Here is a 144,179-nt window from a genome sequence, read left to right on the forward strand (position 1 = left end):
CAGGATCAGGGAGGCCATGCAGTGTAGGTTTGCTGAGGCATTCGGTCCGGAGTCCTCTGGGTCACTAAGGATGACATGATCCGCAGCCACCTCCTCCCAGCCACGTACAAGTCCATGTGTTTCTTGGGACTGTAAATGATCCCTTAAAGACTGCTGCTGATGCTGAGTGCCATGCTCCACCTCCATACTGACACAATCCTCCTCCTCCTCGTCCTCTTCCTGTGTGATTGGCGGGAACGCAGGAACACTGTCTGGATAAAGGGGGCCTTGAGAGCTAAGGAAGTCCTCCTCTTCCTGCCTCTGTTCTGTCTCAAGTGCCCTGTCCATTATTCCACGCAGCGTGTGCTCCAACAGGTTGACAAGGGGGACAGTGCATGCACTGTCACTGCTCACCATCCTCGTGGCCTCCTCAAATGGTGACAGGACAGTGCATGCATCCCTGATCATGGCCCACTGGCGCGGGGAAAAAAAAAACAAGCTCCCCTGACTCTGTCCTGGTGCCATAGTCACACAGGTACTCATTGATGGCCCTCTGCTGCGTGTGCAGCCGCTGCAGCATGGCCAAAGTTGAGTTCCACCTGGTGGGCATGTCACAGATTAGGCGGTTCTTGGGCAGGTTAAATTCTTTTTGGAGGTCTTCCAGCCGAGCACTGGCATTATATGACCGGCGGAAATGCACACAGACTTTCCTGGCCTGCCTCAGGACATCCTGTAAGCCCGGGTACCTGCCCAAGAACCGCTGCACCACCAAGTTAAGGACATGAGCCAAACAGGGCGGCACATGGGTCATTTGTCCCTGTTGGAGGGCGGAGAGGAGGTTGGTGCCATTGTCACAAACCACCATTCCTGCCTTAAGTTGGCGTGGCATCAACCACCTCTGAACCTGCCCCTGCAGAACTGACAGAACCTCTGCCCCAGTGTGGCTCCTGTCCCCCAAGCACACCAGCTCAAGCACCGCATGGCATCTTTTGGCCTGCATACTTGCATAGCCCCTTGAAGGCCTACGGAGCACCGCTGGTTCTGAGGACAAAGCACAGGAAGAGGCCATGGAGAAAGAAGAAGAGGAGGGGGTGGAGGAGAGAGGTGTGTCAGAATCATTAGTAGTGGCATTTTGGAGGCGTGGTGGCGGAACAACCTCCAACACTACTGCACCTTGTCCTGCATCCTTCCCAGCTGCCAGAAAAGTCACCCAATGTGCCGTGAAACTTAGGTAACATCCCTGCCCATGCCTGCTGGACCATGAGTCAGCGGTAATATGCACCTTCCCGCTGACTGCCCTGTCCAGCGAGGCATGGACATTGCCTTCCACACGCCGGTAGAGAGCCGGAATCGCTTTTGGTGAGAAAAAGTGGCGTTTGGGTACCTGCCACTGAGGAACCGCACATTCCACAAACTCACAGAAGGGGGCAGAGTCTACCAACTGAAAAAGGTAGCAGTTGAAGTGCTAGCAATTTTGCCAAGCTAGCATTCAACTGCTGGGCATGTGGATGGCTGAGAGTGAAATTCTTTTGGCAGTGCAGCAACTGGGGCAGGGAAATTTGCCTGGTACAATCTGACGTCGGTGTACCAAAAGCAGATTGCCCACAAGTACTTGGCTGTGACACACCTAATTCTACACCTTCATTCCTCTTAGTGCAGGTCTCAGGGAGGACTGAAGGTATAGTGGGGTTGGAGATCTCAGCTGATGAGGAGCAAGGAGAGGTCCTCTTTGTTCTTTGGTGTGGGTCTTTTAGGTACGCTTGCCAACGAACTGCATGGCAGGTCAACATATGTCTGGTCAAGCATGTGGTGCCCAAGCGGGAGATGTTTTGGCCACACGAGATACGCTTGAGACATATGTTGCAAATAGCAGCGGTGCGATCTGATGCACTCGTCTTAAAAAAGGCCCACACCAAAGAACTTTTGGAATAACATGCAGAGACAGCAGCACCCTGCACATGCGGAGCTTTGCGGTGTGATGCAGTCAGTGTGCTGCCCTTAGGCTGGCCCCTGGAGGGCATCCTGCCTCATTGGTGATGTGCCTCCTCCTCCTCCTCTCTCCTATCAGGCACCCATGTTGAGTCAGTGACCTCATCATCCCCTCCCTCCTCATCACTGGAGCAAACCTGGCAGTATGCTGCAGCAGGGGGAGCATGACTGCCAGATTGCTGTCCTTCTTGGGCACCCCCTCTGTCCGTGCTCATGTTACTGCCTTCATCTAGCTCAGTATCATCACCAGAGCCTTCTAAACGCTGGGCATCCTAACGGAGCATGTACCCAACACTGTAGTCAAACAGTTCGAGGGACTCCTCAGGAGAACATGATGGGGCTAGGGAAGGAGTCACTGATGCCATTGAGCCGAGGGAAGAGGCCGCGTTGGCAGCTGCTTTGCCAGACAAAGTACCCTGAGCATGGGTGAGAGAGGATGAGGAGGATGAGGACGGCTTGATCATCCACTCAAACAAGTCTTCCACATGTTGCGGCTCAACACGGCCAGCTGCCGAAAAAAAGGCCAAGCGTGTCCCACAGCCATGTGCTGATGAGGATGCACCGTGTCCACGACTAGCACTGTTGCCTCTAGACACAGAGCCCCTTTTATTGGCTTGTGACTGTCTGCCTCTCCTTGTTGGCCTTCCAGACATACTAATGGCCTGCCGTGAGATGTAGCTGCACTAAGCTGGGATATATATATATATATATATATATATATATATATATATATATATATATATATACTGATACTGCAGCTAGCAAAATCAACTGCCTGCCTGTAGTATGAGAACACCACCAATCTTCTACAGGTAGCTTTAGTTGAACACTGTGCAGAGGTCGCACTACACTAACTTGTAGCTTTAGCTGAAAACTGTGCAGAGGACGCACTACACCAACGTTAAAATAATGTAGCTGCCTGCGGTAGTGATAGGATCAGGAAAACACCACCAACCTTCTACAGGTAGCTTTAGCTGAACACTGTGCAGAGGTGGCACTACACTAACGTGTAAATAATTTAGCTGCCTGCGGTAGTGATAGGATCAGGAAAACACCACCAACCTTCTCCAGGTAGCTTTAGCTGAACACTGTGCAGAGGTCGCACTTAACTAAAGTGTAAATAATGTAGCTGCCTGCGGTAGTGATAGGATCAGGAAAACACCACCAACCTTCTACAGGTAGCTTTAGCTGAACACTGTGCAGAGGTCGCACTACACTAACGTGTAAATAATGTAGCTGCCTGCGGTAGTGATAGGATCAGGAAAACAACACCAACCTTCTACAGGTAGCTTTAGCTGAACACTGTGCAGAGGTCGCACTACACTAACTTGGAGCTTTAGCTGAACACTGTTCAGAGGTCGCACTACACTAACGTGTAAATAATGTAGCTGTCTGCGGTAGTGATAGGATCAGGAAAACAACACCAACCTTCTACAGGTAGCTTTAGCTGAACACTGTGCAGAGGTCGCACTACACTAACTTGTAGCTGTAGCTGAACATTGTGCAGAGGTCGCACAACACTAACTTGTAGCTTTAGCTGAACACTGTGCAGAGGTCGCACTACACTAACTTGGAGCTTTAGCTGAACACTGTGCAGAGGTCGCACTACACTAACTTGTAGCTTTAGCTGAACACTGCAGAGGTTGCACTACACTAACGTGTAAATAATGTAGCTGCCTGCAGTAGTGATAGGATCAGGAAAACACCACCAACCTTCTACAGGTAGCTTTAGCTGAACACTGTGCAGAGGTCGCACTACACTAACTTGTAGCTTTAGCTGAACACTGTACAGAGGTCGAACTACAGTAACTTGGAGCTTTAGCTGAACACTGCACAGAGGTCGCACTACACTAACGTGTAAATAATGTAGCTGCCTGCGGTAGTGATAGGACCAGGAAAACACCACCAACCTTCTATAGGTAGTTTTAGCTGAACACTGTGCAGAGGTCGCACTGCACTAACTTGTAGCTTTAGCTGAACACTGTGCAGAGGTCGCACTACACTAACGTGTAGCTTCAGCTGAACACTGTGCAGAGGTTGCACTACACTAACTTGTAGCTTTAGCTGAACACTGTGCAGAGGACGCACTACACTAATGTTTAAATAATGTAGCTGCCTGCGGTAGTGATAGGATCAGGAAAACACCACCAACCTTCTACAGGTAGCTTTAGCTGAACACTGTGTAGAGGTCGCACTACACTAATGTGTAAATAATGTAGCTGCCTGCGGTAGTGATAGGATCAGGAAAACACCACCAACCTTCTCCAGGTAGCTTTAGCTGAACACTGTGCAGAGGTCGCACTACACTAACTTGTAGCTTTAGCTGACCACTGTGCACTACACTAACTTGTAGCTTTAGCTGAACACTGTTCAGAGGACGCACTACACTAACATGTAGCTTTAGCTGAACACTGTGCAGAGGTGGCACTACACTAACTTGTAGCTTTAGCTGAACACTGTGCACTACACTAACTTGTAGCTTTAGCTGAACACTGTTCAGAGGAGGCACTACACTAACATGTAGCTTTAGCTGAACACTGTGCAGAGGTGGCACTACACTAACTTGTAGCTTTAGCTGAACACTGTGCAGAGGTCGCACTACACTAACTTGTAGCTTTAGCTGAACACTGTTCACTACACTAACTTGTAGCTTTAGCTGAACACTGTGAGGAGGACGCACTACACTAACTTGTAGTTTTAGCTGAACACTGCAGAGGTCGCACTACACTAACTTGTAGCTTTAGCTGAACACTGTGAGGAGGACGCACTACACTAACTTTTAGCTTTAGCTGAACACTGTGCAGAGGTCGCACTACACTAACTTGTAGCTTTAGCTGAACACTGTGCACTACACTAACTTGTAGCTTTAGCTGAACACTGTTCAGAGGACGCACTACACTAACTTGTAGCTTTAGCTGAACACTGTTCAGAGGACGCACTAAACTAACTTGTAGCTTTAGCTGAACACTGTGAGGAGGACTCACTACACTAACTTGTAGCTTTAGCTGAACACTGTGCAGAGGTCGCACTACACTAACTTGTAGCTTTAGCTGAACACTGTGCACTACACTAACTTGTAGCTTTAGCTGAACACTGTTCAGAGGACGCACTACACTAACTTGTAGCTTTAGCTGAACACTGTGCAGAGGTCGCACTACACTAACTTGTAGCTTTAGCTGAACACTGTGAGGAGGACACACTAAATAATTTAGCTGCCTGCGGTAGTGATAGGATCAGGAAAACACCACCAACCTTCTACAGGTAGCTTTAGCTGAACACTGTGTAGAGGTCGCACTACACTAATGTGTAAATAATGTAGCTGCCTGCGGTAGTGATAGGATCAGGAAAACACCACCAACCTTCTCCAGGTAGCTTTAGCTGAACACTGTGCAGAGGTCGCACTACACTAACTTGTAGCTTTAGCTGACCACTGTGCACTACACTAACTTGTAGCTTTAGCTGAACACTGTTCAGAGGACGCACTACACTAACATGTAGCTTTAGCTGAACACTGTGCAGAGGTGGCACTACACTAACTTGTAGCTTTAGCTGAACACTGTGCACTACACTAACTTGTAGCTTTAGCTGAACACTGTTCAGAGGAGGCACTACACTAACATGTAGCTTTAGCTGAACACTGTGCAGAGGTGGCACTACACTAACTTGTAGCTTTAGCTGAACACTGTGCAGAGGTCGCACTACACTAACTTGTAGCTTTAGCTGAACACTGTTCACTACACTAACTTGTAGCTTTAGCTGAACACTGTGAGGAGGACGCACTACACTAACTTGTAGTTTTAGCTGAACACTGCAGAGGTCGCACTACACTAACTTGTAGCTTTAGCTGAACACTGTGAGGAGGACGCACTACACTAACTTTTAGCTTTAGCTGAACACTGTGAGGAGGACGCACTACACTAACTTGTAGCTTTAGCTGAACACTGTGCACTACACTAACTTGTAGCTTTAGCTGAACACTGTTTAGAGGACGCACTACACTAACTTGTAGCTTTAGCTGAACACTGTTCAGAGGACGCACTACACTAACTTGTAGCTTTAGCTGAACACTGTGAGGAGGACTCACTACACTAACTTGTAGCTTTAGCTGAACACTGTGCAGAGGTCGCACTACACTAACTTGTAGCTTTAGCTGAACACTGTGCACTACACTAACTTGTAGCTTTAGCTGAACACTGTTCAGAGGACGCACTACACTAACTTGTAGCTTTAGCTGAACACTGTGCAGAGGTCGCACTACACTAACTTGTAGCTTTAGCTGAACACTGTGAGGAGGACGCACTAAATAATTTAGCTGCCTGCGGTAGTGATAGGATCAGGAAAACACCACCAACCTTCTACAGGTAGCTTTAGCTGAACACTGTGTAGAGGTCGCACTACACTAATGTGTAAATAATGTAGCTGCCTGCGGTAGTGATAGGATCAGGAAAACACCACCAACCTTCTCCAGGTAGCTTTAGCTGAACACTGTGCAGAGGTCCCACTACACTAACTTGTAGCTTTAGCTGAACACTGTGCAGAGGTGGCACTACACTAACTTGTAGCTTTAGCTGAACACTGTGCACTACACTAACTTGTAGCTTTAGCTGAACACTGTTCAGAGGAGGCACTACACTAACATGTAGCTTTAGCTGAACACTGTGCAGAGGTGGCACTACACTAACTTGTAGCTTTAGCTGAACACTGTGCAGAGGTCGCACTACACTAACTTGTAGCTTTAGCTGAACACTGTTCACTACACTAACTTGTAGCTTTAGCTGAACACTGTGAGGAGGACGCACTACACTAACTTGTAGTTTTAGCTGAACACTGCAGAGGTCGCACTACACTAACTTGTAGCTTTAGCTGAACACTGTGAGGAGGACGCACTACACTAACTTTTAGCTTTAGCTGAACACTGTGCAGAGGTCCCACTACACTAACTTGTAACTTTAGCTGAACACTGTGCACTACACTAACTTGTAGCTTTAGCTGAACACTGTTCAGAGGACGCACTACACTAACTTGTAGCTTTAGCTGAACACTGTGAGGAGGACTCACTACACTAACTTGTAGCTTTAGCTGAACACTGTGCAGAGGTCCCACTACACTAACTTGTAGCTTTAGCTGAACACTGTGCACTACACTAACTTGTAGCTTTAGCTGAACACTGTTCAGAGGACGCACTACACTAACTTGTAGCTTTAGCTGAACACTGTGCAGAGGTCGCACTACACTAACTTGTAGCTTTAGCTGAACACTGTGAGGAGGACGCACTACACTAACTTGTAGCTTTAGCTGAACACTGTGCAGAGGTCACACTACACTAACTTGTAGCTTTAGTTGAACACTGTGCACTACACTAACTTGTAGCTTTAGCTGAACACTGTTCAGAGGATGCACTACACTAACTTGTAGCTTTAGCTGAACTCTTTGCAGAGGTCGCACTACACTAACTTGTAGCTTTAGCTGAACACTGTGCACTACACTAACTTGTAGCTTTAGCTAAACACTGTGAGGAGGATGCACAACACTAACTGTAAATAGTGAAATAGTGTAGCTGCCTGACTTTGGTACTAATAGGATCAGAAGAACACCAGCAATTTTTTTCAGGGAGCTGTACTGTAACAACACCTGCCTGCCTGTCAGTAGGAAGATAATAACAGGAACAGATCTAGCTAAACTGAATACAGTATATATATATTTATATATATATATATATATATATATATATATATATATAAAAATCCAAACAAGGGATTGCTGCACAAACCGTATTTATTTTGAAATCTTCAAAAGGACATCACCACGACATCCATAAAATCAGGCATCCATAATAAACGTTTTCAGGCTATTGTAGATAACGTCCTTCATCAGAAGATCTTCAAAATAAATACGGTTTGTGCAGCAATCCCTTGTTTGGATTTTTTCTATGTCGAAGCCTGTGGGAGGGCTTGATTGCTAAGCACGGCCATCTGAGACTGTAGTGCACCTCACCCTTCTGACTATTTTTATATATATATATATATATATATATATATATATATATATATATATATATATATATATATATACATACAACACCTGGGATGCATATATATATATATATATATATATATATATATATATATATATATATACACAATACACTGTAAGTGCCGCTAACTGACTGATTGTCCTGCCTAATCTATCTAACTTAAATCAAATGACACTGTCTCTCTGTCTCTGTCTCTCAACACCGGAACACACTACACAGGGCCGCCATGCAGATGGCCTTATATAGTGTGGGGCGTGTACTAAACCCCCTGAGCCATAATTGGCCAAAGCCACGATGGCTTTGGCCAATTACAGCTCTCTCTACAGATGGCGCTGTGATTGGCCAAGCATGCAGGTCATAGTGCATGCTTGGCCAATCATTAGCCAGCAATGCACTGCAATGCCACAGTGAATTATGGGCTGTGACGCGCCACACAAATTTGGCGCGAACAGCCCATATCGTTCGCAATTTGGCGAACGGGCGAACAGACGATGTTCGAGTCGAATATCGGTTCGACTCGAACACAAAGCTCATCCCTATTTGTAATGAGGAAAACAAAACCTGCACCACTTCCCAAACACACCATACCCAGGCTGGAACAGCAAGACTGCACGTGGATCTTCAACCCACCTCACTCTTCTCACATGGGAGGTGTTTGGGAGAGGATGATAGGCATAGCCTGCAGAATTTTTGACTCTATCTTCATACAAGTAGGAACTGCAAGGCTTACTCACGAATGTTTAATGACATTTATGGCAGAGGTTACAGCTATCATTAATGCCAGACCTTTGATATCCATTTTAAGTGACTCTGAGGATCCAGTGGTCCTCACACCTGCCATGTTACTCACACAAAAGACTAGTCTTGCCGGTGCTCCAGCTGGCGAGTTTTGTGAGAAGACTTTTACAAACATCAATGGAGACAAGTACAAACCCTTGCCAATACCTTCTGGAACCGGTGCTGGGAATAATATATATCTACTCTACAAGTAAGGAGAAAGTGGCACACTGAAAAGCCTAATCTTAAACCTGGTGATGTTGTGCTCATGAAAGATTGCCAGGCACTAAGGAATATGTGGCCTTTAGGTTTTATCACCAAAGTACTGCCAAGCAAGGATAATCGTATCCGTAAGGTCGAGGTCAAGATCTTTCAACAGAATGAGGTTAAAGTATTCTTGAGACCAGTGACTGAACTTATTCTGTTGCTTTCTACGGAGGACTCTGTTAGTGACATCACTTGATGTCAGGAAGGGAGTGTTCTGTCCACCAGATGTTTTATACTGGCTATTTGTACCTGTGTTGTTAAATTTACATGCAAAATGTGTAATTTACTTAAGACAATCGTATGTGGTGTGCAGGCTCCATCTAGCATTCCTTTTTGGTATTGCTGCAGTTCTGTTTATTTGTTTAATGTATGTGTAATATAGGAAGTTGTCAGCAAGCAGGGAATTCTGGGTAGAATCTTAACAGGAAGTGAACCAGCCACCATTCTTTTCAACACTTTGCAGGAAGCAAGTCATGTCTTTCTCAAGCTATCGTGATCACCCTTTAGAGAACTTAAAAAGTAAGTTTTTATTATCTCATCTTGTACTGTATATCGTTGTTGTTATGCAATGTATGCTGTATTGTATGTGATATTGTACTTATTGCAGTCTATTTCTGTTATTTTGTAGTTTCATCTGGCTTGTTCTAATAAAACTGAGATCAAAGAAATATGGTATCTACAGTTATTGGGATAAGAAGGTTTAGCTAGCTGTCCTAGAGACAGAACAGTGAAGACTGGTGTCATGGGTGTTGTGACAGGGAAATAGCAACTGTTTTCTTTACAGACAATTGTTGTTTAAAAATAATTTAATCCAGTGACAGAATCACTTTAATGTTCTTGACAAACACAGCTGCTCAGATCCATAAACTGGGTACACACTATAAGATTTTTTCATTCAACCCAGTGGGCTGAACAAAAAAAAACTTTTTAGATTGCTGTACCAACACATCCAATGTTAGTGTGGTGATCTCCCAGCTTAGCTATTGTGTTCTGATAGGGGGACTGCCAACCCCCCCACCAGAACACACTAATCAGCGCTCGCAGCGATTGGCTCTGAGCACTGATTAGATTCTGGTTTTGCTTGACAGAAGGCAGTTGTCAGACCAACTTCTGTCTGATGAGGAGCTGTACACACAGGCCGAAAGTTGGCCTGTTCCTTCCAAACCAACAGTTTTCAGACGATTTTTGGTCCGTGTGTACCCAGAATTATGTAATTTGTTTTTCCTAACTTTGCAAAAAATTTTTATTTTTATTGACCTGTGGTAGAACCAAAGCAGCGACTCCTTATTTAACCAGTTCCCACCCTGACCAATTCTGATATTTCTCTCCTACATATAAAACATTTGTATCTTTTGCATGAAAATTACTCATAACCTACAAATATTATATATGTTTTTTTTAGCAGAGACCCTAGAGAAAAAAATGTGATCATTGCAATTTGTTATATCACATATTTGCACAGCGATTTTTCAAACTCTATTTTTTGGGGGAAAAAAATATACCTAAATGAATTTTAATGCAATAAAATACAATATATAACCCATTTTTGTGTATAATATTATATATGATGTTAAACCGATACCTAACATGTCACACTTTAAAATTGCATATGCTCGTGGAATGGTGGCAAACTACAGTACCTAAAAATCTCCATCTCCATAGGCGATGCTTTAAAATGTTTTACTGGTTACCAGGTTGAAGTTACAGAGGAAGTCTAGTGCTAAAATCATTGCTCTCGCTCTGATGTTCACTGCGATACCTCATGCGAGTGCGACTTAGATATGGGCATGAGGGGACGGGAGCACCTAAAGAAAAATTATATATATATATATATATATATATATATATATATATATAAAAAGTGAGTACACCCCTCACATTTTTACCCATCACAATGTTTCATTCTATCTTTTCATGTGACAATACGAAAGAAAGGACACTTTGCTACAATGTAAAGTAGTGAATGTACAGCTTGTATAACAGTGAAAATTTGCTGTCCCCTCAAAATAAATCAACAGGCAGTAATTAATGTCTAAACTGCTGGCAACAAAAGTGAGTACACCCTAAGTGAAAATGTCCAAATTGGGCCCAAAGTGTCAATATTTTGTGTGGCCACCATTATTTTCCAGCACTGCCTTAACCCTCTTGGGCATGGAGTTAACTAGAGCTTCACAGGTTGCCACTGGAGTCCTCTTCCACTCTTCCATGATGATGACATCACAGAGCTGGTGGATGTTAGAGACCATGCGCTCCTCCACCTTCCGTTTGAGGATGCCCCACAGATACTCAATAGGGTTTAGGTCTGGAGAAATGCTTGGCCAGTTCATTACCTTAACCCTCAGCTTCTCTAGCAGGCAATGGTCGCTTTGCAGGTGTGTTTGGGGTCGTTATCATGTTGGAATATTACCCTGCGGCGCAATCTCTCAAAGGGAGGGGATCATACTCTGCTTCAGTATGTCACAGTACATGTTGGCATTCATGGTTCCCTCAATGAACTGTAGCTCCCCAGTGCGGGCAGCACTCATTATTACTCATTATTTTGGCAAATTACAATTTTTTGACCATGGTGTTCATTTAACCGCTTCAGCCCCGGACCATTTGGCTGGCCAAAGACCAGAGCACTTTTTGCGATTCGGCACTGCGTCGCTTTAACTGACAATTGTGCAGTCGTGCAACGTGGCTCCCAAACGAAATCAAAGTCCTTTTTTCGCACAAATAGAGCTTTCTTTTGGTGGGATTTGATCACCTCTGCGGTTTTTATTTTTTGCGATATAAGCAAAAAAAAGCGACAATTTTGAAAAAAATGCATTATTTTTTACATTTTTTTTAATAATAAATATCCACAAAAAATATAGAAAAAAACTTTTTTTTCCTCAGTTTAGGCCGATACGTATTCTTCTACATATTTTTGGTAAAAAAATTGCAATAAGCGTATATTGTTTGGTTTGCGCAAAAGTTATAGTGTCTACAAAATATGGCATTTTTATTAATAATTTTTTTTTTTTTACTAGTAATGGCGGTGATCAGCAATTTTTATCATGACTGTGACATTATGCCGTTCACGTCGGTCAATTATGACACATTTTTGGGACTATTGGCATTAATACAGCAATCAGTACGATTAAAAATGCATTGATTACTGTAAAAATGTCACTGGCAGAGAAGGGGTTAACACTAGGGGGCAGTGAAGAGGTTAATGTGTGTCCTAGTTTGTGTTCTAACTGAAGGGGGATGGTGACTATGCAGGGACGCTAACAGATTGCTGTTATACTCTGTATGAACAGACGATCTGTCAGTTCTCCCCTCAGAGAACCAAAAACTGTGTGTTTATACACACAGTTCCGGGTTCTCCGTGTGCCCCGTGTGATCGTGGGAACTGGGCGGTGATTGAGACCGTCAGGCACTTGCATTGGCTCGGGGGGCGAGTGGGGGTGCCACAGGGTGAAGCGACGTTACATAATGACGTTTCACCCAGCCGTGCCATTCTGCCGCAGTACAACTGCAGCAGCTGGTCGGCATGTGGTTAAGGGGTTACACTTAATAAAATATCACAAACAACCTTTAACTGAAATTAAGCCATTCTGACTATTAATCACATATCAGTAAATCAAGACACGGTGTCCATCCAGATTATCCTGGACGACTAATCCCCATTCCCCACCAGTCAGAGCCAGGAGGGAACCTGCTGGCTGCAACACCCCCAACACCGTGGCGATTAGCAATTAAGCTTTGAAGACCTATAATAAAGACATCTAAACTGATGTCCGAAAGATGGACTAAATCGGTTCTGAAAAGGCCAGGAAGGAAACTTTCCAGCTCGGTGTGCCTATATGACAAACCACCTGAGTTTACAAGGAAATTGTGAATCATCCTGTTTTGGCATCTCCAGCTTTTGTCTAGGTAAAAAAAAGGCTGCCCAAAGTGGACCAGAGAAGAATAATTTCTGATAAGGCTAACACTGAATTGGGAAAAAAAAGCTTGATTGAATACAAATCTTTTTTAATCTCACCAAGAAGATCCCAAGTTCTTACCTTCCCAATATCTTTATCCCCTGCATGTATAAATAACCACTTCAGCCCCGGAAGATTTGGCTGCTCAATGACCAGGCCATTTTTTGCGATACGGCACTGTGTCGCTTTAATTGACAATTGCACGGTCATGCAATGTTGTACCCACACAAAATTGGCATCCTTTCCACAAATAGAGATTTCTTTTGGTGGTATTTGATCATCTCTGCGTTTTTTATTTTTTGCGCTATAAACAAAAAAAAAACAAAAAAGAGCGACAATTTTGAAAAAAACACAGTATTTTGTACTTTTTGCTATAAAAAATATCCTTTTTTTCCCACAAATAGAGATTTCTTTTGGTGGTATTTGATCATCTCTCCGTTTTTTATTTTTTGCGCTATAAACAAAAAAAAACCAAAAAAGACCGACAATTTTGAAAAAAACCCAATATTTTGTACTTTTTGCTATAAAAAATATCTCCAATTTATTTTAAAAAAAGCAAATTTTTTCCTCAGTTTAGGCCAATATGTATTCTTCTACATATTTTTGATAATAAAAATCGCAATAAACATATATTGATTGGTTTGCGCAAAAGTTATAGCATCTACAAAATAGGGGAAAGATTTATGGCATTTTTATTATTTTTTTTTACTAGTAATGGCGGTGATCAACGATTTTTATTGGACTGCGACATTATGGCAGACGGATCGGACACTTTTGACACATTTTTGGGTCCATTGGCATTTATATAGCGATCAGTGCTATAAAAATGCACTGATTACTGTGCAAATGTCACTGGCAGGGAGGGGGTTAACACTAGGGGTGATCAAGGGGTTAACTGTGTTTCCTAGGGAGTGATTCTAACTGTGGGGGGATGGGACTGCCTGGGTGAGGAGAGCGATCGTTGTTCATACTTAGTATGAACAACAGATCGCTCTCCTCACCCGTGACAGCACGGAGATCTGTCTGTTTACATTGACATATCTCCGTTATGTCTCTGTGTGGAGCGATCGCATCAGCTCCGGCATTGCGCCACGCCCCCTAGTAGTCAAAAGGTGAACTGACTTACAGCTACGTCGGTTCGGCCAGGGGAGCCAACCTGCCGCAGTGCAACTGCGGCGGCTGGTCGGGAAGGGGTTAAGATATGAGGCGGGGGGCACACTCTCAACAACTGGATTAAATGGTCTCTAAGGTTACACCACCTGAGACCTCTAATACCTGACCAAAAAAATTACATACTTAATAATGTCCAGACCTAAATTCCTTGAATATATCCTGGATTCGGCTCTTCTCATGGCTCAAAAATATAGGTATGGCCTATTATCCAAATCTTGATTGGAGGTGAATCTGAAAGAAAACAGTTATATAATTAACAGCTTGAAATTAACATATATTTTGTACCTATAACTATGCTAGCGACCCACCGGTTTAAGATCCTCAGAAGAGAAACCTAACGCATTGGCCATAGTTGCTGCCACTATTCAAAAAGAATGAGAAGAGAACTGAAAACCAACTAGGTTAGGCTTTTTAAGACAAGAAGAGAGGACAGCTGAGAATTGATGCCTTGTTAATGGAGTTAGATCTTTATAAATGAAGACAGAATCACTAAATAATGAACTAAATGATAAATAATTCTGAGCATGTACAAAAGGACAACTATCTAAATTGGGAGATCCATACAAAGTAATACCCTGCCCGTGACCTAAGATATCAGTTTTTGTTTTTGACTTACTAAAAAATATTTTAAGAGAGCCCTTCCATATCATTATATGGGAAAACAAAAGTAAAGAACTGGATGATTTATTGGGAGCTGTGAATTCCCCCTATCCTATAGGCTCCAAAAAAGGCAACTGAAATGGCCGATCTGAGTAGTAACAGCTCAAATGGGGAAAAACAAACCTGATCCAGGACCACTAGATTGACTAAATTGGTCGCCTGCTATCTACTGCTGGGCGGGATTTACTAAATCCCTTAAGGTCCTGGCTAACCTGGTAAAATGAAGACAAAGCCGGCTGACCCGAAAATTTAAGAAAAAAGGAGACACCGGCAAGAATTCTCTGAACTGAAGACGGTGTTGCAGAGTGAGATTGCTAGGTGCAGTGGAGTCAATTCAGATCAGATGTTGTGGAGTAACTGGAACTGACTTCTTTATTGGAACATAACTGGCAAGAAGTACACAGACAGGAAAAAGAAACCAACAAGTACAACACTATACACAGGAAATACAACATATCATAGAAACCTGCACAGCACAGCATACCACTGAGCATTAGCGACATCTAGTGTCCTGTTTGAGAACTGCAGTTAATAGGCTTCATTCTCACTTCTACTGTTGTCATTACATTGTCTCTTAAATCTTCAACAAAAGTTATGCTGCTGCTAATGGTAACCTTGTTGTTTTGGGGATTTCCAGCATTGCATTTATATGCTCCTGCATGTCCTGTTCACTGCCAAGTCTCATTTTGTAAAGTTTCCTCAGCAAAAACAGCTTGCTGTTTAAACTGGATCTTTCATGCAGTCTTTTCAGTATGTCCCACATGCCTTTCGCTGTGTCCTCATGACGTATATGAATGAGCTGATCATCCTCCACTAGTAAACTTATGGTGGCCCGTGCCTTTCTGTTTTTCTTGTCCCAGTCCTGATTATTATCCTGTGGCCTCAAGTCATCTCTGGATAATAGCATTTCCACTTTGAACTTCCATAACTGATAATTGTCATTGTTCAGCTTGGCCACTGAGAGTTTAAGCTCTGAGTTTCTGGCCATTTTTTTCCCTCCTTTATATACAAACAGTCTTACTTGTCTGTAGGAGAATGTCATTGTAAACCTTCCTTATGTCGATCTCCGCATCAGCCACACTATCTCCCGTTCGAGGCTTTGGTCTGCCTGGGTCGCACCTGGTTGTATGACTTTATCCGGACTCTGGGCCCATAACCTGTTACAGAGCGTGATTGCTAGGTGCAGCGGAGTCAATTCCGATCAGACGTTGTGGAGTAACTGGAACTCACTTCTTTATTGGAACATAACTGACAAGACGTACACAGACAGGAAAAAGAAACCAACAAGTACAACACTATACACAGGAAATACAACATATCATAGAAACCTGCACAGCACAGCATACCACTGAGCATTAGCGACATCTAGTGTCCTTTTGAGAACTGCAGTTAATAGGCTAAGCTGAAAGTTGTTGTATCTCCAACAGACGGGCTAAGGTTCAGATTGATTAAATAAGAAATAAAAGCTAAGGCTACTGTATATAACTGGGAGGGACGTGCTGACGTCACCACGTTGCCTGATTGAAGACGGGAGAGTGTCTGAATTGCCGGCCGGCTCCGTTTCTACTTCGCTTTTAACTTTTCGATTTTGTGTAAGTGTTACTTCATTTTTAATAAACCTGGTATATACAGTATTACACTATTGGCTCCTTCTCTACCATATGTGCGCCTGAGCCCGGATCCTATTGTGGCAGGACGTACCTCATCATTCCCCATAGAAGCCTGTTTGAGATCCGACACACTGTTTATCCCATGTGAGATCTGGTAAGCAGGATCTCCTGAAGGTTTACTGCTGCTTTCCACCTAGTGCTTGCTCTATACAGGGGACCAATCTTTGGCTTGATTGACTCCGCTCACCTATTTTTTTCCATCTGGTAAGCAGTTTGCACACTTGATTTGCTGCACTTGGAAGATTCATATCTCTTTTTGGTGATCATTATATGCATAATTTTTTCTCTGTGTTCTGGTAAGCAGATTTGGGTGTCACTCACGTTTTTTTGGTTTATATATTTCACTGCATTTTTATCTCAGCATTGGTCATTTGCATGCCTTTTTCTGACACCTTTCAATCACCCCCAGCTGTTATCCTATACACTGGATTTTTATGATCACATATGATTTTTTTGGGTTAAGATTGAGTGTTGCACTTTATTGCCTTTTTGAGGTGTTTTTCATAACAGTATTACACTATGTTTGCTTTTCTTATTTTTTGGTAAATTCTGTGGACTGCACATACGGGACGAGTGTGTTTATCCTGCCTCCTCTGGACTGATCATCTTAAAGGCCCAGGCTGGGTTTAAGCCACTTGCCCTGTTTTTGGCTTACTTCTGGTAAGCACATTAGCGTACTAAGGGTTCCAGATTCATGTTGTTTGCATCACACATTCATTTTGGAGGATTATTACGTCACTCACTTATGACAAGATTTATTCATCAATTTGTATAAGGGACTTTCTTTGCACATGGGACTTTACTTCACAGTGCCCAATTTTATCATTTTTTTTGTTTTTTTGTTTTTAGCGCGGTTTCTTTGTTATAAGTTTTATTGTGGTGTGCCTCACTTGTAACCGCAGCTTTCATATACGTTTTTTCCAAGCGCAGTTTTTTTCTTTTATGCTGTATATAAGCATTAAAGCGGAGTTCCACCCAAAAATGGAACTTCTGCTTTAAGTGAAGGTGACCCCCTGACATGCCACATTTGGCATGTCATTTTTTTGGGGGGAGAGGATACCCTCTTTTTAGAGGCACCCAGCTCCCACTTCCTCTGCGGCGCCGGAAGGAAGTTCACCTCTACCCCCATCGTACAATCTTCTGGGACACGTCACAGGTCCCAGAAGATTGCCCATCAATCACAGCGTGCAGAGCAGCTCACGAATGTGCAAAATGCCGGTGCCACGGAGAGCAGGGGGAAAGGAGCGGGGCTTCATTCGCCGACATTGCTGGACCATAGGACAGGTGAGTATCAGATTATTAAAAGTCAGCAGCTACACTTTTTGTAGCTTATGACTTTTATATGGGTGGAACTCCGCTTTAATGTTCAAGAAACCAATATCCTTAACTGAACAGAAAGAGCACCATCTAGACCATGGCTGAAGATAGCCCTCCCAAGTCTTAGGTGTCACTGAATTTTTGAGATTGTTAGCAATTAATCCCAAATCAAGCCCCAGTCTGGGCAAGGAGTGCCGACTAGATCCACCTCTGGAGCCAACTCCCGGAGTTTGGTGAACTGTGAATGAGACAAGGCATCGGCAATGTTATTATGGGCCCCGGATATATGTTTTGCTTTTAACCAGATAATATAATGCATAAAATGTAACACTAATGCCCCGTACACACGGTCGGATTTTCCAACGGAAAATGTGTGATAGGACCTTGTTGTCGGAAATTCCGACCATGTGTAGGCCCCAGCACACATTTTCCATCGGATTTTCCGACACACAAAGTTTGAGAGCAGGATATAAAATTTTCCGACAACAAAATCCGTTGTCGGAAATTCCGATCGTGTGTACACAAATCCGACGGACAAAGTGCCACGCATGCTCAGAATAAATAAAGAGATGAAAGCTATTGGCCACTGCCCCGTTTATAGTCCCGACGTACGTGTTTTACGTCACCGCGTTTAGAACGATCGGATTTTCCGACAACTTTGTGTGACCGTGTGTATGCAAGACAAGTTTGAGCCAACATCCGTTGGAAAAAATCCTAGGATTTTGTTGTCGGAATGTCCGAACAAAGTCCGACCGTGTGTACGGGGCATAAGAAGCGTAGTAGTAGCCTAATAACAAATTCTGTGAATAATACTTCTTTATTATCAGTACGTACAATAACCCGACAATTCTGAAAAATATCTTTCCAAATAACAACTGAAACTATAACTAGGAAGAATAATACCAGGTTATGGAGGTTGTTAGGCGTTATCCAACCTTCATGCCATCTAGAAGAACACCAGTGACCATTCAAATAAGCCCCTAAACCGTCAGATCCAGCTGCATCCAAGAAGAAACCTAACTGGTCGTCATCAACAAAATCTATCTGCCAAATGGTAGAGCCATTAAAGTTACTCAAAAAGGCATCCCAAATTCTAAGATATTCTTTAACACTCCTTGAAATAGAAACATGGGAAAAGGGATTCTTCAAACCTCTTGTAGCCAGGGCAAATCGCCTGGATATCCTAGTGACCAGAATCAGCTTCGCTGCAAAGGAAAACAGTCCAAAAAAAGATTGGACTTCCTTCAGCAATGCCTTATGTTTGGTCAAGAAGGAAGATATCATGTATCTCATGTGCATTCATTTTTCCTGGGGGTAGCCTAAATTCCATCAATGTTGAATCGATTGTGATTCCCAAAAATTCAATGACCTCAGTTGGAAATACTGTTTTCTCATGGGCAATCGGTATCACAGATATGAAAAAAACAGGTCAAGACCTGTGAACAAATTGGTGAATTGGGAAGACCTACAAGCAAAATATCATCCAAATAGTGCAAGCAACCACCATCCAGGGATGAAACTGAGAAAACCCACTGAAGAAAACTGCAAAAGACTTCAAAATAAAAACAGGAAAGGGAAAACCCCATGGGCATACATTTATCAAAATAAAAACGGTTGTTGAGCTGAAAATCAATAGAATAAAATCCTTGCAGAGCTGGGAGCGAATGAAAGGCCAATTTGATATCAGCTTTAGCTAACAGGGCAGATCAAAATGTCCTAATAACAGAAGGGCCTCATCAAAAGACGCGTACGATACTGAGGCTTCAACATTTGCGACTTCATCATTGAGGGAATCTCCTAAAGGGGTATGAGAGATGGTGAATTAATCTGAAGGTGCCCTTCTCCTTTTTAGGTACCAAGCCTAAAGGAGAGAGCCGGAAACTAGAAAAGGGGGAGATAGAATAGGACCTATGATCCTACCTGTCCTAAGTTCCTAAGCAATTTTAAATGTAACTTTCACAGGATGAAGATAAATGAAACGCAAGTTCTTAACCATGGAACAGCCTTCAACTGTAATGTGTGGGACCAAAAACCCCTCATTAAAACATCTACGCAAATGATCCACCATCCTGTGGTTTGGATAGCGATCTAACCATTAGACATGTGCATTCGTTTTCATCCGAATGCATTTTCATCCAAATTTCAGGTATTTTCGTTATCGTTTTAACAAACGATAACGAAAGTGCAGAAAACGAAGACCGGAAGGTCCGACATAAACAAATGCTTTATTTTCATTTTTGTTGCGACAACAGTTCGATATAGATAGGAGATTCGACATGACGCTGACAATGACAATCTGTGTCTATCGAACCTGTGATCGAATGTGCCTAACCTTAACTCTATTAGTCCAAGATTATTCTACATAGAGAGAAAAGATTCGACATAGAGAGAAAAGATTTGACATAAAGAGAAAAGATCGCTGCTGGAATTGGGTGGGGGAAGTAAAATAAAAATAATGATGATGATGATTGAGAAAAGAATGTAAAGGTTGGCTAACTGTTGGGGTAGAGTAGACTATTCAACATGAACGATGAAGATTCGACAAAGCAACAAAAAACATACAAACATCGAATCTTTGGCTTATGGTGTCTGTCGGAAGTTCTAAGAACTTGGTTGACTAGTAAAATAATTAATAAATATAATTATTACTAGTCATACAACATTAGAATTCTATTACAGCTAGCTTGTAGGCGGAAAATTCGACCGGAAATGTACATGTACAGTTTAGCTGCTCCGTCGAATCTTCTTTGAACATTCGACAGACACCATAAGCCTTTAATGACAGATTCGACCTTAATTAATTTGGATTTTCGGACGAATGCAATTTTTAAGGAAAAACTAAATAAATAAAAACGAATTTCGGGAGTAACTAAATAAATTTATTTTTCGGACGAAAACGAAATTCCGAAACAAAATATTTCAGTGTGCACGTCTACTAACCATGGGGACATTTCTGACAGACTCATTGGAGTCCTGGCTTTTGCTAATAATGTTTTGAGATCTTGAGACTGTGGTTGACTTGTGGATGCGAAGGCCTTACGGTAGCATCTCCTGGCAGGGTGTGATCCATTACAGTATGAACATTTATGCCTATATGGGCAATTTGATGCAAATTTGCATTGCCCTTCATTAAAGGTAAAACAGGATCCCTCTGCACACTGTTAGCCATTTTTGGAGTGAACTGAGGTTTCTGTGATAACATCAAATATATCCACAGACCCACATCCTTCACTCCCCAGCGCCGAGATTGGTGGACAGCTAGCTTCTGCCTGAAATTTTCATCATAAGTGAACCATGCTGTACCACCAAAATAAGAAGAAAGCTGCTGCGCCAACCAAACAAGCAAATATAAGTGAATGTAAAAAATGAAAAATGTAGTGGAAAAGATAAGCAGCCAACACCACCAATTAGACTAATTGTGACAATGAATATAAAAACAAAAAGTGTAGCGCTATAATGTTTCGGTCAGCAGTATTGGAATATGCTGAGTGACCAACAGTGTATATCAAAAATTAGGTTATATTAGACCACAAATAAAAGAACAATGAACCAGTGAGAAATCTAATATTCCAAAGAAAACCACTATTATCATGTCCTTTGTGACAAAACGATGTGAATCAAAGTGTGCGTCACACAAGTTAAACCCAAATCCTTATAACAAAACACAGGCATATAGGGGTGGGGATGAGTGGTAAGTCCCTGAGGTGAGGACAGTTCATTTAGTCAGACGGAGACCTCTTGGAGCATGGACATATATCTAATAACAATGTTGTTATTAGTGGACTCCTCCAATGATCAGCCCAGTGCAAAAGTAACGTAAAATGCCCTTACCGGAAGCGGTGGACTCACAGGCCATACAGCGGTGACTCATACGAGCTTGAACCGTGTGACACGGTAGGGTTATAGCTGGTCTGCAATTGAATGATCTTGAGAAGAACTCCAATCATGAACAGTCTCCCGGTCCGTCCTCCAGCACTCACTTGGGTCGGACGCGGTGGACTCACAGGCCATACAGCGGTGAGTCATACGAGCTTGAACCGTGTGACACGGTAGGGTTATAGCTGGTCTGCAATTGAATGATCTTGAGAAGAACTCCAATCATGAACAGTCTCCCGGTTCGTCCTCCAGCACTCACTTGGGTCTCAAGTAGTTTGAGATAGGGGAAATAGAAGAAAAGAGGCTCCACATAGTGTAAATTCTGGTTGGTTAGGAAATTTATTGTATAAAAAATTCCAGCGAAAAGTTCCAGATAAAAACAAACTTCATAAAAACATGAAAAATTGTATTTAGCGCAGTAGACAGATGGTTTAAGGTAGCGTCCTACACCCGACGCGTTTCGTCTGAAAAGACATCAACTGGGGTACAGCTAACCTCTCATCTGCTGCGCTATTTATTAAAAAGTGCTCAAATTTGCATCGGGGACACCTGTGCGGCGTGACTTCCGGGTTTGCATCATGTGACGGTGTTCCGTCACATGACGCAAACCCGGAAGTCACGCCGCACAGGTGTCCCCGATGCAAATTTGAGCACTTTTTAATAAATAGCGCAGCAGATGAGAGGTTAACTGTACCCCAGTTGATGTCTTTTCAGAGAAACGCGTCGGGTGTAGGACGCTACCTTAAACCATCTGTCTACTGCGCTAAATACAATTTTTCATGTTTTTATGAAGTTTGTTTTTATCTGGAACTTTTCGCTGGAATTTTTTATACAATAAATTTCCTAACCAACCAGAATTTACACTATGTGGAGCCTCTTTTCTTCTATTTCCCCTATCTCAAACTACTTGAGACCCAAGTGAGTGCTGGAGGACGAACCGGGAGACTGTTCATGATTGGAGTTCTTCTCAAGATCATTCAATTGCAGACCAGCTATAACCCTACCGTGTCACACGGTTCAAGCTCGTATGACTCACCGCTGTATGGCCTGTGAGTCCACCACGTCCGACCCAAGTGAGTGCTGGAGGACGAACCGGGAGACTGTTCATGATTGGAGTTCTTCTCAAGATCATTCAATTGCAGACCAGCTATAACCCTACCGTGTCACACGGTTCAAGCTCGTATGACTCACCGCTGTATGGCCTGTGAGTCCACCGTGTCCGGTAAGGGCATTTTACGTTACTTTTGCACTGGGCTGATCATTGGAGGAGTCCACTAATAACAACATTGTTATTAGATATATGTCCATGCTCCAAGAGGTCTCCGTCTGACTAAATGAACTGTCCTCACCTCAGGGACTTACCACTCATCCCCACCCCTATATGCCTGTGTTTTGTTATAAGGATTTGGGTTTAACTTGTGTGACGCACACTTTGATTCACATCGTTTTGTCACAAAGGACATGATAATAGTGGTTTTCTTTGGAATATTAGATTTCTCACTGGTTCATTGTTCTTTTATTTGTGGTCTAATATAACCTAATTTTTGATATACACTGTTGGTCACTCAGCATATTCCAATACTGCTGACCGAAACATTATAGCGCTACACTTTTTGTTTTTATGTACCACCAAAATGTCTGAAAGCTTCCGCTATTATGTCCAGATGTTGGAATAATCCAGAGCATATATCCAGAAGACATTCGCCTACTACCGCTGCATATATGCAAAACGCTTGCAGACAGTTTTGGAACATTCTAGGGATAGCCCTCCTTCTTTCCTCCTCTGATTTATCCTCTGTCCTTCTTTCTGATTTTGAAAGAAAATCTTTTGAAGCTGGAAGGACAAAATATCAACAAACTCTCCCCTCCAAATGTTTTCCTTCACAGCAGTGGTTAAATGTTAACCTAATGGGGAGAGTTCACATGGGAGTGCCTCTTTAAGGCAGGTTTCAGTGACACTAGGGGTCTTCAAAATTGGCTTGTGAGAAGAAACTGAAGGGTTAATTTGAGAAAAAAATACCAAAATTAGGTGTTGCATTAATAGGCAGACCAAAACCATCTTTATTAGCTGTAACAGGAATATTCGTGGAACCATGCCAAACTCTATTAGCTTGCATATTCTGACCTAAGAAAGAATTGTGCAAAGTAATCTGAGGTGCAGCATCACCTGCTGCCAAAGTAGCACGTATCACATGTGCACCTAGCGGTTTATCGGTATAAACCTCATGTATAGAACTAGCACTCTGTGCCCCTTTAAATTGAAGCAAAGCACCAGACGTTTGTGCCCATTTAAAATTATCAATGATGTTAGACAATGGATTGACAAGAATACTTAATTCATTATTATTGGAAAAAGAATATGTCTCACCTCCACTAGGAGGCACCTGTTGCCCACTGTCGGCTGGTATTGCAGCTGGCTGAGCAGCATTCATGTATGAACCAGGGAGACCTTCCTGAGAGACGCTGGGAGCAGGGTTACTGCTGCCTGGCTGAGGAGAAGCATCCCTTCTCTGCCTCTTCTTTTTCCTGGGCGGCTGGCAGCGCGGACTGCACATATCCCAGGCCAAGTCCTCCATCTTGGCCGGGTCCTCCTGCGTCTTCCTAATTAAAGGAGTGATATCCATGTCTTTAGCTAGACAACGCTGGAGCTACTCCTCTCCTCTGGATCCTTTGGCTTATTCAATTAGGCAGCGGGGCAAGTTCTCCCTCTTCTCAGGTGAGCGGCGCTTCATATTGACAGGGCCGTGGTCCGGTCTTTCTTCTTTCGTGCGGTGACTGACCCCACAGCTGCTGGCTGGCCTTTTATTAGTTCCCGCTGCGTAGCCAAAACAAGCCTGCTAAAAACTGTCCAATCCTGCACCTGACGCCAGGCAGAGACAGTCGGTGCAGTCATTAAGAGCAACCTGTGGATAGAATTAGGGGGAAGAGAAACACACCTGGCCCCTTTGAGCTATCCCATGGGGCCCTGCTGACCGCTAGGGACCCATACATTTTGGCCTAAACTCATGAAAAAAGATCACTTATTTTCATAATTTTATAACAGAAACTAAGCAAAACGCGTTTTTTCAAAATTGAAGTTTTTTTTTTTTCTTTATATAGCCCCTGCACAAAATGACATTTTTAAAAGAATAAAAGTAATTTAAAACTGCTTGCGGCTTTAATGTAATGTCGGGTCCTGGCAATATGCATGAAAATCAGTGAGACAAACGGCATGGGTACCCCCTAGTCCATTACCAGGCCCTTTGGGTCTTGTATGGATATTAAGGGGAACCCCGCACCCAAATTAAAAAAAGAAAGGTGTGGGGCCCCCAGGCCCTATATACTCTGAACAGCAGTATACAGGCGGTGCAAACAAGACAGGGACTGTAGGTTTGTTGTTAAGTAGAATCTGTTTGTAATTTTGAACTGGTACATTTTTAACGTGTTTAGCTCCAGCCAAAAAATCTATTTTAAGCTTTTTGGAAAACCTAGGGAAGGGTTATCACCCCTGTGACATTTGTTTTGCTGTCTGTGCTCCTTTTCAGAAGATTTCACCTCACTTTTTGTCCCAATGACAAATGTTTTTTGAAAATTTGGGGTTTTTAGTGAAACAAGGATTGGTGATAAAGCATCAGTGTAAAGGAGAAAAGTTTTTCCCACATTAACTCTTACAGGAGAGAATTTCCCTTCCTAGGGGTAGATTTCATCTCACTTCCTGTTGTCTCCTTCCGTTTGCAAGTAGGAGTCGTTTGTAAGTTGGATGTTTGAAAGTAGGGGCCTGCCCTACATACTCAGCAGAAATTTGGGCCTTAGGTGTTGTTGTGGCCACAACACTGTAAGATATAACGAGTAATGTGAGACTGCCCTTAGGATACACAGTAGGTCTGCAGCCTCCCCCAATAGAGCTCCCCTAAGGGGTCTCCAAACAAGAATGATGTGATAAAAGGGGTAATTGGCGCTACCTAGAGATGATGCGATTAAGACGTATGTGAAGGTATGTATGTGTAGCCTTACAGTGGCATACAGACACTTAGTGCACAAATGTAAAAATATGTAAACTCAAAGACAATAAAGGCTTATAGACTCAAGGAATGCATATATAGCCCACTGAGCAATAGTATGCTACATGTTCTCTGGTGATTTCCTATTCCTTATGTGACCTTATTAAGAAGAGAGAACCTCATGAAATTGAGCTGCATTCATAAAGGTATCACCCTATATATATCCAAATATCAATAGAGATTGCCAAAACCTGAAAAAGTGCTGTGAGAAATATAAGACCACAGTATTGCGGACACACTATAATACTGTGACTCTGCTTATGTGACATGTGCAAATAAAGTCCATATATAAACTGTCTTACTGGTTTTCACAACCTAAGGTCCAGCCAGGAAGTAGAAGTTTCCCATACAACAAACTGGACACTGAGAGAAAAAAAGAACATCCCTTAGGATCCTCGTCACAAGGCTTAAAGAAGGTGAAGTACATTAGAGCCTGAAGACAATTAATGAAAAAGCTGTATAGAGGAATAAACCACAGATTATACCACAATCTATCTGAAGGCAGAAATCTACCCTGGCTATCGTTACAACTATGGGGGAGTAATCGCAGTGATTGCATCTATGTGCGTGTTGCCCCTGTAGGGGCGAGTGGATCTGGTGAGTGGGGACCCTGGAGGGGAGCACAGAGTCACCAAAAGATATTGAGAGCACCCAAGTCACCATTTATGTTTTAAGTCACATCATCTGAAGAAGATTATATGCATAATATATGGACTATTATTTACACGTTTACATATGGACTTTATTTGCACATGTCACATAAGCAGAGTCACAGTATTATAGTGTGTCCGCAACACTGTAATCCCTCACAGGGCCTTGCTGTGAAATATTAGATTAAGAATTGTAATTACATGCCCGTTGAACAGGGGCAGAAAAATTGCGTCTTTGGTGGTGGTGGTGGTGGTGGTGCTGGTGCCACAACACTGTAAGTCCTCACAGTTACTCTTGGTGGGCGCAGAAACGGGCCCTGCTGTGAAATATTACATCAAGAATTCTAATTACATGTCCCTGTTGAACAGGGGTTGAAAAATTGGGCCTTAAGCACTGGTGCTGGTGCCACAACACTGCAACCCCTCACAAATACTCTAGTTGGAGCGCAGGAACTAGCCCTGCTGCAAAGAATTGCATCAAAAATTGTAATTACACACCCCTGTTAAACAGGGGCTGAAAAATTGGGACTTAGGCACTGGTGGCAGTACCCAGAACCAAAAATGTTCTTACAAGCTATCAGCGTGATCATTGAGGAGGAAGAGGATAATTATTAGGCAGTCTTTGAAGGGATCTGACATTTCAAAAAAAATTATTCGGTTACATCAGCATCAGGTGCTTGGTAGCTGGTGGTGATCCAAGACTGATTCATTTTTATGAAGGTCAGTCGATCGTTCAAGTTGGTGGACAGACGCACCCTGTGATCGGTTAAAAAGCCTCCAGCAGCACTGAATGTGCATTCTGAAAGAACGCTGGATGCAGGAAAGGCCGGTAGCTCAATTACATACTGTGCAAGCTCTGGCCAGTGATCCATCCTCAAGACCCAGTAACCCAGAGGATTTTCAGTGCGAAAGGTGTCCAAGTCAGACCTTGCCCCTAGGTATTCCTGCACCATGTAAAACAGACGCTGGCGATGGTTGCTGGAACCGATCATACCTTGGGGCTGCGGACTAAAAAATTGTCTGAACGCATCAGTCAGACGGCCACCTTCTCCATCGCTCCTTCTTTGACTGACCAAAGCCTCAGCAACACATTGTCCAGAAACAGGGGTTTGTAACCTCCCAGTCTCTGGGAACACGTTGCACAGACCTTTCTCCAAGGCCTCTCGAAGATGTTTCATCCTCTGCTCCCTCTGCGACGGCAAGATAAGGTCCGCAACCTTACCCTTGTAATGTGGATCAAGGAGGGTTGCCAGCCAGTATTGTTCCTTCTCCTTGATACCACGAATACGAGGATCCTTCCGCAGGCTTTGCAGGATCAGGGAGGCTATGCAGCGTAGGTTTCCTGAGGCATTCGGTCCGGAGTCCTCTGGGTCACTAAGGACGACATGATCCGCAGCCACCTCCTCCCATCCATGTACAAATCCATGTGTTTCTTGGGACTGTAAATGATCCCTTAAAGACTGCTGCTGATGCTGAGTGCCAGGTTCCACCTCCATACTGACACAATCCTCCTCCTCCTCCTTCTCCTCTTCCTGTGTGATCGGCAGGAACGCAGGAACACTGTCTGGATAAAGGGGGCCTTGAGAGCTAAGGAAGTCCTTCTTTTCCTGCCTCTGTTCTGCCTCAAGTGCCCTGTCCATTATTCCACGCAGCGTGTGCTCCAACAGGTGGACAAGGGGGACAGTGTCACTGATGCATGCACTGTCACTGCTCACCATCCTCGTGGTCTCCTCAAATGGTGACAGGACAGTGCATGCATCCCTGATCATGGCCCACTGGTGTGGGGAAAAAAACAAGCTCCCCTGACCCTGTCCTGGTGCCATAGTCGCACAGGTACTCATTGATGGCCCTCTGCTGCTTGTGCAGCCGCTGCAGCATGGCCAATGTTGAGTTCCACCTGGTGGGCATGTCACAGATTAGGCAATTCTTGGGCAGGTTAAATTCCTTTTGGAGGTCTGCCAGCCGAGCACTGGCATTATATGACCGGCGGAAATGCACACAGACTTTCCTGGCCTGCCTCAGGACATCCTGTAAGCCTGAGTACCTGCCCAAGAACTGCTGCACCACCAAGTTAAGGACGTGAGCCAAACAGGGCACATGGGTCATTTGTCCCTGTCGGAGGGCGGAGAGGAGGTTGGTGCCATTGTCGCAAACCACCATTCCTGCCTTAAGTTGGCGTGGCGTCAGCCACCTCTGAACCTGCCCCTGCAGAGCTGACAGAACCTCTGCCCCAGTGTGGCTCCTGTCCCCTAAGCACACCAGCTCAAGCACCGCATGGCATCTTTTGGCCTGTGTACTTGCGTAGCCCCTTGAACGCCTACGGAGCACCGCTGGTTCCGAGGACAAAGCACAGGAAGAGGCCATGGAGGAAGAAGAAGAGGAGGGGGTGGAGGAGAGAGGTGTGTCATAATCATTAGTAGTGGCATTTTGGAGGCCTGGTGTCGGAACAACCTCTAACACTACTGCTCCTTGTCCTGCATCCTTCCCAGCTGCCAGAAGAGTCAACCAATGTGCTGTGAAACTTAGGTAACGTCCCTGTCCATGCCTTCTGGACCATGAGTCAGCGGTAATATGCACCGCCCTGTCCAGCGAGGCATGGACATTGCCATCCACATGCCGGTAGAGAGCCAGAATCGCCTTCTGTGAGAAAAAGTGGCGTTTGGGAATCTGCCACTGAGAAACCGCACATTCCACAAACTCACGGAAGGCGGCAGAGTCTACCAACTGACAAGGTAGCAGTTGAAGTGCTAGCAATTTTGCCAAGCTAGCATTCAACCGCTGGGCATGTGGTGGCTGGGAGTGATCTTCTTTTTGCGGTGCAGCAGCTGGGGCAGGAAAATTTGCCTGGTACAATCTGACGTTGGTGTACCGATAGCAGATTGCCCGCAAGTACTTGGCTGTGACATACCTAATTCTACACCTTCATTCCTCTCAGTGCAGGTCTCAAGGAGGACTGAAGGTATAGTGGGGTTGGAGATCTCAGCTGATGAGGAGTAAGGAGAGGTCCTCTTTGTTTTTTGGTGTGGGTCTTTTAGGTACGCTTGCCAATGAACTGCATGGAAGGTCAACATATGTCTGGTCAAGCGTGTGGTGCCCAAGCGGGAGATGTTTTGGCCACACGAGATACGCTTGAGACATATGTTGCAAATAGCAGCGGTGCCATCTGATGCACTCGACTCAAAAAAGGCCCATACCAAAGAACTTTTGGAATAATGCGCAGAGACAGCAGCGCCCTGCACATGCGGAGCTCTGAGGTGTGATGCAGTCAGTGTGCTGCCCTTAGGATGGCCCCTGGAGGGCACCCTGCCTCGTCAGTGATGTGCCTCCTCCTCCTCTCTCCTATCAGGCACCCACGTTGAGTCAGTGACCTCATCATCCCCTTCCTCCGCATCACTGGAGCAAACCTGGCAGTATGCTGCAGCAGGGGGAAACATGACTGCCAGATTGCTGTCCTTCTTGGGCACCCCCTCTGTCCGTGCTCATGTTACTGCCTTCATCTAAATCAGTATCATCATCAGAGCCTTCTAAACGCTGGGCATCCTCCTGGAGCATGTACCCAACACTGTAGTCAAACAGTTTGAGGGACTCCTCAGGAGGACATGGTGGGGCTACGGAAGGAGTCACTGATGCCATTGAGCCGAGGGAAGAGGCCGCGTTGGCAGCTGCTTTGCCAGACAAAGTACCCTGAGCATTGGTGAGAGAGGATGAGGAGGATGAGGACGGCTTGATCATCCCCTCGAACAAGTCTTCCACATGTTGCGGCTTAACGCGGCAGCACTGTGTCCACGACCAGCACTGTTGCCTCTAGACACAGAGCCTGCTTGCCCTCATTTATTGGCTTGTGACTGTCTGCCTCTCCTTGTTGGCCTTCCAGACATACTAATGGCCTGCTGTGAGATGTAGCTGCACTAAGCTGGGATATATATATATATATATATATTGATACTGCAGCTAGTAAAATCAACTGCCTGCCTGTAGTATTATTAGAATGAGAACACCACCAATATTCTACAGGTAGCTTTAGCTGAACACGATGCAGAGGTCACACTGCACTAACTTGTAGCTTTAGCTGAACACTGTGCAGAGGTCGCACTACACTAACTTGTAGCTTTAGCTGAACACTGTGCAGAGGACGTACTACACTAATGTTTAAATAATGTAGCTGCCTGCGGTAGTGATAGGATCAGGAAAACACCACCAACCTTCTACAGGTAGCTTTAGCTGAACACTGTGCAGAGGTCGCACTACACTAACGTGTAAATAATGTAGCTGCCTGCGGTAGTGATAGGATCAGGAAAAAAAACACCAACCTTCTACAGGTAGCTTTAGCTGAACACTGTGCAGAGGTCGCACTGCACTAACTTGTAGCTTTAGCTGAACACTGTGCAGAGGTCGCACTACACTAACGTGTAGCTTCGGCTGAACACTGTGCAGAGGTTGCACTACACTAACTTGTAGCTTTAGCTGAACACTGTGCAGAGGACGCACTACAATAATGTTTAAATAATGTAGCTGCCTGCAGTAGTGATAGGATCAGGAAAACACCACCAACCTTCTACAGGTAGCTTTAGCTGAACACTGTGCAGAGGTCGCACTACACTAACGTGTAAATAATGTAGCTGCCTGCGGTAGTGATAGGATCAGGAAAACACCACCAACCTTCTACAGGTAGCTTTAGCTGAACACTGTGCAGAGGTCACACTACACTAACTTGTAGCTTTAGCTGAACACTGTGCAGAGGTCACACTACACTAATGTGTAAATAATGTAGCTGTCTGCGGTAGTGATAGGATCAGGAAAACAACACCAACCTTCTACAGGTAGCTTTAGCTGAACACTGTGAAAAGGTCGCACTACACTAACTTGTAGCTTTAGCTGAACACTGTGCAGAGGTTGCACTACACTAACTTGGAGCTTTAGCTGAACACTGTTCAGAGGTCGCACTACACTAACGTGTAAATAATGTAGCTGCCTGCAGTAGTGATAGGATCAGGAAAACAACACAAACCTTCTACAGGTAGCTTTAGCTGAACACTGTGCAGAGGTCGCACTGCACTAACTTGTAGCTTTAGCTGAACAGTGTGCAGAGGTCACACTACACTAACTTGTAGCTTTAGCTGAACACTGTGCAGAGGTCGCACTACACTAAGGCGTAAATAATGTAGCTGCCTGCGGTAGTGATAGGATCAGGAAAACAACACCAACCTTCTACAGGTAGCTTTAGCTGAACACTGTGCAGATGTCGCACTACACTAACGTGTAAATAATGTACCTGCCTGCGGTAGCGATAGGATCAGGAAAACACCACCAACCTTCTACAGGTAGCTTTAGCTGAACACTGTGCAGAGGTTGCACTACACTAAGGTGTAAATAATATAGCTCCCTGCGGTAGTGATAAGATCAGGAAAACAACACCAACCTTCTACAGGTAGCTTTAGCTGAACACTGTGCAGAGGTCGCACTAAACTAACTTGTAGCTTTAGCTGAACACTGTGCAGAGGTCGCACTACACTAACTTGTAGCTTTAGCTGAACACTGTGCAGAGGTCGCACTACACTAACGTGTAAATAATGTAGCTGCCTGCGGTAGTGATAGGATCAGGAAAACAACACCAACCTTCTACAGGTAGCTTTAGCTGAACACTGGGCAGAGGTCGCACTATACTAACTTGTAGCTTTAGCTGAACACTGTGCAGAGGTCGCACTACACTAGCTTTGGCCAGCAATGCACTGCAATGCTGCAGTGAATTATGGGCCGTGACACGCCACAATTTGGTGCGAACGGCCGATATCGTTCGCAATTCGGCGAACTATCGAACAGACAATGTTCGAGTCGAACATGGGTTCGACTCAAACACGAAGCTCATCCCTAGCAGCTAACTGACTTACTGTCCTGCCTAATCTATCTAACTTAAATCAAATGACACTGTCTCTCTGTCTCTGTCTCTCAACGCCGGAACACACTACACAGGGCCGACGTGCAGGCGGCCTTATATAGTGTGGGGCATGTACTAAACCCCCTGAGCCATAATTGCCAAAGCCACCGTGGCTTTGGCCAATTACAGCTCTCTGTACAGACGGCGCTGTGATTGGCCAAGCATGCGGGTCATAGTGCATGCTTGGCCAATGATCAGCCAGCAATGCACTGCAATGCCGCAGTGAATTATGGGCCGTGACGCGCCACTTGAATTTGGTGCGAACGGCCCATATAGTTCGCAATTCGGCGAACGATCGAACAGGCGATGTTCGAGTCGAACATGGGTTTGACTCAAACGCGAAGCTCATCCCTATGTATAGGATTGAATGATCTATGCCTCCTTTATAACAATAACAACAAAAACAATATATTGCTCTAATGAGCTCACATCAATCTACAAATGCATCCAGACATACTGACTATTCTGGCTGTCCTATCATTCTGAGCTTGATGAAAGCTGTGGAGAGCAAAGAGCATGGAGCAACAGTGAGCAGATAAATTGCAATGGGCATTTGCATTTTAAACACTTACCGACCGCTGCACGACGATGTACGTCCAAACTTTGAACGGGGATATCGTTGTTATGGCAGCCGCTAGCTGCCATAACCCCGGTATCCCCATTTTCGTGCGGCGGCCGGCTTTCAGATAAAAGTGGTCCCTGTGGTGGATTCGCCGCGAGATCACTTTTATAGGTGGCGGGAGAGGGCCCCCCTGACGCAATCCGGTGCACTCCGCCGCTTACCGGAGCCATCGGTAGTGGAGGAGGTGATCGCGTCCTTCTCTGTGGTGTGCCTGGAGATGAGTGAGGCTAAGATGGCGCCCACTCGTCTCCATGACACTGCTGGGCGGAAGCAACGTCAAAACGTCACTTCCGTCCACGCCTCTTAAAGGCACATTTTTTTCAATGTCATTTTTTTTAATTCCTTTTTTTTTTTATTGCATTTTAGTGTAAATATGAGATCTGAGGTCTTTTTGACCCCAGATCTCATATTTAAGAGGTCCTGTCATGTTTTTTTAGTATTACAAGGGATGTTTACATTCCTTGTAATAGGAATAAAAGTGACACAATTTTTTTAAAAAAAACAGTGTAAAAATAAATAAAATAATGTAAAATAAATAATAAAAATGTAAAAAAATTTTTAAAAACCCTCCATCCCGACAAGCTTGCGCGCAGAAACGAACACATACGCGAGTAGCGCCCATATATGAAAACAGTGGTCAAACCACACATGTGAGGTAACGCCACGATCGGTAGAGTGAGGGAAATAATTCTAGCCCTAGACCTCCTCTGTACCGCAAAATATGCAACCTGTAGTATTTTTTAAACATCGCCTATGGAGATTTTTGAGGGTAAAAGTTTGATGCCATTCCACGAGCAGGCGCAATTTTAAAGCGTGACATGTTGGGTATCAATTTACTTGGCGTAACATTATATTTCACAATATAAAAAAAATTGGGCTAACTTTACTGTTGTCTTATTTTTTTATTCAAAAAAGTGAATTTTTTCCAAAAAAAGTGCGCTTTGAAGACCGCTGCGCAAATACGGTGCAAAAAAAGTATTGCAATGACCGCCATTTTATTCTCTAGGGTGTTAGAAAAAAACCATATATAATGTTTGGGGGTTCTGAGTAATTTTCTAGCAAAAAAAACTGTTTTAAACATGTAAACACCTAAAATCCAAAAGAGGCTGGTCCTTAAGTGGTTAAATATTTTCTTACAAAAAATGTACATGGTTGAAAAGTATGCCAGAAAGTTTCCCTTAAAGGAAAGCTCCCTCTAGGTTTCTAGAATAACAATAACATGCTCATATTTTTACTGGTTAGTAAACATTACATTCTCAGATACATGGGCACTCTCCTTACAATAAGTGGTTGTTTCTAGAATGCTTTCCAGATAAAATTATAGTAATCAGCAATAACGATGCTGATAAGAAGACTAAATATTTGTACATAGACTGTGCCTGTCTGAATTTTTCTCTTATTCTTTAACCCTGAGGTAGCTCCCATAACTCAAAGTACCACAAGAATTATTAATTTTTGATTGCAAAATAGAAGGTATATTACAAGAACAGTAGAGATCCCATTTCTGGTGGATGATGTGAATATCCTTCATTAGCATTTTGTCACAGGTTTGATTTGCTAGCTGTCGGTACACGTGGTGTTAATTAGACAGTGGTACATTCATTCTAATTAGTATGTACTACACAGTATTGGCCTTCTGCCACTGTAATGGTTTGCCAACGTGTACTACTTCAGCTCAGTTTGCTGCCAAATTATCACTCCCACCTTATGTACTGCTCTGCCTATGTCTCACTTTAGTTCCCAGGAAATCAGCTGTATGCTATAAAAGAGAAAATCACATTTAATTGTTACAACCAAATTCTTGGTTTCTCAATATTTAGATGTTGGCTTTTTATAGTTAGCTACATTATATTTAAATATGTTATACCTAATTATGAACACATTCATATGTGTATATATGAAACCCAAATTATATATACATCTCTCTCTCTCTCTCTCTCTCTCTCTCTCTCTCTCTCTCTCGCTTTCTGTCTTTTAATATTCTGTCTCTGCTTCTGTCTATTATTATGATAACACTATGATTATTAGCATTATGGATTATGTAAAATAGAGCACAGTATTCAAAGTGCAACAGTGTGGAGTAACATTCTGCACAGCATACAGAACAGGGCAGTCAGGAATATATTGTTTTGTACAGCAAACTCTGCTGAGAGGAAATGCCACTATTCATCCCCATACATTCAGTACAACCCAGCATGCACCTCTATACAGTGGGGAAAATAATTATTTGATCCCCTGCAGATGTTGTAAGTTTGCCTACTTGCAAAATAATGAAGGATCTATAATTTGTATCATAGGTGTATGATAGGGACAGAATATCAGCCAAAAAATCCAGAAAAAACACATAATACAAATGTTATAAATGAAATTGCAGTTCAGTGAGTAAAATAAGTATTTGATCCCCAAGCAAAACATGACTTAGTACTTAGTGGAGAAACCCTTGTTGGCAAGCACAGAGGTAAGAAGTTTCTTGTAGTTAATGACCAGGTTTGCACACATCTCAGGAGGGATTTTGGCCCACTCTTCTTTACAGATCTTTTAAGGTTTCTTGGCTGTCGCTTGACAACTCGAAGTTTTAGCTCCCTCCATAAACTTTCTATAGGATTAAGGTCTGGAGACTGGCTAGACCACTCCACGACCTTAATATGCTTCTTCTTGAGCCACTCCTTCATTGCTTTGGCGGTATGTTTTGGGTCATTGTCATGCTGGAAGACCCATCCATAACCAATCTTCAGTGTTCTGGCTGAGGGAATAAGGTTCTTATCCAAAATTTTACAATGCATGGCCCTGTCCATTGGCCCCTCAATGCGGCAAAGTTGGCCTGTACATTTAGCAGAGAAACAGCCCCAAAGCATAATGTTTCCACCTCCATGCTTGGCTGTAGGGATAGTGTTCTTAGTGTCATAGTCAGCATTTTTCTTCCTCCAAACATGGTGAGTCCCCCTCCTCAAGAAGGCACATGTACAGTCATGCCAATGAGCTAAATGATTCAGAGAAGGATTGGGAGATAGTACTGTGGTCATATGAGACCAAAATTTAGCTATTTGGCATTAACTCGACTCACCGTGATGGCTTTAAAAGACCTCTTCAACACCTTACCTGTACTAGCTACCCACTTAAATGACCAATGCGCCATCATAATACATCCTAATAAGTCCTAAAAGGTCAGCAAAGCTTGGTGATCTCACATACCTCCAACATGGAAGAGTGAAAGTTTAAAGTCCTCTGAACAACACACTTGAGCGCAGGAGGTTGTTTTAAAATGCCATCATAATACATTTTACTTATAAGGGCATGCCCACAGATCCAGTCAGTGTAGTCTCACACATTGAGTTACTTTACTCAACTAACTTGATGAGTGCATCCTCTTTCTCCTTTCTTGTTATTTCAAGCCAGTTCTTCTGTGGGAAGGATGATTCCTCCTTAAAATAGAAATGAACATCTTGTACTGTTGGTAAATAAAAAATGACTAATAACAAATTGGATTACTCTGGTTCATTCTATTCTTTTGGATATATTCAAAAAAACTATATAAATGTATGCTTTTTGATAAAATAGATGCTTGTAAGCATCAAGAGTCCCTTACTAAAAAGTTATTTGACACTTGGATACTTATTGATACCCTAACATCTGCCAACTTATGCCGCGTACACACGATCGGACTTTCTGGCATACTTGGTCCAGCACACTTTCCGACGGACTTTGTCTGCCAGGTGCGCCGGACTTTAAAATGGACGGACTTGCCCACACACGACTGGACTTTCCGGCAGGCTAAGTCCGCCCGTCCTTCCGACGGACTTTCGCCGGAGTTACGGCGGACTTTCAGAATGAACGGACTTGCCCACACATGGACAAGTCCATTCATTTTGAACGTGACTCAGGTGCGACGGGACTAGAAAAGGAAGTCAATCTTGCCGCTTTTATCGGCGAGATTGACACCTTGCGAGCCCCATCGCGGGTCATACTAGGCCCCACCCCCTTATGATGTCACAGTCCCTGGGCATGCTGGGACTGTGATGTTTTAGGGGGCGTGGTCACCGGGTGATGTTGACCACGCCCCCTAAAATGTCACAGTCCCAGCATGCCCAGGGACTGTGACATCATAAGGGGGCGGGGTCTCCGCCTATATAAGTCACAACGGAGCCCTCAGAGAGCAGTCCAGCCGGAGAGAGCGTTGTGTCAACATCTGGAGAAGAGAAGAAGACAAGAAGCCAAGAAGCCCAGAAGTCCGGACCTCCGCTGGCAAAAGAGCGGCCTGAAGACAGCGGAGGAGGTGGCCAAAGAACTGGAACACCGGGAGAAGAGGCCGGAGAGAGCGGAGAAGAACCAACCGGACGCCGGGAGAAGAGGAACCGGAGGGACCCCCAAAGCCAGAAGAAGACCTCCGAAGCCGGAGGAAGACCCCCGAAGCCGGAGAAAGACCCCCCAGAGCTGTTTAATAAATTATTTAAAAAACCTGTGTAGTGTGTTTTATTATTGACACTTTTTCCCTAGGTGAATGGGTAGGGGTACCATGTACCCCATACTCATTCACATAGGGTGGGGGGCTGGGATCTGGGGGCCCTCCTATTATAGGGGGCTCCCAGATTCCGATAAGCCCCCCGCCCGCAGACTCCGACAACCAACGGCCAGGGTTGTCGGGAAGAGGCCTTTGTCCTTTATCAATATGGGGACAAGGTGCTTTGGGGTGGGGGGGCCCGCAGGGCGCCCCCCCTCCCCAAAGCACCCACCCCCCATGTTGAGGGCATGCGGCCTGGTACGGTTCAGGAGGTTCAGGAGGGGGGTGCTCGCTTGTCCCCACCCCCTTTCCTGGGCTGCGTGCTCGGATCGGGGTCTGGTATGGATTTTAGGTGGGACCCCACGCCGTTTTTTCGGCATAGGGGCTTCCCTTTAAAATCCATACCAGACCTAAGGGCCTGGTATGCCCCGCGCTCGCCGCAATAGGAAAATTTGTTTTTCCTATTGCAGCGAGCGCGAAATGCAATACCCTGCCCTTGCGTCGTATCTGGTCTGTTGGACCAGCATACAGACGAGCGGGCTTTCCGTCAGACCAGCACACAGACGAGCGGACTTTCCGCCAGAAACTGAGTCCGACGGAAAGATTTAAAACATGTTTCAAATCTAGGTCCGGCGGGCTTTTGGGAAAAAGTCAGCCAGAAAAGTCCGCTGGAACCTACACACGGTCGGATTGTCCGGCAGACTCTGGTCCGCCGGACCAAGTATGCCGGAAAGTCTGCTCGTGTGTACGCGGCATTAGAGAACTTATTTACCTGTTTAGATATTCTATATGGTATAACATAGAGAAATTGAAGGTCACTTTGGGCCCCTTAGGATTTTTTCTGATTAAAATTTTTTAATCAGAAATGTTTTTAATTTCTCCCTTTTTGTCTTGGAACATAACATAAGGTTATTTTGAATGGTATCAAGTGACCTATCTATAACTGTTAAGACAAAAATGGTTAGTTATTTGTCTGTTTGAGTGTAAATGTTATTGAATTCTGATGGGTTTTTTTTTTTCAATTCTTTTGTCGAAGAAAAGGGTAATACCCAAAAAAAAGGACTTTTCCTCAATGTTATCTGAGCTTTTACCTGTTTTATTATACAAGGATGTAGATTTATCTTCATTATGTGCTAGAGGTATGGTGTTTGTGTAAATTGTAGGTGTTATTAATATGCAATATCTGTTACATATTTTGTATTTATAAAAACTTGCAAATTATATTTAAAATCAGCCATGACACCTTCCAGCCTAAACCTAACTAATCTTAAAAATGTTCCCTCCCCCCTCCTAAGATCTATGCTAACTAACCTATGTAAAAAAAATGTACATACTTACCTATTATCAGCCCACTTTGGTCCGGCCACGTGATCCAGCTTACCTGTGTCAGACAGTGGCAGCTGCAGGAGAGAGCAGGGAACTCCGGCAATTGCTAAAACATGGAAGCCTTCTAGTGATGTCAATGCTCCCAAATTTCCCAGCTGTTGTGAAATGGTTTCTCCTCTCCTCTGCAGCCACTGGTTGAAACAAGGGATCAAGTGACCAGAATGTTGCTTGCTAAAAATAGCTTCTACACATCTTTTTATTACACAGGTTAGTCAGCATGGGTGTTAGGAGGGAGAAGGGATATTTTTAAGACTTGCTAGATTGATGCTGGAATTCTACTTTAATGGTTATATTGTTCTCCTGGACTCACAAGTCCTACACCATAGAGCGAGTAAAGCCATATCTTGCACTGACGAGGGCTAAGAGTGTTGGTAATTCTGGCTTTTTAAAAATATGGCTATATACAGTATGTGTCATATGCCAGCTGTTCTAAATGTAATAATGGCTAAAAAGGAGCAAACAATAATGATTTGTGTGATGCTGCTCACTTATCCATAAGCAGACACTGAGCTCTTTGTTTTTTGGCTTCATGCTGGAAATGAGGACATATAAATCATTTCTGCTTCAAGAAGACAGTATTGTATTTCAGTATTTTAGAGATGCATCTTTTGGTTCCTTAAGTTAACTAATAAAGAGTATAGCAAAACTTTCAAACTTTCCAAATTACTGTAACAGTAACACCAGAAGCTGTTCCTGTATAATTACAGAACTTTTTGCACTTACTCCTCCACACTTTAGAAAGGTGTAAGCCTAATTCATCAACTGCCAGTAAATTGAAAAGTATCTTTATCACATTAAAATGTTGTTAAGGTCCAACACTAATATGTAAAAAAAAAATTTAGACACTGTGAAAAAAAAATCTGAAATCAATACGAAAATACAATTTTAAAATGTTTATTAATAATGCGTCGCAATAAAATGTTACCCAAATATTCAAGTGTCTCTTAATAATTGTGCTTTATACCTTTTATCCTTGTGAGAGTGAATCATAAAACGTATCAAATATAAAAAAATATTTAAAAAAATAACTATTAACAAATTATCAGTGCACTAAACAAATTATAACAAATTAAATATTTCAAGCTGGATAAGGTGAATGTTAATATTTTACAAATGTGCAGTCCAAGTTAAGTGGTAATATCCATCGGATGTAATAAGTAGCAGCCAATATATTCAAACAAAAGCCCACCTTGTACTGAAAAATAAATCACACTTGTGCTTCAAAATCTCCCTTTGCTCTGAAGTCTGATTCACATTTGGATTGTGCTTCAGAGGCTACTGACAGGCAGGAGTGATGCGATGCCTTCTGACCACCTTTTTTAACACCATTTTTGCTGACAAATGTGTAGCATGATGGGTAAATTGTGATATGGGTGCTAAAATACACTTTTAGGGGACTTCCGGCCGGATGTGATCGAGGCAGCATACCTTCCTCCACAGCTCCGTTACTCCTGATCAATCTCCGTGAGTTTGGAGTGTTTGTACCAGTTATAAAATCTTACCACCGGACAGGGGAGGGTGTACTGAACCCAGCGATGCCTTCATCAGCCTCAAAGAAGTCTGCTAAGTTGCCCTCAGACCCGTGCCATTAAGGATACGGCACCTGGCCCCGCCCCCGCCATCTTGTCTTCCTCGCCAAAGGAACAACCTGCTGAAACAGCAGCTGCTAAGATGGCACAGGCTAAGGAAGCAGAAGGGATTGATCAGGCACCTGACCGGACTCCTGCAGTGGACACTGAGGCAATAACCCGGCCAATCTTGGAGGCAATCTTGGAGGCAATCAGTGCTAGCAAAGCAGAGCTCATGGGACGCATAGATCACCTCTCATCTGAGTGCAACCTAATCAGGCACGACTTAAATAAGATCCGGGGCCGCCTGACTACGGTGGAGACGCGGGTCTCTGACATAGAAGACATGTCTCATGATCATGGTGCCCAGCTTGCTGAACTTAGAGATCAAGTTAGTACTCTGCAACACAAAGCCATAGATGCAGAAGACCGCCAGAGGAGGAATAACATCTGGGTGGTGGGGCTCCCGGAGGGGGCTGAAGGAGACAAGCCTGCTCAATTTGCTGAGCACCTCTTCAAACAGTTGCTATCCATACAAGATATGTTCCTGGTTCAATTTCTGAATTTCTGTGATCGTGACATGATCCTGACCCAGGCCAGAAAACAGCAGGAGCTACGACACGAAAATACGCGGGTAATGTTATTTCCAGACTTCTCAGCAGCTACACAACAGAAACAACGATCATTTAATGAAGTCCGAAGACGAGGGAGAAGCAGGTCAAATATAGTATGCTGTACCCTAGCAAACTCAGGGTTCAGCATAAAGGCTTGGTAAAATTTTTTGAACACCCAGAAGAAGCCTGTGAATGGATGGACAATGAATTCTGATGCCCTGCGCCCAACATACAGACCTGCACCTGAAGTTGGTATATTTTGTTTTTCTTTTTTCTGGTATGATTTCTTCTACCCTGACCATGCTCATCGAGTTCTAGGGTTCTCACCCTGACAGTTTTTCAGTCAAGCATGTGTTGGGGAGACGGTTAATCTAAACCCCTGAAAGGTACTGGCCTGAAGGGCTGTTGTCTCCTCGCAATTTACATTGTCCTTTGAGGGAGATGGAAGGGCTGTGGAGTTGTATGGGATATTGCTAACGCCTATGTTCAGGTATTATCCCTATGAATATCTTACATTATTAGTGACTTCCACATACACCGTCTTGGCTATGCGGACTCTTGAATTTGTCAGGAGACGGCCCCTTCCTCCTGTATCACAAGTCAATGGTTTTGTTCATTTATATTTGCATTTTTTTTTTTGTTAACACCTCCCCTGAGGTAACCATATATGCAGCTCTTTTCAATATCATATGTAGCTCCACTAATTCATAGGGAACTCACCGCAATTTTTTTGTTTTCTTGTTTTGGGATAAAGCTATGTGCCAGACTGGGTTTGTTTGTTTCTGGTATAAAAGCAAGGGTGGGATGTTCTAGAGCCACAGCTCAACCTGGGGGTTTATGCATTAAATTTGTTTTCCTAGCAGATATAGTATGTATTGTATCTGGGGTTAACTCCCCTCTACAGATGGTACTCTGGTTTATGTTTGACAGTAAAAATTGCAATGGCGGATGATATTAGGATTGTGTCTTGGAATGTTCGAGGCCTTAACCACAAACTTAGGAGGGCCTCAATATTTCAATATCTTAAACAGACCCGACCACATATCATATTCCTACAAGAGACACACTTAGATGGCAGTAGAATACTTTCTCTGCGAAAAATGGGGATCCAAAAGGCCATACATTTAACATACTCCACCTTTGCTAGAGGTGTCTCTATCCTAATTAGTAGAACTATGCCCTGCACGATTCAACAGGTGTTCTCTGACCTGGGAGGCAGGTATGTGGCAGTAGTTATGGATATATGTCATAAAACTATCATGGTGGTAAATATTTATGTGCCCCCCTTTCAGGTCAAGATATTATATGAAATGAAATTATATGATCTCTTAGCTAAAATAGCACCATATGCTCACCTCCCTGTGGTTCTGTTGGGGGATTTTAATGCTGTTCTTGATGCAGTGTTGGACACTTCCAATCCAGCTAAAGGGAGCTCCACTGATCTGAATGGCTGGAAGACGGTGGTGGATCTTATGGAGCTGTGGCGCTGGAAGCATCCAACTGAGTTGCTTCTCGCATGTGTCGACGGCCCACAGGTCCTCTGCCAGGATTGATTTAGCTTTTGCGAATAATCTATTGCTGCCCTTTGTAAAAGAAGTAACATATCTGGCTGGAGGTCTGACTGACCACAACCCCCTGGCGGTTACTCTGACCTTTGTATTGGGAACAAAGGTGGAATTTGGAGACTCTCACCCGGATGGTTGCAAAATGAGCAAGTTTCTGTCCAGCTGGCAGAGGCCATACAATTGTATTGGTCTTCCAATGCCGATACAGCGGACCCTCGAATTGTATGGGATGCCTTTAAGGCAGTGACGTGGGGGGAATGCATCTCAGCCATCAAAATGGCACGGAAACAGGATAGGGAGGAAACTGAGCTTTTACAGCGCAGGGAACGGGAGAGTGCGAGGGCTCATGCAGAGACTCCTACAGGGACCTCGTATGATGCCTTGCTGGAGGCGAGACGTTCTCTATCCATACATTTCACGGGTCAAGCTCGTGCAGACATGGTAAAAAGGGCTCAGACAGTTTTTGCGGAGGGAGACAAGAATGGGAAACTCTTGGCTATGCTGATTGCTGATTATCATCCGCTTACCAGCATTCCAATTATTAGAGACCAGAGGGGAGGTTTGATTAGTGAACCCAGGCATATTATCCAAGAGTTTGTCAGGTTTTACTCATATCTCTACTCGCCAATCCCTTCTTATGACCCTGCAGATTTGGACTCCCTTTTAGATGATCTACCCATACCAAGACTCTCAGAAAACAACATGAATAACTTAGAGGCTAAAATTACGACCAAGGAAATTGAAAAGGTGAATTTTTCATTCCCCCAGAATAAAGTCCCTGGACCGGACGGCTTCCCTGACGATTTCTATAAGGCTAATGTTGAGGTATTGGCCCCTAGAATTAGTTTACTCTTGGAATATTGCCATGAACATGACACCTTACCTGACTCTAAACTGGAGGCCTATATGGTTCTTCTTTTAAAACCAGGGAAGGACCCAAAGGAATGTGCATCATACCGACCTATAGCTTTGTTAAACACGGATTTAAAAATTCTGACCATGATTTTGGCCCTCAGACTGGCTACGGTACTCCCCTCTATTGTCAACATAGATCAAACAGGTTTTATGCCGGGGAAGTCGACTGACACAAATTTAAGAAGACTATTCATCCACTTGCAAATTCAGTCAAGGTCTGTCAGCACTAGAGTAGTGGTCTCTATAGATTTTGAAAAGGCCTTTGACTCTGTAGACTGGCTGTTTATGTTCAAGGTCTTGGAGATTATGGGGTTTGGCCCACGATTCAGAAAATGGATGGCCATGTTATATATACGTCCAAAAGTGGGACCATCCACCTCGGATTTCTTTGAAGTGGGTAGGGGAACTCGACAGGTTTGCCCGCTATCCCCTTTTCTGGTTGCCCTTGCCCTGGAGCCTCTAGCGGTTGCAATTAGGTCCTCCAAAGATATAAGATCCATACGGGTGGGTACAATAGATGAGTCCCTGGCGTTATACGTGGACGATATGTTACTGTTCCTTGACGACCCGGAAGATTCCTTAAAAGCGGCACTGGGAATCATTGATCACTTTGCCACCTTCTCAGGGTTAAAAGTAAATTGGAGCAAATCCTCCATTTTACCAATAAATACAGAGGCCAGGGCAAGGGTGGATCCTAGTCTACCACTGCAGTGGGTTATGTCTATCAAGTATCTGGGAGTACAAATTACGGCGAATGTCCAAAACTACATGCCCCTTAATTTGCTGTCATTGATAACGTTATTAAAACAAAAGGTTCACACATGGATAAAACTCCCGTTGTCCCTAATCGGTCGCATTAGTTTGTTAAAAATTTAATTTCTCCCTGTCATTTTATACTTTCTGAGACATACACCTGTCTGGGTTCCGAGATCATACTTTCGGAAGCTTGACAGTATCATCTCATCTTTTATCTGGGCTCCCAAGTCTCCAAGAATAGGCCTTACGGTACTGCAGGAACCTGGGGATCAAGGGGGCTTGGCACTGCCTGACTGGCAAAAATATTATACAGTGGGCCAAATGGTCTTCACTCGTAGGTGGTTGATAGCTGAGGATGGAGATGCTGCCACAGTGTTGGAGGCGGCCCACCTGGGGTCATATGACAGTCTTCAATTTGCCTTATTTAGGGGTCTCAGGTCAGACCTGCCTTTGACGTTGACAATGAAAGGCATGGGTGACAGCAGTGAAATTGGCATGCCCTAGTTACAGAGGGGTATCGTCTTCAATCCCTATTTGGATGAACCCGGCATTGCCACAGTTCTATAACCTACCAGATCCTATGATTTGGGCGGTTAAAGGAATCAAGACGTTAAGAGATATAACATCTTATGGCGAGCTATTAACCTTTTCCCAATTACAATCGAGACATGATCTTCCCAATTCGTATCTGTTTAGATTTCTGCAGGTTCGACATGCCTTCCAGGTGCAGTTTAGAGAGATGAAGGTGGAATCCCTGCCCTCGTCTCTTGAAACGTTATTGGCAGATGGGGACTTGGCCAAGCCTCTCTCGGTAACTTACAAAGAATTTTTTAAGGTAACCCACTGGCAATCACCAGATGCAAGGAGAGATGGGAGATGGAGGTCCCGGATGTACAAGGGGAGGACTGGGACAATTTATGGACCCAATCATTTAAGCATCTGGTGTCCGCAAGGGACAGGTTGATCCAATTCAAATTTTTACATAAAAGTTATTATACCCCAGCTGTTCTCATTCACCTGTGGATGCTGACCACATTTTTTGGCATTGTCCCCATATCCAAAGATTTTGGGTTGACATCACGTCTTGTATTGCAGAATTAATATCAGTACCGATTCCAACGAATGTCAGGGTCTGTCTGTTGGGTCTAGTGGATGATATAGTACCAACACGTGCCATGAGAACAATGCTAAATGTACTCCTCTTTTACGGAAGAAAGGTTATTTTGTTGGCCTGGAAAAAGCCAGAGGCACCAGGTATTTCATCCTGGAAGGGCCTAGTGAACTCCATGCTACCTTACTACAAAGCTACGTATGAGGCTAGAGGCTGTATGAAAAAATGTGATAGAGTGTGGCAAACGTGGTTTAAGTCTAGCACCACTGTGGGATAGCGGAGGAAGTGTACTGACTGAAGGTGATATTATTTGGACGAATATGTCTTCTGGAGGTCTCATGTATTTTAATGCTTACCTTTAGAGGCATCTAAGGCCGTTAATATATGAATACTTTAATAAGCCTTTCATTTAGTTTGTTGATGGGAAACTAAAGATCCTGTTATCTTGTCGAGCTGTGGTTCATGGGTGGTGGGAAGGGGGAATTGGGGGGGGGAGTGGGATGTTTTAGACAGTAGGTCTTTCTTAGATAGGTACGAGGTCATGTTGACCTATTATGGATGATGTCCTAGTTGACACGTCCAATGTTATGTGATATGCTTATAAAACCAATAAACAGAATTTTAAAAAAAAAATGCACTTCTAAATGAACCATAAGTGATTTCTACACATTTTGTTCCTCCTTACTATGGTTGGCTCACAACATTGTGTTGCCCTTTATATTAATAAAAGGTCAAACCACACGTTTACAAATTTTAGATATCTACAAAGAAAAAGAAGAGGGAGATTCTCCTTCCATTTTCCAATAACCACTAAAATTAACCAATAAAATTGTACTTACAAGATATGGTGCTAAGACAAACACCTAGTAATGTGCACAGTAGGATGAATTAACAAAAGAGTGGCACAGGCATAAAGCCATGCTAAACTGAGAAAACAGTATAGCAGACATAAGGAGATTACAACATCTTACAGAAAAAGTAGGAACCAGTTTTGACCAAACATAGTATTATTAGGACAGCTCACCCTATGGTCTACCTAACATACAATCCATCCCCTCTGATGGGATTTTAACCCTGAATTAACTATAAACTGAATAATTTCATTCATCTGGTGTGTACTTATTATTTTTCTATTTTGTTTCTTTTCGGTTCTTCTGTTTAACTATGTCATCTTCTTATTCTTCATATCAATGCTTTATATTGTTTTCTAGTTGCTCTCCCAATGCATTTAATATGCTGATGGTTAGCATTGATCTTATGACACACACAAATGTATCTCTGTGCTGTAAACTGAGACCAGCTGTAGGAGACGTAATGTGTATTAATAATTCTGATAGACAACTATATCCTTTGATATGTCTCATGTTATTTACTCTGTATTGAACAATGTAAGAATATTAGGCTCTACCTTTTCTGTACATACTGGTTTGGTCCTTGTAACCTTGACAAATTTCTTGAAAATATTAAATAAAAACAACAATTACAAAAAACTGAGAAAACAGAGCAGATCCTGCTCATACAGAGGAGGTGCAAGCCCATTTGGTTAATTAGGAGTGATCTGATGCATTTTCTATACCGTGCCTATGCTAGACAAGGCATAGAAAGCAGGAGAGCTGGAGCTGCTTGCTCTAGTTACCTTGATTTCCTTTTTTCCTGTCTGCATTGCCCTATATTAAAGTAAATTACAGTAAATGATTGTAGTGCCCTATTACTGTGAATTGCATAGTAGTGGGTTACATATTATTGTATACCACCCATTGTATTCAAAATTAATAGATCCAACAGTCTTTTTTGGGGCTATCTTTATGTATGTCAGAAACAATGGATGTTGCTTTTTTTAATTATATATTCTTCCACAACATTCTTTTTTTTTTTAGATTTCTGCTAGAAAAAATGAAAATAAAAAAGGGTTTTGGGATATAGTATTTAGGGTTGGTGTTTAGGGTTTAGCTATTATAGTTAAAACATTTTTGTAGGAGGTTTATTTTATTTCAATATAATTCTGATGTGATTTTTCATTTTTATTGAGGGGGGTGTCAGCAGCATAAACTTGTTGTTGACACGGGCAAAGCTACCCTTTGTTAGCAGTACATAATCGCAAATTATTGCGGTCCACTTTATTCCACAAGATCACTACATTATGAAGTGCACTGAGAAAGAAACTTATGTAATCTATGTACAGTAGGCTTGTACAATTCGTTTCGCAACTAATCGAAATTCGGCTGAATTTTGCATCTTTCGGACATTCGGATGCATCCGAATGTCCGAATAAAAGAATAACGAATTTCAACGAATACGAAAGAAATTATAGCGGATATAACGAATGAATTTGACATGATTCGGTAATTCGTTAAAGATCTAATGAAACAAAAGGTCAACTCAAAGTAAATCTTACAGTCCAATCAGCTGATTAATTTTGTGCTGGAGGTTGGATTACTGGCAAAATGCATTCCTGAGAACTGAGTGAGAAGGGTGTTGTATTGTATTTGAGCAGAGGAGAAGAGATATTGTCATTGTGTGTGTTAAAAGATTCAACAAACGACTTTCCAAACTACGAATCATTATCACGAATATACATGCATACATAAATATTGAATTTCAAACAAATACAAACAAAATTATAGCTTATATAACGAATGAATTCGACATGATGCAAGATTCAGTATAACGAATATCAACACTCTACAAATAATAACGAATTATCCGAAAACATATTAACGTAACATAATGAATATAACAGAACGAAATTTTATATTTTACAATGACAAAAACCAAAACTAAACAAATGTTTCCGTTGTGCACAAGTCTAATGTACAGTATGTGTATTGATTGACAGGAGCTTAGTTAGTTATTTAAAAGCTCGTCTTCAATTTGTCCCTCATTTTACGTAAGATTGCAAGTCTCATATACTCTTTTCTGTTTCAGCTTATGAAAAATAATTTCTAGTTAGAGCTTATTCAAACTAGGTACTTACTATACATATAAGTTCCCTACATTTAAAGTAGGTGTGGGTGTGTAGCCGACTGCTTTGTAAATATAATATCTTTTGTCTCCTTCATTCAACATGTACACTATATAAGCATTACCTCACCACTTATTAAACAAAATAGGTTAACATACCACACTGGAGTTTGTGTGCTGTCTTTTCTCTGCTATATCAAGAATATTGCTGATTGGGCTGATCAACTCTTGTTACCAGACCTCAAATTTCCAAGACAGCACCAAAGCGTGACATCCTCAATCCTCCAAATGCCATCCAAGAATGCACCTTGGGAGGTGGGGCATGTCTGCTTTTACTTTCTGACAGTGGGCATGCTTTACAGCCAGAACACAAAGAGGAGGTGGTGGAGTGGATAACAAAGCCATCATAATCTTCTTCCTCCTTCTCCCAGCCACAGAGTAGCACAGTGTCATCAGTGGCTGCAACTTCTTCTTCCTCCTTCTTCTACATTCCCACCATTGCCCCCCAAACTGGTATGGAGGAGTTGGCTAAATTATTTAAAGATCACCATCAATAACTTGCTGTAGGAGTATGCACATGAATTAATTGTTTTAGGTCTTGAAGAAGAGGAAAGCCATGAGCATAGAGGTATAGTGCAACAGGCAGGTAGAAGCAATTGTCAGTAATTAGGGATGAGCTCCCAGTTTGATCTGAATGCTGGACCTTCAGTGCCGGTTCACACAGGGGCGGCACGACTTGCAGGTCGCCTCAGCGAGGCGACCTGCAAACGACTTCTGAGGCGACTTGCAAAACGACTTTTGTATAGAAGTCTATGCAAGTCGCCCCAAGTCGCCCCCAAAGTAGTACAGGAACCTTTTTCTAAGTCGGAGGGACTTGCGTCGCTCCTATTAGAACGGTTCCGTAGCACAGAACGGGAGGCGACTTGTCAGGCGACTAGGTCGCCTGACAAGTCGCCCCTATGTGAACCGAGCCTCAGCCCATTTGGCAGGAGTCATACTTCAAATATAGTAGTGGCTACTATATATGACAGCCTCCTTCTTCCTGTTAATGATTATTATGGAAACATTAGGAGCCGACGCCCACCACATACTTAGGCTGGCCATAGACCATTCAAATCTTGGCCGGTTCAGCAGGAACCAGATGAGATTCGAACCATGTATGGGCAAGCTGAATGTACCAAAGTTGATCGATTGATTAACTTGGATACAACCAGCCTGCTGAATTTTACTAGTAATTATCGCTAGCGTTGCTATAGCAATAATCACTGTCTTTTTTCCGGTGGGGACAGCTTTCAGCTTTACATAAAACAATATTAACCAATAATGTTGAACCACCTGGCTCTTCAGTCAGCACCACCACTACTCTCTTAGGTCTCCCCAGCCAGGGACTCCTCAGACTCAATCAGTCTGTGCTTGCAGTGCCTCACTGCATGGGCCACACTGGCCTTACTGGACATGGTCTCCCAGCACCCCAGGCTCTCCCACTTCTCAGGAACACAGGACTCCCTCTAGCCCCCTCTGTGGACTCCCTGGTCACCTCAGCTTTCCTATTCTCTCTGGACCTGTATAGCTGTCTTGAGTCTCCCAGTCCTATGGGCTAGAAGTACCCCAAACATATTGTCATGTCTTCTGAGCAGGTCACCTTTCCTGATTTGTGCACACTTCTATCCTCACACAATGACTGTGTTTCTGAACAGCAGCAGCTGCCCCGAGCTCTTTCCAGACCATCATTATAAGAGCTGTGCTTGAACACACACCCTGCTGGTTTTTCAAAAAACCCAAACATTGGGTTGGAGATCCCCCCCCAAGACACTTTAAAAGCTATACTCCAGAGTCCCAAACATGTGCAAACCCAGAGTCCTTTTTCCAAGCATTTTCTAATCTCACACCGTGACAGGGCCCCACACTGTCACAACATATACACAGTTTTTAACATGTCATTTAATAGGAATCTCCCTTTGCATCCACTGCAACATCTACAGCCTCAAGATGTGGAAGCCTTACAAGGGTTATTGATGGTTTGCCATACATTATATAAAGTGGAAAAGAGGGCCAGAATGGGGAAAAGCATTGGAGGGGTGTAGGTTTCAACCTTGCTTTGAGTCTCCTAACACAGCCTTGCCATAGCCACAGCTGCATCCTTGACCAGGCAAATGTCTCTACCTGCCATTTTATTTTAGGCCTCAGTTCCTCAGCTGCTGGAATATAAGAAAAAATATTCTTCCAATACCCTCCCATGCTTTATGTATCAATGTCAGCTTTTCCAAATGTCTGGCTTTACAGCTAGTCCTGTTCTAACTGGTGGAATCTGGTCCTTTCTGTGATTTTTTTTTCACTACAGCGGCAGGTACCCAGTCACCATTTTTGTCACACACAAAGCAATCCCTGCCCTCCACCAGCATGTGGAAGCTAAGGTCTCCATGTTGCTGTACCACAAGTCTAATGCCAGGATCCACATGACCATAGACATAAAGTCCAGCAAACATAGGCAGGGATGTTACATCTCTTTAATGGTATAGTAGGTACATTTATTGACAACCAGTTAGGATGCAAGATGGGGCAAACTGCTGGAGCTGGTGGTACATCCCTGTGTCCGAATATTTGGTGATGGTGAAAACTCCTGCCCCCTCCTCTTCAATAGCCACATTCAGTGACATGTCAGAACCACCACTTCCCCCCATGTGACAAAAAGCTTACTCAATAACCCAGGCAAAACGCTGTCATGCTGCTTTGCAGTTTTTTCTGGGACAGGAGCCACACTGGGGCAGAGATTCAGGTAGATGGAAAGGTGACTGATACAATGCTATTTTGTGGCAAGAAAGGTCATGTGTGATATTGGCACCAACCTGCTGTCTGCAGAGGGTTAAAGCAGTTCCTAATTAGGCACGCTGGATTCCATAATCCACTGTAGCAGGCCATAACAGTGTGTGATGAATTCAGGTGGTTATTCTCAGCCAGAATTCACCTGAATTATAACACAATCTGCCTGACAACTACCTGATATTCAATATGCCCACATGCTTAAATTTGACATGACCATGCTGTAGCGGTTGTTGGAGTATGGGATAAGAACAGGCTCTGTGTGTCATGTACCATGAGTTGGGTATTAGAGACACAATCACTTCACAGTGGAAACACGTGTCTCTGATATAGAGGATGCCTCTCACAATCATGGAGCCCAGCTAGCCGAGCTCAGGGATCAAGTTAGGTCCATGCAACACAAAGCTATTGACGCTGAAGACCGCCAGAGGAGAAACAACATCCGGGTGGTCGGACTCCCTGAGGGGGCTGAAGGAGATAGGCTTGCTCAGTTTGCTGAACAATTTTTTAAGCAGTTGCTATCCATTCAAGATGTGCCCCCTACATATGTGGTTGAGCGGTCCCACAGGGTCCCTTCAGGTAGTAGACCCCCGGGTGCTTTCCCACGACTGTTTCTAGTCCGATTTTTGAATTTTCGTGACAGAGACATGATCCTGACTCAGGCCAGGAAACAGCAAGAGCTGAGGCATGAAAATGCAAGGATAATGCTATTTCCAGATTTTTCGGCTGCCACACAACAAAAACGACGATCGTTTAATGAGATCCAAAGGTGCCTGAGGGAGAAGGAGATAAAATATAGTATGCTGTATCCCAGAAAACTCAGAATTCAGTACAAAGGATCAGTGAAATTCTTTGAGCACCCTGAAGATGCCTGCGACTGGCTGGATAAACTCTAATGCCCTATTCCACCGTTATATCCTCCAAAAGATGATGGTATGTTTAGTGTTTAACTCTTTCCTATCCTGCCTATAACTGTCCAATGTCAAGGATATAATTTCTCAGTCCTATGGCCAAGCAGCTTATGAGGAGCATGTTTTTTTCTACACATGAAGGATTACGAATAGAGGGATGTTCTCCCCTCCTGCGGAGGTCTTATTCTTAGGGGGAAATGGAAGAATGATGAGGTGTCTGAGAGTTTGGATCCCACTAATAACAAGCCATTCTTACCGTGATGGCCTAATGTCCTGGTTGCCCTTCACAGAACTGGTGTTGGAACTATAGGCTTTTAACTGTATGAGGTCCTGTCGTTCTATACTACAGAGTTAATTTTTTAGATTTTTTCTTTTTTTCTTTTATATATTTTCCTCCTATTTTGATATATACACCACTAGTGAAGATGTCTTCTTAAGCAACTATTTTGTATGGTCATATTCCACTCCAACATCCTACATTGGAGTGTATGGAGGAACCAAGTGGTTACTAGAAGAACTGCCGAACTTTTGATTGCTGCGGCGGGAATTCACCGCAAGTGTTTTGTTTTTTTGTTTAGGGACAAAACTATATGCCGGACTGGGGTTGTTAGTTTTTGGCATAAAAGCAAGGGTGGGGTACTCTAGAACCACAGCTCGACTTAGGGAACTGTATTATCAATATGTTAGTATAATGGATCTAATATGCATTATTTCGGGGGTTCACTCCCCATCACAGATAACATTTTGGTGCCTGCTTAACGATACAAATTATGATGGTGGATGATATAAAGATTGTTTCTTGGAATGTTCGTGGTCTCAATCACAAATTAAAGAGAGCCTCGATATTCCAATATCTTAAACAGGCCCGACCACATGTCATTCTCTTGCAGGAGACACACCTAGATGGCAGCAGGGTCCTTTCCCTGCGCAAACCATGGATCTAAAAAGCTTTCCATTCCACATACTCCACTTTTGCGAGGGGAGTCTCAATTCTCATTAGCAGGACTATTCCATGCACGATCCATCAGGTGCTCTCTGACCCGGGAGGCAGATATGTGGTGGTCATCCTGGACATATGTAATAAGACTGTAGTGATGGTAAATATTTATGTGCCTCCTCCATTTCAGGTCAAGATGTTATATGATCGTTTGGTCAAATTAGCCCCTTTTGATCATCTCCCTATGGTTCTATTGGGAGATTTCAATGCTGTTCTTGATGCAGCGTTGGATGCCTCCAATCCAGCTAGGGGGAGCTCCAATGACCTGAATGGATGGCAGTCGGTTGCAGGTTTTAGGGAATTGTGGCGCTGGCAGCACCCTTCTGACAAATGCTTTTCACATGTGTCAACTGCACACAAGTCTTCTGCAAGAATAGATCTGGCCTTCGGGAATTCTCTATTGCTGCCTTATGTGAAAGATGTGGCATATTTAGCTGGAGGCCTGACTGATCATAATTCCCTTACTGTTATGCTGACCTTTGTTTCAGACATGAGGGGGGGATATTAGCGATTGTCATCTGGGTGGCTGCAAAATGAATCGGTCTCGGCTCAGATAACGGATGTCATACAGTCATATTGGTCCACCAATGCTGATACTGCAGACCCGCATATTGTATGGGATGCCTTTAAGGCCGTGACATGAGGGGAATATATATCGGCTATAAAAACAGTGCGGAAACAGGATAGTGCAGACACGGAGCTTCTCCAGCAGGCTGAGCGGGAGTGTGCGAGGGCTCATGCGGATTCCCCTACAGGAGGTTCGTATGAATCCTTGCTAGAGGCGAGACGTTCCTTATCAATACACTTTACAGGTCAGGCACGGGTAGACATGGTGAAAAGGGCACAGGCAGTTTTTGCAGAAGGGGACAAAAATGGGAAACTTCTGGCCATGCTGGTGGCTGACTACCATCCGCTTACCAATATTCCGGTAATTAGAGATCAGGGAGGTAGGTTGCTTAGTGAGTCCCGGGATAATATGCAAGAGTTTGTCAAGTTCTTTTCTTCTCTCTACTCTCCGATTCCATCATATGACCTTGCAGGTTTGGACTCCCTCTTAGATGAGTTACCGATAACCAGGCTTTCAGAGACTGACATGATTAGTCTTGAGGCAAAAATTACGACCAAAGAAATTGAGAAAGTGATCTTCACATTCCCCCAGAATAAAGCCCCTGGACCAGATGGTTTCTCTGCCGATTTTTATAAAGCTAATGTTGAAGTATTGGCCCCTAGATTTAATCTACTACTGGACTATTGTCACAAGCACGACACCTTGCCTGACTCTATGCTGGAGGCCTATATGGTCCTTCTCTTAAAGCCAGGGAAGGACCTGCAAGAATGTGTCTCATACAGGCCCATTGCTTTGCTAAACACGGACCTAAAAATTCTGACAAAAATATTGGCCCTCAGGTTGGCTACGGTACTTCCCTCTATTGTCAATATAGATCAAACAGGCTTTATGCCGGAGAAGTCGACGGACACAAACCTAAGAAGAATTTTCACCCACTTATAAATTCAGTCCGGATCTGATAGTGCTAGAGTAGTGGTCTCTATAGACTTTGAAAAGGCCTTTGATTCTGTAGATTGGAGGTTTATGTTTAAGGTCTTAGAGAGTATGGGTTTCGGTCCTCGGTTCCGGCAATGGGTGTCCATGTTATACAGGTGCCCAAAGGTGGCGGTCCGATTAGGAACCTCCATCTCAAAATTCTTTAAGGTGGGTAGGGGAACAAGACAGGGGTGCCTGCTATCCCCCTTTTTATTTGCTCTTGCCCTGGAGCCTCTGGCGGTAGCACTTAGGTCATCTAAAGACATACGATCCATATGGGTGGGAACGATTGATGAGACCTTGGCATTATGTGCGGATGACATGTTACTTTTCTTGAGTGACCCAGACACCTCCTTAAAAACTGCATTAGGAATTGTTGATAAATTTGCCACCTTTTCGGGCTTAAAAGTGAATTGGGGCAAATCTTCCATCATGCCAATAGATCCAGGGGCCAGGGGGAGAGCGGATCCCAATCTTCCACTTCAATGGGTTTTATCCATGAAATATCTGGGAGTACAAAATTACAGCAAATGTTCAGGATTATATGTCCCTCAATCTGCAACCAGTAATAACATTACTAAAGCAAAAAGTCCAATCTTGGGCCAAACTTCCGTTATCTTTGATAGGTCGTATAAGTTTGTTAAAAATGAAATTCCTTCCAGTTCTCTTATACTTCCCAAGGCATGCACCTGTCTGGATCCCAAAATCATACTACCGGAAGTTAGACGGCATTGTCTCATCTTATCTCTGGGCCCCTAGATTGCCAAGAATAGGGCTTAAGGTACTGCAGGAACCTGGGGGTCGAGGAGGCTTGGCTTTGCCTGATTGGCCAAATATTATATAGCGGGACAGATGGTCTTTGCTCGTAGATGGCTAATGGCTGAGGATGGGGATGCAGCTATAGTATTGGAGGCTGCCCACTTGGGATCACTTGAAACTCTTCGGTTTGCGCTATTCAGGGGCCTCCGATCAGTATTGCCTTTAACATCAACTATGAAGGCCACTATTAAAGCATGGATGACAGCAGTGAAAATGGCATGTCCTAGTTATAAATGGGTGTCTCCTTCAACTCCTATTTGGATGAACCCGACATACCGCAATTTTATAATTTACCGGACCCCATGATATGGGCGGTGAAAGGCATTAAAACATTAGGGGATATAACGGCTAATGGTGAACTATTGACTTTCTCCCAGCTACAGTCGAGACATGACCTTCCTAATTCATATCTGTTCAGGTTTCTACAGGTGAGACATGCCTTTCAGGTGCAGTTTCGGGAGGCGGGGATGGAGTCTTTGCCCTCGTCTCTTGAAACGCTATTGGCGGAGGGGGACTTGACCAAGCCTCTCTCGACAACTTATAAGGAGTTTTTTAAGATAACCCCATTAGCAATCACCAGATGCAGAGAGCAATGGGAATCAGAGACACCAGGGGTGCAGGGCGAGGATTGGGATGATCTCTGGAATCAACCATTCAAACATCTGGTCTCTGTAAGAGACAGATTGATCCAGTTTAAGTTTCTTCATAGCTACTACACCCCAGTTAGACTGAACAAGATCTTCCCCATGGCCTCTGCAGAATGTTGGAGATGTTCTCATTCAACTGCGGATGCTGATCACATTTTTTGGCATTGCCGTTATATACAAAAATTCTGGGAGGACATCACATCTTGTATTCATGAATTAATATCAGTACCGATACCTATGACTATCAGGGTTTGTTTGCTGGGTCTGGTAGATGAAGTAGTACCAACACGTGCCATGAGAACGATGTACTTCTTTTCTATGATAGGAAGGCTATCTTACTGGCCTGAAAAAAAACAGAGGCACCAACTATCTCTTCTTGGAAGGGTATAGTAAACTCCACGCTGCCTTACTATAAAGCTACGAATGAGGCTAGAGGATGCATGAAAAAATTTGATAAAGTGTGGTACACGTGGTTTAATTCTAATACAACAGTTGGATAAACACTCCCTTCTGATGGTGTAATTAGCTGAGTGGGTCCTTGGAGGCCTCATTCAGAGTAGGGGAGTGCATATAGATGACTTAATATGGTGACCCCTGCTATATATAATTTAATTCTCAGGGTCCAGTGCTGAAATTTGGATAAAGAGTTGTAGTATCCTTCTGGTGTCGATCTGTGGTTCGTGGGTGGAGGGCGGGGGGAAAATGGGGAGGAAGGGGGGTATTTGCTTAGATAGTTGTTCTTGTTACTTAGAAGATATGGGTCAGTTGACCGATTGTAGACTGTGTCCCAATGACACGGTCAATGTTGTATGTTATGTTTTTAAAAACAATAAACAGAATTAAAAAAAAAAAAAAAGAGACACGATCACTATATAGGTTCCTGCTGGGACAAACTCTGCTTGGTTTAATCACCAGGCACGGCACATCAGCAAATTAAAAAACAGGGCACTGGAGGCTCAAAAGGAGGAGGAAAAAGAAGACTTCCTACTGTCTCAGGGCTCACTTTATCCTGACTATATCCCTGTGAGGCAGCACTAGTTAAAGTAGGAGCATGAGGAGGAGTGGGGTACCAGTGGTGATGAGGGAGAGGACATGGGCCAGCTTACTGGGGTATGTTTCACCCCACCAAATCTTGAGAGCTTTGCTAGGGTTGTGCAAGGTAGTTGAGGACACTGTTGACTTCAGAGACACCAAGGACTCACCAAGGTTCCTATGCTGCCATAAATTTGCGTTGGATGGGCTCATTCATACTACAGTGCCTGCACAAAGTAACTATTACTGACTTGCCACCCTTTTCAATCAATGCTGCAATGGATAAATGGCAGAGCTCATCCTGCCAACACAGAGGGAGAAAAATTAAAAAATACACCATCTGGAAGTGGCACCATGTTGGAACCTCTAATCGTCCTTTTCAGAGAGCAGCAGGATCCTCTTTCACAGCCAAAGTAGCTTGAATCACCTGGTAAGTGAATAGTGGAGCAGCAGTGGCTGATTAATCAAGGCTCTAAAATCCTTCTTTTTTACACACACTGCTTAGGCCTGGCTGCCAACACTCTAAACCATAAGACTTATGATTATATATGGTCTCTCTGTTTTGCAGATACTTCTTGGCTGCCAAATTTGTGTTGTTTTTTTTCTGCAGAGTTAATCTTGCGTTGCACCTCAGTGTATGCTATGCAATCTTGTGCTCCAGCACTGTGAATGTGCTTCCTGGAGCTTCTTTTCAGTTGCAGGATTTAGAATGTTTGCTGCAAGCTAAAAATGCTTGTTGTCTCCTATTTTTGGCCTATTCCTGTACTCCAGCAATCAAGTAGGTTTATACTTGTTGTCTCTAGTGTACTCTAATGCCCCGTACACACGGTCGGACATTGATCGGACATTCCAACAACAAAATCCTAGGATTTTTTCAGACGGATGTTGGCTCAAACTTGTTTTGCGTACACACGGTTGCACAAAGTTGTCGGAATTTCCGATCGCCAAGAATGCGGTGACGTCAACCACGTACGACGAGACTAGAAAAGGCCAGTTCAGAACCAAGCGCGGCACCCTTTGGGCTCCTTTTGCTAATCTCGTGTTAGTAAAAGTTTGGTGAGAGACGATTCGCGCTTTTTCAGACTCGTGGCTTTCAGATCGTTTTCTGCAGTTCAGTTTGTGCTTGTGGGTTTGTATCTGCTCTTCAGTGCGTGCAGTCAGTTCGTATTGGAGTTTTCTGTGCGATCTTGTCCACTCGGTGCTGTTTTTCAGGTCGCTCTTCACAGGCCTTGCTGTTCTTCAGTGCGTTCTGTTACTTCGTTCTGAGCAGCCGACCGTTTTCTAGCCATGTTGCGTGTACGTACTCCTCGTAGATTTCGTGCTGTGTGGGGGCTTGGTGTTGGGGTCCTGACCTTGACACAAGTCCAGTCCATGAACAGGGTGGGGAGGAGTTCATGGACCAAGAATTGGTTGCTTCAGCGTGACCAGTTCTCTCATATGCCTTTGCTCCGTGAGATCCGTGAGAATAATCCTGATGATTTCAGGAACTTTCCCAGGATGACGGACCCCGTTTTTCACTGTTTGCTGGGTTTGCTGACCCCCTATATCAGCAGGCAGGATACCTGCATGAGGCAAGCCATCACTCCGGAGCAGAGGCTCGTCGCTACCCTGCAGTACTTGGCGACAGGGAGAAGCCTGCAGGACTTGAAGTTCTCAACAGGCATCTCCCCCCAGGCTCTGGGGATCATTATCCCAGAGACCTGTTCTGCCATCATCCAGGTCCTGCAGAAGGAGTATATGAAGGTAAGATTTGTATCCTTTAATATCACATTTTATTGTATATAATGTTTGCTAATATATTGTATTTCTTTCCTCATTCCCTAATTACCATGATTGTAATATGCTGTGAATGTCCCCTTTGTCCTCATGCATGCTGTAATTTTATGTAATCATTTTTTTAGTCCTTCATACATATTTGCCTTCACTTACCTCCCCAGCATGCTTTCCTGCCCTATATTCACCTCATGTAGTCACTTAACAATGTATTTTATCAGCTCCATAGTAGTGCTTTACCCCAAACACCCCCTAAAATGTTTAGAAATGTGATTTGTGCTTTAAATTCAGGCAGAGTGCCATAGACTTTTTTTTTGTGGTGTCCCCAAATCATTTTTATTAACCCTCCCTCCCCCCAACTGCTAAGTCAGCTGATCCCAATTCTCTATCTATCCTCAATCATCTATCTGCTGACTTTGCCAAGCCCATACACACTATACCCATCACTTTGTTGGTCAGATTTATGGATGAATTCCCCAAAGTTTGTAGTGCAAGGGCCTGCCTGTATACTTTCAAATGGTAATGTTTAAAGTTTTTGTATCCTATTATTATCTTGATAGGTAATAGCAGAATGTCTAAATGTGCTCCAATGTGTACAGTGTGTATTTATATCTTTGTATTATTACACTTCTTACCTGTCCAGTGGGCTGCCAATAGTGTAACTAAGGAGGGGCTGTTCAAAGTAATACCCATTATTTAGGCATTCATCTCTCAATGAAGTGGAGAGGGTTACCTGTCCAAGAATCCCCCCCCATAATGTTAGAAATGGCCCATGAGAGGGGGGGGAATATGATAGGTGTACCTTATACTTTGGTGTTGTAAAATTCCCCTTAATAAATGTTATCTGGATGTTGGCCAAGAATGTTTGTGTCTAATCTGCTTGCCATATTTATGTGCAAAAATAGTAATTTTTTTTGTTTTCCTCAACAGTTTCCTTCCACGCCACAGGAATGGCAGACTGTGGCCTCCCACTTTGTCCAGCGATGGGACTTTCCTAACTGCGGAGGGGCAATTGATGGGAAACATGTCCACATTGTCCCACCACCCAACTCGGGGTCGTACTATTATAATTACAAGGGGTTCAATAGTATTGTGATGTTGGCGGTGGTGTCGGCTAATTACGACTTCCTGTATGTGGACGTTGGGAAGAATGGCCGGATGTCCAATGGTGGAGTCATCGCCCAGATGGAGTTTTACAGGCGTCTCCAGAATGGCAGCTTGGACTTGCCACCTCCAGAAGACAATGTGGAAGGACTCCCATTGTCTTTGTTGCGGATGAAGCATTTGCGCTGGGGGACCATCTTATGCGGCCATTCCCGATGAGGACCCTCACCCCGGAACAGAGGGTTTTTAATTACCGGCTGGCCAGAGCCAGAAGAGTGGTGGAAAACACATTTGGAATCATGGCCAGCTGGTTCCGCCTATTTCTGACACCCATCCATATGGCGGAGTATAAACTTAATCATATAATCCTGGCGTGCTGTGTTCTACATAACTTTTTACGCCAACATTCTGCCAACTATGCTGGCTCAGTTGAGCCTGAGGCCGGAATTCTACATGAAACAACCCTGACGACGCTTGAAAGTGGCCGTCCTGGCTTGCCCTCCCTGAGTGCCTGTGATGTCCGGTTAAGATACCTTGAGTTCTTTGCGGTAGGGGGGCCATCAATATGCCAGACAATTTGTGAAGCCTTTATCAAATAAAAAAAAGCTAATCTTTGGTGACATTTACTGCTTGTGTTTGTTTTAGCTGACCCTGACAGCAATGTGGGGAGTCCTGAAAATGGCGTGATTGTGTAACCTTATACAAAGCACTGTTGGGTGTTATTTACTAAAGGCATAGACACTTTGCACTACAAGTGCACTTGAAACTGCACTGAAACTGCACTTGTAGTGCAAAGAGGATTTGCCCTTAGGAAATAACCCCCATTTTCACTGAAAGCAGCAATTACATCACCACAAAAGTGTTGTAGCGTTGAGACAATAATCCACACATTCTTGATAAAAATCTTTTTAATACTTGCACAATCACATGTGCATTTAGAAAAGGTTTTTAAAACAAACCAACATGTTTGTTGTATAACAATTTTTGGGGTGGCATTATCAAAAATGGAAATGTCCATTTAAGATAAAACAGGCATGTGTAAAACCAACAAGAAAGACAAAAATCTTGAACTTACAAAGTTCACATATGGTAAAACTTGAAGGCAATATCAGACATGAGTATTTAGGAACTGTGTTTGATATTGCGTTCAGATGGGGTGAAGTCACCCCTTGAAAAGCCAAATTTTGAAGATGCACACCAATTTACGAATGTCAACATGTGCTAGCTGCCATCACAAGGGATCAAGGGACGTGTTTTGGGGGAGCAACCCCTTCCTCACAGCTACTTTATTATTGAGGAAGGGGTTGCACCCCCAAAATGCATCCATTGATCTCCCGTGATGGCAGATAGCACATGTTGGCACACTGTGTGCATCCTCAAAATTTGGCTTTTCTAAACATCGCTAAAACATTTTTAAGATTGTAGCACACAAAAAACAAAGTGATTTGGAGGGGTTTTAAATTCGCCCCAAAACATCAATGATGTTATTATTTTTTTGAATAACATCATTGATTTTTTTCTTGAGGTTTTCCAATTCTAAATTACACCCCATGATCTCCCCGATCAGGATCTGGGCACTGATGTGAAAGGATCTCGATCCACAACATCACGATCACCTAAAAAGAGAGAAACCAAACAAAAACAGGTATCAAAAATCTGCCGGCATCCATCTCTTACCTGAGCCTGTGGTCGCAGACACTCACCTGTTGTGGTGTTAATTTCCACCACATCTTCTTCCTCCTCCTGCTCAGCTTGGGTTGGGGGTATTTCCCCTTCTTCTAGAGGTGGGGGGTCTGTGGTCTCCTCGGATGAGGGGTGTCCTCCGAGTCTTTTCTCCCCTATGTAAAACAAAAATGGTATAATTAGCACACAGATATTTGATGGCCGAAATCTAAAGATGAAACATTGCTTGGAAGTGTGGTACAATTATCTATTTTGGCAGAGTTCCAAGATGTAGCATTTTTATTGTCCTTTGTCAAGCTTCAATACTTTAGCTGTTTTGTACAAGCTTCACAGATGGAGACCCCCTATAGTATCCACTGGAGCACCTGTGTGGGCTCCCTAATAAAAAGGGTGTTTTTGTGTCCCACACTAGTGCTCCAGTGTCCAGATGTGAAAACAGCTGCTGAGTGTCCTCTCCTTACATAGAATCTAGTTTGCATTTCATTCTAGTAAAACAAACCCATCTACACAACCAAATATTTTTCATACAAGTAGGCCCTAAAAAATGTTGGCAAATGCATACGGCCTAAACAATGGTGTTTTATAGGCCGAAAGAAAAATGTTTGATACGAACGAATAATGGGCCCATGAACATTAAATTTGCCATTTTAAACTGTACAACACTTAAGAAAAGCATATGGAGCAGCACAAACGTAATAAAGACAAAAAGAATATGAACACAGCACAACTACTTACTTTTTTGCAGCACTCTCCGGATCTTTCTGTACTGCTCGGGCTCTCTTAATTTCAGGTCTGACCACCGCTTCCTGAGCTGATCTTTCGATCGTCGTACCCCGAAATTCCAAGGCAGACTCTTGACCACTTTCGCCATGATCTTGGCCTTTCTTATATTGGGGTTGGGGTAAGGTCCATACTTTCCATCATAGTCAGCCTTCTTCAGGATGTCGACCATCTCCAACATCTCCACAAAGGACATATTTGAGGCCTTAAATCGTCTCCTTCTGGATCGAGACGTTTCCGGATGCAGGCTTTCCTCCTCCTCGTTGCTATAATTAGCACGCACCTGCTCTGACTCCGCCATGTGCTCTTCACCCACTGCGCCGAACGAAAAGGGGTGGGGAATAGACTAGAAAGAACGTCAGGGGAGGGCGGAGTTACATGCATGCGCAGTGTGTATAAAGTGTAACATGCGTGCGTAGCACGTACGATCTGTGAGCGGACGAAGGAGTATCGGAGGCGCCGATCGTGATAACGAAGGTAAGAGCCAAACTTGGGCCTATACTTCTTCTACATTGAGGCCTATATTGTAACAAGATTAGGAGAGTTTTGCCTGACATTAGGGTTTGTTTTGTGTTGTGTCTTGCAGTGAAAATGTATATCTTGAATGATACCGACTTCATGGCAATCTTCATTGACATGTTCAGGGAGCTGCCTTGTCTGTGGGAGATAAACCACCCACATTATAAGAACCAAACAAAGAGGAAGGCAGCACTGGATCAATTGGTTGAAATTGTGAAGCAGGTGATCCCCACGGCAGACATCACCTATTTGAGGATCCTAATTGGTGGCCTGAGGAGCACATATGTAAGGGAGCGCAAGAAAGTCCAGGATTGGCAGAGATCCGGAGCAGCAGATGACATCTATGTCCCCAGGATGTGGTACTATGACAGGCTGCATTTTCTGGCAGGTCAGACTGAACCCAGGCCAGCACTCTCCAGTCTTCCTTCCACGCTTCCTTCCCCCCCAGCTGAGGCTTCTGACGCCCAACCTGGGCCTTCCAGGCAGCAACATGTGGAGGAGCCCAGCTTGAGCCAGGTATAGCATTCCTCTAAATAGTTCAGGTTGTCCAATCAATGATGTTAACTAGATGTTAGTTTGGAGTACTAATTTATGATTGTGATTGATGATGCAAAAACTAAAACCATGTCCCTTTTTCATACACAGGGAAGTCTCAGCCAGGAGGTGGCCAGGCCGAGCAGGCTGCCTGATATGCAGGTCCCTCCCCTACACCTGCAAAGAGAAAGTGGCAGGAAGAGGAGTACCCTAGAGGAGGCTGCCATAGGCCTCTTTTGGAAGGCTACAGAGGCCCTGGGAGCACCACACACCGTGGAGGAGGACTTCGCTGCCTGTAAAATGCAGCGGATGGAGGAGGGGCAACAACTCATGTGTGAGTCATTAATGTTGGAAGCTCTCAATAAGGGGTTGAGGGCCCAACTAACATCTGATACCCACATTTGTGACCTCAAACATTGTTCTCCTCCTCCAGGTCCTTCTACTTCTCCTCCTCCTCCTCCAGGTCCTACTAGTCCTCCTCCTCCTCCAGGTCCTACTCCTCCTCCTGCCACATCTCCAACAGCAGAGCCACAGCCAGGAAGGAAGCGTGGAAGGAAGACCAGAAAGTGAGGACCCTGGATCCAGTCTGGTCTGGCAAAAGATGCAGCCTCTTGTGGTACCACAGCCTGGGGACATACATGTCATCTGCTGCTTTCCGGATCTTTGGGACTTCTGGACCAGACTGCCCTCCCTTACATATGGACTCCTCAGGCCACCAATTTTGATGTTCAAGAATTGATGTCTGCCCTGGGGGTCCAAGGCTTCGCTAATTTCTGCTGTTTATCCAGTGTTGCCTCCCTCTTTGTTTGGTTCTGAGCCCTTAATAAAGGATTTTTGGTTTCAATTATACTTGCCTATGTGTTTTTTCCTTCAAAAAGGACAGTTTGTTTGTGAGGATTCAGGTACATTTCTAAAATACTATGTGAAATTAACAAGGGACACCAACAACAAGCAATCTTCTTGAGATTAAATAATACAAGATAATAATGGTGTTGTGGTAACTTGACACACAAAAAACACACAAAAATATTCTGGAGTAAAAATAAAAATAATATAAAACAAAGATCAGCCTTGGAAAAAATACAAACCTAAAATCTAAAAAAAAACTGCCTTTAAAAAAAATAAAAATAAAAAAAAATATTTTTGTCAGATGTGACAAATCAAAATATATTAAGGGAATCCCGATAAATAATAAAGAAATAAGTTTGTGAGAAGTCTGTGTGAATATGAGCAGCAAAACTACTTCATTCTTCTCACATTATAAAGAAGAAGAGAGTGCGCTGTATTAAACCATTTTTAACATTGCACCGTGACGAAAGTGTTGTATCCATTGTGAACGCTAAGTTTACCCGACTGAGCTGTTCCGTCTCGGAATTTCTTCTGAGCATGCGTGGCACTTTGTGCGTCGGAACAGGCCACACACGGTCGGAATTGTCGCAATCGGATTTTGTTGTCGGAAAATTTTATAGCCTGCTCTCAAACTTTGTGTGTCGGAAAATCCGATGGAAAATGTCCGATGGAGCACACACAGGGTCGGAATTTCCGACAACACGCTCCGATCGGACATTTTCCATCGGAAAATCCAACCATGTGTACGGGGCATATCGGTGATTTCTTCATTAAAACCTGCCTGGGCTATCCCCATTGGCCTAGTAAAAGTGCTAATATACTGTCAGTCAGTAAAATATTTTGCTGACCTTTTCTGGTGTCAGGACCTGGTTCACCTGCTGGTGGCACTGTGGTTCTCTGGACTGAAAACTGTAGTTCCAGTGACCACCAACGGGTGTCTCCCAGCAGCCAGAACGTTCCTGCAATCAGTTCCACCTGACCCCAGCTCTACTATTGCAACTTGCAACAGTGTTTTGATTGCAATCCTTGCCTTATGCCAGTGAATTCTGCTCTTGAGCTTGCCTTGTATCCTGTACCTTGATATACCTTGCTGTTTACTCCTGCTCCTTATTTCTGTACCTTATTTCTGTACCCAGTCTTGATTCCCCCCTTCTTTGCATCCCTTGTAATCCCTGTTACTCATGTCCCTCATTTTGTATATATTTTGTATATCGTTAGTTGCTAGGTCTCGGTTAAGTTAATTACATATTTTGTCACTCTCTCACTTTAAAGATATATATATATATATATATATATATATATATATATATATATATATATAATATATGGTCTGGTCCCAGTTTCCGTGTGTAGTTTCATATACAGTATCTGGTCTCCCACTCCCAGCTGCTGACTCCTGACATCTGGTGAAATAATACAATCAGTTGTAGATTTGGTTTATTGAAATATGCCTGGTGTCTCTCTTGTTCAAAATGCTGGCAACTTTTTTAAATTACTATTTACAAAGTCAGAACAATATTTATCTGTCTTTTTCTGTAAAATAAATACACTCTAAATTAGATGTATTTATTTTTTTGCTTAAAAACTGACTGTTGTTTTGACTGTTCAAAATGCAGCCTACTGAAAGTGCTTTAATACTGTCTATAGAGTAACTGAAATATTTTTTGGGGCTGTAAAACTGCATGTGGTCTGTTATTTTCAAAATGCAGCCTAGAAGAGATTGTTGAAATATTGTCTATGCAGTCTATGTAAAATAATCCTTTCAACAATGAAAAAGAAAAAAAAAAGAAATGTGTTAGAAGTATGCCTTTGCAACGTGTGCTATATTTCTTCCATTTTCATATGAAAAAAAATTACCATTTTGGGTACCATCCACAGCTAATTGGGAATGTGGTTTAGCCAATGATGCCTGCTAGAGGTTGTAGAAATACTATGCATGTGTGTAGCTTATTGCTTCTATTGGAATCTGGAAAATATTAACATTTCATTTATTTTGTTCCTACAAAGCTTGAAAATGTGGTTTAGGTAATGAGGTCAGAAGAAATTGCAAAATGACTATGTATGTTAGTGGGACATATTATTTCTGTATTCAGAAGAAAAAATAAAGACTGCTTTTTTTTGGTTCTACAAACCTATTTGGGAATGTGGTTTGCTGTCTGTAGGATATTCATTCTGATAAAATTATTTAATTCCAGTCTTAGTATATTAGGATTTTTTTTTGTGCCAAAACATAAACTTTTGTCTAAAAAAAGTATATATAATTGTATTTCATATTCAATAAAATCATATTAAAAGGCACATTCTCTATATATACAGCGAAACATTACAGTTTGGTTGTGTTATGGATATGCAATAATGTTTGTGTGTCATTTTACCTCTCCATGTGTTCAGCTTAAGAGGCCAGCCACTCTCACCTGGCTGCAGTAATCTCTCCTCAAAGCATGGCTCCACCCCAGCCCCTAGCAGGGAACTCTATATGAACCTGTGCACTGCAAGTCAGCCCTGCTGATCAATATTGTGTTTTTGGCTTCTGTGTGCTGCTTGCTGTGTCTTCTACTTCTGATTCCAGTTACAGATCCTGGCTTGTTCTTGACTATCCTTACCTGCTTGTTACTCTGACTTTTTGCTATCTCCTGACTTTCCTTACCTGCTTGTTGCCCCGACCTTTGGCTATCTCCTGACTATTATTTGTTGTCTCAGTCTGCTGCTTCCTCTATACCTCCCTGTAGTCTACCATGAGCATGAGCTGGGAGGCCCTAGGGATCGTGCCCTGGAGCCAGACTGCAGCTAAATCCACCCCCACCACTAGGGGCTTCTGGTGAATACCCCCTGGCTCTTAGATTCCACACCCTAGGAAATCTCATGCTCTAGCACCCAGTGTCATCCGTGTTGATACTACAGAGCACCTGCTCTCCTGTATCACCTAGAGCTCCATCCGCAGCAGTCAGGGTCCACTACCTTGGGGTGCACTCCAGACCCCAATGGCTTCCGACAATGGCTTCTTCTGGAGGAGTGTTGCCAAAAAACTTTTTTTTTTTTTTCAACAAGCCAAGTGTATATCAATCAATAAGGCTCCTTGCTTCTAATTAATATGTTTATTTTGACTTTCTGTCTTTAAGTTCCAGGGTGACACTTAGACAACGATAGAAAGGGCGGTATATTCCTGATATTGCTGTATGTAAAAAACAATTATCCATATCTCCAAATATCCATAATTATCCATATACAGTGCCTTGAAAAAGTATCCATACCTGTCATCTACCAGATAAGACCAGAACTGTGTGGACTGCGACAGAGGAAACCCAGACGTGTATAAGTGAAAATATAAATGATTTATTAAAGATAAATGAATAAATAAATATAATACAACCACCTCCAATATCACTCAGTGCACCACAACCAATACAAAACAGAACCCCACAAATAATAATAATAACAGAACAAGTATATACAAGTAAGAGAAATACCGAGATCGTAAACAGAGCCAGGACAGGGTCGTCAACAGGAGGTCAGTAGCTGGGGAAGGGAAACAAACAGGACAAAGAGAGGATGGGTGGATCACAGGAGGGATGGGTAAGATACAAGGCTCAGGGTCCAGGGTTCAGGTAACAGACAGGGAACAGGATCCACAGGTTCTAGGAATCAGGTTTCAGGTTTCAGGAATCAGGTAATCAGGATGCAGACTGCAGGTCAGGGCTCAAGGAAGATACCAGGGCAAGATGAGTGTGCACCCACTCTCGAAGGAGCGACCTCCGGACGCTCCAACTAGCCATTGCTGGGGAAAGTCCATGGTGTCCAGCCGGGCAGCAGGCACCTCAAGCTGGGCAGCGGGCACTCCAAGCTGGGCAGCGTGCACTTCAAGCTGGGCAGCGGGCAGTGGCACATCAGGCTGGGTAGCAGACAGGAATACATCAGGTTGGGCAACGGACAGGAACACATCAGGCTGGGCAGCAGGCAGGAACACGCCAAGCTGGGCAGCGGGCAGGAACACACCAGGCTGGGCAGTGGGCAGGAACACACCAGGCTGGGCAGCGGACAGGAACACACCAGGCTGGGCAGCAGGCAGGAACACATCAGGCTGGGCAGCAGGCAGGTACACACCAGTCTGGGCCATGGACAGGAACACACCAGGCTGGGCAGCAGGCAGGAACACATCAGGCTGGGCAGCAGGCAGGAACACACCAGGCTGGGCCGCAGACAGGAACACATCAGCCTGGGCAGCAGGCAGGAACACATCAGCCTGGGCAGCAGGCAGGAACAAACCAGGCTGGGCAGCGGACAGGAACACATCAGGCTGGGCAGCAGACAGGAACACACCAGGCTGGGCAGCAGACAGGAACACACCAGGCTGGGCAGCGGACAGGAACACACCAAGCTGGGCAGCAGGCACGGGCACTTCAAGCTGGGCAGCAGGCACTTCAAGCTGGGCAGCAGGCACAGGCACTTCAAGCTGGGCAGCAGGCACATCAAGCGGGTCAGCAGGTACATCAGGCTGGGCAGCACGCACGGGCACTTCAAGCTGGGCAGCAGGCACGGGCAAATCAAGCTGGGCAGTGTGCATGGACACAGGCTGGGCAGCAAGCTCCGGGTCATCAGGCTGGGTAGCAAGCTTTGGGTCATCAGGCTTGGCAGCAAGCTTTGGGTCATCAGGCTGGGCAGCAGACAGTGGCACATCAGGCTGGAAGGCGGGCACATCAGGCTGGAGAGCGGGAACATCAGGCTGGAAAGTAGGCACTGGCACCACCGGCTGGAACACTGGCACCTCCGCCTGAAACACTGGCACCTCAGGCTGGTACACTGGCCCCTTCAGCTGGAACACCTCTGGCTGGAACACTGGCACCTCCGGCTGGAACACTGGCCCCTCAGGCTGGAACACCTCTAGGTGGAACACTGGCCCCTCAGGCTGGAACACCTCTGGCTGGAACACTGGCCCCTTAGGCTGGAACACCTCCGGCTGGAACACTGGCACCTCCGGCTGGAACACCTCTGGCTGGAACACTGGCACCTCCGGCTGGAACACCTCCGGCTGGAACACTGGCACCTCTGGCTGGAACACTGGCACCTCCGGCTGGAACACTGGAACCTCAGGCTGGAACACTGGCACCTCTGGCTGGAACACCTCCGGCTGGAACACTGGCACCTCCGGCTGGAACACTGGCCCCTCAGGCTGGAACACTGGCCCCTCAGGCTGAAACACTGGCACCTCCGGCTGGAACACTGGCACCTCAGGCTGAAACACTGACCCCTCAGGCTGGAACACTGGCCCCTCCGGCTGGAACACTGGCCCCTCCGGCTGGAACACTGGCCCCTCAGGCTGGAACACTAGCCCCTCAGGCTGGAACATTGGCACCTCAGGCTGGAAGGCGGGTACCAGGACATCAGGCTGGACAGCGGACATCAGGACATCGGATTGGATAACAGGCACGGGGACGTTGGGCTGGATAACAGGCACTGGGACGTCAGACTGGATAGCAAGCACTGGGACGTCAGACTGGGTTGCAAGCACTGGGACGTCAGACTGGATTGGATTAGCTGGTGCGAAGGCAGGTTGGGTTACTGGCAGGATCGTCTTGGTTGGAAAAAACTTTTGTTTTTTCTTGGGTTTAGTCACTGAGGCTCTGTAGGTGGGGGGTGCAGCAGACTGGAAAGGAGGATTGGGATATGGTGGAGAAGAGATAACAGTAGCTGGGGGAAGTTTTTGTGGATAAGTAGGCAGCTAAGAAGAGGCAGGTAGGTTGAATGCAGGACAGGTACAGGGAGCAGAGACCGGATATGAGTATCTGGTTGGGAGCAATGTATACTGAGTTGCAACTGAGTTTGGCGTGGGTGATGGGGAGACAGACTTGTGGGCAGGTAGGTGTCTGATGGCAGAGGTGGTTTGTTGTGGATTCGTTGGGGCTGGTTGTAACATATCAGACCATGCTGAGAGTATGGGTTGGACAAAGGACGGATCACATGCTGCCTGTCTAACAAGGGTCTGTACTAAGTGAATACACTCCAAAAGCTTCTGCTGAGAACAGATGAAATAGTGCTCAAAAAAGCATGTGGAAACATCCTCTAACAGCCACACCAGAGACTCCACCTGATCAGCACTGAAAGGGGGAGAAAAATCATCACTGGTCTTAGGAACACAGGACAGGGATAGCTCAGCACATATTTGGAACAAAGGCTGCACATCCCCAAGCAACATACAGCCCTGGTCAACCAGGGAGTGAGCCAAGTGGATGAGCTCAAGTAGCTGGTCATTGGTCCACTCTTTTAGTGACTGGCGGAGATACTCGCCACTTTCTGACGCCAGCAGAGCATAATATGGGATCACATTGGGATTCATTGCAGAAAAGCCAGCAGAACCAAGATGGTTCCTCTGTGCAGCCACTTCTGGTCAGGGATGGCCCTGGTATTCTGTCATGTACCAGATAAGACCAGAACTGTGTGGACTGCAACAGAGGAAACCCAGGCATGTATAAGTGAAAATATAAATGATTTATTAAAGATAAATGAATAAATATAACACAACCACCTCCAATATCACTCAGTGCACCACAACCAATACAAAACAGAACCCCACAAATAATAATAATAACAGAACAAGTGTATACAAGTAAGGGAAATACCGAGATCATAAACAGAGCCAGGCCAGGGTCGTCAACAGGAGGTCAGCAGCTGGGGAAGGGAAACAAACAGGACAAAGAGAGGATGGATGGATCACAGGAGGGATGGGTAAGATACAAGGCTTGGGGTTCAGGGTTCAGGGTTCAGGTAACAGATGGGAACAGGATCCACAGGTTCTAGGAATCAGGTTTCAGGTTTCAGGAATCAGGTAATCAGGATGCAGGCTGCAGGTCAGGGCTCAAGGAAGATACCATGGCAAGATGAGTGTGCACTTGCCGGATATTTATACTGCAGCTGCTAATTAAGGTCAGGTGACACCTGTCTGCAGAGGGGAATACCTGCTCCATACTGTCAGGATTCCTCCACTGGTGGACGCCAGTACTGCGGCCCAAAGGTGACAGAATACCAGCAGGAAAAAGCTCTTCTGATAGCTCCAAATTGCCAGGAGACACCTGCTGGTGGACCTCAATACTGCATGCCAAATGATTGATATTACCAGCGGAGGGGACCTTTCCTGACAATACCCCTTGACATTTTCCACATTTTGCCATGTTACAACCAAATCACTAATATTCTCTAACAAGGCTCTGAGGGCTTCACAGAACAGCTGTATTCATACTGAGATTAAATTACACAAAGATTGACTTACTAAATAGGTAGCTTCTGAAGACAATTAGTTTCACTAGATTTTAGTTAGGGGTATCAGAGTAAAGGGGGCTGAATACAAATGCACGCCACACCTTTCAGATATTTATTTGTAAAAAAATTTGAAGACCATTTATCATTTTTCTGACACTTCACAATTATATGTAACTTTGTGTTGGTTTATCACATAAAAATCCAATAAAATACATTTACGTTTTTGGTTGTAACATGACAAAATGTGGAAAATTTCAAGGGGTGTGAATACTTTTTCAAGGCACTGTAGAAAACAAGATAACAAGAAGGGGATGCCAAGATTGTCCAGAATGCAGCTGTCCATGGATAGATTATTTTGTAAGCAGCATTTAGCAAGCATGGGCAGTCCTAATGGCGTCTCCATGGCTCCAGCTGTATTTTTTTTTTTTCTTGATTAAAACCACTTCATCTCCCCCATTTCCATTGCAGACAGGCAGAACCACTTATATGATGTGAATTTGAATTCTGTTTGGAAATAAGGATTTCTTTTGTCTTTGTCATGATGCATTTAAAATGTTATTTCTGATAATAATTGCCTTTTTCTACCTTCTCCAATTACAGCCTTATAAAACCTCTGGAATGATATGCAGTGTGACTGCAGCATAATTCTGGCTCTTGTCTGTGACATAATATCCTGTAATTCTTTTATCTTGTCCATATTCAATTGCTGCCTAATAAAACTGCTTAAATTATGTACAACGTGTCTGTAGGATAATGTTGGCTCTTGTCTCTGACATAAGACACCTTCATTCCTTTTTTTGATAAAAACTGCCACATACTGTATGTCCTTCTTTCATTACAGTCTAGGAAAAACGCTTACATGACATGCAACATGTGTATGCAACATTTTTGGCTTTTGTGTCTGACATAACACAATGTATTTTTTATTTAATGATAAAAACTGCATAGCCTCACCACCTTACATTGAAAGCTAGTAACATTATATACTGCAATTTCTATTTCACAATAAAAACCTGCCTCATCTCCCCCTCTTCCATTGCAGCCTAATAAAACTGCTTACATGATGTGCATGTTGTCTTTGCAATAATTATGGCTCCTATATCTGACATAATACACTGTAGTTTTTTATTTCATGAAAAAACTGCCCTGTCTCTCTTTCTTCCATTGCACACCTTGTAAAACCTCTTACATGATTTGCAGCATGTCTGTTCAATAATCCTGGCTCTTGTTTCTGACATAATACACCATCATTTTTATTTCTTGATTAAAACTGCTTTGTATCTCCCTCTTTGATTGTAGCCTAGTAAAACTGCTTACATGATGTGCAGCTTGTCTGTACAATATTTCTGGCCCTTGAATCTGACATAATACACTGTATTTTTTATTTCTTGATAAAAAATACTGCCTCTTTCATTACAGCCTTTTAAAACTGTTTACATGATGTGTATGATGTATGTGCCATTTTCTGATCCTTGTATCTAACACAAAACACTGTCATTTCTATTTCACTATACAACTGACCGTCTCTCCCTCTTCCATTGTGGCCTAGCAAAACCATAGACATGATTTGCAGTATGTATATACAATATTTCTGGCCTTGTAGCTAACGTAATAGACTGTAATCCTTTTTTGTCAATAAAAACTGTTTTGTCTCTCCTTCTTACATTGTAGTCAAGGAAAAATGCTCACATAATGGGTAGCCAGTCTGTACAATATTTAATGTTTTTCTCTGAAAAAATTCCTCTGACTCATCTCTCCTTCCAATATTGCTGTTCACACAAGCTGTTTACATTCTCCCAACAATGTGGTATATATCTGGCTATTGTCTTTCAAACATGGCACTGCAATTTTTATTTTAGCATGACAACTGCCTCATTACTGGAAATGTGGGGGTGTGTTTTTAAAATTTGTTTTAAGCCAAGAAATATTGTAAAAGTAAAAAATATATTATGCATGCATTTTATGCAATGGCAGAATACGGTGTTGTTAGCACTGTTCAGAAAAAAATGTTAATATTCTGTAACACTGCATATAGCTTAAAAGCATTTCCCAAGTAATTAAAAAAATTGGTGTCTCCTTTGACGTTTTATATTAGTGCATGTCCCCCATGGCAGTGCCAAGCTCCCTGTGCCCTTTGATTACTTCTTGGTTAGTAGCCTTAGAATTGGAGTAAAAATAATTTTAAAAATGTGCCTTCTATTGACTACAATGGGGTTCACACTTTGTGGATTTTTTGCCATGCTTACCAAACATTACTGCCAATCAAACCCAAGCATATCGGTTAATCACTAAGCCACAAATTATGACATCCGACACTAACTTCACAATATCATAATTAACTTTTACATACATCACCTGGACATATTTGTTTAATGACTTCACTCAGGTGATCCTTCCTCTTTGTTTACATTGGCAGCAGGGACCTGGAGATGTCATTAGGTACAAGGAAAGCAATGAGATCAGATGTGTCTCATTTGTAATCTTTTACTTATGACGGGTCAGCGACCAATATTCATCGTGATTGACGTGAACTTGCATCACCAGATGATGTGATTGACAATGGATGTGCATCATGGGACTTTTTTAATGACTTGTAAAAAGTTTGGGTTTGTTTATTTCTGGGGTAATTTTTGTGAATTAGACTTTTTTTCTGTAAATGAGTAGGGGGTACTATGTACCCTTTACTAATTGACATGGGGTGTAGTATCTGGAGGCCTACTTATTTTTAAAGGTGGCTTCAAAATTCTGATAAGGCCTCAACCAACAGATCCTCCACAACCACCAGGTAAGGTATGTATGGAAGATACCTGGTACCCTCCCATGTTGAGGTCATGTGGTTGAATTTGTTTCAGGGGGCTGAATTCTTGTATCCCCCCTTTCCTGGCTACCCAGACTGCATACTTGGATCAGGGTCTGGTAGGGAATTTTGGAGGGATTCCATGCTATTAGTTTTGTTTGTTTGTTTTCTACGCTTAGTCTAGAATCACATCTATGCGGTTGTGGATGATGCATTTTTCAGGCACGTTTTGCGATGCGTTTAAACCTGTGTTTTCATGCATTTTTGCGTGCAGTTTTCATTCATTTTGCATTTTTTTCCTTTAAAAACACTGTATATAGCTGGTTGTTAATGAGTGGGCTTGGAAAACAGCCGCCGATCCTTAACAATCGAGGAGTCATCAGCTGACAGCTGAATGTAAAAAAAAGATTTGTGGCAAAAAAATGTGTCTGGTATGGATTTGGAGGGGACCCCCACACCAAAATAAAAAAATTGGTGTGGGGTCCCCCCTAAATCCATACCAGACACTTATCCGAGCATGCAGCCTGGCAGGTCAGGAAAGGGAGGGGACGAGCGAGCTTCCCCCCTACTGAACCATACCAGGCCGCATGCCCTCAACATGGGGGGTGCTTTAGGGCAGGGGGGCTCTGCCCCCACCTCAAAGCACCTTGTCCCCATGTTGATGTAAACAAAGACCTCTTTCCCACAACCCTGGACTGTGGTTGTGGGGGTCTGCAGGTGGGGGGCTTATCAGAATCTGGAAGCCCCCTTTAACAAGGGGGTCCCCAGATCCTGAATGAGTAAGAGGTACATTGTACCCCTACTCATTTACCGATAAATTGTTGCATAGAACAAAAAAAATGTTGACAATTCCTTTATTAAAAATCAAAAAATAAGCGATGTAGATCAATCGCCAATCACACTGCCCACCAGACCCAAAAAACAAAACAAAAGAAGCTCTGCACTCATCGAAGGCTAACCACCGACTGCCCATTCCTTCTTCTGACAGTTTTTAAATAGGTAAGGGGCGAGGGCACCGGGTGTTGTCACCTGGTGACCCTGCCCCCTTGTGTTGACACTGCCTCAGCATGCACCAGGTGGTGACATCACAAGAGGGAGGGGCCACCAGGTGATGTCACTGGGTGACCCCACCCCTTACCTATTTAACAACTGTCACACGGAGGAGCTGGCAGTTGGTGTTAGCCTTCCACGAGTGTGGGACTTTATTTTTGTTTTGTTTTTTGGGTCTGGAGGGTAGCGTGATTGACGATGGATCTACATCAGGGGACATTATTTTTAGATTTGTAATAAAGGAATTGTGTTTTTTTTCTATGTGGCATCTTTTCTCGTGAATGAGTAGGTACAATGAGTAGGTATAGTGAAAGAGTTCTAAGTCTCCTGTCACATCTCCAATGATATTCAAGAAAGTCTAAAGAATCCCTGAATGCCTCGCAAATGATAATGTTACTGGACTCCAGGGAAGTAGGTTTAAAAATGCTGTAATTGCTGTATAATGCTGTGATAACAAGGCTGCTTGCTGTAATTTTGACATAAAACCAGATGGTATACAGGTAATCCGCCCGCCCCTATAATACCAACACTGCGCTCTTGGAAGGATCAGAACTGAATACCTAAAGCAGCCACTTGGCATAAACAAATGTGTGAACAGTATTTGAGTCTCTGTTGTAAATGCAAAACATTGCATTTATCGACAGCCCCAAAACAGTGGAAAAAAAAAAACAGTGAAAAAAATAGTGGCGCTGAAACTAATGAACTCCTGCACACAGAGAAAAAACAAGTGTGTATAATATTAAGGAATATGGTAATATCAAGGTTAATGACATCTAATATTACATAAAGCACCAATAAGAAAAACCTGACAGGTAATTAAAAAGTGATTGGTGCTCTGGTAAACTGTTGTGACAAGTGAACCAAGAAGAGATATCGAAAAATTCCTTAAAGTGAACAGCCAAAATATATGAATATATAACAAAAGTCCATTAAAAATCTCAAAAAGAATGTGCAAAATAGTCCGTGATGTGATAAAAAATAAGTTCTGCTTTGTTATTCTTCCACCACACCTCCGTGTCCATGACTCCACTCCCCTTTAAGAAACGCACTCACCTGCTCTCTCTACCTCACAGTCTCGTGTTCAGCTAAAATCACCTTGACCCACACAAAAGGGGGTGAATAATAACCTCCAAACTCCCACCATTAGCATCCAGGGTCTCCACATGTATATACTCTCTCCACATGTAAATAAAAAAGTGCTCTAATAGTGTGATAACGTACTAGTAATTTAATAATAAATATAAAATTTCTTCCACCATTACACTCATATAATACAAAATCACATCAAGCAGAGAAAAATTCCACAGCAAGAACAATCCAAGCAGTGTAGACCAATGTGTTACCTTTGCGGCGGACCCAAGGTGTGCGGTAGTTGATGACAGCCTCAACTGCTCCTCAGAACCGAGCCCCAGCTTCCTGGTTCAGTGTGTCACGTCTAATTTTGACATGGAAGAATGATGACATCTAGTGGCAGAAAGAAATGTATTTACTGCGGGGGAGAGCACTGGATGAAATGTGAGTTTTGCAGCAAAAACTGCTTCTTTAATGTTTACACTTGTTTTAGCTTTATTATAAAGCTAAAAAGTACTGCTTTTTTAAAATGATTTCTTTATCTTGCATGGTTTAAGCTACAAGGACAGTTGGGTATTTGGGTGCAGAAGTAATCTCTCTGGCAGAGTTTCAAGATACAAGTGGGTTACTCATCTACTGTTGTATACCCCGAACAGAAATGTCAGCTTTATAAATACTGACTGTTCAGCAGTTTTCTGTTCCCATCAATCCCTTGTTTAGTCAGTGCAGATGTCTATACCCTTCATTATATCTATTATATTTCATGTCATGAAAGTCCAGGAAGAATTGAATTGACATAATCATTGCAAATGCTAGAATAATGTTTGATTCAGGTTGAGTGATATTTGACACTGATGGTTGTATCTCACTATGGTACTAATACATCAAGTGTTCCCTGATATTAGCTGGGTTTTTTTTTTTAGCACCCCTAGCATTTTAGAAATGCAATAGGTGATAATGTTCACAAGATAATTATAGGCAGTAACAGTATTCTCATTACAATCGAGTAGGCGGCAGTTAAAAAATGTAAATCTGCTGTTGGAATAATTGTATATTTAGTCATGTTGAAGGATAATGTTAACATCATTGTTCACAACAAAACATAATATCTTCATGACTGAAAGTTTAATGGAAGAGTAGCACATTTTGTTTTTATTAGGTATCAGTTAAATGTTAATTTTTTTTATTACACACACATTGTTTGATTTTAACTGCTCCAGTTCTCATACCTGTACACCCCCAGAGCAATATACACATTTCTGCTGTGGGTCTGTTTATTGGGCAATCATTTTGCCATTACTTAAGTTAACGAAGGGGCCAATATAGAAAAAAAATAGCTTTGTGAATGTCTCAACATTTTTGAAAGCATAACAAATTATTATTTTAATGTTTGTGATATGTGTGTAATAGTTTCCTTGTTGCCTTTCTCTGGGTAAATGTAACAACCCCTAACATTCAATCCTAAGAGAAAAATTGCTTAAGAACATTCAACCATGGGAGTTTGTAGGCTAACGACATTTAACCAGCAGGAGACATAACATGAGGAAGACTTTTGCACTGTGTGCAGTCTATAGAGAATCTTGTGTGAACAGCTGAGCGAATGAGTGTTTGGCTGAACAAACCTCCAGCTTTATGCCCCGTACACACAGTCGGACTTTGTTCGGACATTCCGACAACAAAATCCTAGGATTTTTTCCGACGGCTGTTGGCTCAAACTTGTCTTGCATACACATGGTCGCACAAAGTTGTCGGAAAATCCGATCGTTCTAAACGCGGTGATGTAAAACACGTACGTCGGAACTATAAACGGGGCAGTGGCCAATAGCTTTCGTCTCTTTATTTATTCTGAGTATGCGTGGCACTTTGTCCGTCGGATTTGTGTACACACGATCGGAATTTCCGACAACAGATTTTGTTGTCGGAAAATTTTATATCCTGCTATCAAACTTTGTGTGTCAGAAAATCCGATGGAAAATGTGTGATGGAGCCTACACACGGTCGGAATTTCCGACAACAAGGTCCTATCACACATTTTCCGTCGGAAAATCCGACCGTGTGTATGGGGCATAAGAGTGAAATGAAACATTTAGCAGTGATATTATTACCACTGCTTAATGTCACAGTTTTCTTATGGTTGTTAGGGAGTCGGCACCCACTGGCATCCTAACAACCATTGACTCATCCTAATCTGGAACGTTCAGCTGTCAGCCAGGGATTCCTGAAGTAAATGTTAAAAAAGGGGTTAGGCTGGGTTCACACTGGTCCGACAAATGCTCCGACATTGGGAGCTCATGTCGCATGACGTGTGAAATTCAATGTTTCCCTATGGGAGCCATCCTAACTGGTCCGACACAAGTCGTTCCGACTTTAGAAATGCTCCCTGTACTACTTTGGTCCGACTTTGATCCTACTTCAGTCCATTGACTATCACTGAAGTAGGATCAAAGTCGGATCCTTGTCCTAACCATCCGACCTTGGCATCCGACATTGTGATATTTCCTGCCCCCTGCTATAGCCCCTCCCATTGTGTGTTAGTTTTGATTGGTCAAAGGACAAGTGTACTATCTGAAAAGTCAGATCAAAGTAGTATCCTGTTCATGAAAGTCGGATGGATGTAGGACCAATGTAGGATCAATGTAGGACCAATGTAGGACTGATGTCGCAGAGCAAAGTAGGATGAAAGTCGTACTACTGTCATGTAGTATAGTGTGAACCCAGCCTTAGTGTAAAAAAAAAAAGAGGAAAAAATAGGGAGGTAAGTATAACATGTTTGTTATTTAAAAAAAAAAACAAAAAAAAAACGAGACTTTACAATCACTGTAAACCCCATTGAAAATCTGTGGAATGACTTGAAGACTGCAGTCCACAAATGGTCAGCATCAAATTTAGCTGAACTTGAGCAGTTCTGTAAAGAAGAGTGGGCAAATATTGCAAAATCTAGACGTGCAAAGTTAGTAGGGACCTATAGTAACAGACTAAAGGCTGTAATTAAAGCAAAAGGTGGTTCAAGAAAATACTGACACAAAGGGATGATCCTTTTTTCAACTCAGTGATTCTTTTTTTTTTATTTATTTTTCATTTTCTCTGACATGTTGGTGTTATACCTTTCACTTGGATGTTATAAGTTGCACTGAGTAACTACAGCTGGATAAAACAAAAACTCTGCATGTCTTAATTTCAGGCTGCAAAGCAGCAAAATGTGAATACTAAAGGGAGTGATTCTTTTCTTTACTTCTTCTTTTCTATACCTGCTGTGTATATATATATATATTAGGGATGAGCTTCGAGTTCGAGTCGAACTCATGTTCGACTCGAACATTGGCTGTTCGCAAGTTCGCCGAACAGCGAACAATTTGAGGTGTTCGCGGCAAATTCGAATGCCGCAGAACACCCTTTAAAAGTATGGGAGAAATCAAAAATTGTAAAGGCTTATATGCAAGTTATTGTCATAAAAAGTGTTTGGGGACCCGGGTCCTGCCCCAGGGGACATGGATCAATGTAAAAAAAAGTTTTAAAAACGGACGTTTTTTCAGGAGCAGTGACGTCACAGGGAAGTCCCGTCAAGTCACCGTGCGTCAGAGGGGGGCGGGGTCACCGAGTGGCCCCGCCCCCTGTTATTTAAGAACCGTCAGACAAGGAGACGCCGTCACACAGCGGGAGCCTCCCTCCATGCCAGCATGGATGCGGAGCGGCCCAGAGAAGAAAACGAAGAAGAGAAGAAGAGAAGAAGGAAGAAGAGAAGAAGATGAAGAAGAAGATGAAGAGAAGAGCGGGAGCCTCCCCCCATGCCATGGGTGCGGAGCGGCCCGAGGAGAAGAAGATAGAAGACGCTGCGGAGGAGATGCTGGACGAGAACGCCGGAGGAAGAACCAGAAGAAGAAGAAGATGAAGGAAGATAGAAGAAAGAAGAAGCATTTAAATAAAGGAATTGTCAAAAACTGTCTCTTGTCATTTTTAACATTTTTGACAGTTTTTTAGTGAAATGGTAGGGGTAAGTACCCCCTTACCATTTCACACAGGGGGGGCGGGATCTGGGGGTCCCCTTGTTAAAGGGGGCTTCCAGATTCCGATAAGCCCCCCACCCGCAGACCCCCACAACCACCGGCCAGGGTTGTGGGGATGGGGCCCTTGTCCTCATCAACATGGGGACAAGGTGTTTGGGGGGGCTACCCCAAAGCACCCTGCCAATGTTGAGGGCATGTGGCCTGGTACAGTTCAGGAGGGGGGCCGCACTCTCGTCCCCCCTCTTTTACTGCGGCCTGCCAGGTTGCGTGCTCGGATAAGGGTCTGGTATGGATTTTTGGGGGGACCCCACGCCGTTTTTTTTTGGTTTTTTTTGGCGCAGGGTTCCCCTTAAAATCCATATTTAGGGGGAACCCCACGTCATTTTTTTTTTTTTTTTTTTTTGGTCGGGGTTCCCCTTAATATCCCTACCAGACCTGAAGGGCCTGGTATGGAATTTAGGGGGACTCCCACGTCATTTTTTTAAATTTTGGTTCGGGGTTCCCCTGTGGGGAATTCCCATGCCGCTTTTATCAATGAACTTCTATGTGTATTGTCGGCAATGCAATAGCTGCGAGTAGTTTTAAATGGGTTTTTTCCTTCGAAATGTCATTTTGCTGTCAGACTGTTCTAAACACAGGAAACATGCACCCCTTTACAGGCATACTATAGACACCCCCCAGCTACGAAATTTAAAGGGATATTACACTTTTATTGTTTTACTTTAAGCATTATTAAAATCACTGCTCCTGAAAAAACGGCCATTTTTAAAACTTTTTTTTGCATTGGTCCATGTCCCCTGGGGCAGGACCCAGGTCCCCAAACACTTTTTATGGCAATAACTTGCATATAAGCCTTTAAAATTAGCACTTTTGATTATGCATGTTCATGTCCCATAGACTTTAACGGTGTTTGCGTGTTCGAACGAACTTTTTTCCTGTTCGCATGTTCTGGTGCGAACCGAACAGGGGGGTGTTCGGATCATCCCTAATATATATATATATATATATATGTATATATATATATATATATATATATATATATATATATATATATATATATATATATATATATATATATACATATATACAGCAGGTAAAATAAGTACTGAGCACGTCATCATTTTGCTAGGTAAATATACTGTATTTCTAAAGTACAACTTTGTTGGTAATGATAGCTTCAAGATGTATGGAGAAACTAGTTGCATGCATTGCTCAGGTGTGATTTTGGCCCATTCTTCCATACAAACAGTATTCAAAACTTGAAGGTTCCATGGGCCTCTTCTATGAACTCTGATCTTTAGTTCTTTTCATAGATTCTCTATTGGATTCAAGACAGGTTATTGGCTGGGAATTCTAGCAGCTTTATTTTCTTTCTTTGAAACCAATTGGCTTTGTGTTTGGGATCATTGTCTTGCTGAAATGTCCACCCTTGTTTCATCTTCTTCATCCTGGTAGATAGCAGCAGATTTTTATCAAGAATGTCTTGGTATATTTATCATTTCATCCTTCCTTCAATCATATGAAGTTTGTCAATACCGTATGCTGAAAAACAGCCCCACACCATGCTGTTCCCATCTCCAAACTTCAGTGTTGGTATGGTGTTTTTGGGGTGATGTGCAGTGCCATTTTACCTCTAAACATGGTGTGTATTATGGCACCCAAAGAGTTTCATTTTGGTCTATTTCACAGGCTTGTCTAAATGTTGTGAAGCAAACTTTAAACAAGCTTCAACATGCTTTTTCTTCAGTAATGGAGTCTTACATGTTGAGCGTGCATACAGGTCATGGAGGTTGAGTGCATTACTTATTGTTTTCTTTGAAACACTTGTACCTGCTAATTCCAGGTTACAAAGTTGGTAAGGTTAAAAAAGACACCAGTCCATCCAGTTCAACCTGTGGTGTGTATGTGTGGGTGTATGTGTTTATGTCAATAGTACATTGTATATCCCTGTATGTTGTGATCCTTAAAGTGCTCATCTCTGATAGTAAAGAGCCCTTAATGCAGTTTAAGGTTAAACCATTTCTCTGACAATTCCAGTGAATGGCCGCACGTTTTTTTAAATTCCCTTTCACTAAAAAGTTTTTCCTTATGCTAGGACTGTTCGAGTCTAACATGATTTCGACTCGAACATTGGCTGTTCGATCGTTGGACGAAGATCGAACATTATGGGCCATTTGCACCAAATTCAAGCGGCACGTCACGGCCCATAATGCACTGCGTCATCGCTGGCTGATGATTGGCCAAGCATGCACTATGACCCACATGCTTTGACCAATCACAGTGCCGTAAGCAAAAAGAGCCATAATTGGCCAAAGGCACGGTGCCTTTGGCCAATTATGGCTCAGGGGGTTAAGTATATGCCCCACACTATATAAGGCCACCTGCACGTTGGCCCTGTGTAGTGTGTTGCTGGCAGAGAGAGAGAGAGAGAGAGAGAGAGAGTTTCATTTCGTTTACTTTGAGCAGGCAGTTTATTCAGTTAGCTAGATCTCACTGCAGACCATTCCTGCTGCACTATTTCTAATCTACTTGAGGCAGGCAGTTGATTCAGTTAGCTAGATTTCACTGCAGACCATTCCTTCTCTACTGTTTCTAATCTACTTCAGGCAGGTAGTTGATTCAGTTAGCTGCAGTGTATTTAATATATATATATATATATATATATATATATATACACATACATATACAGTCAGACTGCTACATACATATATATCCACTGTATTCAGTTTAGCTAGATCTCACTGCAGACCGTTCCTGCCCTACTGTTTCTAATCTACTTCAGGCAGGCATTTGATTCAGTTAGCTGCAGTGTATTTAATATATATATATATATATATATATATATATATATATATATATATATATATATATATATATATACACATACAGTCAGACTGATATATACATATATATCCACTGTATTCAGTTTAGCTAGATCTCACTGCAGAGACCGTTCCTGCTCTACTGTTTCTAATATACTTCAGGCAGTCAGTTGATTCAGTTAGCTGCAGTGTATTCCATATACATATACAGTCAGTCTAAAATATATATATATATATATATATATATATATATATATATATATATATATATATATATATATATATATACACATACACACTGTATACAGTTTAGCTTCATCTCACTGCAGACCGTTCCTGGTGTACTCTTTCTAATATACATCAGGCAGGCAGTTGATTCAGCTAGCTACAGTGAATTTTATATATATATATACAGGCTAGTATATATATAGTCTAGTCAAGCCTATACCTGACTGTAGGCCATTTCTCGAGTATGTGTTCAAAGACACTTTCAGGCAGGTGACTCAGTGAGCTGCAGTTCATTTAATATATATATAGATAGATAGATAGATAGATAGATAGATAGATAGATAGATAATCTATATCTATCTATATATCTATATATATATACACACAGGCTTGTATATTATATATATATATATATATATATATATATATATATATATATATATATATATATATATATGTCTAGCCAAGCCTATACCTGTAGGCCATAGTCTAGCCACGTTAAGGCTCTGATGATGGTACCCAGATTGAGGATGAAGGCAGTAACGTGAGCCCAGAGAGAGGGGGTGCCCAAGAAGGACAAGAAACTGGCAGTCATGTTCCCCCAGCTGCAGCATACTGCCAGGTTTGCTCCAGTGGCGAGGAGGGAGGGGATGATGAGGTCACTGAATCTACGTGGGTGCCAGATAGAAGAGAGAAGGAGGAGGAGGCAGGATGCCCTCCAGGGGCCAGCTTAAGGGCAGGCAACCGACTGCATCACACCTCAGAGCTCCGCATATGCAGGGCGCTGCTGACTCTACGCATTTTTCCAAAAGTTCTTTGATGTGGGCCTTTTTGAGACATGTGCAGCAGATCGCACCGTTGCTGTTTGCAACATATGTTTGAAGCGTATCAAGCAAGGCCAAAACAGCAGCCGCTTGGGCACCCCATGCTTGACCAAACATATGTCAAGCTCCCATGCAGTCCATTGGCAACAGTACTTAAAATCCCACACCAAAGAACAAGGTGGACCTCTCCTTGCTCCTCATCAGCTGGGATCTCCAACCCCACTATAACTTCAGTACTCTCAGAAAGCTGCACTGAGAGGAATGAAAGTGTAGAATTGGGTGTTCCAAGCACTTCCGGGCAATCTGCTAGCAGTACACCAACATCCGATTGTAGCAGGCAAATTTCCCTACCCCAGTTGCTAAACCGGCAAAAGAAATTCGGTCCCAGCCATCCACATACTCAGCGGCTGAATGCTAGTTTGGCTAAATTGCTAGCACTCCAACTGCTGCCTTTTCAGCTGGTAGACTCTGCTCCCTTTTGAGAATTTGTGGAATGTGCGGTACCTCAGTGGCAGGTTCTCAAATGCCAATTTTTTTCTCAGAAGGTCATTCCGGCTCTCTACTGACATGTGGAAGGCAATGTCTTGGCCTCGTTGGACAGGGCGGTCAGCGGTACCACTGACTCATGGTCCAGCAGGCATGGACAGGGACGTTACCTTTCTTTCACTGCACACTGGGTAACCCTGCTGGCAGCTGGGAAGGATGCAGGATAGGGTGCAGTATTGTTGGAGCTTGTTCTGCCACCACGCCTCCAAAATGCTGGTAGTGTTGATTCTGCCACACCTCTCTCCTCCACCCCCTCTTCTTCCTCTATGGTCTCTTCCTGTGCAGATTTGTCCTCGGAACCAACGCTGCTCCGTAGGCGTTCGAGGGGCTACGCAAGCACTTAGGCAAAAAGATGTCATGCGGTGCTTGAGTTGGTCTGCTTAGGGGACAGGAGCCACACTGGGGCAAAGATTCTGTTAGCTCTGCAAGGGCAGGCTCAGAGGTGGTTGACTCCATGCCAGCTTCAGCCAGGAATGGTGGTTAGTGACAATGGCACCAACCTCCTCTCCACCCTCCATCAGGAACACTTCACCCATGTTCCCTGTTTGGCTCACATCCTTAATTTGGTGGTGCAGCGGTTCTTGTGCAGGTACTAAGGTTTACAGGATCTTCTGAGGCAGGCCAGGAAAGTCTGTGGGCATTTCTGCCGGTCATATAATGCCAGTGCTCGGCTGGCTGACCTCCAAAAGGAATGCAACCTGCCCAAGAACTGCCTCATCTGTGACATGCCCACCTGGTGGAACTCAATGTTGGCAATGCTGCAGCAGCTGCAAATGCAGCAAAGGGCCATCAATGACTATCTGTGCGAGTATGGCACCAGGACAGGGTCAGGGGAGCTTGGCTTTTTTTTCGCCATGTCAGTGGCTCTTGATCAAGGATGCATGCACTGTCCTGTCCTGGGGAGGCCACGAGGATGGTGAGCAGTGACAGTGCATGCATCAGCGATACTATCCCTCTTGTCTTCCTGTTGGAGCACACACTGCATGGAATAATGGACAGGGCGCTTGAGGCAGAACAGAGGGAGGAAGAGGAGAACTTCCATACCTCTCAAGGCCCCCTTTATCCAGACAGTATTTCTGCAGGCCCACCTATCACACAGATGGAGGAGGAGGAGGATTGTGTCAGCATGGAGGTGGAGCCTGGCACTCAGCATCAGCTGCAGTCTTCAAGGGATTGTTTTCAGTCCTCAGAAACCCATTTACTTGTACGTGGCTGGGAGGAGGTGGTTGCGGATCAGGTCATCCTTAGTGACCCAGAGGACTCCGGACTGAATGCCTCAGCAAACCTAGAGTCATAGAGGGAGCAGAGGATCAAAAATATTTTCAGGAGGCCTTGAAGAAAGGTTTGTGCAATGCGTTTCCAGAGCCTAGGAGGTTACAACTTGCTGGTACTCATGGACAATGTGTTGCTGAGGCTTCGGTCAGTCACAGAATGAGCGGTGGAGAAAGTGGCCGTCTGACCGATGCATTCAGACAATTTTTTAGTCCACAACCCCAAGGTCTGATTGGTTCCAGCAACCATCACCAGCGTCTGTTGTTCATGGTGCAGGAATACCTAGGGGCAAGATCAGACTTGGAGACCTTTCCAACTGAAAATCCACTGGGTTACTGGGTCTTGAGGATGGATCACTGGCCAGAGCTTCACAGTATGCAACTGAGCTACTGGCCTGTCCTGCATCCAGCATTCTTTTCGGAACGCACATTCAGTGCTGCTGGAGGCTTTGTAACCAATCACAGAGTGTGCCTGTCCACCGACTCGGTTGATCGGCTCACTTTCATAAAAATGAATCAGTCTTGGATCACCAGCTACCAAGCACCTGATGCAACCGATTATTTTTTTATGAATGTGAGATCCCTTCAAGACTGCCTATGCTGATGCTGAGTGAGTATCCTGTTATGCTGAGTGACTATCCTATTCCTCCTAAAAGTTCATGTTGATAGCTTCTAAGAACATTTTTGGTACTGTGCACCACCACCAGTAGCTAAGGCCCAATTTTTTAGCCCTGGCATGTAATTACAATTTTTGATCAAATATTTAACAGCAGGGCTCGTTCCTGCACTCAACAAGAGTATCTGTGAGGGGTTGCAGTTTTGTGGCACCACCACCACTGCCTAAGGCCCAATTTTTTTGCCCCTGTTTAACAGGGGCATGTAATTACAATTTTTGGTCAAATATTAAACAGCAGGGCTCGTTTCTGTGCTCAACAAGAGTATCTGTGAGGGGTTGCAATGTCGTGGCACCACCACCACTGCCTAAGGCCCAATTTTTCGGCCCCTGTTTGAAATTACAATTTTTGATCTAATATTTCACAGCAGGGCCTGTTCCTGCACTCAACAAAAGTATCTGTGAGGCTTTACAGTGTTGTGCCAACACCACCACTGCTTAAGGTCCAATTTTTCTGCCCCCATGTAAATACAATTCTTGATATAATATTTCACAGCAGGGCCCGTTCCAGCTCCCACCAAGAGTAACTGTGAGGGCTTACAGTGTTCTGGTACCACCAACACCTAAGGCCCAATTTTCCGCAGAGTGTATAGGGCAGGCCGTATAGTATATACAGGTGGTCCCCTATTTTCAAAAATTCGACTTACAAAAGAACTCCTACTTACAAAGGGAGGGAGACAACAGGAAGTGAGAGGAAATCTACCCATAGGAAGGGAAATTCTCTCCTGTAAGAGTTAATATGGGAAAAAGGTGTCTCCTCCACTGATATATCACCAATCCTTGTTTCCCTTAAAAAAAAACAACTTTTTAAAACCCAATTGTCATTGGGACAGAAAGTGAGGTGAAATCTTCTGAACAGGGGCACAGACAGCAAAAAAAAAACGTTACAGGGGTGATAACCCTTCCCTATGTTTTCCAAAAAGCTTTAAAATAGATTTTTTGGCTGGAGCTACACTTGTACCAAATGTACCTGTTCCACATTACAAACAGATTCTACATAAGAATAAACCTACAGTCCCTGTCTTGTTTTCACTGCTTGTATACTGCTGTGCAGAATATATAGGGCCTGGGGGCCCAACGCCTTTTCTTTTTTTAATTTGGGTGTGGGGTTCCCCTTAATATCCATACATGACCCAAAGGGCCTGGTAATGGGCTGGGGGGGTACCCATGCCGTTTGTCTCACTGATTTCCATCCATATTGCCCGGACCTGACATTACACTAAAGCCTCAAGCAGTTTTAAATTACTTTTATTCCTTTAGAAATGTCATTTTGTGCAGGGACTGTTCTAAGCACGGAAAACACGTGCCACTTTACAGGCATACTATTGACACCCCCAGGTATGATATTTAAAGGAATATTTTACTTTTATTTTTTCACTTTAAGCATCATTAAAATCACTGCTCCTGAAAAAAACATCCATTTTTAAAACTTTTTTTCCATTGATACATATCCCCTGGGGCAGCACCCGGGTCCAGAAACCCTTTTTAGGACAATAACTTGCATATTAGCCTTTAAAATTCGCACTTTTGATTTCTCATGTTCAAGTCCCATAGACTTTAACAGTGTTCGAATGTTCGCGCGAACCTTCAGTCTGTTCGCATGTTCTGGATGCGAACCGAACCGGGGGGTGTTCGACTCATCCCTAATCACTATCACATCCCCTCTGAAGCTTCTCCTCTCCAGAGAGAAAAAGTTTAATGCTTGTAGTCTTTCCCCATAACTGAGATCCTCTAGTTCCTTTATTAGCTTTGTTGCCCTTCTCTGGTCTCCAGTTCCAGCACATCCTTCCTGAGGACTGGTGCCCAGAACTGGATGGCATACTCAAGATGCAACTGGACGAGAGTCTTGTAGAGTAAGAGAATTATCGTTTTATCTCTGGAGTGAATCCCCTTTTTATTGCATGACAATATTCTATTGGCTTTGCTCACGGCAGCTTGCTGAGCCTGTCATCTACCAGGCCCCCCATTCTGTCCTAGATTTCCCCAGATGTTCTCCCCCTAGCGAGTAACTTGCATTCATATTTTTAGCACTCAAATGTATTACTTTACATTTTTCAACATTAAACCTAATTTGCCATGTAGTTGCTCACTCCATTATTTTATTTAGGTCTTCCTGTAAGGTTTCCACACCCTGCGATAAAGTTATTGCCTGCTTAACTCTGTATCATCTGCAAACATTGAGATTGAGCTATTTATCCCATCCTCTATATCGTTTATGAATAAATTAAATAGAATAGGTCCCAGGACAGATCCTTGGGGGACCCCACTTACCACACCGGACTATTCTGAGTACTCGCTATTTATTACCACCCAGGTGATTCTGAAGGTCTCCACAAGTGGTCCCTTGGCTCTTGGACAACTCTTCTGTAGGGATGAGCCGAACACCCCCCTGTTCGGTTCGCACCAGAACATGCGAACAGGCAAAAAAATTGTTTGAACACGCGAACACCGTTAAAGTCTATGGGACACGAACATGAAGAATCAAAAGTGCTAATTTTAAAGGCTTATATGCAAGTTATTGTCATAAAAAGTGTTTGGGGACCTGGGTCCTGCCCCAGGGGACATGGATCAATGCAAAAAAAGTTTTAAAAATGGCCGTTTTTTCAGGAGCAGTGATTTTATTAATGCTTAAAGTGAAACAATAAAAGTGTAATATTCCTTTAAATTTTGTACCTGGGGGTGTCTCTAGTATGCCTGTAAAGGGGTGCATGTTTCCCGTGTTTAGAACAGTCTGACAGAAAAATGACATTTCAAAGGAAAAAAAGTCATTTAAAACTACTCACGGCTATTAATGAATTGCCTGTCCGACAATACACATAAAAGTTCATTGATAAAAACGGCATGGGAATTCCCCACAGGGAAACCCCGAACCAAAATAAAAAAAAATGACATGGGGTCCCTCTAAATTCCATACCAGGCCCTTCAGGTCTGGTGTGGATATTAAGGGGAACCCCAGCCAAATTTTTTTTTAAATGGCGTGGGGTCCCCCTCAAAATCTATACCAGACGAGAACACCGGAGGAAGAACCAGAAGAAACAGAAGAACCAGAAGAAGATGAAGATGGAGGAAGAAACCGACGGAAGATAGAAGATAGAAGAAAGAAGAAGCATTTAAATAAAGGAATTGTCAAAAACTGTCTTTTGTCATTTTTAACATTTTTGACACTTTTTTTGTGAAATGGTAGGCCCTTACCATTTCACACAGGGGGGAGGGCCGGGATCTGGGGGTCCCCTTGTTAAAGGGGGCTTCCAGATTCTAATAAGTCCCCTGCCTGCAGACCCCCACAACCACCGGGCAAGGGTTGTGGGGATGAGGCCCTTGTCCCCATCAACATGGGGACAAGGTGTTTAGGGGGGCTACCCCAAAGCACCCTCCCAATGTTGAGGGCATATGGCCTGGTACGGTTCAGGAGGGGGGGCGCTCTCTCGTCCCCCCTCTTTTCCTGAGGCCTGCCAGGTTGCGTGCTCGGATAAGGGTCTGGTATGGATTTTTGGGGAGACCTCACACCATTTTTTTTTTTAATTTTGGCGCGGGGTTCCCCTTAAAATCCATACCAGACCTGAAGGGTCTGGTATAGATTTTGAGGGGGACCCCACGCCATTTTTTAAAAAATTTTGGCCGGGGTTCCTCTTCTTATCCATACCAGACCTGAAGGGCCTGGTATGGAATTTAGAGGGACCCCCACGTCATTTTTTTTTTTTTTTAATTTCGGTTCAGGGTTCCCCTGTGGGGAATTCCCATGCCGTTTCTATCAATTAACTTTTATGTGTATTGTCGGCCCGGAAATTCATTAATAGCCAAGAGTAGTTTTAAATGACTTTTTTCCTTTGAAATGTCATTTTGCTGTCAGACTGTTATAAACACAGTGAACATGCGCTCCTTTACAGGCATACTATAGACACCCCCCAGGTACGAAATTTATAAGGAATATTACACTTTTATTGTTTCACTTTAAGCATTAATAAAATCACTGCTCCTGAAAAAACGGCCATTTTTAAAACTTTTTTTGCATTGATCCATGTCCCCTGGGGCAGGACCCAGGTCCCCAAACACTTTTTAGGACAATAACTTGCATATAAGCTTTTAAAATTAGCACTTTTGATTTCTCCCATAGACTTTTAAAGGCTTTCGAATTTGCCGCGAACACCCCAAATTGTTCGCTGTTCAGCGAACTGGCGAACAGCCGATGTTCGAGTCGAACATGAGTTTGACTCAAACTCAAAGCTCATGCCTACTCTTCTGAGAATTCTTTTTACTCCTCTGCCAAAAATCTTGCGAAGAGCAGCTGGTTGTTGCCGGTTCATGATTAAATTATGTTCTTTATGGCCGCAACAGTGCTCACTGGAACATTCAGATGTTTAGAAGTCCTTCTGTAACCAATGACATTAATATAACAGTTGTTTAATCTCCACTTGAAAAGATTCCAAAATGCCTTTGCACTTCCCTTACATCAATAGATCTCATCTCACCATATATATGCAGGAAACAAAAGAGAGAGGGCCTCCAATTAGTGTATTACTTGCAACAACAAATCTGTTTTTTAAAACCAATTCCACTTACATTTAACCACTTCCGGATCGCCGACCATCGTTATACGTCGGCTGTTTGAAGAGGGGTATCGTTGTTATATCAGCAGCTAGCCTACATAACCCCTGTATCCTCTTCTTCAGTGAGCGGTCCGGTTCAAGGTAAAAGTGCCACCCCGCCGCGATCCAGAGCCATCGGCAGCGGCGGAGGCAATCGGATCCTTTGTGTGGCCTGACATGGAGACGAGTGAGGGGAAGATGGCCACCACCCATCTCCATATCATTGCAGGGTGGTAGCGACGTCAAAACGTCACTTTCGCCCATAGCTCTTAAAGGGCCATTTTTTTTCTTTTTTTTAAATGACAAAATTTTATTTTATTTTTCATTGCATTTTAGTGTACATATGAGATCTAAGGTCTTTTTGACCCCAGATCTCATATTTAAGAGGTCCTGTCATGCTTTTTTTCTATTACAAGGGGTGTTTACATTCCTTGTAATAGGGATAAAAGTGACACTATTTTTAAAAAAAAAAACAGTGTAAAAATAAAAAATAAATGGTAAAATAAATAAGAATAAAATAACATTTTTAAATGCGATCCCGTCCCGACAAGCTTGTATGCAGAAGCGAACACATACGTGAGTAGCGCCTGCATATGAAAACGGTGTTCAAACCACAGATGTGAGGTATTGCCACGATCAGTAGAGCGAGAGCAATCATTCTCTGTAACTTAAAACATGCAACCTGTAGAATTTTTTTATTAGCTTTGTTTGAATTGATATTTAAGGGTAAAAGTTTGTCGCCATTCCACGAGTGGGCCTAATTTTGAAGTGTGACATGTTGGGTATCAATTTACTCGGCATAACATTATGTTTAACAATATAAAAAAAAAGTGCACTTGTAAGACTGCTGCACAAATATACGGTGTGACAGAAAGTATTGCAACAACCGCCATTTTATTCTCTAGGGTGTTAGAAAAAAAATGTATAATGTTTGGGGTTCTAAGTAATTTTCTAGCAAAAAAAATGTTTTTAATTTGTAAACAACAAATCTCAGAAAGAGGCTTGGTCCTTAAGTGGTTAAAACCTCTTGTAACAAGCATTAAAATGTATATCAACGGTAGTCCAGTAGCAGTCATCCAGCAATCTCACCACCTCCACGCTGGTTATGTTTGCCTCATCCTCTCGACATTTTCACGTCACATCTGGTTGCCACGTAGCCACGCCCTGACACATTTCGTCATATCCGACTTCGTCACAGCTAGCAACCTGGCAAACTGAAGTTACATCTAGATGTTGAAGGTGTACTCTAAGAAGATATAAAGAACACAAATTAACTTACATAGGATATTGGTGGCAGGAAGATCCTGTGTAAAATGATATCTGTACGCTGTATGCATGTTATGTCTGTGCTAATGTTTATATGCATGCAGAGGAAATACCACTGTTTAGGGCTGATGTGTAAATATCAACAATATGTAGTCAGTGGTCCCATTGTCTCTGATCACACAACACACGTTGGCTCTGAATGGGTCCTTCATGCGGTGGTACATGTGCAGAGTGATCTAGAATGCTTCTGAGGAATTGAAGGCTGATGTCCATCTGTGCATTCACCAGCAACACATAAAAGACTCATTCAGGGCCAACCTGTAACAATAATAGTGCATAATCAGTGGCCACAGCACTGCTAACCTTGATCGACTGAAGCAGACAATAGTGTACATGTACGCTGTACTGTATACACATATAAAAGTAGTACAAATGTTTACATGAACACAGCATAAGATATGGTCCAAACACAGGACCTAGAACCCAGATCTTTATAGTTTTGGTTTATGCAACTAAACACTACAGGCCACAGAGAACCAGCTTGCATGGACCCATGGAATACAATACTTCTGTGTTCAGATACATATAAATTATGGACCTGTATGCAGAGAATTGTATTGTCGTGTGCATGAGCCCTTAAAAAACAAAACCTAGAGGGCAGGAGGCGGAGCCTAGCAGAGCAGACATGCATTGTTAGAGCTCCACACCGCTGAGGAGAGAAGAGAAGGACAAAGCGGAGCCTGCAGGCTCAAAAGGTATCCATTTGAACCTTTTTGCCCCAGGGAACAAACTGTGAAAGTTTGGGCAGGAAATATGGTACTGGGAGGAAACCGTGGCAGAAATAAAAATCACCTCACAAAGAGCTCACAGGCACTCACTGCAGCTGAAGCAGCTCCAGTCACCTCACAAGATACAGCATCAGGGTGCTCTCACAGACAGAAAATGTCACAGCAAGACTCTCCATTTGAGTCAGATACAGAACAAATCCTCTCACAAACTTCTACACAAGACTCCTCAGCATCCCCAGTAATATTATTACAATTTGAAAAGATGCTTCATAAGGCTTTAAAACAAACCTCAGACCAAATAACAAACAGCCTAACCAAAGAAATAAGAGAGCTGGGAAACCACACCGCAGCCTTAGAAATAAAAATGGATGAAATTGAAATTACAACCCAAGAAAATATAACAGAATTGGAACAATTAAAAAAAGAGAATTTAATACTTCAAACTAAGCTCGAAGATTACGAAAATAGAGCCAGACGTTCAAACTTGCGCATAAGGGGAATACCTGAAACTGTGACAGACCTGCAATCTACTATTACTGCTCTATTACAAGAACTAAAGCCAGATATCCCTATTGAACGTTTAGAACTGGACAGAGTACACAGAGCCCTCACAGCCAAAAAGAAAGATGGACCCCCACGTGATATAATCACAAAATTTCATTATTATAGAACGAAAGAACAAATACTAATTGCTGCAAGAGAAAAAAAGGAACTTAATTTTCAAGGACACAATTATCAAATTTTTGCTGACCTATCCCAACTTACTATTACTAAAAGACGATCCATGAAACCCCAACTAATGGAACTGCAACGCCACAACATTATGTATCAATGGGGCTTCCCCTTTTCAGTCAGATTTAACTACCAAGGTACAATTTACAGAAGCAGATCAGCAGATGAACTACAACAAACCCTTTTAAAATTAAATCTGACAGAACCCACAAGCAGCAACACTCCCACACGCAGAAGAATGGCGTCATCTTCACCTTCAGGCAGCACCCAGAAAATTTCAGAACAAAATGGGAATCATCATTCTCACAAAAGAGGCCGTTATGCCACATCATCCATGGACCAAGAAGATTCAATGGACTGACATCCTAATTCCTGATATCTCTTCATTTATTATACTAAGAGATGGTTCTCTATACAAAACCTATATTTATAACTGAATGTCACTGCATTCTGATAGTCACACACTGTGTGGGATCATGTTACATTCCAGTTATATTTCTTATTACTTCTGATTCATATAGCCTTAGAATATATAAGTGAAATAAGGAAATTCTTGTTCAGTTATATATTATCAGGTAATAACAATAGATTTATTACTTTTTAGGACAAATATGTTCAATAATCCAGAAGTAATGGAAGCTTTTTCTTTCTTTTCTTAAAACAAATATATTATTACCTAACTAGTTCCTAGAATTATGTTTTTGTTTATTCTAATCTGAAGCAATACAACCTCAATTTTATGAGTTAACATATCTAAACAGTTACATATGAATAAAATATGTAATTGTTTACTCTAAAAGGGTTAAAATCCCAAAATAATTCAAACTATCTTCATCAATACCAAAGTTATTAACAGTACCTTTCTAACTGAATTATTTTGCCTAGGGCAAGACTAACCATATACAACCACCCTGGAATAAATAATTTCAACAAAAACTATATTCTGCACTCCAATTAATGAAACATCATTTTGATGTCTTTTGACATAGCACTTCTCTCCTGTAAGCGGAAGATCCGTGTACCCCCATTAGCCCTCCTCATTCTCCCAACCATATTATGTGGGAGTGTGACGAAGGCACTTATTCCCCTGAGAGAGATATTTATTCTCTTTCACGGGTAAATTGTGATTACTTGCAAAAAATAATTTATACAATGTATCATCTAATCTCATATGTTTTTTGTTTACTCTTTACTCCAGAATTCACTGGTTTCTTTTCTATCTATTCATCTCTTCAGTCCACACAGGTTGATCTGCGCAGTCAGCTCGGCATAACAAAAAGTAAGTCAAAACTATTTGATCTATTGCCATGGCACCACTGAATATACTTTCCCTGAATGTTCAGGGAATAAATGTCCCTCAAAAAAGGACCAAAGCCTTCCGTACTTTCCATAACAAGAAGGCTCACATAGTATGCCTCCAAGAAACACACTTCATCAAAGATTCTACTCCAAAATATATTTCTCCTTTTTATCAACAAATTTACACGGCTTCTGCCTGTACCAAGCAAAGGGGAACTCTAATTGCATTTCACCGATCCACACCATTCACCTTATCATCAGAAATTAAAGACCCAGAAGGTAGATACCTGATACTCATGGGTTATATAATGGATACAGCAATCACGGTGATTTCCTACTACGCTCCTAACAAACAACCTACACCATTCCTCTCACATATATTACAAGTGATTAATACACACAAAATAGGAACAGTGATAATGTGTGGGGATTCGAACCAGGTCCTCCTCCCATTTCTAGATAAATCACCTTTTACACCATCCAAAATAACCTCTAGATTACCTTTTTCTCAACTTCTTTCCAAATACAATCTGGTAGATTCATGGAGAGAAAGTAACCCAATGAAAAAGAAATTCACTTATTTCTCGCACCCTCATCAAACCTTCACCAGAATAGATCATATTTTTCTAACAATAGGAATGATACCAGAAATTATTGCATCAGATATAATTCCAATTCCGTGGTCTGACCATAATGCAGTATACACTACTATAGCCTCAGCCATACCAAAAGCGCATGACCCAACGTGGTACTTACCGGACATAATGCTCAAACACCCACTACATCAGATGGCCATTGAACAAGCTTTAAAGGAATACATATCAATTAATAATACAACAGACATCTCCCCAATAACACTGTGGGAAGCTCATAAGCCTGTCTTGCGTGGTACAATACAAAGACAAATGGCACTATTTAAACGGGAACGCAAAAATCTAGCAAAAAAACTAGAACTCAATTTTAATGCAGCCTACATATCATTTCAAGATAATCCATCTCAGAGTAGATTGGAATACGATCTATTTCTCACTGAGTCAGTTGATAAATCCCTCAAACGCTCCAAACACAATTTCTACATGAATACAAACAAACCAGGTACATATTTGGCTCGGGCATTAAATTCAACTAACAAATCTTTCAAACCAATACGTTTGAAATTATCAAAAAATGTTTACACTTGTAATCCAGTTAAAATAGTCCATAAATTTCACTCACATCTCGCAACTTTATACAAGACAAACAGTGAATTTAATCCTACAGAAGCTGAATCCTTCTTCTCAAAAATAACCTTACCTGAGTTATCTTAGAATCAAAAAAGCAGTTTGGATGAGCCTATAACTATAGATGAAGTTGCTAACGCCATAAAAGACCTAAAACTTAACAAAAGACCAGGCCCAGACGGCTACTCGGCTTTATACTATAAAACATTCTCAGAAATACTCTCTCCCATTCTCACTGAAACTTTTAACAAACTTTTGGATGGACATTCTTTTCGGCAAGAAACACTCATGGCAATTGTTTGTATGATCCCAAAACCCCTTTCTGATGATACTTCCTGTGTGAATTATCGGCCTATCTCTCTGTTAAACCTCGATATTAAATTATTAGCAAAAATAATAGCAAAACGCCTCAATAGCATTATAGGAAAATTAATACATAGAGATCAAGTAGGCTTCATGCCAAATAGACAGGCAGGCGATAGTATACGCAGGGCAGTGTTATTGGCACATATTGCTAAAAAACGGAAAATCCCTTTATGTTTTCTATCTCTCGATATTAAGAGGGCATTTGACACAGTATCCTGGCAATATATGCAATATTCATTACAAAAATGGGGTTTTGGACCCCACTTTTTAACATGGATCAAAGCATTATATAATAAACCCAAAGCCTATATAAAATATGCTGGATACAAATCTGAAGCCTTTAATATCGAAAGAGGTACCCGACAGGGTTGCCCATTATCTCCCTTATTGTTTGCCCTTATACTCGAACCCATGGCCCAATACATCAGAACAAACCAAACTATAACTGGCATTGAAGTAGGAGGTATTATACACAAATTATGTATATTTGCAGACGATATATTACTTTTTCTATCATCACCACAGGTCTCTGGTCCTAACTTAATACCAGCTCTTGATGGATTTGCAGCCCTATCCGGCCTTATGATTAATCCTAAGAAATGCCTAGTGCTTAATATTTCACTCACAAACATGGAATTGATCCCGGCTAGGGCTGCACTCCCATTCACATGGGCAGAAAAATCAATCCCATAACTTGGAATTCATTTAACAGCATCTCATTCTGACTTATTCTCAACCAATTATCCTCCTGTATTAAGACAGATCACAAATCTAATAAAACAATGGTCGCAACTTCCTTTATCCTGGATAGGGAAGATTAATGCAATCAAAATGACTATTCTACCCAAATTGCTTTATCTATTCAGAGTCCTCCCTATTCCAATTCCTTCCTATTTTTTGAGAATAGTACAAAAAAGAGCAACTTCGTTTATATGGGGCTCTTCTAAACCACGTATACCTATACACACACTACATCTTCCCAAAAATAAAGGAGGCCTGGGATACCCTAACTTTACTAACTACTACAGAGCAGCACATTTGGCCAGTCTGTCCAAATACCATGCAAAACAGGAAATCCCATTATGGGTATTTATAGAGGCTTCAGAAAATGACCCTCTATTAATATCAAATTTATTATGGCTTGATCCTAAAGACCGCTTTAAAATTCATAATCCCATAACTAAACACTTCTTATCTCTCTGGGATAAACTAAAAACCAAATATCAGTTACAATCTCCACACAATCCTCTCCTTTCTTTTATCAGAAATCCGGCCTTTTATCCGGCATGGATCTACCCAAATTCTTTTAAAGCTTGGACAACATCAGGCATTCAGACATTAAATGACTTCATAGCATCTAAATCATTCCTTTCATTCCCATCGCTTAGAGAAAAATATGATCTACCAAACTCTGAGATATTTAGATATCTCCAAATCAAAAATTTCTATACACCATTCCTAAAGGGGGATACACCATTATCCCAATTATCCATTTTTGAATCAATCTGTACAAAAGATCCATTTGCTAAAGGTACAATTTCATCACTTTATAATCAATTATATGGAGTAGCAAATCTTAATAGACCCTCTTACGTTCAGAGGTGGGAGGAGGACCTGGGACGAACTTTAGAAGACACGGACTGGTCTAATATATGGCTCACATCTAAGTCATCTTCACCCAACATCTTGGCACTGGAGACAAATTATAAAGTCCTAACTCGCTGGTACCTTGTACCCGCTAGAGTGGCAAAATATTCACCTAATACCTCAACTCTTTGTTTTCGAGGATGCCCAGAAATAGGCACATGTTTACACATATGGTGGACGTGCCCAGTAATCCAAACCTTCTGGAAGGAAGTCTTCGTGATTGCATCTAAAATATTTAAAAAAATAATACAACCAGATCCATATTTAACTTTACTTAATCTAAAACCGGAATGGTTAACACTCTCTCAATTCAAACTTATGATCCAACTAATAACGGCTGCAAAACAAACAGTGGCCAAGGCATGGAAATCTCCTACATTGGTACTAGCAGAAACAATTCACAGAATGAATAATACAATGTCCCATGCTAAGATGGTAGCCATCGATCAAAATCAAATTCCAAAATTTGAAAAACTTTGGCATCCTTGGATAAAACAACAGTTCCTGTCAAATTTCAATGACTCTGTCCTGTTGCCATGGTAACAGATTAAATGACTTACAGAGACACCCATTCTAAGGCTTCAAAGAGAACTAAAAAGAATAATAAACTGACGAGCGGGACAACCTTGTGGACCATACCTCTACCTTACAACCCTTTTTCTTCTTTCTCTTTCCTTTTCTCCACCTTACGATTAAAGCTCATTATCAGAATTTATTTGACCTATATACACTCTACTTGTAAACAATATGTATAGTAGGTATAAATCATTTAAATACCTACAAAAGTAACTAAGGAAATTATATATATCTTTAATTTAGGTTTACGTGAACCCAATGTTTAATATTTGAAATTTCATGATATTTACCTATATAAACCCTACTGTAAAACAATGAGCTTACTTTATAGATCCTTGTAAACTTACTTTATGTATCTTTATGTATCTTTATAACATTGTATACTCAATAAACTTCTTTTGACAAGGAAAAAACAAAACCTAAAAAAGGGTTGTAATTCTAGTTACTAGTAAAATATAAAGCAATAGTATATTTATTAGCACAAATATGCACAGACATGTAACAAACAATTGCCCACACATTAAAAAGGTTATGTACTTCTGGACCATTAGAGGTCAACAGCACATTATATGTTGCCCACAATCTCCAAGGTTATATGCATTGCTTTCCTATACCAATAATAAACATCAGATTCACCTCCACAAAGACAACACCAATTATAAATAACAGATCAAATTATTCAATACAGAGGATGTATCCAGTGATCTGCTGTGTGATTTTCCACCACAATTATGTTTGTACTATTCCTACTCTGACCTAAGGGATAGCACATTGCAAGCATTTCCTAGAATAGCACTTCAGAGCACTGTGCTCAATATACTGTGTTCTAATAAGTGGTATTCAAGGAAAAAGCTTGCAATTATGAAATGAATGCAATTTGTTTAAAAAACATTTACTTTTTTAAATGTTTTTCTTCAAAGATTTTAAGAGTAATAGTACAAATATTTATGGGCATATTCAAAACAGCACTGTAAAGCCAATATGCAAACTCAATGACCTTAAGCAACTAATCAGCTTTCACTTGCGTAAGGCTCTGTTTCCACTAGTGTGACTTGTCATGCAACTTTGGACACATAAACAAACTTGGACTTGGAGGGCACAGCCTAAAAATGCATTACATTAAAGATGGTGTAGCTATGAGACCATACAAACAGAACGTTGCGTTTATGTTTGTTGCATTTATATCATGTATTAATAAATTTTGTATTTTTTTATATTTACTTTGTACATCTGATTTATATCTTCTTCATTTGTACCAAGATAGTCCTTCTGCCTTTCTTCTCTTGGTGAGTCTGGGGTGGGGTCCAGACTACCAAAGATTTATTCTAAGTAAATTTGGATGATGGTACATTTTATATATCTCTATATATTCAATACTGTTCTGTGAGGCCACCCATTCTCTTTATACAAACAGAACAAAAGATTACAGTGCACACATACAAAAATGACATTTAAATCCTGAAAAGCTATTTAACCACTTAAGCCCCGGAAGATTTGGCTGCTCAATGACAGGCCATTTTTTGCGATACGGCACTGCGTCGCCTTAACTGACAATCGTGCGCTCATGCGATGCTGTACCCAAACAAAATGGACATCCTTTTTTTCCCACAAATAGAGCTTTCTTTTGGTGGTATTTGATCATCTGCGTTTTTTATTCTTTGCACTATAAACAAAAAAAAGCAAAAATTTTGAAAAAAACACAATATTTTGTACTTTTTGCTATAATAAATATCCCCATTGTTTTTAAAAAAAGCTAATTTTTTCCTCAGTTTAGGCCAATATGTATTTTTCTACATATTTTTGGTAATAAAAATCGCAATAAGCGTAAATTGATTAGTTTGCGCAAAAGTTATAGCATCCACAAAATAGGGGAAAGATTTATGGCATTTTTATTATTATTTTTTTTTTTTACTAGTAATGGTGGTGATCATTGGGACTACGACATTATGGCAAACAGATTGGACACTTTTGACACATTTTTGGGGCCATTGACAATTATACAGCGATCGGTTCTATAAAAATGCACTGATTACTGTGTAAAGGTCACTGGCAGAGAAGCGGTTAACACTAGGGGGCAATTAAGGGATTAACTGTGTTCCCTTGTGTGTGTTCTAACTGTAGGGGGATGGGAGTGACTAGAGGAGATGACAAATCGTTGTTCCTAGCTAGTAGGAACACAAAATCTCTCTCTCCTCTCCTCGCAGAGGGGATTTGTGTGTTTACACACATACGTCTCTGTTCTGGCTTTCATGCCCGTGATGGCACGTGGCCGGCGGTCATTGCGACTGCCGGCCACGTGCATCCCCCCCCCGCAGTGCAGCCGGGGGAGGTGAGCTCTTGCTATGTCGCTTAAAGGAGCCGACGTACAGCTACGATGGTTCATGGGTACGTGCCGACCTGCCACAGTATAATGATGGCAGCTGGTTGGCAAGTGGTTAAAACACCTGAACATATTCAGCAAATAAGCAAAAATATGGAGATTTGGTCACACCATATGACCATATAGCGTTAAGCCCACTACTGCATCAAAGTACCCCATTATCAGTGGGTCCTACACTATTCATAGAATGAAAGATCCTGTTCTCAACCATGGGAGAAATACACGCTTCTTAAGGTGACTCCTCCTGTAACACAGGTGGGCAGTAATTAGAGGCAATAGCGGGGGGATGAGGTGCTCCAGCCCAAGGGATCTGGTCAGGACCCATACAATAGACAAAGACTTGGGGGGCACACACTAAAAATGCATTACATTAAAGATGGTGCAGCTATAAGACCATATTGCTGAATATGCTTAGGTGTTTTAAATAGCCTTGCAGGATTTAAATGTAATTTTTGTATGTGTGCGCTGTAATCTTCTGTTCTGTTTGTATGGTCTTATAGCTGCACCATCTTTAATGTAATGCATTTTTAGGGTGTGCCCCCCCCAAGTCTTTGTTTGTCTTTTTTATGGGTCCTAACCAGATCCCTTGGGCTGGAGCAGCCCATCCCCTCGCCATTACCTCTAATTAGTGTCCACCTGTGTTATAGGAGGAGTCCTCTTAGTTTTCACATAAAGAGGAATGTTTCTCCCATGGTTGAGAAGCAGAATTTAAATGTAATTTTTGTATGTGTGCACTGTAATCTTCTGTGCTGTTTGGACACATAAAGTCGCATGAAAAGTCACAGCCCATTGATTTCAATGGCACTCCTTTCCATCGATGTGACTTTAAGTTTCAGCGACTTTTAAAAGGTTCCTGCACTACTTTGATGCGACTTTTGATGCAACTTTGATCCAGAGACTGTAAAGTTGGACCAAAGTCGCATCAAAGTTGCACCCCAAAGTCGCACTCTAAATTGCATGACTTTGATGGTCGCAATAGTGGAAACTTTTTTTAGAGAAACATGATGATTTTGTTTACTAAATTCTCTTTCTGAAAATGCTAGTTGCCTGATGGTTATACTGGCTTTTGGCTCAGTAGTACAGGTCGCTAATTTAGAACAAGTATGCACATACGAATTCCTTACCCTGATGTTTTGTTTACTGTCCGTGGTCAGTGAAACAGAACATATGAAGACCAGTATATCAGCATAAGAGCCAGGCAACTAGCATTTGCAGAAAGAAGGCGTCAATGGAAAACTCTATTTTTACTCAAAAAAAGATTTATGTACAGATTGATTGCTGTGGGTGTGTGCACTATACACTTGCCTTATTCATGTAATCTGCTGCTGGCTTTTTAAATAAAAATAAAAGGAACATAGGTCTAGTGTAATGTACAGCAACCCATTCTGCCAAGCAGAAGTCCTCTTATACTAGTGTAACTTTGTAGTTTGTAGTGAAAATCAGGCCATTACCAAATGGATTCTGATTGGCTGCTACAGGTACTGCATTTTGCACATAGTGCTTTTTTTAATTGTTTTTGTTTTTCTATTGAATTTAATTTTCATTTTCAATTCATTGGTAATGATTGGAGAGATGGATTTAAGAAGGCATATTAGGGCATTAAAATACCAACATGATGAGAATATTATCAGCTGGTTGTAAGTTAGGTGCCCTTATTTGGAAAGAAAAGGACTCTGATTCATATGCTTGTCATTGATAATTCCCTTAGATTATGTAACTTCAAAGAACACTATCTAAGAAGGATTATATATGAGTGAAATCAAAAGTAAATATTTGATGTAAGAAAGTGTACTTTGCTTCATGTTAAAGAAAAAAAGATAAAACTGAAAATTTCACTATGTATTGAACCTTTTCCAATTAATATCAAATATATTAAAACTCAGAATGTTAACACCTATTCACATTAGTATGTAATACCACATACCATATATAACTATATTTTTAGACACAGTGCTGTGAAAAAGTATTTGCCCCATCCTGATTTTTTTTTTGCACATTTCTCACACTTAATGGATTCAGATCATCAAACAAATTTTAATACTACACAAAGATAACCCGAGTAAATCCAAAATGAAGTTTAAAAATTATTATTTCATTTATTAATGGAAATAGCTATTCAAACCTGCCCGGCTGTGAAAAAGTAATTGCCCCCTCCCATGCTGAATCATAAATGAACTGTGATTAACCACAATATTTTGGAAAGCTGAGTTAAATTTCACTTGCCACACACAGGCCTGATTACTGCCAGACCTGTTGAATCAAGAAATCGCATAAATAGAAGATGTCTGACAAAGTGAAGCATGCTAACAGATCACAAAAAGCCACACATCATGCCACAATCTAAAAAAAATCAAGAACAGATTAGAAACAAACATGTATCGGTCTAGGAAGGGTTTCAATGCTCTGGAACTCCAGTGAACCAAGGGAAGAGCCATTATCCACAAATGGAGATAACTTGAAACAGTGGTGAACCTTCCAAGGAGTGGCCGGCCTACAAAAATTACTTCAAGAGCATGAGGACAACTCATCCAGCAGGTCATAAAAGAACCCAGAACAACATCTAAAGAACTGCAGGCCTCACTTGCCTCAGGTAAGATTAGTGTTCATGATTCAATAATAAGAAAGAAACTGGGCAAAAATGGCATCCATGGGAGAGTTGCAAGGGCCAAAGCCACTACTGACCAAAAAGAACACAAAAGCTCATCTCACATTTACCAAAAAACATCTTGATTATCCCCAAGACTTTTAGGCAAATATTCTGTGGACTAATGAGATAAAAATTCAACTTTTTGGAAGGTGTCCATCCCTTAACATCTGTAATAAAACGAATACAGCATTTCTTAACAAGAACATACCAACAGTCAGACATGGTGGTGGTAGCGTGATGATCTGGGGCTTCTTTGCAGCTTCAGGACCTAGACGACTTACCATAATTGATGGAACCGTGAATTCTGACCTCTCCCAGAAAATCCTAAAGGAGAATGTCCGGCCATCAGTTTGTGACCTCAAGCTCAAGTGCACTTGGGTTATGCAGCAGGGCAATGATCCAAAACACAACAGCAAGTCCACCTCCAAATGGTTCAAACAAAGCAAAATTTAGGTTTTGGAGTGGCCAATCAAAGCCCGGACTTAAATCCAATTGAGATGCTGTACGACCTTACCTTTGTAATGAACTTACAAAGGCCATTCATGCTGGAAAACCCTCCAATGCAGCTGAATTAAAACAATTCTGCAAAGAAGAGTGGGCCAAAATTGCTCCACAACAATGTGAAAGACTCATTGCCAGTTATTGCAAATGCTTGATTGCAGTTGTTGCCACCAAGGGTGGCACAACCAGATATTAGGTTTGGGGGGCAATTACTTTTTCACATAAAGCCTGGCAGTTTGGACAGCTTTTTTGCCTTAATAAATGAAACCATCATTTAAAAACTGCATTTTGTATTTACTCGGGTTATCTTTGTGTAGTAATAAAATTTGTTTGGTGATCTGAATCATTTAAGTGTGACAAAAATAAAAAATCAGAAAGGGGGCAAATACTTTTTCACAGCACTGTATAGTATCAGTAAAGATAATGTATATTATCAGTAAAGATGATTAAGCAAAGTAAACAAATTACTTAAATTGAACTTGTGAGTGAAGTTTTGTATAATTTAAAGTCAAGTTTATCATTTATTTTCCTCTGCAGTAAATCCCTACAGCTTTTCCCCAAACTATCTAACACGTCATATAGAATCTTTTAGAACCACACATACCATCTGTTCACTGCTTCTTCCCACTCCTTCTTACAATGCTTTTCCTGGGCCCTTTTCTCCATTGGCTGTCCATCTCCATTACATACCTGGTTACCTTCTCAGGATGAGGTTCTTAAAATGTAATATTTTTAAAGTGCTCTGTAGTGTTTCCTGAAATTCTGCTGCACCAGTCAACATTTAAATTGATATGCACTAAAATTCAACTGAAGCTGCAAACCTTTTTTACCAAACAGTGAAATTATATAATCAGTATCCTTTTTTAAATTTCATGTATGCAGTTTTGATAGCAGTAGTCCCCAAATTAACACTAGCAATAGTCAATGTTATCCACTATGAAGTAAAGCCTCGTACACACTTTGGTCATGCCACTTCGACAGAAGCTGGTAAAATGGCCAGCTTCTGTCAGTTTGAATGCAGTACACATGGGCTGCATGCCGGTTGGTTTCTATTGAACCAACCAATGTCGCCCGTTATTCGGCCCGTGTGTACTCGGCTTACTACTAAGCAAATACCGTCTAATAACATGGTTAAAATAGAGTATGAATATAAAACTGAACTCCAGGCACATGTAAAAGAAACATTAATGCAGTTGTGAATTCAATTAACAATATAATAAATGTCTTAATCTGGGAGAGGGGTAGCACTAGGAACCAAACAGATGTATGCAAAGACACTGACAAGGATATTATCAGGCGTAGAGAGTAGAGGGTTGAGTCTATCAATCGGTTGCTGTTCCTTCACAGTCCAGTCTCAATCTGCAGACAACGAGATGACCTAGTTGTGTTTTTAACTGCATTAGAGGGGTCAGGTCACCAAAGCATGCTGTGCTATCTGTCAGGCCTGTGTAAATCTTAGGATAGGGTGGACAGAAATAAAAATCATTTGCTCTGTAATATAACTCCAATGTACTGTGATTTCAGTGATAGAAAAATGTAGCACTTATATCTACTTTTCTTGCAAAGAAAGGAAAATGAATGCATAAACATGGCATTGCATGTGTGTATATGGTAGCACTGGACTGGTGTATGCTCTGGTATCAAAAGAGGTGATCTTGGCTATGTAGTCCATCAGTTGGACTTGTAACTAATGAAGGTGTGGTGTCAGTAAGCTGTTATGGTCCCAGGCTGCTGCCTCTCTGGAAGTGTCAAAAAGGTGCTCTGCAGAATAATTTTGAACAGGTGTAGAGGCACACTTAGTATAAAGGTTTGTGACACTCAAAGTTATATTTAGGAAGTTTATTTAAGTTTACAGTTCACATGTGGAGGGAGGGGAGGCATTTCCGCTGAAACAATTTACTTATTACCTATAAACGTCAATAAACTTCCTAACTATAACCTCGCGTGTAACAAACCTTTATACTGAGCATGCCTCTACATCCATCCTAAACCTAGAAGCAGGCAGCTAAAAAGATCATAGGCACAAGCCACATTCCTGCCCTGCATCACACTGACTGGCTGCATAGCTTACAGAGTTGGAATCAGTTTATTTTGATTTCAATCATGACATACCGAGAAAAGATTAGCCAGAAAATAGAGATTAAAATGTCTAATTTTTTTTCTTTTTAGATGGAAACATCATAAAAACATACAGTAAATGGACAAGTAACTGTTGGCATCTAGTGGCACTCTACGAGTTTCCTGGCGTTACAGCCATTCATCAGGAGTATTATGAGGTATTGTACTAGGAAGGAAAAAACAGGGATTAATGATAGTACCCTTAGAATAAGGGGGGCAGGGGAGTCAAGTCCCAACAAAGTGGAGATGGATTGGGATACTTACTGACAACCTCAAAGCCAAGTCCGGTATCAGCCAAGGAAGATGGGGGCACGAGGCATGATGTCTCCCCCAGGGTTGAAATGGGGAAACCCCCCAAGGAAGGAGAACAGTGCCCGGAGCCCAGCATAGTGGTCACAGCATGATCCAATAGGCTATGTGTACACTGTAAGTGCATGGTGTTCCTAGAAAAATGTGTCAAGAAAAAAAGGGGATTTGGTTAAATGTGTAAAGGTGTTAATGTAATGGAGAAAAAATGTCTATGTGTTCCCACAAGGGGACTACATGAGGGAGTGTATGTGAAAAAACCAAGTAAGGGGAGAAAAACATAACAAAAATCAAAAAAACATACCAAAAGGGATGGCTGATCTCCCAGCAAAGAGGATAACCTGTGTGTAGGATCAGGATGTGCTTCCTTGTGATTGAAACAAGCAAATGAACTCCCAGCTGCTCCAAGGCTACTGATAAACTCACTCCCAGGGAGGGGCCCCCTTAGCGTCATGCCTGATTGGCCAGACCGCACAAGAGAGGTGGGGAGGGAATTCCCAGCTGCATGTGGAGAAGCCATCAGCAATGGGTATCCACCCCTCTCATGCGTGGCTAAGGATGGAATAAAAAAGACATTAAAACAACGTCAATGACACTGCTGGCTGCGGCGTCAAAGCATGACGCCGATGAGCAGGAGGCCAAATCCCGCCTCCACCTGGGGGTGGGGGGGGCGAAAATGGGCTGCTGTACATGGCAACCCCGGAGACAGAGAAAACACCCGAACCCCCCCAAAAAACAAGGCTGAACCAGACAAGGGGTTGGGAAGTAGTCTGGAAAGGCTAATGGGTCAAAGATAATACATAGGGAAAAAATAACATTGGAATCTAATAGAAATAGGGAATGAATCTAATAAAAAATAGCTGAACACTGTTATGGCCCAGTAATAGGGCGACAAACAGAAGCTGATGGAGTATAAAGTGTGGCAGGTCACTGTAAACGGGTGTCTTCCACCCAAATATTTGGTATACAGTAAATGGACGTGACCTGACACACTGTACTAAACACGCGGCGGGGCAGCCTCCATCCCTGATTTAGTGGATAAAAAGGGGGAATTTTGTGGGACTTTAAATGAGGGTACGCCAGGTGGAGGCCGGATTTGGCCTCCTGCTCATCTGCGTCATGCTTTGACGCTGCAACCAGCGGTGTCATTGACGTTGTTTTAATGTCTTTTTTATTCCATCCTTAGCCACGCACGAGAGGGATGGAGACCCACTGCTGATGGCTTCTCCACATGCAGCTGGGAATTCCCTCTCCACCTCTCTTGTGCGGTCTGGCCAATCAGGCATGATGCTAACAGGGCCCCTCCCTGAGAGTGAGTATATCAGTAGCCTTGGAGCAGCTGGTGGTTCATTTGCTTGTTTCAATCACAAGGAAGCACATCCTGATCCTACACACAGGTTATCCTCTTTGCTGGGAAATCAGCCATCCCTTTTGGTATTTATTTTTTGATTTTTGTTATGTTTTTCTCCCTTTACTTGTTTTTTTTCACATACACTCCCTCATGTAGTCCCCTTGTGGGAACACATAGACATTTTTTTTCCATTACTTTCACACCTTTACACATTTAACCAAATCCCCTTTTTTTCTTGACACATTTTTCTAGGAACACCATGCAATTTCGGTGTACACATAGCCTATTGGATCATGCTGTGACCACTATGCTGGGCTCCGGGCGCTGTTCTCCTTCGTTGGGGGGTTTCCCCGTTTCAACCCTGGGGGAGACATCATGCCTCGTGCCCCCGTCTTCCTTGGCTGATACTGGACTTGGCTTTGAGGTTGTCAGTAAGTATCCCAATCCATCTCCACTTTGTTGGGACTTGATTTCCCTGCCCCCCCCCCCTTATTCTAAGGGTACTATCATTAATCCCTGTTTTTTCCTTCCTAGTACAATACCTCATAACACTCCTGATGAAAGGCTGTAACGCCAGGAAACGCGTAGAGTGCCACTAGATGCCAACAGTTACTTGTTTTTATTATATTTGTCTTTCAATCGATTTATTATACCATAGTATATTTGCTATGTCTACTCTATATTTGTATTGTTTGCTATGAGCAGCATATTTAGTGTAAGTCTGGTGACCGCCTATCTATTTGATAAATTGCAATAAATAAATCATGTACTGTACCTTCATATTTATGTTGTCACTTTCTCTCAACATGGCGTACCCTCATTTAAAGTCCCACAAAATTCCTCCTGTTTATCATAAAAACATAGTGTTTGAGTTTAGCATTAGATTTTGTTTCTCTCTCCTGTGGAAGATTGACAGTCCATATACGTTTTTGGTTGTAACATGACAAATTGTAGAAAATGTTAAGGGGTATGAATACTTTTTCAAGGCACTGTAGTGGCTACCAGGACAAGGGGTGGTTATTATCAGGAAGAGAAAGTCTGCATTACTTTTATGAACTTTGGGTCACATTTAATTTGATCTGAAAAGTCTACATTACAGAAACCTTTGATGTTTAATAGTGGCGTTCACATGGATATAGTGTTAGACACTTCATTCACTTCACACGTCACTTCATTCGTGAGTCAGCATATGTAACAGTATTAAGTAGCGAAAGTCTAGTCAAATTTCTTGGCGCTTTCATAAACAAGGCTCAAAATCATTAGTAAGGAAGTTCTTGAACAGACTGTCAGCAACAACCTCCTGATGAGGTCTAACTAGTACAACGTTAAAAGTTATCTAAAAAAGTTATTTAAGTTATTTAAACTATATGTAAAAATTGTACCAAATATTATATTGACTAAATTAAATGAATTACAAGCTAGAAATATCATACAGACTTGATGAACAGCATGCAAGCCCTTTTAAAATTGTGAATTTCACAGTATAAAATTCTGAAATATTGCACACTTGATGCAGACTATGTAAGCAACTTTAATAAGTTAAAGTTTCACAGAAATACAAGACAGGCATTATTTCTGTATTTATTTTGTTAAAACTTTTTATACTGTCCTTTTAAATTTTTTTGGATAAACTTGCTATCACAAGAGATGAACAACATTCAGTGACAGGTGTTAGTGACAGGTATTCTTTACTGAGAGGTCTGCGGTCTACCAGATCCGACATCTCTCCTCTTCACACAAAAGCATCTGATCAAACTGACACTGTTTTTATTATATGCTTTACAAGCTCATAACAGCTTGTAAACAGCAAACCAAAACAGGAAGTGACTAAATCCTCATCACATCCAGGTTCTGATGTCATAGAGGGGCAGGTATGGATATACCTGCCATTCCTGTGTCTGCAGCCAAGGTAATAGGTTTCAGTGCTCCTAGATTCCAGATCACACTGGAGGGCCTGAGAACATTAGGTGGGTGGAGGCAGGAAGGGGGGCCCCTTCCACACCCAGTAGAAGTGATTGGGCAGCTGTAAAGCCACACGGATCACTTCTACATGAAAGGCCGTCACTGACTGCAAGGTCATCACTGACTGAAAGGTCATGGCTACAGCTGAAGCCATAATCCTAGTATCAATGCTTCCAGACGTGGATGTATATGTATGAAGTCATTAACACTTGACTAGACCGACTTTTGAATAGAACCCAAACCAGACATCCTCAACCTTTTCACTGCAATTAATGTATGACTTTTAGTCCTCGATGTGATAGAAATAAAGTTTTAGTGAAAAAAGTGTAAAAAGAAAAAACCCTCCAAAAACATTTGGAGCCCACTCCTCCCTAACGTACATGCAGAAAACCCCTTCATAAGCGAGTAAACCTCTGCAAAAAGCTAGAAAGATGGCTGGGAGAAGCCAGTCTGCTACCCGGTCCCAGCAGGAGCCATCCACCCAGCTCAGCAGAAATATCCCGCAATGTTCCGCACACAGCATACTGACTCACAGACTGCATCTCGAGCCGCAGACCAGACTGTGATTCCTGCTGCAGGCACGGAGCGCTCGTACAGCACAGACATTTCTCCTTCAGGTATGGGTTGATCATACACCTCTCCTCTCCTGTGCCTGGCCGATCTACAGCAAGTCACAGCTGACATTAAAAGCTCCCTTGTCGCAGCAGTCTCTGACTTAAATACCGAGATACGGGCAATAGCACACAGGCTGGAACAGGTGGAAACGGCCACCGTAACACACAGGGCGGCCATTCAGCAAGTGCATTGGGCCTCCACAATACAAGCCCAGCACCTTATAGATATGCATGGGCATATAGGGGACCTTGACAATAGGGGGCGGAGGCGCAATCTACGTGTCAGGGAGATACCAGTGACAGTGGAGGGCCCCCAGTTACAAGCGGCAGTCTGGGCAATCTTCAACACACTTCTGGGCAGACCACCAGATGCCCCAGTTGAAATGGAGAGATGCCACAGAGCGTTCAGACCCAGAGGCAGGGACACAGACCCACCAAGAGATGCAGTTTGTTGCTTGGTCAATTTCATTCAGAAGGAGGAAATATTGCGACTTGCATGCAACTATGCTAATATAGAACATGAAGGAGTGCGCATCCAGATCTTCCAAGATTTTTCCACCATCACCCTCCAACACAGGAGAGATCTGCGCTCTCTCCTCCAGGTCCTTAGAGAACGTTGCATCCTGTACCGCTGGAAATTTCCCTTCTGCCTCCAAGCGACAACTGGAAATCGCATGGCTTCCCTGAGAATGCCAGCAGATCTTCAACAATTCTCTGACACCCTCAACATTCCAGTAACTGAGGTAGTTGACTGGTATGGTGCTTTTCTACAGCCGGATCCCTGGATCCCTACCCAACCTGACAACACCCCCAGGTTCCAAAGAAGCAGACAAAGACGTCGCAGAACCTCAGCTGCCACTCCACCGAGAAGGCGCGGAGACATGGAGAAGGACGAAAGCCCTAGAGTCTCGCCATCTTCAGTACGTCATAGAACCGAACGACCTTAACATGAAACTTGGTGCGGTAAGCTCGTCCTTTGACTGTTGCACATGAACTACCTTTTCATGTAGATACTTCTTTGTCCACTTGAAGTTCCTGATCGCTGGTACACAAAGAGTCCCGTTCTCGGACTCTACTGATATTGAATATCTGTATCTCTGACTATCTTTGCCCTATCTTACCCCGAGACCTCAGAGACCATTCCTCCAAGTCCGAGGTATAACACTATAAGGTGGGGGATCACACAGGCAGGCTCAAGACTCTGGTTGTGTATCTGGACAGAAGGGGCCTATATCGTATGACCCTGTACCCATAAGGATATGAAGTAAGCTTGTATTTCCCAGGATCTCACGCTATATAGGCTGCAGGTTTGATGTTCACATCCTCTCAAAATCTCTCACACAGGGTCATAAACGCACAAATTAGGGGAGAGCTTTCCTCCCTACCTTATTATCTCAGGGTTACCCCATATCACTGGATAGTGAAAGAGTTTGCATGGGGTCATGGTTTTGCTCCCCTCCTTACCCTCCCTGCATGGTACTTATACCGCGGACAAAGTATGGAAGATCATGGGCATCTTAAGGACTAATACTTATCCCAGTAATAGACACTCTACAGGGTCAAGACTTACCCTCAAGGACACGTGGACAACACCTCTCGGTAATGATGGCTCATTCTTATAGCAACAGTTAGTGTAGTGGAAAGGGTCTTAGCTTGCTGACAAGCATTTCTGTTATACAGTTTTTAATAATGTGGGCAATACACCTCTTGGATCCCTGTGAGACGGCCCCGTAGCCATTGCTGAGGGGCTAGGGGAGTCCGAGAGGTAAATATGTGAATTTCATCTGTGCTAGAGACAGAATTTATGTTACTTAAATGTTCCAGTTGATATGACAACTTACTCTAGGCACTTGCTCTCAGGTTTAATTAGAGGTGAGCCGGGCAGTAGAGCGACATATGCGGATTCTTCATGGTATATCCAAACTCAGGTTATAAAATGTTATATGTTTATGGATATCAAAGTTTAGTAGTTACTTTGTTGTGCAAGTTTTCTTGTTTTCATATTTTAGGTATGACATTGGAAATTAAACTTGAGTGAGAGAAGGTGGCCAGTGTCTCTCCTGTCTCTCGGATCCCCAGAGAAGTTTGGGGTTTCCGGGACACGGGAACTCAGAGGAACCGTTGCAAGGTACAAAAAGGGATCATCCCCTCGGTGCTGGGTGATGCTGCTCTTAAAAATCAGGATTCTGATGATCACACTAAAAGCAGTGGATGGAGTAGGGGGGCGGTGCTGATGGGGTCATACACCTAGTTTAGGGGTGGGCCGGATCAGCGCTCCCCTAGAACATGTATGATAGTTCTGGTGCTGGTCTCTTCCCCCACCCCAAAGAGACAGGCTTCTCCTTTGGAAAATCCGGTCTAGAACTTCTAACACCCCATTTCAACAGGTTATTCCTGTTTAGGTAGTATAGCAGGTCCAAGACTACCTCCGGTATTCTTTTCACAAACCCAGCAGTGGGGGTACTCACATGGTAGGGTGAATAGCCCACATTCAAATCCATAGGCGAGTGAAGTACCCCACTGGACTGGGATATCTCCATTGTCCCTATCTGAATCCCTCCTTCTCTCTTATTTACCCCCTCACCCCTATCTTATCCTCACTCCTTTTTTTCCCTTTCTTCACACCCTTCTTTCTCTAGTTCTCCTCCCCGCCTCCCCTTTCTTCTCCACAGGCCCTCTCCATCTACCTCTCAGATGGGTGTCAATACACATTGGATTTTACACTATGGGAGCCTTCTTCTGTTTTCCCCACATGATGTTAACATTCCATTGAGGGCTGGGCTTTATCTTTCCCTGTGCATCCATTCGCACCACAGCTTCTGAGGTTTCATTCCGGTTCCATCCTGATTCCTGGGTTGCCCGAAGCAACAAGACTACAATGCCCAGTTAGACCCTCTGTAACGGGGGGTCATGGGGTTCCGGTAAGCGGCCAGGCATTTCATCTATGGTGGTGGACCCACACATCTGGGATTTCATTCAATTAATTTTTTTTGCACATTACTGCACTTTTTTTTGGGGCTTCTTGTATATGGACTTTTATATATAATTTTTTTACATGGACTTTTTTTATATATAATTTTTATAATCCATTTTTTCATCTTTTATTTAAGGGGAGGTTGTTTTCATTCATCAACCTAATTTGGTGTTGTCACATTATATTATATGTTCACATAAGGTTTACCTTTGCACCTTTGCAACCATACATGTGTTAGTTTTTTGTTTTAGCGCGAGTCAACTTCTTTTCCCATTTAAATTTGTGTGTTTGTGTCACATATAGGACTCTGCAGCATAGAAGGTCAATATCATTTACTAATTTTCTTTGCGCGTTTTTTCTTCTTTTTTCTCCTATACCCCAGAAAGACTTGGCCTACCTTCATAAGACAACAATAGAAAACATGGTAATTTCAGACCACCATCCGATCACCATGACCCTGCGATTCCCCCAGAGGGAGACATTCACCAAGATCTGGAGATTGGACTCATCCCTCCTCACGGATCTTGGCGACTTGGCCACCATTAAATAGACTATTGGCAACTACTTCCTCCACAATGACACACCTGACATCTCCCCCATGGTACAATGGGAAGCCCACAAGTGTGTGGTACGCGGATACCTGATGGCTATAGCTGCGAAGAAAAAGAAACAACACCAGAACCTGATTCGGGAACTGACAGCTAAAATTTCTAAATTGGAAGAGCTACATAAATGTTCATTAGCCGTCAGAGTGGCAATCAAACTGGCAGACACACGGGCACTATTACTAGAGGAATTATTCAAAAGGGCACAGAAACGGCTGTTACTATCACAGAAATTATTCTATGAAAACAGTAATAAGCCTGGGAGACTCCTGGCTAGATTCACACAAAATCGTACCCTCGCCCATACTGTCCATCACATAGTAGACAACTCAGGGGTGAGGTACTCTAAGAACGAAGAGATAGCACGCCAATTCCACAATTATTACAAGAGTTTGTACAATATCCAGTCGACCGAACATAACCCAACCTTAGCAGAGGAAAGGTCAAATATGATAAGTAACTTTCTCCTCAAGTACAGCCCTATACGTACGTACACGTACTATAAGAGCTTCGCAGACCTCTTAGGCCCGGGCTTTCTAAAGGCCTTCAATTCTCTGGCAGCCACTCCTGGCTCCCCCAGTAGCCTGCTAGAGGCACACATCATGGTGATACCAAAAGAGAATAAGGATCCAACTAGTGTAGCGAACTATTGACCTATATCACTTCTAAATGTGGAACAATGCCCTTTATGTTCGAGTTCGAGTGGATACAGCGTAAGAGTGGTTCCAGAGTAAGAATATATAGTAAGGGAGAAAGGGGACAGCCCTGTCTGGTCCCATTATGGACAGAGAAGGCCTCCGACAAGTGGCCATTGACCCAGACTCTAGCACTTGGGTTAACATATAGTGCTTTAATAAACACTCGGAGACAGCTCCCCAAGCTCAATGTCTCAAGAACTGGGTCCATATAGTCCCAGGCCACTCGGCTCTCCTATCATGTGCCTGCCTGGGTGGGTCTCGACCAGGTTGGTTTTGTCCCTGGCAGAGAAGCCAGGGACAATACCATCAAAGCTCTAAACCTACACCATTGGCTGACTTCCACACAACACAAAGGGTTTTTTCTATTCATGGATGTCGAGGAGGCCTTTGACCGAGTGGCCTGGGACTATATGGACCCAGTTCTTGAGACATTGAGCTTGGGGAGCTGTCTCCGAGTGTTTATTAAAGCACTATATGTTAACCCAAGCGCTAGAGTCCGGGTCAATGGCCACTTGTCGGAGGCCTTCTCTGTCCATAATGGGACCAGACAGGGCTGTCCCCTTTCTCCCTTACTATATATTCTTACTCTGGAACCACTCTTACGCTGTATCCACTCGAACTCGAACATAAAGGGCATTGAAGTCCGTGGGTGGGAATATAAAATTGCAGCTTTTGCGGACGATGTCCTGCTTTTTCTTTCATCTACCTTGATGTCCTTACCAAACTTGATGCAGGTCCTAGAGCAATTCTGCCTTGTCTCCAATTTGAAAATCAACTTTTCAAAATCATTCGCACTGAACATTACCCTAGCTCCTCAAATTGTGCAACAATGCCAGATGAACTTCCCTTTTTCCTGGAAGACAGATGCCATCACCTACCTTGGCATTCAACTACCCAATAGGCTAGCAGACTTATACAATAAAAACTTTTTGTCAGAACTGAGAAACCTACAACTAGACTTCACTAGGTGGAATACGTCCACCATATCCTGGTTCGGTCGAGCATCCATCATAAAAATGACAGTACTCCCTCGCATTTTATATAAAATGCAGACTATTCCAATCTGCTTGCCACCCTCCTTCTTTACGGCCTACAAAAAGATGTGTAGGACCTTTCTTTGGGGATCCAGGGGGGCGCGAATTAAGTGGGAGAAACTGGTGCTACCAAAATTGGGAGGTGGTATAGGTCTTCCCAAATAGTGGATTGGAAGGTCCACACTCGGTGTAAGGGATGGGTACTCCTGGAGCAGTTAATTGCTCGAGCCGAACTTGGTTCAGTTCCTTAGCTGGCTAAAAAACATATACCACCTGACATACATTCTCACCCTCTCATCAATGCAACCCTGTATGCCTTTGATAGGGCCTGCAAGGCCCATGCGATTTCTGCTAAAGAGTGTGCCCTTATCCCCATTAAGGGAAATCCAGACTTTATCCCAGGGTTAGCCAAGACCTACCTGTCGGCGGAATGGCCTTATGCAGAAGTCAGAAAGAGCTTGCAGCCATTTCATTGACCAAATCTTTCCCTTTGTGGGCATATCTGCAACTCAAACACTATTTAGATAACCCAACGTCTAGGGGAAAATTTACAAAAACCTCTACTGTCTTTGAGTCGATGTGTTCGGGTCCCTCTCTGCAGCTCATGATCCCTATACTTTATGCCTCCATGTTTCAGGACTCATGTATTACCCTGCAAACAGAACATGATTTTTGGGAGACACACCTAAACATTGAAATACCGGACGCCAGTTGGGAGCGCATTCATCTATATATCCATAAAGTAGTATGGAAAACGAAAAAAGAAACTGCGCTAGGATAGGTGAAGGCAAATGTTGAACGTTAATAAAGCAGCGATTCTCCTGCACAACATCAATACAGTGAACGAAAATAGAAAAATTATAGAATCGCGCTAAACAGATGAAAAGTAAATAAATAAAATAAGTGCAGACTGACACACTAACCCAATCATTGGAAAGTAATCAAATGTCCATATAAGTGCAACCTAGTGTACTTGTGGGCAAGAATCTTGAATATCAAATACACCGTCACACATAAGAAAATACAAATTGGCCAATGGTAATATATTCAGCTGAACCAGTTGGCTATATGAGTGACATAACAATGCAAAAAGTGTCCAAAAACTGTAAACAATAACACCCGTGAATCTTAAAAACTTAGAAGGTGAATGTACTGTCCATCTATACATGTGAAATCTTCAGTATAAAATGAAGGAATTGTGCAAAATCCACCACCGTTGTGTAGAGAGTTACTGCTTACCGGAAGCCCATGATCCCCCACTACAGAGGATCAAGGGAATCCTGTAATAATAAATACCCTCCAGGGCGTATCAGATGCAGCCAGTACCCTTCAACTCGTCAGTGGTGATAATGTGATCTCCAAAGACACCTAAGACACCTAACGGAACCATTACTCCTCAGATCATTTTTTTTATTTTTTATAACTGGATCAGCTAAAGCATAGTTAGTCACAAACCAATAAGCGCCCTGGAATTGCATAGCGGGGATGTGTATTGTCTAGTATTGTTCCATTTATACCCGGGGATGTGTAATGTCAGTAACTACCACTTGAGGGAGTTTGTATGATTATTTAGTATTGCTCTACTTATATTCTGTGTTTTAAACTCGTTTTTGCCTTTAATTAAACAATTTTAATTATTTATGTTATTAAAATTATTTGGACATTGTTGTATATACAATTTTATAGTTGTTCAGCATATAAGGAAGCAATATGATGATCCGATGAGTAACCGCAGTCACTATGGTAACCAGGATGCCATTGGACAAAAATACGGATGGTGGACGTGGTCTGTTACATAACGCGTGGGAGGAGCTAGTGACGAGCATTGCTGTTATGAATCACGAATACGGCAGCAGCGGCTCTCTGAAGAGTCGCGCTTGTAGCGGCTGATTGCATCCTTTATGTCTAATCTCGAAACAAGAAATGGCCTGGATTCATAGACTCAAGACTTATGTTCCTTTCGGCCTCAATGTCGACACAGACGTGAACGTCTTTATCAACAACTCTTGATGGGGGGTCCACATTGTACTAAGCAGGATTATTTTACCTCAACCCCCAATATTACCATGTCTTGTTCTCTTACAATTACTCTAATAATGTTACCATTTTGGGTTTTCTCATAATTGTGTGATTCAATGCACTTATGATTCAATGTACTTACCATTTGTTAATGTCATATTTTGGGAGGTAGCTGGGCATTGTTTTATGATGATTATATTTTATATTTTTTATTGTTCTTTTATTTATGGGATTTGGTTTAGGTGGTCCAGTACTGAGTCTCTTGTTCTGGTTCTCTATCCGCTGGGACATTTTCGTATAAATATACATACTCATTTATGAGTTAGTCCAGATAATTTTATTTTCCCCTTTTTTTAAATATATTTATTTACCCCCCTTTGTTGATAATGTGATTTTTGAAATCATCATTGTCAACCTTTTAAATTTGGGCTATTAGATCGCTGTGAGCCTGTAATTCATAATCTCACCACTGGATGTCTCTCACACAATCCAGAGAGAGACGCCTGTAAATATATTTCAGGCTGCGTTTCCGGCTTTCGATTTATATGTAATATTTTTATCTTAACTATGGTTACCTATGGCTAAGATATAATTTTCAAGTTTCCATTACTGCTGTATGTGCATTTTTGGTAAGACTTTTTTAAGATTTTAGTTTTTATGTGTTTTTATTGTCTTAGTGAGCATGACTGAGACTCTCTATGTCCTTTCGTCTGGACATTGGCTCCAGCCCGGAGACACTTTAATGTTTTTCATGGTTTGACCACTAGTGGCTAGGGATGAGCCGAACACCCCCCTGTTCGGTTTGCACCAGAACATGCGAACAGGAAAAAAGTTTGTTCAAACACGCGAACACGGTTAAAATCTATGGGACATGAACATGAATAATCAAAAGTGCTAATTTTAAAGGCTTATATGCAAGTTATTGTCATAAAAAGTGTTTGGGAACCTGGGTCCTGCCCCAGGAGACATGGATCAATGCAAAAAAAAGTTTTAAAAATGTCCGTTTTTTCAGGAGCAGTGATTTTAATAATGCTTAAAGTCAAACAATAAAAGTGTAATATCCCTTTAAATTTCATAGCTGGGGGGTGTCTATAGTATGCCTGTAAAGGGGCACATGTTTCCCATGTTTAGAACAGTCTGACAGCAAAATGACATTTCAAAGAAAAAAAGTCAGAAGTTCATTGATAAAAACGGCATGGGAATTCCCCACAGGGGAACCCTGAACCAAAATTAAAAAAAAAAAAAATGATGTGGGGGTCCCCCTAAATTCCATACCAGGCCCTTTAGGTCTGGTATGTATATTAAAGGGAAGCCCGGCCAAAATTTAAAAAAAAAATTACGTGGGGGTCCCCCTAAATTCCATACCAGACCCTTCAAGTCTGGTATGGATTTTAAGGGGAACCCCGCGCCAAAATTAAAAAAGAAAAACGGCGTGGGGTTCCCCCCAAAAAATCCATACCAGACCCTTATCCGAGCATGCAACCTAGCAGGCCGCAGGAAAAGAGGGGGGGAAGCCCCCCTACTGAACCGTACCAGGCCACATGCCCTCAACATTGGGAGGGTGCTTTGAGGTAGCCCTCAAAACACCTTGTCCCCATGTTGATGAGGACAAGGGCCTCATCCCCAAAACCCTGGCCGGTGGTTGTGGGGGTCTGCGGGTGGGGGGCTTATCGGAATCTGGAAGCCCCCTTTAACAAGGGGACCCACAGATCCCGCCCCCCTGTGTGAAATGGTAAGGCATTTCATTAAAAAACTGTCAAAAATGTTAAAAATGACAAGAGACAGTTTTTGACAATTCCTTTATTTAAATGCTTCTTCTTTCTTCTATCTTCCTTCATCTTCTTCTTCTTCTGGTTCTTCTGGCTCTTCTGGTTCTTCCTCCGGTGTTCTCGTCCAGCATCTCCTCCGCGGCGTCTTCTATCTTCTTCTCCTTGGGCCGCTCTGCACCCATGGCATGGGGGAGGCTCCCGCTCTTCTCTTCTTCATCTTCTTCTCTTCTTCATCTTCTTCTCCGGGCTGCTCCGCACCCATGGTGGCATGGAGGGAGGCTCCCGCTGTGTGACACGTCTCCTCTTCTGACGGTTCTTAAATAACGGGGGGCGGGGCCACCCGGTGACCCCACCCCCTCTGACGCACGGTGACTTGACGGGACTTCCCTGTGACGTCATGGGGAATGCCACAGGGAAGTCCCGTCATGTCCTGTGCGTCAGAGGGGGGGCGGGGCCCCCCCTTATTTAAGAACCGTCAGATGAGGAGATGCATCACACAGCGGGAGCCTCCCACCATGCCAGCATGGATGCGGAGTGGCCCGGAGAAGAAGATGAAGAAGAGAAGAAGATGAAGAAGAGAAGAAGATGAAGAGAAGAGCGGGAGCCTCCTCCCATGCCATGGGTGCGGAGCGGCCTGAGGAGAAGAAGATAGAAGACGCCATGAAGGAGATGCTGGACGAGAACACCGGAGGAAGAACCAGAAGAGCCAGAAGAACCAGAAGAAGAAGAAGAAGATGAAGGAAGATGGAAGAAAGAAGAAGCATTTAAATAAAGGAATTGTCAAAAACTGTCTCTTGTCATTTTTAACATTTTTGACAGTTTTTTAGTGAAATGGTAGGGGTACTTTTGTACCCCCTTACCATTTCACACAGGGGGGGGTCGGGATCTGGGGATCCCCTTGTTAAAGGGGGCTTCCAGATTCCGATAAGCCCCCCACCCGCAGACCACCCCAACCACCGGCCAGGGTTGTGGGGATGAGGAACTTGTCCTCATCAACATGGGGACAAGGTGTTTTGGGGGCTACCCCAAAGCACCCTCCCAATGTTGAGGGCATGTGGCCTGGTACGGTTCAGGAGGGGGGCGCTCTCTCATCCCCCCCTCTTTTCCTGAGGCCTGCCAGGTTGCGTGCTCGGATAAGGGTCTGGTATGGATTTTTGGGGGGACCCCACAACATTTTTTTTTTTATTATGGAGTGGGGTTCCCCTTAACCAGTTGCCGACCGCCGTACGACGATGTACGTCGACAGAGCGGCACGGGCAGGCAAAAGGACTTACAGGTACGTCCTTGCCTGCCCGCGGGTGGGGGGTCCGATCGGACCCCCCCGATGCCTGCGGCGGTCGGCAAATCTCCCCCGGCGATCGGTGGTGAGGGGGAGGCCATCCATTCGTGGCCCCCCCTCGCGATCGCTCCCAGCCAATGGGATCATTTCCCTGCCTCTGTAGTGTACACAGAGGCAGAGGAAATGATGTCATCTCTCCTCGGCTCGGTAATTTCCGTTCCGGCCCGAGGAGAGAAGACAGGTATGTGAGTGCACCAACACTACACACACAGTAGAACATGCCAGGCAAACAAAACACCCCGATCCCCCCCCGATCGCCCCCTGATCCCCCCCAATCACCCCCCCTGTCACAAACTGACACCAAGCAGGTTTTTTTTTTTTTTTTTCTGATTACTGTATTGGTGTCAGTTTGTGACAGTTACAGTGTTAGGGCAGTGAGTGTTAGGCCCCCTTTAGGTCTAGGATACCCCCCTAACCCCCCCAATAAAGTTTTAACCCCTTGATCACCCCCCGTCACCAGTGTCGCTAAGCGATCATTTTTCTGATCGCTGTATTAGTGTCGCTGGTGACGCTAGTTAGGGACGTAAATATTTAGGTTCGCCGTCAGCGTTTTATAGCGACATGGACCCCCATATACTACCGAATAAATGTTTTAACCCCTTGATTGCCCCCTAGTTAACCCTTTCACCACTGATCACCGTATAACCGTTACGGGTGACGCTGGTTAGTTCGTTTATTTTTTATAGTGTCAGGGCACCCGCCGTTTATTACCGAATAAAGGTTTAGCCCCCTGATCGCCCGGCGGTGATATGCGTCGCCCCAGGCAGCGTCAAATTAGCGCCAGTACCGCTAACACCCACGCACGCAGCATACGCCTCCCTTAGTGGTATAGTATCTGATCGGATCAATATCTGATCCGTTCAGATTTATACTAGCGTCCCCAGCAGTTTAGGGTTCCCAAAAACGCAGTGTTAGCGGGATCAGCCCAGATACCTGCTAGCATCAGCGTTTTGCCCCTCCGCCCGGCCCAGCCCAGCCCACCCAAGTGCAGTATCGATCGATCACTGTCACTTACAAAACACTAAACGCATAACTGCAGCGTTCGCAGAGTCAGGCCTGATCCCTGCAATCGCTAACAGTTTTTTTGGTAGCGTTTTGGTGAACTGGCAAGCACCAGCCCCAGGCAGCGTCAGGTTAGCGCCGGTCGCGCTAACACCCACGCACACACCGTACACCTCCCTTAGTGGTATAGTATCTGAACTGATCAATATCTGATCCGATCAGATCTATACTGGCGTCCCCAGCAGTTTAGGGTTCCCAAAAACGCAGTGTTAGTGGGATCAGCCCAGATACCTGCTAGCACCTGCATTTTGCCCCTCCGCCCGGCCCAGCCCAGCCCACCCAAGTGCAGTATCGATCGATCACTGTCACTTACAAAACACTAAACGCATAACTGCAGCGTTCGCAGAGTCAGGCCTGATCCCTGCGATCGTTAACAGTTTTTTTGGTAGCGTTTTGGTGAACTGGCAAGCGCCAGCGGCCTAGTACACCCCGGTCGTAGTCAAACCAGCACTGCAGTAACACTTGGTGACGTGGCGAGTCCCATAAGTGCAGTTCAAGCTGGTAGTGTCCCGCTGCCACCAAAAAGACAAACACAGGCCCGTCGTGCCCATAATGCCCTTCCTGCTGCATTCGCCAATCCTAATTGGGAACCCACCACTTCTGCAGCGCCCGTACTTCCCCCATTCACATCCCCAACCAAATGCAGTCGGCTGCATGAGAGGCATTTTTATGTCCTCCCGAGTACCCCTACCCAACGAACCCCCCCAAAAAAGATGTTGTGTCTGCAGCAAACGTGGATATAGGCGTGACACCCGCTATTATTGTCCCTCCTGTCCTGACAATCCTAGTCTTTGCATTGGTGAATGTTTTGAACGCTACCATTCACTAGTTGAGTATTAGCGTAGGGTACAGCATTGCACAGACTAGGACACACTTTCACAGGGTCTCCCAAGATGCCATCGCATTTTGAGAGACCTGAACCTGGAACCGGTTACAGTTATAAAAGTTACAGTTACAAAAAAGTGTAAAAAAAAAAAAAAAACACAAACAAAAATATAAAATAAAAAATAATAGTTGTCGTTTTATTGTTCTCTCTCTATTCTCTCTCTCTCTATTCTCTCTATTGTTCTGCTCTTTTTTACTGTATTCTATTCTGCAATGTTTTATTGTTATTATGTTTTATCACGTTTGCTTTTCAGGTATGCAATTTTTTATACTTTACCGTTTACTGTGCTTTATTGTTAACCATTTTTTTGTCTTCAGGTACACCATTCACGACTTTGAGTGGTTATACCAGAATGATGCTTGCAGGTTTAGGTATCATCTTGGTATCATTCTTTTCATCCAGCGGTCGGCTTTCATGTAAAAGCAATCCTAGCGGCTAATTAGCCTCTAGACTGCTTTTACAAGCAGTGGGAGAGAATGCCCCCCCCCACCGTCTTCCGTGTTTTTCTCTGGCTCTCCTGTCTCAACAGGGAACCTGAGAATGCAGCCGGTGATTCAGCCAGCTGACCATAGAGCTGATCAGAGACCAGAGTGGCTCCAAACATCTCTATGGCCTAAGAAACCGGAAGCTACGAGCATTTTATGACTTAGATTTCGCCGGATGTAAATAGCGCCAATGGGAAATTGGGGAAGCATTTTATCACACCGATCTTGGTGTGGTCAGATGCTTTGAGGGCAGAGGAGAAATCTAGGGTCTAATAGACCCCAATTTTTTCAAAAAAGAGTACCTGTCACTACCTATTGCTATCATAGGGGATATTTACATTCCCTGAGATAACAATAAAAATGATTAAAAAAAAAAAAATGAAAGGAACAGTTTTAAAATAAGATAAAAAAGCAAAAAAATAATAAAGAAAAAAAAAAAAAAGCACCTCTGCCCCCCCTGCTCTTGCGCTAAGGCGAACGCAAGCGTCGGTCTGGCGTCAAATGTAAACAGCAATTGCACCATGCATGTGAGGTATCACCGCGACGGTCAGATCGAGGGAAGTAATTTTAGCAGTAGACCTCCTCTGTAAATCTAAAGTTGTAACCTGTAAAGGCTTTTAAAGGCTTTTAAAAATGTATTTATTTTGTTGCCACTGCACGTTTGTGCGCAATTGTAAAGCATGTCATGTTTGGTATTCATGTACTCGGCCTAAGATCATCTTTTTTATTTCATCAAACATTTGGGCAATATAGTGTGTTTTAGTGCATTAAAATGTAAAAAAGTGTGTTTTTTCCCCAAAAAATGCGTTTGAAAAATCGCTGCGCAAATACTGTGTGAAAAAAAAAAATGAAACACCCACCATTTTAATCTGTAGGGCATTTGCTTTAAAAAAATATATAATGTGTGGGGGTTCAAAGTAATTTTCTTGCAAAAAAAAATAATTTTTTCATGTAATCAAAAAGTGTCAGAAAGGGCTTTGTCTTCAAGTGGTTAGAAGAGTGGGTGATGTGTGACATAAGCTTCTAAATGTTGTGCATAAAATGCCAGGACAGTTCAAACCCCCCCAAATGACCCCATTTTGGAAAGTAGACACCCCAAGCTATTTGCTGAGAGGCATGTCGAGTCCATGGAATATTTTATATTGTGACACAAGTTGCGGGAAAGAGACAAATTTTTTTTTTTTTTTGCACAAAGTTGTCACTAAATGATATATTGCTCAAACATGCCATGTGAATATGTGAAATTACACCCCAAAATACATTCTGTTGCTTCTCCTGAGTACGGGGATACCACATGTGTGAGACTTTTTGGGAGCCTAGCTGCGTATGGGACCCCGAAAACCAAGCACCGCCTTCAGGCTTTCTAAGGGCGTAAATTTTTGATTTCACTCTTCACTGCCTATCACAGTCTCGGAGGCCATGGAATGCCCAGGTGGCACAAACCCCCCCCAAATGACCCCATTTTGGAAAGTAGACACCCAAAGCTATTTGCTGATCGGTATAGTGAGTATTTTGCAGACCTCACTTTTTGTCACAAAGTTTTGAAAATTAAAAAAAGAAAAAAAAAATTTTTTTTTTGTCTTTCTTCATTTTCAAAAACAAATGAGAGCTGCAAAATACTCACCATGCCTCTCAGCAAATAGTTTGGGGTGTCTACTTTCCAAAATGGGGTCATTTGGGGGGGGGGTTTGTGCCACCTGGGCATTCCATGACCTCCGAAACTGTGATAGGCAGTGAAGAGTGAAATAAAAAATGTACACCCTTAGAAATCCTGAAGGCGGTGATTGGTTTTCGGGGGCCCGTACGCGGCTAGGCTCCTAAAAAGTCCCACACATGTGGTATCCCCGTACTCAAGAGAAGCAGCAGAATGTATTTTGGGGTGCAATTCTACATATGCCCATGACCTGTGTGAGCAATATATCATTTAGTGACAACTTTGTGCAAAAAAAAAAAAAATAAATAAATAAATTGTCACTTTCCCGCAACTTGTGTCAAAATATAAAATATTCCATGGACTCAACATGCCTCTCAGCAAATAGCTTGGGGTGTCTACTTTCCAAAATGGGGTCATTTGGGGGGGGTTTGTGCCATCTGGGCATTTTATGGCCTTCAAAACTGTGATAGGTAGTGAGGAGTAAAATCAAAAATGTACTCCCTTAGAAATCCTGAAGGTAGTGATTGGTTTTCGGGGCCCCGTATGCGGCTAGGCTCCCAAAAAGTCCCACACATGTGGTATCCCCATACTCAGGAGAAGCAGCTAAATGTATTTTGGGGTGCAATTCCACATATGCCCATGGCCTGTGTGGGCAATATATCATTTAGTGACAACTTTTTGTAATTTTTTTTTTTTTTTTGTCATTATTCAATCACTTGGGACAAAAAAAATGAATATTCAATGGGCTCAACATGCCTCTCAGCAATTTCCTTGGGGTGTCTACTTTCCAAAATGGGGTCATTTGGGGGGGTTTTGTACTTCCCTGCCATTTTAGCACCTCAAGAAACGACATAGGCAGTCATAAATTAAAGGTTGTGTAAATTCCAGAAAATGTACCCTAGTTTGTAGGCGCTATAACTTTTGTGCAAACCAATAAATATACACTTATTGACATTTTTTTTACCAAAGACATGTGGCCAAATACATTTTGGCCTAAATGTATGACTAAAATTGAGTTTATTGGATTTTTTTTAGAACAAAAAGTAGAAAATATCATTTTTTTTCAAAATTTTCGGTCTTTTTCCATGTATAGCGCAAAAAATAAAAATGGCAGAGGTGATCAAATACCATCAAAGGAAAGCTCTATTTGTGGGAAGAAAAGGACGCAAATTTCGTTTGGGTACAGCATTGCATGACCGCGCAATTAGCAGTTAAAGCGACGCAGTGCCAAATTGGAAAAAGTGCTCTGGTCAGGAAGGGGGTAAATCCTTCCGGGGCTGAAGTGGTTAAAATCCATACCAGACCTGAAGGGTCTGGTATGGAATTTAGGGGGACCCTCACGTCATTTTTTTTTTTTAATTTTGGCCGGGGTTCCCCTAATATCCATACCAGACCTGAAGGGCCTGGTATGGAATTTAGGGGGACCCCCACGTCATTTTTTTTTTTAAATTTTGGTTCGGTGTTCCCCTGTGGGGAATTCCCATGCCATTTTTATCAATGAACTTTTATGTGTATTGTCGGACTGGCAATGCAATAGCTGCAAGTAGTTTTAAATTACTTTTTTTCCTTTGAAATGTAATTTTGCTGTCAGACTGTTCTAAACATGGGAAACATGCGCCCCTTTACAGGCATACTAGAGACACCCCCCAGCTACGAAATTTAAAGGGATATTACACTTTTATTGTTTGACTTTAAGCATTATTAAAATCACTGCTCCTGAAAAAATGGCCGTTTTTAAAACTTTTTTTGCATTGATCCATGTCCCCTGGGGCAGGACCCAGGTCCCCAAACACTTTGTATGACAATAACTTGCATATAAGCCTTTAAAATTAGCACTTTTGATTTCTCCCATAGACTTTTAAAGGGTGTTCCGCGGCATTCGAATTTGCCGCAAACACCCCAAATTGTTCGCTGTTCGGCGAACTTGCGAACAGCCGATGTTCGAGTCGAACATGAGTTCGACTCGAACTCGAAGCTCATCCCTACTAGTGGCCAAATGGCTTGGCGGCTGCAGGTGACACTGGTGTAAACCATTTCCGCCGGTGATGGGTGAAGATAGGTAGTCTGAGCATTTTTTATTTTTATTTTGCTCCCTCGTGCCCTTGCCTCTTAGATTCGGTCACTAATTGGATGCCTGTTTGTTCCCAATCTGTTTTTAGTTTGTAATCCTTATGATTTTTTATCCCTGTGATTCTCACAGTAACTATGGATCTCAATCTTGACCCGATATCATGTGGTATATGGACCTCATGAGCCTCCATAGCACCATTGCACATGTCCATCGGCGGACCACGGCTCTGAACGAGGCTTGGTCAGGTTGCCATAGCATAAAGGGAGGTGATGCAGTGAGCCACCCGTGCCCCTGGATGACGTAATTCTATTACGAAGTGCGTAGGGTGGAGCGATGTGCTGGCGTCACCTCGTGTCGTTGTTGTGATTCCAGAAGGACGGGCTTGTCTGAGTGTGTGCCGGCCGGCGCACCAGACATACAGGCGTTTTTTCTGATTCCTAAATGTAAGTGTGATACTGTTTTTTACCATTTAATAAATCTTGAAGTTTTTACACTATTGGAGCGCTTATATTTTTACATGCCATGCATATCCATCCATGGGCTGGGAATGGAATGAGGCGATATGAAGAGTAATGGTTCCGTTAGGTGTCTTTGGAGATCACATTATCACCATTGACGAGTTGAAGAGTACTGGCTGCATCTGATACGCCCTGGAGGGTATTTATTACTAAAGGCTTCCCTTGATCCTCTGTAGTGGGGGATCATGGGCTTCCGGTAAGCAGTAACTCTCTACACAACGGTGGTGGATTTTGCACAATTCCTTCATTTTATACTGAAGATTTCACATGTATGGATGGACAGTACATTCACCTTCTAAGTTTTTAAGATTCACGGGTGTTATTGTTTATAGGTTTTGGACAATTTTTGCATTGTTATGTCACTCATATAGCCAACTGGCTCAGCTGAATATATTACCATTGGCCAATTTTTATCTTCTAATGTGTGACGGTGTAGTTGACATTCAAGATTCTTGCACACAAGTACACTAGTTTGCACTTTTATGGACATTTGATTGCTTTCCAATGTTTGGGTTAGTGTGTCAGTCTGCACTTATTATATTTATTTACTTTTCATCTATTTAGCACGATTCTATAATTTTTCTACTTTCTTTTATATATTCATAAAGGATCACTGAATGTCCATACCAAGGAAAATGGCTATAAGATTAAGACACGGTGGTATAAAACACCAGATTTACTTCATAAGTTCATATCCTTGGTCTCTGACCGTTGTTGCAGATGTAGTCAACAGCGGGGTACCTTCCTTCATATATGGTGGGTGTAAAAATGTAGATAGGGTGTAAAAACCTTCTCTTCTCAGACACGTGTTATGTCAACAGTGTCTTAGGCGTTTTGTTCAAAAGTTCAGTAGACAGACTGTCTTAAAACAAAGTGTGAATTTATTTGGTCACACTTGGCAACAACTTGAAAATATATACAAAGTTAAATTCTTCTTACAGCTTGATGTAGTAAAACAAAAGATAATAAGAACAAAAACTTATATCAAGAGAGTTCAAGAGATGTTTCAGCTCTTGTCTGTGCTTCTCTATGTCAGAGAGGTGTCTGCTCTAGCAGCTGTTTGTGACGTAGGCTGTGTATAGGCCTAATGTAAACAAAATGTCTTCTTCAGTGTAAGGATGCGTGTGTCCTTCTTCTTTGTGTGTGAAAAAGTAGTGAAGTCCTTCTGTGTGTGTGAGTGAAGGACATGTGTTGTGTACTGTAGTGAAGTGTCACTCTGTTTTTATACTATTTCAAATCTACTAGTCAGCAGACTATAGCCATAGCCATATACGGCTAGAACTAAATATGAAATGATCATATTTGTGATTATTCTAAATATTCTCTTTGCCAACAGCTGACACGTCTCTTAAGCTTCTTTGATTGTCAGTAACACACAACAGATTCTTATAAAAAACTAAAGGTGAATGACCTTTCCAAATGGCCGAATTCTTGTAATGGATATCCTTTTAGCTACAGAAATGCAATTCTGTACCAAACCTTACAAATGCATATTAAACTATAATTGGATACATATATAAATATATATTACTTCACACAAACTCAATCTAACTAACTAATTAAATAACTATATCAAATAACTAACTATATTATGGATAATATATGTTTTTACCTTAAAAAAGATCTTTACAATAAAGTCTATGACAGATATTCTGAGTATATTCTTATCTGTGAAACCACTGACCTACTGACCTTTAGTCATTAACTCTGTACATGTAGAACAACTGGTACAAAAAATGACACGCACACAACCTAGCTATTTCAAGATTCGTCTTATGCAGAGCTGAGTGAGCTTTTTCAATGTCAAAGCATAAAAGGGAACTCAGACTGCATACTTACAGATCTTGATTATAAAGCCAAATTATTGTAATTATTCTACAATTCCCCCTGAATATAATTTATTATATTAACTAAATCACGCACACTCCATTTATGGCGCCCTTTCATACACATTTTGAATCAGTTGCTCCAGATGTACCACAGCCAATCACAGGATCAGATAAGCCAGAAGTAATTTTCCGACTAAAAATACCTGTCATAATTTTTTCACCTTTTTTCATTTCTTCCTTAATCAATTTATAAAATCGTTTCATTCTAACCATAATACAGATTTGAAATAAAATACATAATATCATGATAATAAATATAATAACTATAGGATGCAATAATATATTTCCGGCAGCAGTTGTCACTGAGGTATTTCCCCAAACTGATACAGTTTTTTTTAAATTTGACCACCATGAATTAGCTGACATTTCAGACCATTCATGTTCTATCACTTTCAGATTACCCTGTTCATGTTTAAATATTATTTCTGCTTTTTGAAGTTCTTCAGATAAAGCAATTAATAAACCCTTATCCTTTTGTATGATGTCTGCCCATTCCTTCCATGGGAATTCATCTACTTGAGATATATTATATTGTATAGGAAGAACACCCACATTTCGCATAAGCATATTAGTTAAATTTACTCTAACTCCATTAATACTATTTCCTGTAAGGTCTCCTTCTATACAATACAAACCTCGACTCAGGATTTCTGTTTGTGTGCAGGATAGGAAAAAAGCATTAACTGTTTCAGTGCTAGTCATAACTTGAAAGCAAACCTTCCTTTTTCCTACTGAAGTTACTAAGTCAAAGGAAGTTTTTACTTTTTCAATTCTTGCCGTACATAATGTATTTTAGATTGAAAATGTAAACAGGAAGATAGATCAAGTTGTTCTGGTTCTGAATAATTATTATCCAGAGCAAAATCTGTAAACTGCAATTTATAATATAACAATTGAGTATCACTTACTGGTAATCCTAAGATTGTAATAGGAACCAATATTTGTTCTCTTCCTGCAATAGGAATCATTGAGGTACTAAAACATTCCTGCTGATTACATCCTACCCATTTATTTACCCATAAATCTGTATGATTTTTTGCAAATACATATTCATTAGGTAAACTTTGTAAAATACCTAGAGGAGTTATTCCACTTTGGAATGCTTGAGCTGTTTTTTTAAAATTGGTAGAATACTCTGTCTGTATCTCTAAACATGTTCTGGCTACATGGGAATGTTGTTCGCTGTTCATTAAATCTAAAGTAATATTTTGTAAATGGACTACAGATGGGCCTATAACCGTTGCTGTCTTTATTATCATATTTTCTAATATTTGGTTTAAATTTCTCTGAACTTTAATACTTTTACTACCCATTAAGCCTGTTGTTTCTAGATCAGACTTTAACGTATTAATATCCATACTATTGGTAATGCTACCAATTGTTCCCACTCCTCCAAGAATCCCTTCTACAATACCTTGTTTATTCCTGTTATTATTTTTACTATGTGTTCCAAACCATTTATCGATACCCAATTCCATATTAACTAAATACTCTTGACATTGAGGATACCTTGATGAAATTTTCCATTCAGAAATGTTAAATTTCCAAAGTATGATCACAAAACGTCCTTCTCTTAATAGATGTCTGGATTGGAAATGATTAATTTGAAAAGGACTGGCGGAAATAAATTTTCCGTTAGAACACTTAGTTTTTTCAGGGGATAAAACTACAACATTTAAATTATCACATTTCATAGGATAATTTTCCAATGATAGGCAACACTCATATATACCCGAGTCATTTAGATTTGGACTAGCATGATGATAAATCAAGCTATTATTTGTCCAATCCAAATAACCAAAATTACCCTTATGAATAATATCAGCTGACCTATGAAAAAGACTACCCAACAACTCACCATTTCTCTTCCAAGTTAATAGTGAATTCTGAGGTAAATCTATTTGCATAGTACACATTAAAATTAAATTATACTTTCCTTCTGTAACTGTAAGAGACCGCGGTGATACTTTTATGTCTGGAATAATCAAATCCACAACAGTAATCATCACCATCACTTTAACTTGAGCTAAACCTCTTACTATTTGAAAATCCCATGTTCTAGTTACATCTCCTTTTTCATCTCCTGTAATTTGTAAATGTTCAGGATCTACAAACTGTAAATAATATTGTGTTAGAAACCAAATATCAGTTTTGGATCCTCCTACAGAAGCAGAATGTATCTTACCATTAGTTACATCACCAGTCCAAGTTGTAGATTCATTTCCTTTTAAAACTATAACCCAGAATCCCATATCTGTTAAATTACACTCATATGTACCAGTCTTATTATTATGTACATATGATCCTTGCATTTTTACAAATTTTGTCTTGGATTCTATTCTAGCATAAATTTCAATATTGTTACTATGGAAAAAATAAAAATTCATGCAACAAGTAACCCCATATCCTATACAAGCGTATCCATATATGTCGTTACTTGTGTCAAAGTCACTGTATCTGGGAAAGTGTCTCTTATTTCTGGATAGCTGCAAGTCTCTTTTATGCAGAATCTCAGTCTTGTTTTCTTCTGCTGGGCTGGAAAAAGTCAAGTAAGTTTTTCTTCTAACCTCTGTTTGGTCTTCAGCGGTGTCTTCATTTATTTCCGATTTATCGGGAATATAAGAAGACTGAGCTTTTGTTTTGGATGTAGAGGCCTTCTTTTTGTCTTCTCTAGATAGTACAGCAATCTGTGTCAATCTACTGTCATTCTGTAGTTTTTCCAAAAGATTTGTTTTAGAGTCAATTTGTTCCTCAAGATTCTCTATATAATTACAAAAAATCTCACAATTTGGACAGTCAGGAGAATCTTGAGACAAATTTTCATGTTTCCCTGTGTTCTGTACAGTGTTACATTCTGTCTTCTGTAATGTACACACATTTTTAGCAGGTAAATCAACATTAAGAATCATTTTGTTAAATATACTTACCAGCTTTAAAATGTTAGATATTTTTTTACGCTGCTTATTTATAGTAAATCTAGCTGAGTCTATCTGGACATTGGCCTGTAGACATTCCTTGTACATATATGCCCAAAGATGACTGTCATTTGGATAACAAGACACATCTTTAAATTCTGGCTTACTGTCTCTAATTAACTCATCAATAAAATCTATAACTTTTAGTCACCGTATTTAGAAGAATTTCACGTCTTCAACTGGCTCAGTTCCTTGGACCTTTCGTCCTCGTCTGATGAAACACAAACGCCTCTTTCTAGGTTCTTTGATCGTTTTTTCCCGAGACTTGATCAATCATGAAAATGTGTGAGTCTCCCCCCTTTGTCGAGGAACAGGGAAAAAAAACTGGACTGGCTGGCAATCGCCAATGTAAAAATGTAGAGAGGGTGTAAAAACCTTCTCTTCTCAGACACGTGTTATGTCAACAGTGTCTTAGGCGTTTTGTTCAAAAGTTCAGTAGACAGACTGTCTTAAAACAAAGTGTGAATTTATTTGGTCACACTTGGCAACAACTTGAAAATATATACAAAGTTAAATTCTTCTTACAGCTTGATGTAGTAAAACAAAAGATAATAAGAACAAAAACTTATATCAAGAGAGTTCAAGAGATGTTTCAGCTCTTGTCTGTGCTTCTCTATGTCAGAGAGGTGTCTGCTCTAGCAGCTGTTTGTGACGTAGGCTGTGTATAGGCCTAATGTAAACAAAATGTCTTCTTCAGTGTAAGGATGCGTGTGTCCTTCTTCTTTGTGTGTGAAAAAGTAGTGAAGTCCTTCTGTGTGTGTGAGTGAAGGACATGTGTTGTGTACTGTAGTGAAGTGTCACTCTGTTTTTATACTATTTCAAATCTACTAGTCAGCAGACTATAGCCATAGCCATATACGGCTAGAACTAAATATGAAATGATCATATTCGTGATTATTCTAAATATTCTCTTTGCCAACAGCTGACACGTCTCTTAAGCTTCTTTGATTGTCAGTAACACACAACAGATTCTTATAAAAAACTAAAGGTGAATGACCTTTCCAAATGGCCGAATTCTTGTAATGGATATCCTTTAAGCTACAGAAATGCAATTCTGTACCAAACCTTACAAATGCATATTAAACTATAATTGGATACATATATAAATACATATTACTTCACACAAACTCAATCTAACTAACTAATTAAATAACTATATCAAATAACTAACTATATTATGGATAATATATGTTTTTACCTTAAAAAAGATCTTTACAATAAAGTCTATGACAGATATTCTGAGTATATTCTTATCTGTGAAACCACTGACCTACTGACCTTTAGTCATTAACTCTGTACATGTAGAACAACTGGTACAAAAAATGACACGCACACAACCTAGCTATTTCAAGATTCGTCTTATGCAGAGCTGAGTGAGCTTTTTCAATGTCAAAGCATAAAAGGGAACTCAGACTGCATACTTACAGATCTTGATTATAAAGCCAAATTATTATAATTATTCTACAGTGGGAATGCCCTCAGATTCAGCCATACTGGCGAAAGGTGCACGATGCAACGGTCTGCGGCCTCTTCACTCCCCTTGGAATTTACACCAGCACAGTACCTTCTTCACCATTCCAAAATATCCAAGAAAAGATACTATAAATTGGTGGCTATGCATATGATAAACGCGGCTAGGCTATGCCTACCGGTTCACTGGAAATCCACCTCGATTCCATCAATGAAAGAATGGGCGGCTCGCATCAACCACATTGCACGGATAGAGGAGCTGATACATACCACCCAAGATAGGATCTCCAGATACACAGCGATTTGGGAAACCTAGTTTACATATCGTAATTCTCAGAAATATCAAAATCTAGTGAGCAACAATGGCCAATGCTCTAACTGTGATCAAGTTATATCATAATTATATTTGGACAATATTAGAGGCGTTAACAAGCTAAAAGTGAGCTGAGAAGAGTAGATTGAGAGGGTAGCTGGTGGTCATCCCACCCCCTCTCCTAACTCTCCTTCACTTTCTTCTATTTCCCCCTCTGTCTTTCCCTGTCTCCCTTCATCTTCTTCCCCCCTCTTTTCTCTTTCACCTTCCCTCCCCTCCCTTTTTCCTCTCCTAAAGGAACCCTAACACGCGGGGGGTTGGAGTGGAGGGCCGACCTGATAGCTGGCCCCCCAGTTCGCCCATCACTGAAGCTTAGACACACAGATGGTGGGCTACAATTAGACTATAAAGGCCCCAACTTGGTATGATATAGATGAGTGGATAGGCAGAAACTTCAACATAAATAAGCCTTACAATTTAAGAATGCTTTAAGGTGATCTATATATCTGGCTTAATTGAAAATGTCGATGAATACTTGGTCATTGAGTTGTGTGATAATAAGTGAATTTATGCCTTGTGTTAACATTCTAGTCGGAGCCTTACTCCCCTGCATCATTGCATCTGTTATGTCTTGCATTATCTTTAATAAAAAGAAAATCTTTATGGAAAAAAAAAGTCAACACAGCTTCACAAATTATCAGCCAACCCTGCTGGGATACAGTTGAAAGACAAGTTCTGTTATACATGCCAAAGACCAGATTGCTTCTAATAGTGGGATGGCCTAAAAGAGGCTGGCTAAACAGAACCACTCCCTGACCACCTGCCTCTAAATGAACATAGCAGTTGCTTGGGTGAGTACACATAGTTACATAGTTGGTGAAGTTGAAAAAAGACACAAGTCTATCTAGTTCAACCTGTGTGTGTGTTTATGTCAATAGTGCATTGCATATCCCTGTATGTTGTGGTTGTTAAGGTGCCCATCTAATAGTTTTTGTTGAAATTATCGTTGCTCCCTGCTGATACCACTACTTGTGGAAGAGAATTCCACATCCTTGCCGCTCTGACAGTAAAGAACCCTCTCTGCAGTTTGAGGTTAAACTGCTTCTCTTCTAATTTTAGTGAATGGTCACGTGTCTTTTTAAATTCCCTTTCACTAAAAAGTTTTTTCCTTATGCTAGGGTCACCAGTATGGTATTTGTACATCACTTTCATATCCCCTCTCAAGCCTCTCCTCTCCAGAGAGAATAAGTTCAATGCTTGTAGTCTTCCCCCCATAACTGAGATCCTCTAGTCCCTTTATTAGCTTTGTTGCCCTTCTTCGGACTCTCTCCAACTCCAGCACATCCCTCCTGAGGACTGGAGCCCAGAACTAAATGGCATACTCAAGATGCGGCCGGACCAGAGTCTTGTAGAATGGAAGAATTATTGTTTTATCTCTGGAGTGAATACCCTTTTTAATGCATGCCAATATTCTGTTGACTTTGCTTGCAGCAGCCTGTCATAGCATGCCATTGCTGAGCCTGTCATCCACTAGGACCCCCAGGTCCTTTTCCATCCTAGATTTTCCCAAGAGGTTCTCCCCCTAGCGAGTAACTTGCGTTCACATTTTGGGCACCCTTGATCGTTTATGACTAAATTAAACAGGATTGGTCCCAGGACAGATCCTTGAGGGACCTCACTTTCCATGCCAGACCATTCCGAGTACTCCCCATTTATCCCCACCCTTTGCACTCGCCCCTGTAGCCAGTTTTTAGTCCAGGTACTCACTCATGGTCCATGCCGACAGACCTTAGTTTGTACAGTAAATGTTTGTGGGGAACTGTATCGAAAAATCCAGATACACCACTTTATCTAGATGGCAGCTCACTTCTTAATAGAAGGTTAATAGATTGGTCTGGCAAGAACTATTCTTCATGAATCCATGCCGATTACTGCTAATGATACCTTTTTCATTACTGATATCTTGTACATAGTCCCTTCACTTTTCTCCAATAGCTGGTACCATTTCAGTCAGTAAACTGTCCACAAAAATTAGGAACAATGGTCTGGCTATCACCCGGCTGAGTTCCTTAAGGACGCTCGGGTGCAAGCCATCTGGTTCCAGGGACTTATTTATGTTAAGTTTTTCAAATCTATTTATAATTCTGTCTTCTGTTAGCCATGAGGGTGCTTCCTCTGACATGCTATGAAAATTAACATTACCGTCTCGGTTATTGTATCCCCCATTTTTTTTTGTGAAAACTAAGGAGAAGAATATATTCAAAATCTTTGCCATCTCTCCCTCTTTTGTAACCAGATTCCCTTCATCATCCTTTATGGGGCCAATATGTTCTGGCCTCCCAGTCTTACTATTTATATACTATTTTTTTTTTTTTTTTTTTACTGCCCCCCTGCCAGAACACATTGAACCGCTGATAGGATGCTGGTTCTCCCACATGCCCATTTGACAGAAGTCGATCATTAGATCTGTCTGTCAGAAAGGCTGCTGTACACACTGGCCAAATGTCAGCCAGTTTCTGTTGAACCAGCAAATATATTGCCCATGTGTATCCAGCCTTACAGCAAGGTCCAACACACAATGTGGTTGGTTTACACAAGAAAATAGGTTATTCACTTTGCAAGGTAATATTTACATTACAAGGGAATTTTCCCTTCTTTTAATGAATGAGGTGAAGCTCTGCTTACTTGCATCTTCCAATCGTGAACAAGCAAAATTTGTTTTTATTATTTTCCATGCATGTAAATTGTTATTCTTTATACATTTTTTTAACATGTTCACTAAGTGAAAAGTCCCTTACGAACTGCACAGCCTATTTGCCCAGTATGTCTGTGGCTCAATATATAAACTGTATATAAAAAGGGTGAAAACAAACAGCGCAATTAGGAATTAAACCAACGCAATTAGTGGCAGTAACAATCCGAATAAAATATAAAAAACAAATAATATGCATTGCTAGCTATAACACTTAAACACTTAAAAGGTGCCTTCACCCCATAGTGGTAAAATTTTAAAAGAGATAGAGGAAGTAAAAAATTTAGATAGGAATGAGTAGATTATGAATAAGGATAGGGCATTAGAGATACCTAAAGAGGGTATAGAATTTTTCTGGATTATAATGTGCAAAGTATGAAGGTGGAGAATATCTTTAGGAGGTACTGGATGATCCTCTTAAAAGATAAGGTTCTGGGCAAGGTATTACCACAGGTCCCTAAGTTTGTATATAGAAAAGCCCCTAATCTGAGATATAAACTGGCACCTGGGGTATTGGATCCACCAGTTAAGGCAAATAAAGGAGTTATTCCCCTGTTAGCAAGATTTTATAGTTGTGGGAAATGCCTTGCATGTAGGACTTTAAAAAACAATTTATTGCTGGAGCAACGGGTATTAAATACAATATTAAGAACTGTATTTCCTGTACAACTGAAGGAGTTGTATAAATGTTGAAGTGCCCATGCTCCAAACAATATGTGGGCCATACCGCTAGAAATATTCAAGTAAGGGTACAGTAACACATAAATAATATTAAACAAGGAAAATTGGACCACAGCATGTCCAATTTTAGAGAAGTCCACAATAAGGACCCAAGAGGTCAAAAGTTTTTGGGGGATAGAGAGGGTCCATAAACACTGGAGGGGGGAACTATATTAGGTTTCTGAGTCAGCGTGGATCCTTTTGGATATATGAAGCTAAAGTTCTGACCCCCCGAAGGTTTAAACCTTGATTTTTACTTAAACTGTTTTATAAGGAACAATTAAACAGAACTATGTTATTAGGGAATGACTGGCTGGTTGTTAAACTGTAGAATATGATAATACATTTGAGTATCAATTTTTTTTATCTATTTTATATATATGATTTATTTTTAGGGAAGATTGTATGTGTTTTTGTATAATAATGATATATTAGTATGTACTGTAGGTGTTTAATATGTGATATGTGATTAATAAATATGTGATTTAATATGTGATTAATAATTTTTTTACAGTTATCAAAATTGCTCGGTTTGTAGATTTGGCACAGTTTAGCAGTGATTGCTGGCTTGTGCCTTTACAGATTGAATGGGTAATAGCCAGTATAGAGGAGCAGTGTTTTTTACCCGTTCTGTAGGTGGCTCTGGCTCCGGAGCAAGTAGTCTGTTTATCTGCTACTATGGTAACAACAGTTAATGATATTTAAGGGCTGGTCAGGACTGGCTCCCCACCTACTGAAGAATCACAATCATGGGGCGAATGCATCTAGGAGGGAGGACTCAAGCCTGTGACGTCATGCGCCTGTCTGCAGAGGTGGTTAGTCAGCGTTTGACTTGAAGTATTTTGCGCTGTGATTCTGAATTTCATGTAAGTGTGATACCATGTGAGGAAATAAAGGCTTTCAAGCAGACTAAACTATGCTGGAACCTTTTATCTTTTATGACCTGTGTGTTTGAGTGTAAATAGATTGGAGAAAGTGGAGGAGGTGGCCACCTGTTCAGACTGTGAAGGAATAAGAAGCCAGTCCATGAGGAATTCAGCAGTGGGGATTACATGACATATACATGTCTCCTATTCCCTTGAGATGAGCAGGTTTTTCACCTGGTGATGGATAAGCACAGGAGTGTGAGGTAATTGAGAAAACACTGGAGTGTTTTTGAACACTTTGTGGACACTTAACTTTATGATTGGACTTTTGCTAGTCATATACATTTTTTATATTAGTAAATTATCACAATTTATGGTTCACCGTGACTTTTAATGTGGTATGGTTGGAGATAAGAGTGTTGCGCTTCACTAATTTCACTGTATGAATTCAATATAGATATAAACATTTTCAGCAATCACCAGCAGCAGCTAACTCTCTCTAATTTGCTACAGGACTGTCCAACACACTGTGAGCATGTCTGTGACTCAATGTAAATAAAATAATTTTCAGGGATCAGCAGCAGTGGGAAGATTTCATGCACTAGCACACACTAAATAAAGGCAGCTGGAAACCATGACTTTTATAGGGAGGGAGATAGCAATAAGAAAACCCCTATGATTGGCCCTTCTAAGCCACCTGATCATAATTTAGGGGCCAAGAAGTACATTCTTGTCAACTGGTTGTTATAGACATGAATGGTCACATAGGTTAGGCACTTTCTTTAACTCATGGTTGATCCCAACCAGAAGCTCATTCATAGCAAAAAGGAAATATTCAAATGTTTTATTTTATTTATCAGCCTACATTAGAAAAATTTCAGCTGGAATATGATTGGTTGGTTTGGGTATCAAACCATTTTCTTTTTCCCTTTTCAGCATTTTAATTTTTCTGTAGGAGAAACAGGAGATGCTATACTGCTAGAAGAGAATAATAAATCCTGTTCTTTTTTAGAAGATTCACTTTTTTTTAAATGTTTGCTTCTTGTATTGTGTTCAAATTACCAAGTAAAAATCTATTTGTCCTTGTTTCATTGTGCCTGATGACAACAGTATGTGTCAGTCTTTGGGTACACGCTTCCTTCCATTTTCATTTAGCTATAGCTTTTACGATTTGATAACACTTTCATTGTACAATGCTTCATACATTGTACAAAAGTCTGATTAAATCAGCAAAGGAGCAATTATGTCAGATTATTCAGAATTGTAAAGTCAATAAATTACAGGTGCAATGCAGGAAGGAAAAGAAAATTAGAATCTGTGGGTGTGACAATTAATTTTCAAACTGACAAGTTATCACGCTGAGCCGCTATTTTGGAAAGATAAATATGAAGGCAATAACAAAAGTAGAAAACATGAAATGAGGAATCACAAGTGTAGAAACTGCAGGACTTGAAAAGTAAATGTGACTTTCAAATGTCAATTTTAGTTTCTCTACTCTTCAATGAAGCACAAATTGCATTTAGTTGATGTACAGTAATAGAATGGCTCAACAAATTACTATCCGTTTAGGTTATGCAAGGTATAAGGCAACATCAAAAAATATTTTATATTATGTATGAACTGATGAAGAGCAGAAATGTTGTTAAAATCGTGCAACAATAAGCAACTAAAAAGTTTAGCAATAGTGACTAAGGTTGATTACAAAAGATGAAGAAATCAACAGCTCATTCTAAAGACTTTTTGTAAGAACTTCAAACTCCAGGCATATATTCAGATTCATTTGATATGTAGAGTTCCTTGAATTAACATTAAATGAAGAGAGAAAACTTCTTAGCTTAAACTCGGGGGTTGATTTACTAAAAGAGCACATTTTCAGCATTTGTTCATATCAAATAACAAATCAAATTCTATAGTAATAAAAAGAAAAAAAAAGTCTCTGCCTGACTGGATATTGGAAGTGAACACAAGCTAGGGTAAAACATACATTTTAACATTTCAAAATTAATAATTTGAAAATGAATGGGCAATAAGGTATCTTTCTATTAACACAATACATTTGAAACTTTAGCTATCATTAGTATGTAATATTAGCCAAATTTTCTTTTGCCTAAAGGCAACCATAAACACCACCTCCAAAGTGTGCATTCTCATAGGCATACTTTATGTGAAATTATTCAATCAATCAAAGATGAATGTTTATACTTATTGGAAGCACTGTGTCTTTAAAGCCATATTATTATCATTATTATTATTATTATTAATATTGCTTTTTTTATTTGTTTTGGTGTATTAAAAGGTTGACATTTCTGTCAGATGTTTTGTCTGTAAACCCAAGGGGGGTATTTTCCTTTATTTTATCTCTGTGCAATGCCTGTACAAGAAGTTGGGGTAGTGATTGTAAATGGGACAGAAAAGCATGGATATTTTCTGATGTTAATGCCCTTTCCCACTCTACAAAATACTTTTGCAAATCCTCATCTTGCTGAGTTGGATTTTTTTGTTTGTTAGCACTAGAAACTATTTATTAGTATTGATGTTTTCATCCACTGCGGCTGAAATATCTAGTTGCCTTATTAAATGTCAGACTCCACTACAGGCATCTCTGTGGTTTAGAATAAAACCCTAAAACAATGCATATTACATATATATAGTATTAATGTACATTTCCATGTATAAGAAATATCTTCAGGAAGTCACTTGCCATTCAGAAAGGGTATCCAAAAACTCTTTGGTCCTGAAGGCAGATGATGCCCTATTAGATATTTGTAATATTAAATATCTGGAATAAAACTTTTGAGGAAACTTAGAGGTTTTGCAATTCAAGTTGCTTTAATCCATACACACTACATTTATGTTAGGTACCGTTTTCTGTTTTACAACTGCTCTGTAATACATTTCATTTTCAGAAAACAAATCACATATTACATCTTATGCCGTGTACACACGGGCAAACTTTCCGACTGGACTGGTCCGATGGACCGAATCCGGCGGACAATGCGACCATGTGTGGGCTGCATCGGACTTCCGACGGACCGTTTCGGATGGAAATCTGACAGACTTTAGATTTGAAACCTGCTTCAAATCTTTACGTCGTAACTCCACCAGACTCATCGGGTGATGTTGACCATGCCCCCTTATGACGTCACAGTCCCAGCATTCCCTGGGACTGTGACGTCATAAGGGGGCGGGGTCACCGCCTATATAACTCATTGCAGAGCACTCACACAGCATTACAGCAGGAGAGAGCGTCGTGTCAACATCAGAAGAAGAGCAGAGGGAAGAAGACGATGCAGAAGTCTGGGCCACTGCTAGCAAAAGAGCGGCAGAAGATAGCGGAGGAGGCGGCAGAAGAACCGGACACCGGGAGAAGAGGTCAAACACTGGGAGAAGAGGTCAAACACCGGGAGAAGAGGCCGGAGAGTGGGAGAAGAACCTGACACCGGGAGAAGAGGCCGGAGAGAGCGGCGAAGTCAGAAGAAGACCCCTGAAGTCGGAAGAAGACCCCCGGAGCTGTCTAATAAATTACTTTAAAAACCTGTGTAGTGTGTTTTTTATTGACACTTTTTCCCTAGGTAAATGGGTAGGTGTACGATGTACCCCATACTCATTCACATAGGGTGGGGGGGCTAGGATCTGGGGGCTGCCTTATTAAAGGGGGCTCCCGGATTCCGATAAGCCCTCCTCCTGAAGACTCCGGCAACCAACGGCCAGGGTTGTCGGGAGGAGGCCCTTGTCCTCATCAACATGGGGACAAGGTGCATTGTGGTGGGGAGGGCCGCAGGGCACCCCCCCTCCCCCAAAGCGCCCACCCCCCATGTTGAGGGCATGCGGCCTGGTACGGTTCAGGAGAGGGGGCGCTCGCTTGTCCCCACCCCCTTTCCTGACCGGCCGGGCTGCATGCTCGGATAAGGGTCTGGTATGGATTCTGGGGGGACCCCCACACCATTTTTTCGGCTTAGGGGGTTCCCCTTAAAATCCATACCAGACCTAAGGGCCTGGTGTGCCCCGTGACGTGTCAATCTCGCCGATGAAAGCGGTGAGATTGACTTCCTTTTCTAGTCCCGTCGTACCCGAGTCACGTTCAAAATGAATGGATTTGTTTGTGTGTGGTCAAGTCCGTTCATTCTGAAAGTCCATCGTAACTCCGTCGGGAAGACAGGCGGACATAGTCTGCCGGAAAGTCCGGTCATGTGCAGGCAAGTCCGTCCATAGTCTGGTTGTGTGTAGGCAAGTCCATTTGTAAAAAAAATACAATGGACAATTTTTCCTCTTAAGTGGGATTTTAAAGGGTGGAAGTCTCAAAGAAAGTATAACAAAAAGTATAAAAAATTATCAGAATTTTATTATATCAAAAATTTAAAAGAAAAACATGTGCTAGAATGGAAACAATGGATAAAAGCAACAATGGATGCCAGAATTAACAAATGATGAAAAATACAACCAGGATATACATGACAGGTCAACAGAGCTACACAAAACCCCACAAAGGCTATATCAGCAAGGAGCCAATTGACAGTGCAGGCCCAACGCGTTTCGAGGCTTTATATAAGGATTACGACCTCTTCTTCAGGGGCTAGAGGTAAGGTGTATATCTGTCTGCGAAACATTGTTACAAAAAAAAGAGACAAAAAGACACACAATGAAAAACATATTGATGTCAGAAAATCATGCATATATACAACTATTTACATAATCAGATTGTGATGCAATTACAAAAAATATATCCTAACCATGCTATTGCAGGGTCAATACTGTATGGCATCCACCCCAGACACGGGGGAAGGGAGAACGGTAAGCCTCCGGGGCCCAGATCCGAATATCAGCGACGCCGCCACACAACCACAGAAGGCGTCACGTCCC

This window comes from Aquarana catesbeiana, linkage group LG04 (genome assembly GCF_042186555.1).
Source record: "Aquarana catesbeiana isolate 2022-GZ linkage group LG04, ASM4218655v1, whole genome shotgun sequence".
NCBI classification, from domain to species: domain Eukaryota; kingdom Metazoa; phylum Chordata; class Amphibia; order Anura; family Ranidae; genus Aquarana; species Aquarana catesbeiana.